Source organism: Rhopalosiphum padi, chromosome 1 (genome assembly GCF_020882245.1).
Source record: "Rhopalosiphum padi isolate XX-2018 chromosome 1, ASM2088224v1, whole genome shotgun sequence".
Taxonomy (NCBI): Eukaryota; Metazoa; Arthropoda; class Insecta; order Hemiptera; family Aphididae; genus Rhopalosiphum; species Rhopalosiphum padi.
The window spans coordinates 22,852,112-22,974,007 of record NC_083597.1 but is presented as its reverse complement, the minus strand read 5'-3'; the positions used below and the strand labels follow the sequence as shown (position 1 = coordinate 22,974,007).

At 26.6% G+C, this 121,896-nt stretch overlaps 10 protein-coding genes and 1 long non-coding RNA gene across 17 annotated transcripts; 6 read left to right on the top strand and 5 right to left on the bottom strand.

Moving 5' to 3' along the window:
• The first annotated feature begins 1,388 nt into the window (after positions 1-1,388).
• On the top strand, positions 1,389-11,334 carry LOC132931877 (arf-GAP with Rho-GAP domain, ANK repeat and PH domain-containing protein 2). Of its 4 annotated transcripts, none has more exons than XM_060997945.1 (13): positions 1,389-1,595; positions 4,321-4,413; positions 6,048-7,496; positions 7,570-7,753; positions 7,840-7,957; positions 8,025-8,246; positions 8,323-8,726; positions 8,791-9,033; positions 9,097-9,342; positions 9,427-9,546; positions 9,616-9,698; positions 10,423-10,464; positions 10,535-11,334. In XM_060997945.1, the coding sequence occupies exons 3-13, from the start codon at positions 6,055-6,057 to the stop codon at positions 10,671-10,673; spliced, it is 3,243 nt and encodes a 1,080-aa protein (XP_060853928.1). In that variant the 5' UTR covers positions 1,389-1,595; positions 4,321-4,413; positions 6,048-6,054; the 3' UTR covers positions 10,674-11,334. The 4 variants fall into 4 exon arrangements, with proteins under 4 accessions (XP_060853928.1, XP_060853927.1, XP_060853929.1 ...); XM_060997946.1 differs by lacking the exon at positions 1,389-1,595 and adding an exon at positions 2,019-2,280; XM_060997944.1 differs by lacking the exon at positions 4,321-4,413 and having other exon boundaries at positions 1,390-1,595.
• Positions 11,335-16,184: 4,850 nt separating this feature from the next.
• Positions 16,185-19,695, bottom strand: LOC132923333 (probable glutamine--tRNA ligase). Its single transcript, XM_060987251.1, has 4 exons — positions 19,564-19,695; positions 19,145-19,315; positions 18,213-19,084; positions 16,185-17,688 (listed from the first exon to the last, which is right to left on the bottom strand). Exons 3-4 carry the CDS (start codon positions 19,073-19,075, stop codon positions 16,269-16,271), a joined length of 2,283 nt encoding a protein of 760 aa, XP_060843234.1. The 5' UTR covers positions 19,076-19,084; positions 19,145-19,315; positions 19,564-19,695; the 3' UTR covers positions 16,185-16,268.
• A 1,448-nt stretch (positions 19,696-21,143) lies between these two features.
• Positions 21,144-25,209, top strand: LOC132923336 (zinc finger protein 616-like). The gene is made up of 2 exons (XM_060987265.1): positions 21,144-21,350; positions 22,250-25,209. Exon 2 carries the CDS (start codon positions 22,254-22,256, stop codon positions 23,091-23,093), a length of 840 nt encoding a protein of 279 aa, XP_060843248.1. The 5' UTR covers positions 21,144-21,350; positions 22,250-22,253; the 3' UTR covers positions 23,094-25,209.
• A 3,192-nt stretch (positions 25,210-28,401) lies between these two features.
• Positions 28,402-31,839, top strand: LOC132931251 (uncharacterized). The gene is made up of 5 exons (XM_060997353.1): positions 28,402-28,504; positions 28,704-28,796; positions 31,003-31,456; positions 31,534-31,577; positions 31,639-31,839. The coding sequence occupies exons 1-5, from the start codon at positions 28,494-28,496 to the stop codon at positions 31,718-31,720; spliced, it is 684 nt and encodes a 227-aa protein (XP_060853336.1). The 5' UTR covers positions 28,402-28,493; the 3' UTR covers positions 31,721-31,839.
• Positions 28,510-42,228, bottom strand: LOC132931237 (interaptin-like). Its single transcript, XM_060997350.1, has 7 exons — positions 41,954-42,228; positions 40,230-40,493; positions 38,954-39,048; positions 33,186-33,362; positions 33,007-33,120; positions 32,112-32,461; positions 28,510-28,883 (listed from the first exon to the last, which is right to left on the bottom strand). Exons 1-6 carry the CDS (start codon positions 42,027-42,029, stop codon positions 32,222-32,224), a joined length of 966 nt encoding a protein of 321 aa, XP_060853333.1. The 5' UTR covers positions 42,030-42,228; the 3' UTR covers positions 28,510-28,883; positions 32,112-32,221.
• LOC132931227 (carboxypeptidase B-like) lies at positions 36,524-39,122 on the top strand. The gene is made up of 6 exons (XM_060997349.1): positions 36,524-36,824; positions 36,886-37,077; positions 37,249-37,579; positions 37,641-37,869; positions 37,949-38,132; positions 38,752-39,122. Exons 1-6 carry the CDS (start codon positions 36,629-36,631, stop codon positions 38,937-38,939), a joined length of 1,320 nt encoding a protein of 439 aa, XP_060853332.1. The 5' UTR covers positions 36,524-36,628; the 3' UTR covers positions 38,940-39,122.
• Positions 42,229-48,656: 6,428 nt separating the features above from the next.
• LOC132931716 (intraflagellar transport protein 56) lies at positions 48,657-57,043 on the bottom strand. 2 transcript variants are annotated; one of them, XM_060997666.1, is made up of 10 exons: positions 56,762-57,039; positions 56,486-56,611; positions 55,230-55,421; positions 54,957-55,165; positions 51,518-51,710; positions 51,178-51,444; positions 50,904-51,101; positions 50,687-50,795; positions 49,190-49,430; positions 48,657-48,944 (listed from the first exon to the last, which is right to left on the bottom strand). In XM_060997666.1, the coding sequence occupies exons 1-10, from the start codon at positions 56,762-56,764 to the stop codon at positions 48,833-48,835; spliced, it is 1,650 nt and encodes a 549-aa protein (XP_060853649.1). In that variant the 5' UTR covers positions 56,765-57,039; the 3' UTR covers positions 48,657-48,832. The 2 variants fall into 2 exon arrangements, with proteins under 2 accessions (XP_060853649.1, XP_060853650.1); XM_060997667.1 differs by lacking the exons at positions 48,657-48,944; positions 49,190-49,430 and adding an exon at positions 49,827-49,952 and having other exon boundaries at positions 56,762-57,043.
• A 1,959-nt stretch (positions 57,044-59,002) lies between these two features.
• On the top strand, positions 59,003-82,977 carry LOC132932085 (lysine-specific demethylase 6A). 3 transcript variants are annotated; one of them, XM_060998296.1, is made up of 22 exons: positions 59,003-59,489; positions 62,518-62,584; positions 64,304-64,445; positions 65,000-65,111; positions 73,316-73,491; positions 73,556-73,684; positions 73,773-73,998; positions 74,305-74,405; positions 74,468-74,681; positions 74,756-74,990; positions 75,058-75,180; positions 75,255-75,588; positions 75,682-75,799; positions 77,853-78,082; positions 78,162-78,367; positions 79,080-79,187; positions 79,250-79,456; positions 79,536-79,672; positions 79,769-79,887; positions 79,949-80,159; positions 80,231-80,357; positions 80,516-82,977. In XM_060998296.1, the coding sequence occupies exons 1-22, from the start codon at positions 59,425-59,427 to the stop codon at positions 80,735-80,737; spliced, it is 3,609 nt and encodes a 1,202-aa protein (XP_060854279.1). In that variant the 5' UTR covers positions 59,003-59,424; the 3' UTR covers positions 80,738-82,977. The 3 variants fall into 3 exon arrangements, with proteins under 3 accessions (XP_060854279.1, XP_060854288.1, XP_060854295.1); XM_060998305.1 differs by lacking the exons at positions 59,003-59,489; positions 62,518-62,584; positions 64,304-64,445; positions 65,000-65,111 and adding an exon at positions 70,137-70,543; XM_060998312.1 differs by lacking the exons at positions 59,003-59,489; positions 62,518-62,584; positions 64,304-64,445; positions 65,000-65,111 and adding an exon at positions 70,748-71,183.
• LOC132932102 (uncharacterized) lies at positions 63,034-69,945 on the bottom strand. Its single transcript, XR_009662814.1, has 2 exons — positions 69,210-69,945; positions 63,034-63,134 (listed from the first exon to the last, which is right to left on the bottom strand). It is a non-coding gene; the product is annotated as an uncharacterized LOC132932102 (long non-coding RNA).
• Positions 82,978-96,858: 13,881 nt separating the features above from the next.
• LOC132917526 (uncharacterized) lies at positions 96,859-98,854 on the top strand. Its single transcript, XM_060978306.1, has 3 exons — positions 96,859-97,425; positions 97,529-97,680; positions 98,472-98,854. The coding sequence occupies exons 1-3, from the start codon at positions 97,243-97,245 to the stop codon at positions 98,752-98,754; spliced, it is 618 nt and encodes a 205-aa protein (XP_060834289.1). The 5' UTR covers positions 96,859-97,242; the 3' UTR covers positions 98,755-98,854.
• Positions 98,855-107,818: 8,964 nt separating this feature from the next.
• Positions 107,819-114,069, bottom strand: LOC132917227 (uncharacterized). Its single transcript, XM_060977863.1, has 2 exons — positions 113,736-114,069; positions 107,819-110,398 (listed from the first exon to the last, which is right to left on the bottom strand). Exons 1-2 carry the CDS (start codon positions 113,845-113,847, stop codon positions 109,446-109,448), a joined length of 1,065 nt encoding a protein of 354 aa, XP_060833846.1. The 5' UTR covers positions 113,848-114,069; the 3' UTR covers positions 107,819-109,445.
• Between the last annotated feature and the right edge of the window lie 7,827 nt (positions 114,070-121,896).

Here is a 121,896-nt window from a genome sequence, read left to right as displayed (position 1 = left end):
AATTCGATTTTTATGTATCAAAATATAATATATATAATATAATATAAGTACATTTTTACTAAATTTTTGTATGGTTAATTTTCTATGCATAATACATTTTCAAAATATATACTTTGACTTTTTTTGAGTTATTTATAGATATTTTCATTATTTTTTTTAGTTTTATTTTTACAAATGTCTATACATTTTTTTACTTAGTCGTATAAAGCTTGAAAACTCCTCACTAGTTGGATATTTTGAGTTTAAATTTGGAAACTTTTACGTATGTAGGTATATTTATATTATTTTATTTTATACATAAATACAAATATACAATGGTATTTTAAAATTAAAATACAATGTTTTCGCAAAAAATTATTTTTTCTTCTATATTACTTTAACAGTAATATCAAAAAACATAATGTAAAAAATAAATTAATGTAGGTAATACGAATACCTCTAATTAGAGGTATAAATTGATATACTATTTTCACTCAGAATCGTTTTTCGTTTTGGTACAAAGGTACAATGATATATTATTATATATTATATTGAATTAAAATTTAACACACTCATCATAGTAATCCACTTACCCTCTCGAAGTCCCAACACCTACAGTATCCACTACTGCCATTAGCCTACCTTTTTTTTTAATTTCTTTAATAAGAAACGACTTTTGAGGAACTTTGTAGTTTGACTTATATTATTTACATTTTAAAGCATTATTTGTTAATACAAAGATGTTGCTAATATTTTAGTAGGTAAAAGGTCAAGATAGTGTATTAGATTATTAGAGAATAAAGAAATATTGATCTGAGGTAGCTGCTGGTAGACTGGTAGACGGTAGTGATAGTAATTAGTAACTACTAACTTTTAGATGGTAGCCTGTAAAGCTGTAACTAGTATAGATCGATGTTAAAACGTATATGTATAAATAGGTAAAATAATTAATAAATAATAAAAAAGAGGTAAATGTTAACTGATAAGTAATATAACTAGCTACTTTCTATTTAATACCATAAGCCATACACTATGCCATAAGCTTATATATTATCTTAGTCCTTGTTTAATACATTAAATATGTATCTATGTATTTTTTAAATTAATTATAGGTAGTTAGAAGTGCGATAATGATGGTAAGACGTGGTAAATAAAACGACTATACATACGTTACTATTATACGTTAGTGCTTGACACGTCATTACCACATGGCACATTTTTATATATTCTAAAGTTATTAGTTTATTACGTTGTGTCCTTACAGAATATGATGTGATACCAGTTAGTATACCAAAGAATAATGAGTCACTATCTAGTATCTATAGTCATGATATGAGCATAAAATTGAAATAATATGGTGGAATCAGTGAATCACGATAATTCTTAACTAATCACTATTCAATGAATTCAACAAGTAGTAGTAGTAGTAGGTACTGTATCTGTTTTACTGTTACAATGATAACAAAAACTTACATTTCACAATATTCAGAAATGTTTTTTTCTATTGTAGCTACAGTGTTTACTACATATTAACTCTTCAGTCTTTCTTTAATTTCGCATTAATTCCTCAATCATTTTTCATTGTTATCGGTAGAAAATTACAAAGGATAATCGAGGTAAATAATAATTATTGCTATGCGTATTTAAATTTAAAAATACACACATACTTTAGCGACGCTATTTATATTTTATCAACATTTGTATTTAATAATTTAGGTAAACCAATTTAATTTAAAGATGCATTATGAAAATTAAATCGGTTTGGTATAGTACTACAAAATAGGTTTTACTATTCTATAACAGTATTAAATATGTAATAGTATTAGATATAAGTAAATAACCATTGATTAAATTACTGGTGTTATAGAGGTACCTATAGTTTAGACAGTTTAGTATTATTTAATCAATGCATTATAAACAATAATAATATTATTATTGTAATGCGTATTAGTTATGATTACTTAAAAAACAAAACATGATGTAATCTTTTTGAACAAATTGATATCAGGTTTAATTACAAGTGTTCACTGTACAATATTAGTGAAAATTATCTTTCAATGTTGTTATAGTGTTTTGAATTTTATTTTTTATTTTCACACAGTCAATATATTTAGTAATAAATTAAGTCATTAGAATAAGCTATTTTACTAAAATAGTTATGTAATTACTATGTATTCTTAAGAACTCATTAGATATAGTTTAAAGGTACTATTTCTTATCTGGGTGTAGTAAAATGGTCAGCAACTGATGGACCCCAGTCTGGATTTGAGGGCAGAAAACTTAACCATCAAAATATCTCAAGTAGAATATGTTATTAATTTATTATAAAGACTTTTTTGTCCAGACCTCATTTATTTATCATTTTAAGCTTTTGGTCTAATCGAAATTACTTACCGACCCCTATCATAATATATCTATTAGGTATATGGTATTCAGTATAGAGTAATATAAATGTATTAAGCTATAAAATACTAAATAAGAGTAACCATAGATAGTCTAATAGAATATGCCGAATTGGCCATTTGACCTTAAAACAGACCACATGCAAACACAGACAACACTAAAATACCATTTTTTGGGTTCACATAGAACAATATTGGTAAATAAAATTCACTGTCTTACAGAGTAGGTATTAACAGTTATCAAATTCCTAAGGTCATTTTTTAAATAATTTAAAACATTAATATTAAATTAAGTTAATTACAATCAACCTCGTCTTAGTAATATTATTTTTACTTTTGTTTTGAAAAACTAATGTTTGTAACAGTAACAATAAGAATAAACAAAATTTTCATTTTAAATGTAAATTATTGCTTAAATTTAAATGTTATTGTCATCAAATTTAATGACTACAAAGTTCAAGATTACTTATTTTGTTTTGTTTATGTAGGTATTTCTGTATTTTTATTTATTTTTATTTTAATGTATTTTCATTTTAACTGATATGTCTTATAATCAGTAGTATATTGGAGGGTATACGGGGGTATACGGCGTATACTTACTTCTCAATTTTTTTGTTTAGCGTATACTCTCTAAATAAACGATGATACGCGGGTATACGTATAGCCCCGTATACCTGTTAGAATTTTCAAAAATGAATAAAATGCACTAAAAATACTACAAAAATGACCTTAAAGCATAAAATTCCCTAAAAATACAAAATAAAAACTGTACTATTAAATTCTATGTTTGATGAAATAAATTTCTGTAAAGACGAGCCTCGAATGTAATCGTTAGAAAAAAAGATGCAAATGCATAAAGTTTCGGGCCCTAGCAATCATGATTAGTGCACTAATCACTAAGTTATTGGTAGTTAGTAACCATTATAATTTCTTAGACTGTACTATTTTTTTAAGTTAATCTTTGGTCAAAGTGATAGGTACTGATAATTAGAATAAAGATTGTTAGTTAATTTGAGCGAAGCGAGAAAACATTTTTTTTGATTCAATGTTATAGGTATATCATTGACACCTAAGATCTAATACCCACGAATATTTTTAGCAATACACCACTGCTTATAATCTTATTATTTTCAAAATATTTTTATTTCTTCTGTTCTTTATTATTTTTATTTAATTACTTATGTTTATAAAGTTTAAAGGACAAACTTACAATAAATACACATATCCAAAAAGAAACAAAAATGTTATGATACATGAATAATATATTCTAAGACTAAACAAAAATTTTAATATGAGGAAAACTTTAAAAAACAACGATAATTAGACATAAAGACATCTAAAGAGGTGGAAACCTTCATACCTAATTAAATCTGATACCTATTAGAACAGGTAATCATGGAAAATCAATGTTATCATTCATGTATAAACATGTAGAACATGTATAAAAAATAATATTAGCAGTTTGTATTCTAAGCCGACAAACTCCTAAATATACTTATAGGATTTATTAGTCATAGGTGTGTTTGTAACATAAATAAATTTTATTGAAAATTTCCAACTCTATTATAAATGGAGAAATTTTGAGATCAAATTAAAGGACCAAATTCTAATGACAATCTAATCAGGGTGTAAAACAATATTAATGTAAATAATTTACTTGTGTATTTATGTTAATAAATCTATGCATTTTCAACAATTTGTTTACCTGTAATTAATGATGAAGTTTAAAAGATAATTCTAAATATGATCATCTATCTATTAAAATGTAGTATTACCAGTTACTACTAATCACTATAACCTAATACATTTTTTACATACTTTAATACAATAAAATTAAATATACCTATATATTATATTTTATACTTAATATATATTTTATTATTGTGTTTTTATTTTAATAGAAGAATAATGATAAGTAATAAGTATGCTTATTGTTTAGGTAGATAATAAAGTTATAATATATCATTATTGTCGCACAATTCTACCAAGTTCTTATGGATAATAATGATTTATCATGTTTAATATGATATAAGTAAGTACTATAATAACCAAAACCTAAAATTAAGTTAAACACAATATTTTGAAGAAAAAAAACATTGTTTTAATTTTTGATAAAAAAAATTATTTTCATACTATTAAAGTTTTAAAATTAAAATTTATATTTAAAATAGAACATTTTACCTATTTAAATGTGTATGTACTAAAATGGCCTTGAGTTCTTACTACTTTTGCACAAGTAAATTTTACACATTTTACAGTGTGTGCATATGCATACTTTTTAGATTAATTTCTATACCTATGTACTTTACATTCTAGTTTAATATAATATAGTTGGTTTGGTACAGTTTGTAAGTTTGTTATACCTGTATTTTAGTAATATGTTGGTTTACATTTTTACCGAATTTTAAATTTTTTGCTTATAATTGTTTTAAAACTCATTATAGACAAAAATTAAGACATTAATACTACCTACCTATTTATAAAAAAAAGTTGTCCAAATAATACAGTGAGTTTCTTTTAAATATTTTAATAACTTGATACATTTATAATAATGTAGACATTTATAACATATGTTTTTTAAATAATTTTCAATTTAATAACAATTTTTTGTATACATATTAGGTTTGTCTTTTTTAAATGAAGATAATTTCCATGAATATTGTATTGTAAAATGTTTCACCTTAATTCAATTTTTTAAAAATATTTAAAAGTTAAGCCTTAGAACTCTTTGCATGTTTAATGATTAAGTATTAATTTATTCAATTTTAAATGATTATCATAACCCTTATACTAAGGGTACCTAATATTATAATGCTATGATAATTATATACCAATATATATATTTAGTTTTTGCTTAAACAAGTAAACCTACATGGATACTCAATGAGTTAAATTCATTAATAAATTATTATTTTTAGAAAAAATAATTTTGTTAAGAGAATATTACTAACAAGTTAAATTTTATTTAATGAAATAAATTATGATTTAGCTATAGTTAAAATGCATGAAATGTTGATACTTTTTTTGAAAAAAATAATATTAGAATGAAAAGATAATAGTAATAATAAGGGTTTTTAATAGTATATTTAATGTTATGAAAGTATATAGGTTGTATATAGGTGCCTAATGGCTAATATTATGTATAATAATTTTGTTAAATAATTATTCTTTTCTTAGTAATATGGCTATTATACTATTCAACTTAACTGAAACCATAAAACTGATTAACTTTCTTTATGATAAAAATCTATTGAAATGTTTTCTATTGCTATCTACATAATTGTATGTCTTTCCCCTTTAATTTTATATGGTTTAATTGTTTTTGTCTTATTGTCTTATATTATTATATTTTAATTTTGTTTTTGTTTTTATTATTATATTATTCCAATGATTTTTAATTCTTAGAACAATTATCAACATACCTATTTAATTAGAAATAATTATTAAAAATGATAGTTCATAGTTATTTTTGTTTAAATCTTCATTTTATAATTACATTTTTAATGTTTATCTAGCTAAAGAATGTGCTATTGTTATTTTAATTTAATTTTCTTTTGCAATTTTATCTTAACATTCCATCATAATAGCAGTTAAATATATTAGTAATCATAAATATTATTTAAATTTTTTTTACACGTGATTTTAATAATTGTTTTTAATTTTTAGATGAGTGATGGAGAACACTAACTATCGTCCATTGCCACCTCCTAGGAATAAAGTTACTAGTAAATGCACTAAAAAAAAGCCACCAGTACCATTACCACGCAAGAATGTAAACGTTTATAATAGTGATTTGAAAGATGGTTCAAGTTTAATTTCTTTAAATTTTAAAGAAACAAATGTTTTGTCAAAAAAAAATTTCAAACCAGAAATAAAAATGGCATCTGAAAATGGTCTAGAGCGAAAAAAGTCTGTCATCGAAAATACTAGAAGCATGAGTATTTGCATTGAAAAATCTTTTCGTAGCCTTTTACCTAGACCTACACGACGACATACAATTAGTCAAACATCTGAAGATTTTAAACCAGACATCAGTGAATCTCCAATTGATAATGACATATTTTCTACATTAAGTTTTGACTCTCCAATTCCATCAGACAGTAACTCTGACCGATCATTCAGTAATTATTATTCTGAATCAGATTTTTGTAGTTCACAGCCTCCAAATTTTCCACCACCTCCTTTACCTCAAGATGTATTGTATGATAAGGTACCAAGATCAAGTAATTCTAGTAGCCAATGTGGATCATATTCTACAGAAAACATATATGAACTTATTTTAATTGGACAAACAAAATCACAAGCTTATGAAAACTGGAATCCAACAAGTGAGAAAAGTTATAGCTCAAGTGATACAAGTAATATTAATAATGAAACTAAACATAATAAATCTGATAATGATGAAAATTTGCATCAAACCTGTTTATTTACCAACGAAAAAACACCTAATGATACAAAATCTGTTGTATTACAATTTGATCCTTTACATAATTCAATTATAAATTTATTGGATAAACAAAAAGAAGAAGAAGAAGATTGCTCATTACTACAAGAAATTGATGAAATATTATATTCCTCACATTACAGTACTGTTGAATCTAGAAGTGTTGTAAACTTAAATCTTGAAGATTTAGATGAAAATTTGTATACAATTCCCGAACCTCCAGATCGCTTGGATTCAATTGAAGAACCTAATAATTCATTAGTGTTACAAGACGATAATATAAATAACATTAATTGTAAAGAAGATATTCAAGTTGAACCTGTTTTTGAAGAAAAACCGAGAAAAAATTCTTTAACAAGTTGGCTTAGTATGAAACGTACTTTGAAAAAAGTAGCTGATGGATCAACAGGTTCAGTTAGAAAAATGAAATCAATACTAAAACCAGAAGAAAAAATTGAAAAAGAAGATAATTTAGAAGTAGAAATTTCCAATATCTTTCACAGCGGTATTTTATTTGTTAGCATTGATGAAAAAAATAAAGATTTTGAAAAGAAATGGTGTCAAATAGTGGGTGGCCAATTCAAGTACTCAACTAATAAAAACCAAACAGGAAATTCAATCTCATTATCATCATTATTGAGTATTCAAACTATCAATGAACCTAAACAAAGGTGAATTTATTTTTAATCTGTTAATTTATTTTAATTTCATAATAAAAAACTTTAAAATATTTTTCTTTTGCAGTGAAGGGGAGGATATATTTTGTTTTAAAATAAAGTTTTTGTCACGTCCTCAATCAATTTTGTTTGGAGCTCTATGTACTACAGAACGTCTTGTATGGATGCAAAAATTCTTAGGATCAGTGACTGGTTTATTTCCACTTAAAATATCTTCTGAATTTAGTAGAGCTGGTTATGCAACATTAAAAGTAAGTTCATTAACATAATTTAATTACTTTAATCCTAATAATCATTAATTTGTAATAGTTTCATTTTCAATATCATATATTTATAGGAAGGCATAAACGGTGAATGGAAACAAGCCTGGTTATTGTTACATAATAGAGTATTAACATTTGCTAAACAGACCTGTGGGCCAGAATTGGTTGATTTAAGAAAAGTCAGAAATGTAGGTCAGTATACATTTTATAAAATTGAGTTAATGTCTAACATTATTAATAATAATTAATACAATTTCAGTGACTCAAGAAGATGAGGAATTAAAAATAACAGTATTGGTTGTAGATTATATCACAAAATCAATTTATTTGAAGTTTGATGAAGATTCGGAAATTTTGAATTGGCAACATACAATAAAAGCTGAAACTGTGAATACTAGTCCACATTTAAAAGATCAGCAGCTAAGTAAAGATCAAGTTCCAGTTATCGTTGAAAAATGTTTAAAATTCATTTATGCTCATGGTATACAATATAAAATATTAATGGATATTTTAACAGTTAGAGAATTTTAAAATAAAATAATTTTTTTTTAACACAGGATGTTTGACAGAAGGTGTCTATAGGCGTAGTGGTTCTTGTTCTAATACTACTAAACTTTTATCTGCATTCAGAAAAGATGCTTGGGCTGTACAATTTAGCCAACAAGATTATTCAGTATATGATGTGGCAAGTGTATTGAAGCGATTTTTTAGAGATTTACCAGAACCTGTGCTTACAACTGAACTCCACACACATCTTTGTAATGCGGTAAAATGTAATTGTTCCGAAGATGAAAAAGTAATACTTTACAGAAGTTTATTAGAACGACTACCAGCTATTAATTATGTGACTGTTCGTAAACTTTTGAGTCACTTATATTACATCCAACTTCAAAATGAAAAAAACTTGATGACTGTGCAAAATTTAGCATCAATTTGGGGTCCAACCTTAATGCACATAGAAGTATGTGTAAATAATTCTATTATACAATTTATAATTTGTTTCATATTTTTAATATTTATTTCAGGATAATGATTCACTTAATTGGTCAAAAGTAGAATCTGAAGCTGTAAATGATCTTATACTCTTATATCCTAAATTATTTTATGTAGAAGAAGATGAAATAAAGCGAGAAGATAGAATAATGGAAGCATTAATACAATATAATTTATCAAATGGTAATGTCCCTCAGCCATCAAAACCTTCTGGAGATTTAAAAATTTGGATATATCTTGGTTCAAAAGATAGTGAAAATTGTGTGAATGTCACTGTAAGTTTATAATTTTTAATTTTTAAATAATTATTTTTATATATTTTTTATTTTTTTATTTAGTTGAGTCCAAGTAAAACCGCATTGATGATATGTGATGAACTTGCAAATAAAATGGGAGCCCGTGGTGGATATTTACTTGGTTTACAAGAAGTAGTTTGTAATGGAACAATGATTCGTCCAATTCATCATACAGAGTTGTTATTAGACATAGTACTATTGTGGGCTTATTGGGATGTAAAGTATAGAAAGGAAAATTATATTGTTTGTCTTCAACCAAATTCTTTACTTATTGAAATTCTACCATTTGTAAGTAATAAGTATAATATAACTACCATTTAGGCAATACATTTAAAACTATAATTATAGATTATTAATGATTTTTTTTTATAGGCTAAAGAACATTTAACTATTTGTGCAGAATTAAAATTTGCAGAACAAAAGAGTAAATCGTTTAAGTCTTATTTATTTGAAATAAGTGATAGAAAATTAATATGCTACAAAGATAAATCTGTAATTATTGTTTATTTTATGAAACTTTATGTCTTGTGTACTCTGATTTATTTATAATTTTTGTTTCAGGGATCAACATTATTGTATGAGTGGTTTATTAAGGATTTAATTTGGTATATTGGATTTGAACCTAAAAGAAACCCACATGCTAGGTAAATATAAACTTGTCTATTTATATTTTGTATAGGACAGTAGAAAATCCAGTATCCATTATAAAGTATCTTGGCGTTAAAGACAAGTGTCCATTCTTTCAACTAGATTTACTATTTCTTAATATTAAATAAAATATTTATATACCTACCCAGTTGAATCAATGGCGGATACAGTGGTCCTAAACGGGGGGAGGGGCAATTTTTTAGTTATCAACTAAAATTAATCAATCAATAGTTAGCTAATGGTCCCTTGAATGTGAGATCATGATTAATTTATCAATTTTTTCTTGGTGACTTGGAATTATACCATTTATATCTTATTTTAAAAGAGAATAATCACTATTTTCAGTTTTCATGTATAGCGATTGACCATTCCTGTAGTGGCAAGGCCAAATTCCCCCCACCTTGCTAGCCTATGTTTCCCAAAAACATCATATGAACATTCACAACTAATATTCCTAATAAGTAATATTAATATATTTAATTTGGGGACCACCCAATAGTGTGGGTCATTGGTGGGAGATGCCTAGAAATGGACAATTGATTGGACGATTGATTGTTCTCTTTTTTTGAGACAGCATATAGTAAATATTTTGAGTATTTTTCTCAATTTTAATATATCAATTGTTTGAACTATAATAATATATTATCTTCAATATTGTAATGATTATTTATCAAATATTATTTCATAATTTTTTATACTTTATCTCCTTTTTTTGTTTAGATGGTGTATAACATTCATTTTAAAGAATGACCTACCTAAAGAGTAAGTATAGCATAATTGGAATTCATCATGTATTTTATCAATTAATGCATTTTAAACTAATCATTTTTAGACTAAGAGATAATTTTGGTTGGTCAATTGCTGGTACTACTAAAGAAGATCATTTACGATGGATGGCAGCATTGTTATTAGCTGAATATGGAGTTAATCAGATTACACCTCCAGTGACCATTAATTTATTAGATTATTAAAATAATTTTAACAAAGTATTTTATTAGCTGAACATAATCATACTATTTATAACTTAATGATTAATGTTGTACTTACAGTTTAATGTATGTAACATTACAACATTTTGTATTGCTAATTTAAAAAAATTTTATATCAATGTTTTCAAAAATTTGTCAATAACATATAATCATTAATGTAAACAAATTATAAAGTTGAATTGTATATACTATTATTTCAAATATTATTTTTCTATAATATTTGTTGTATAACACGGTCAAATTAATTACAATATTTAAATAATAGTTGATAAATCAATTATTCAGAATTTAGTTGATAATCAATGATCTCATTTAAATTTACAATATGTTTGTAATCCCGAAAGTCTGAATTGTTGTTTAAATAAATAGAATACTAATCTTGCCATTCTTGGAATTCATACTAGTCGAATTATTATCATGATTTTATGAATTATTCGATTTGATTTTTGTAGTATTGTTAAAATAAACAACAAATATTAATTTATAATTTTTTATATGATACGGTGAGGTTTAGGAACTAAAATGCATACTGATAAAGAAAAATTTTTGTATTTTTTATTTTTAAAATACCCCAGAAGAAGAATACTCGTTTATTATACACTCCCAATAGCAGTTATTTTTTATTTTCTTAAAAATAAATGATTTTAGATAACTATGGCCACAAGTGTTTGTTTTACTGTGATATTGTGTAATTAAACAATATTAAACAATTTATATTAAAATTGAATCAATTTTTATTGTTTTTAAATTATACCATGTTTTGTTGAAATTGAAAATATTTGACAAAATTTAATTTGGAAATGTTTATAAAAATAATATACCTACTCTTTAATTATATAAAATATTCTGGTGCTATTAATGTTATTATTTAATTTTAAGGTTTTAACATATAAAATTATTTATTTGTCTTCATTTTTATTATAGATTATTTAATTTTTATTAATACAATATTTTATGTTTTTCAATTTTTTTGAATCTTTTTAGATTTGTAAATTAAGATTATGATCATTTATGGTAATATAGAATTATTGATATTTTTTTATATTAATAATGTTATTTTTTATTTACCTAATCATTAAAAAATATAGTTAGTATTAATAGAATTGCTGTCCATTGATTTGAAAATAATAATTGTCATTGTGACTGTTTTTTAAATTATTGATTTAGCCATTTTATTATTGCCTATACCTATTGGCTATTGGTCATAATAGACAGTTCTTTTGTCTTATGGTGTAGATTTAAAAAAAATACCCTTCTGGGATAGGGTAGGATAAGTTTTACACACTAATCGTATCGGAATAATAATCGGGAAATTCCATTCAGATAGTAATAACAGAATAATATAACAATAATAATCTAATTTAATAAAAAAAAATTATGTATACCCTGCGGGCCTGCGACTAGCGACTATAGTCTAGTCTATTCGATTCTACATGGTACAGCTAAATTGTACCATGTTTATCTCTTAAACTAATGTTTAAAATAGTAGCTTATCCCCTGTTGGTGATTTATAATTATATTTATAAATGTATAGTCTGACCATTTATGTAAATAATTAGTATAATTAGGGATTTAAATCACTTATTATTTGAACTTTATATATTATTATTATAAGTTAAAGAGTTATATCATAAGTATATTGATTACGTTTGTAACTTTATTCAACAGGCTATGGTGTTTTTTTGGGTTACGTACCACCTAGATCCCGCGACAAGTAGATCCACGTACGTCAACTGGATCCCTTTGGAGTTTGGACATTTAGAACCTCAAAGACAATTTAGATTCCATATTAACTATAATCTCCCACGTCATTTAGGTACCCAGAAATCGGCGGTAATTTAAAAAACTTGTCTAAAAAAAATACTTAAATAACAATTTAAATTTAAAAAATATTATGAAATAGTATGAAGTATAAGTAAGTTACATGGCGTTAGTGAAATCTCTAATTCCATTAATTATGATATTAGATTCGATGTTTTAAATAAGTAGTAACGTTTCAATACATTCTAATATACACGATATATGAATTATCGATTATGTTAATGTAGAACTTATATATAATTTTTAAAAGAACTTGCTCAAATACCTATTTATTATAATAGGTGAGTACATTAAAACCTAACCATTAACCTAACAGGGTGACTATACTTATTTACAAGCATTGTATGGCCACTTATTCCTTTAATGTTAAATTTATGTTGGACTTTCAAATTTTAGAGTTAACTTTACCTAAAGGCCATATTTTTAAATTCAAGTACACAGAAGTTGTACATTGTTTAAGCTATGTCATGTAACGGTGTAGACTTATTTTTTTAAATGAGAAATAACCTTTTATTGCAAATAATTAAGCAAATTATTTTTTTGAAAATATTTATTATTATTATTTATTATTTCGATAATCAAATAAGCATTAAAAATAAAGTTAAAAACTAATTTACTGCGTGTAAAACGTACCTATAATATGATACATTAGAGAGGCCCATGGTAGATAATAAAATAATCTCGCATTTCATATAATATAAACACGACAAAACCAACATAGCTAACGATAACTAAATTAAATTAAACTAAAAATAAATTTGTACAACAATTTTGTGGTGCGGATAACCGACGTTCTACTGTATTATCATGGACGGACGGTGGTCTTATTCTTAATACACTACATAATGTTAAATAATTTAAAAACTACTCGTTCAAATGTTAGATTGGATACACTTTTAATTTTCAAAAAAATCATCTATTTGACTATTTAACAATTGTTTGGTATATCGAATATAGGATAGTAAACACTGACATCTGACGCACAGTTCGCAAATATCGATGACAATATTGTCACTAGCGCTATTGATAAAAATATATTTCATACAATGCTTGAGCGTTGAGCCCAATAGCTTTCAAAAGCAAACGGAGAGTGAATCTGCCCCCTACACCATGGATTTATACACATAAATAATAGATAAGTGAACATTTATCTATGATACAATTTAAAATAATAAATTAATAACACATTAATGATTAACATATTATAACAATAACCAAACAAATATAAACAGAGCACATTTATTCAGTTTTACCTATTAACAATTAAATCAAAGCTATAATGCTCAAATATAGCTGATGCTAATTTAGTTATGTTTAAAATTTAATACAATAGTATTTAACATAACTATACAAACTATACAAGAATACTGAATAAAATAAATATTGTATAAATTCAAAATTTTTAGTTAAGAACTATATAATGTATTTATAATGGTAGTTTTTCCTATGTATCATCTAAACATAATAATCACAGATAGATAAAATAGTCTTAACATTTATTGAATAATTCACGCAAAATATACGGTTATTAGTTGTCATTGTAAACTGTTGCGTAGTGAAGAGTATTAATTCAATTTTCAAGGATTTTGACCCATATATTAATTTTTGCTACTAAAAAATACTAATAAAGCACGCAAATATAATTGTCTATAAAGAGCTCAAAATGAAATACAATTATTTGAAAATTATACCATTTATAGAAAAAATGATAGTATAAATACTTAGTAATAGTAAACATTTTAAATTTTACGGTTATTCGTTTTTGAATTTTAAGATTTTCTGCTTGTCTAAATTCTCAATTAATCTTTATTCATTATTCATATAATTATATTTGTTACTTACAGTGGTGGAATTAGCGTCAGGCAAAGTAGCCAATAGGCAGTTCTTGTTGCTTTAGCGTGGCAATATTAGGCCAATATGTTATTAAAAATACTAGGCTTTTTAGATTTTGTAAGTTCATTTTTATAATTAATGTTTACGTTTACTACGTAACTAGGTACTGTAATATAATTTATTATTATTGTATTGTATTGACGCAGACCCGTGCCGCGAGGGGGGGTTAGCGGGCATACGCCCCGGGCGCTTAAAAAATTGAAATGCATAATGATAAATAAAATAGGGGCTCTGTTAGACATATAGTAGGTAATACATTTTCATAATACAAACGTTAAATTAATTTTATAAATATTAAATTTATCAAGTGCTGATTATCGAATTATTATTTACTATTATTAAAGACGAAAGATTATTATTTTTATTAATTTAATGAATGGTATTACCCCCATGTCTTCTTTCTAATTAAATGGGTATTTGATTATTTTTATCAATTTATTTTAACAACAACATTCAAGACGTATATTTAGTTTTCATATTTGGATATTCCTTAAATTACTGGTTAGTAAACACACGGAATAGATGATAAACATTAGCGATTATTTTAGTACTCACTACTAACAGGCTTGTAATATTTTATTTTATGATATTCGTATGCATAGCCGCATGGGGTTTCACTTGGTCACTTGGAGTCTTGGAATACATTTTTTCAACATGTAATTCAGTTTTAGATTTGTATTTTGTTGAATTACATAGATCAATAAAGTAATCCAGACTCATTTAAGTAAAATTAATAAACACATTTTAATACGGGTTCGATCCAGGAACGACCAAAACTCGAATAATATCTTATTTAGATACTAATGTTGATAGTTTAATAATATGAATATTACTATATACAATGAGTGAACATTTCGTTAGTATAATTAATAAATATTTAGCAATATTTTGTTGAAGGCACTTGAAGCTATATGCTTATATAGTTAAATACAGTTTATTGTATCATTTGTATCATGCAACTCAAGTGAAAAGTTTCTTCGGTTAATGCATACAAATATAGTCAATGAAATAAGTCTTATTGAATAATATCAAATATGCCATTAATTATTATTCTAAAACATTAACTTAGGTACCTAATATTTAAATAATATACTGATAACAATTCGTATTATATTGTCATATTAGGTACCTATTTTACTGAAACTGGTAATATATATTATACAACTAACAAGTCTATACTACTATTACTACTGCTACTAGTCTACTGACTACTACTACATAAATATGTATTAAGTCCAAGTATATAATACTATCAATGTGATACATTGATATAATTGTATTTATACTAACCATTTACATAACATTTACGTTTTTCTAAAGGAGAATAAATTTCAAAGGAGAATTAAGTTCAGGGACAAACACAAATTTTAAAACAAAATGTTTGTTATTTTGTTATTTATTCAGAAAATCAGATAGAAACACAAATAATTGGTATATTTCTTTACCTATTTTAAGTATTCTAAAAATTTCAAATGCAAATAATAATCGACTTGAAAAAAAAAATTGAAAATCTTGAACGTAGTTGTCTAGCAGAACTTCTTAAGATTATCTTGTTGTTAAAAAACCATGTTGCTACAACTAACAAGGGCTGAGGAAAATAGGAACTATGAAAGTATGCTTTTACGATCAAATTTTGTAGAATGGCATAAAAAACCATGTATTGAATAAGGGAACTATTACTTAGGTCACAGTTATGTTATATTCGTATAACTGTGACTTTTGCTGTGGAAACATCCTATAAATAAAATATATATTTTTTAAGAGAACAATAAGTCATCATTTTATTAATAACATAATTTTATTGAATATTTAAACATAACATAAATAATCAAATATAAATATGCAATTCTTACAATAAAATCTTTATTTTGAAGAACCATCTTTTAATGTAATTGTTCTGTTAAACACTAATTTAGTATCATTAGAATCCAAATCCACACAAAAATATCCCAATCTTTCAAATTGATAATTCATTAACACCGCTGATTTTAATATATGTATGTCAGCATAAGCATTGACTATTTTCAATGAATTTGAATTAATATCACTAAGATAACCATTTGGCACTTGATTAGTATCTTCTGGATTTTTATGCATAAATAATCGATCATATAATCTGACTTCAATCTCGATAGGATTTGAAACCCAATGTATAAATGCTTTTGGTTTTGGTGCAGTTTTAACATCTGTTGCTTCAACATGAATTTCTTCTATAGTTGTCCCAACAGTTATCACTTTAATCACTTTGATTACAATTCCTGCATATCTTAAACCAACAGTTTGATCAATGGTTAAACGACGATAATCTTTATCTGGATTTTGACTAAAATCACTGGATTCGATATATAACACTGATGAGAACTTGATATCGTGCCAACCTTTATCTGGATCACTAGGAAAATCAGGAACACTTAATGAATATGCCTTATTTAATTTGTCAAAGTTGGTTATTATTATTTTCAAAGGCTCTAGGGCAACCATAGTTCTAGATGCTGTAAGATTCAGGTAATCTTGAACTTCAGATTCGAGCATTTGTGGATCAACAATAGCTTGAGCTCCAGTTACACCCATACGGGCACAAAATGAATTTATAGATTTTGCAGGAAAACCCCTACGCCGCAATGCTGATAATGTAAACAATCTAGGGTCGTCCCAATCATTAACAATTTTATTTTCAATTAATTTACCAATTTTTCTTTTTGATACAACTGTATAGTTCATATTAAGTCGACCATATTCCCATTGTACAGGGCAATAAAGATCTAGAGAATTACACAGCCAGTAATATGTAGATCTTCGATTTTGAAATTCTTTAGTGCAAAGAGAATGTGTAATATTTTCAATAGAATCACAGAGACAATGGGTATAATCATATGTAGGGTATATACACCATTTATCTTTAGTACGATGATGTGGCAAAAATTTGATACGATAAGCAACTGGATCTTGTTTACCTTCTTCAAGAGTGACTTTCATTCTTAATGTAGCTTCTCCTTCGTCAAAAATTCCATTTTTCATATCATTAAGTAAAGACAGATTTTCCTCAACTGGACGATTTCGCCATGGAGACGGTGGTGGATTAAATCCTTGCATGTCTTGTTGTTTTTGATGACAGACATAAGCCAATCCTTTTTTTGTTAGAGCAATAGCCCAATTATAGAGTTGATCAAAGTAGTCTGAAGAATGGGTGATTCTATGAGGTTTATAGCCTAACCATTCTACCATTTCTTTAATACCTGTAAAATATTTTTCTTCTTCTTTCTCTGGATTTGTATCATCATACCTAGAAGTACACAAAAGATGATTACAACAATTTTAATTTTACTAATAGGGTTCAGATTTGAAGATAAATGCCTTTTTTTTTTATCAATAATGATAGAAAATTAATTATTATATAAAACTATGTTACATTTAATTTCTAAAATTAAGGGTAAATATTATTTTTACTTTTTTCTTTTTTATATTATTTGTTTAATTACAAATTGATCATAATAGTTAAATAAATATTTACAGTACAAATCAATAAAAGCTTACAAAGACTATATATTTTTGATGTTATGCTTAAAGTTATCTTTAATGAGTATAATTTATTATTGTTATTACTTTATTATTTGCATCGATAAAGTATTCAATAAACTTAATTTAGAGTTTATCAAAATAACTATAATACCTAGAATAAAATTTATTTTTGATGGGTAAATATAAGATTGTGTTAAAAAATGTTTTTTATTGCCCTTTTTTATATTCTTTTTTTTACTTTAAAATACAGACCCTATTTATCAATAATATTAAATTTTATGTCTTTACCTGAGAATACATTCACCACTAGAAGCTTTAGCAAATCCAAAATTTATATTTATAGCCTTGGCATGGCCAATGTGTAAAATTCCATTAGGTTCTGGAGGGAATCTAGTGATAACTTTGCCACTAGTTTCTTTTAAATGTTGTGTTAATAACATTTCTGTATTTTTTGTAATAACATAACCATCAGTTTTAAAATTTTCTCCAGGCTTATGGAAGTCCACTTTACTCATTATCTCTTCAATGGACAGCGGTTTATAAACAAGAGTCTTCTTTTCTATAGATTTGATTTCTTTGACTTTTTTCTGCTTTTGAACAGGTGCTAAATCAGCTTCAGTTTTAGCACCTAAAATATTTAAAATTTGACAATCAACTTCATTTTTTATAGCTTTTCCGTCAGCCCACACCAGTTGTTTTCTAACTTCTTGCATTAAACCACCTGTGTTAAACTTATATCTTTTCTCTATTAATTCATTCTTATTTTGAGTTATAATGTCTTTAACTGTCTGTTTTATTTCGTCTAGTGTAATAACAATACCAACCCCACATGCTTTATCCAACTCTAAAAAATCTATATTTTCAGATATTAATGAGCGTAAGTAATCCAAACAGCAATCAATTTTTTGGGGAGTATCCAATTTGTTTTCAAATATATATAAATCAATCAGACCTACATACTTAGAATCTTGACTTTTTAACTTGGAAGCTAGGTGGTACAATAAAGTGCCATAATTAGTTAATGGTTGATCTGTTTTCGGAAATTCATTGATGACACTTTTTAAATTGGTAGTCAAATTTTTATTCTTTAATGTTTCTTTAGCCTTAGCCTCAGAAAGACCAATAGACACAAACAAATCCAAATCAGACATTTTCAATATCTGAAATAATATTATTTTAAAACAAAATAATAATAAATAATAGTAATTAATTATTTTTACCTATATCTATTACAAGACTTTGAATATCTTTTGTTCTAATTAGAGCACTTGAAATAATTCCTATTGGAGTATGTAAATCTTCAACAGCAATATGGTTGTAGGCTCCAGTCGTTACAACAAATGTAGCTTTCACTTTAGAATTATCATATAATATGGCAGTACAATGTTTATCTAAAACATTAAATTTTGTATATTAATATTATGTATTTATTAAATCTATGAAAATCTTTAAGTTAATTTGATATTGATTAAAATCATCAAAATAGAACAGACATTTATCAGAATACACCAATATTACCTGACCTATCCATGCCATGTATACATATTAGTTATAATTTTAATTTATTTTACTTAATAGTTAAGACCCATAAGTAATTTTAGAGAAGCTCAGTAGTGTCATACAAATAGGTATTGCTCACATTTGATAGTTATACCCATAAAAATGTTAATGGATCCAGTCTATGTACAGTATACAATTATAATGGATGTCTAGACCTCATGTTTATGGAGTTTCCATGGACAATGAAACAAATTTATGCGTGTGAGTGTGTACTGCAACAATAGTGAAATTTTAAGTATGGTTATATTAGCTATTGAGATATCATAATTGTATAATTGTCAATGGAAGTAGCATTTTAAATAACTGGAAAACAGTATTCTTTTTTTTATATTAGCATGTATAATAATATACTCTAAGTCTAAACATTAATCATAATGTAATCTAGATTTATAGAAAAAATAGATAAAATTAATTTCTCTAAATGATTGAATTCATACAATATATTTTTGTGATTCTGTTATTAAACAGAGCAATTATTTTATCAAACAACACTAATTATTTCAAAATATATTACATTTTTAAGTTTTTGAATGATACATATTTAAATTCATATTCTGAAGCAGAATATTTTTCAGATTATTTCAAAATATATTTTTTTTCTAAATGTTTTATTTCAACTACCTAGAAATAATGAATTTTGTTCGACAAAATAATCCACCCAGGTATAATATACCAATCGTAATCGTGACGTATTGAGTGGTATTTACGTGGATCATAATAAAATGTAAAAATACTTGCCTTCTAGTTTTGAAATTATGCCGAGGAATCGTTCTCTCAAAAAACTGGCTGCGATCTGCTCACGGCTGTCCATATACGAATTGTAGAAATTTACTTATGGACCAAATAACTAAATTACTGAAAGTGCTTGCGTGAAACAGGATATGGTCATGTGGACTATTATCACTTCAATCGTCTGTAGTTGTAAACGTACGTGAAAACAGTTCGCACTTCGCACTAATCGCACTTTCGTACTCGTCTTCAATTTTGAATTTGATAATAAGTGATACGCGGAAGTCTCACCACACAGCTGCAGACAGTCGTGCAATGTTGATCTGCGCCCTGCGGTACTCGGCTGCGTGGGCGGCAGGCACTTGTATGATGGTAGTAACGGACTTCTTCGAAGCACAGCGCACACATAATATACCCTTAAATCATAATATCATATTAATATACTATAAGTCTATAACATCATTCTGCTTTAATCACAATATAAAAATATAAATATCATGTAATAGTTTATTTCACTGACAACATTAATTAATAATAATAATATTTACCACTTTATGCGATGTTTTGGTGTTTTAGTTAACTACCACCATTGGTACTTACCACTTTGGTAGTACATGAATATACAGTGGTAAAAGCGCCATATTAAAAAGCTGATAATATTATTATTATTATTTATTTATTTAAAATTTAAAATGTTATTGCTACTCAAACAATTTAATGAAGACGTTATGACGGGTGGTTTAAAAATCCTGCTGGATTTTTTTTATAATTATTACTCATTTTAACTTTTAAGCCTTTAAGGATCACGTATTGATGTCGTACCGACGCATAGCATTTATCACGCGACCAATCGTATGGAGATAAACAATCGAAATGGATAGGGATATACGTTCCCAACTTTGACGGCTCGCCCATATCAACAACAATATTACATATTTTTATTTTATTCAACTTATACTTATAATAAATAATAATAATAATTGTATATTTTATTTAATATATTCCAAACGCAATTAATGCATTGTTTACTAAACCAATACTGTAATTTAATACATATACATTTTTAATTTTTAAGTGATTAAATAAGTTTTACACGTATTATATTAGATCAGTTACCAATACACTGAGTTTATATAGGTAAGTCAATTTAATCAAATGTGTATTTTAATAGTTTCTTACAATTTACCATAGGTAACCTTGTATCTATCTAGTTAAAAGCTACCTATCCATAATGTTGGGTAAATGTTTACAAAATTATAATTTATTATTAAGCTGTGAAACTAAAATAATATCTTTATCGTTCTACTGCACTTTTTCTGAAATATCTAGTGGGTACTTAATATTTTTATTATTATGTATAAAATATTTTTGTAAATGTTTATAAACTTAAAAATACTCCATTTTTATTAGATTTGTAGAATATTATTCATTGTTCATCTTAAACAATAGTAAATAATAGTTGATATTGTGAGTTATCATATTAGTTGATACCAAATATTTGTTTAAATTAATTTCTTATAATACTTGGAAAATTATATTTATAAATAGATACCTATATAAAAATAATTTTATAATTCAACAATAACAGCCAAGTAAAAATGTATATATAATATACCTGTTAAACAATTTTTGGAGTAACTATTGTGTTAGGTAACACATATTAAGTAGAAATTATAACATGAGAATCTTATTAGTGCCTACTGCAGTTTAAGATGCAGGTATATCTTAAATTTCGGAGGATTGCTTTTAATTAATTCTTATTCTTATTTTTAATTTCATTTTTGAAATTTAACAATCTGTACATTCTTAGTGCAATAATCAGAGAAGGATTTGAATTGAAATTGACAGTAGTGTGGCTTGAGTGGAAAGACCATCTAACGGCGGTATTCCATCTATTCTTCTTTTAAATTCTAACATTACTAAAATAAATTATATATACAGATTTATTATGTGATATAAATTATCTTTGAAATAAAATTAGTTAGATAAAAATATTTAAATTTTAGTTTTTATATGGTGTATTAAATTGTTTTCAGTGTTATGATGGGCGATGTGACTGCTGAAAGTCCTCCTGCTGATGATTTAAACAACTCTGGTTCTTCTTCTTCATCATCATCCGATTCTGATGGCGAATCAAGTAGTTCATGTACCAGTTCTAGTTCTTCTTCTTGCTCTGAAACACCTAACAACCAGTGCAAAAATTCTAGTTTTCCTAATTGTGATAATGATGCTCCACAGTCGAATGGTCAATCTGAATGGATAGTTTGTCAGCTTTGCCTTTACAAGGTGAAAACACCTTTACAATTAAAACAACATATGCGAATGCACACTGAACATAAAATACATCGTTGTGCCATCTGTAATAAAACATTTGAACAAGCTACTCGACTAGAAAAACATATAGCCATACACTGTGGTACAGATAATCGTTTTGAATGTTCACTTTGTGGCAAAGTGTATAAACTTAGAACTCAAATTGTCAGCCACATAGCAGCACACAAAAAACAAAACGCTGGACGTCGTATTTCATATACATGTCAAATTTGCACAAAAAAATTTTCAAATAAGTCAAAACTGAAGGAACATGTATCAGGACATGAAAATGGGACATTACATTCATGTGATGTTTGTGGGCGAACTTTTAAATTAAATTCATATCTTGTTGTACACAAAAGAACACATGAGATGAGTGTATCTTATACAGGTGATAAACCATTCACCTGTTCAATGTGTAACAAGTCATTTTTGAGCAAAAGTAACCTAGACCTACACATGTTGGTTCATAATTACGTTAAAAAAGCATCATATAGCTGTGACATATGTGGAAAAATATTTATGCGTAAATATAACTATGATGCTCATGTTAAAATACATCAATAGTTAGTAAGTTTTTACCATTATAATTAACAGTTATTATTATAACATAATTCTCCAAAAGTCCTAAAACCATTATTATTTAAAAGTGTTTGTGAATTTTTATTTTGAAAACTAAGAGCATTATTTTTTAAATACATAAACTCAATAAAGTATATATTTAATGATGGCTTCTTGAACTATTGTTTTAGTAATTTTATTAAAAATTAAATTATCATATCATTATTTTCCATTACTACAATTTTTATAAAATAAAATTGGATGATAAAGAATCTGTTCGTTATAAATAAACAATTTTTTCTGTTAAATGAAGATAGTAATTTACCAGGTTTAAAACTCTTGATTTCCATTGTGACCATAAAATATTTATAATTGTTTTCTTAGTATTTATTATTGATTTTACATACTCTTTTATTCATACAAAAAAAAAAAATAATAATATTGTTCAACAAATGTGTATTTCATAAATAATGTATAAATCCAGTATGTATCCAAGTAACTAGAGTAACTATGTTCCAATATATTAATTTAAGTCCGTTTATATTATGTATATAGTGAAAACTTAAACCGTACAAAACCATAGTTTATTTAAATGTTTTATTATTTATTTATTTTATTTTAACGTGTATTATAAATTGTATTTAATTGTGTATTTTAATATAGAGAATAAACTTTTGTTCTTGATTATAATCAGATTTTAAATAAATAGCATTGATAAGGATCATATTAGGCAGATAATTTTTTTGTAATTATATAAACTTCTAGAAAAATAATGTAATGATTTTACTATTTTAGAATAACTTGTATTTCTTTTTTATATTGTAATATGTTTATAATCATTCCAAGACAAAATGTCTATTGAAATTATATTATACTAATTATTGTGTATTTTCTGAAGTGTTCTATATAATATATTTTATGTATATCACTAAAATATACAAATTATAATATTGTATATACTACCAAATTTTGAAAATCTTAATTTTTGATATAATGATATGAAATATTTATTCATTTATTTTATAAAAAAAAAACAATTGTGTTCAAATTTTAAAATTACATTGCTTTTTATTTTTATTAATAATCAAATATTAAAAAAAAAATGAAAAACAAAATTGAGATTACGATAAGATTTATTACATACTGGAGGTAATGTATTTTATTTTTTCTTACCAATGAATAGATCATTTTCTATTTGAATGTAACTTTAAATAAACTAAAATATCTACTCAATATAACTATTAGCAGTAATATTCTCTTATAATAATATGATTATTTAGTATCATTGTTAACTAAAAAATAATGGATAAATAATTTCTATGTAATTTATTTTCATGTTGTGTTTTGAATTTATTCACAAGTAAGAGTATAGCTACAATTTAATTGTTTATTGATAGTACATACCATGTTAATATTACTGTAATGTTTGATATCAAAAATAATTTTACACATCTTGTGAATCAGATTTAATTGATCAAACCATGATTGATAAAAAATGCGTATATGTATTGAATTGGTGTCTTTTGTTTCACTTAATGATTTTTATTTAAAATTTTGAAATTTTGTGCTAGTAGTTTATAGATAAATGAAAAATACGAGCATGATGTTTAATAATATACGTATATGTACATTTTTCAATTAATAACTAAAAAATGATCATATTTTATTTTCAGTCTGTATATTTATACAACTATAATGTATAGTTCCTTAGTGATAAAAAAAAACTATGTAATTTACTTTTGTGGCATTTCTAATTTAATTTGTTCCAAAAATTAAGTTTATTTTCAATATTTTCATACTTAATTTATAGACATGAGTGATGTGTACTCAATATTTTTTGTTAATAAGGACCTAATTTTTATTATCAATAGATACCATACCAATTAATAATAGATTTTATAACATAAATGTTTTATGTTGAAATTTTTATTATTTTAATGTGTTGTTTTTTTTCTTGCCATTGCATTTGTTCTGTTAAAAATTTACATTTTTTTTTAACTTATAAATTGTCTATAGGTGCATGATAATAATTTTTAATTTATTATAAACCTACTTATTTTCATCATCACTACCTATGTAAATATTATAGATTTTTGTGAACTATATACCTACCTACCAAATATTAATGTGTTATTTTTTTCATATTCTATTTATATTCCTTCACTAAAATTTAATAAAGTATTCTAGTAACATTTTTATCTGACATTCATATTAATCAGTGGCGTAGCCAGGATTTTTTTTCGATGAGGGTTGATCAATTTTTGTAAAGTACAATTTAAAAATGTTGTAGCAATTTCCAAAGACCTTTAATAAGTAGGTAATTAAAATAATTTTTAAATTTTCTTGATATTTTGGGGGTGGGGGGCTGCAGCCCCCTCAGCCCTCCCCCTGGCAACGCCACTGAATTATTAATTACTAATCATACTCTTAAATTAGCATTGAAAGAAAATTAAAAATATTTTCTTATCAAAGTAAATACCAAATAGATTATGCATAGTGCATACTATTTATTGTGCATTTCAGTATTTGCGATCATAGAGTATTATGTACTTACAACAAATGTGTAAATAAGAATATGGATTTTAAGGAAACGAGAGACTCGTAGGAAAATCGTTCATTTATACCATTAGAATATTAAACTGATATGTTTTTTTTTAAATTTAAGAACATGTCTTCGTCATTTTTATTTGAGTAGTTTGAGTCGTCTTTTAGGGGCTGATAAATTTCTAGCTTTATGATGACCTATAATATATTAATATGTCCAGTAGTAGTTAAGTATTTTGTTAATGAGGAAACTAATTGAAATTTATTCTTATTCTACGTTTTCATTACAAAAATTAGATTAAATATTGTTAATTATTTTTGTGTGAAATACAAAAATCTTTTCTTTTTTTTCTGACAGAAATTAAGTTGGTCTTAATATGCATTTTTAGGAAGATCAATAGGTATAAGAAAAATCTATATTTATAGTATAAAGTAATAACTAATAAGTAAATAAACAAACTTTGATTTTTTAGAAATACTTATTGATCCTATAAAAGTAAATCCACGTGGGTCATGATCATAAGCGCAATTAAGAGGGGCGGTGGGGCTTAGCTTCATCTATTGCTATAGACCTCCACTCAAACATTTTTTTTTTAGAGGTTTTGTTATGACGTAAAATATCATGAGTATCCAGTATATAGACCTGAGCTTCAGCGTTCAGCTCCTCCAAATGTCTAACACTATTCGCGCATATGATCGCGATAGATTTTCAAAGGACAATTTGGGTCATAATCCTAAAAAGATTTAGAATCGCTGGATTAAAACATTTTTACACCCTCATAATATTACCTTTTCATCTAAAATTTCTGGGGCAATTCAGCAATTGCAATAGAAAATTTAAAACTGGTGTTGTCTGCAAGTGCCAGCATAAAAATAATAAATTCCCTACCATTAGTCTTACCTTTTTGCAACACTAAATATATATTTATTTATTTAAAAAAAAAATGTAATATTTTTCGAGAAAAATACAATTCTTATGTATTATGAAATATCTTCTAATTAAATCATACCGTTTGAACGAATTATTTTTGGATAAAAAACGATTTGGATAACTTTTGTCCAAGATAAACGTGCCCGTATGATAGTTAAGTATTTGTTGTTAGACTTCTTTGGCGTACTCTATACTCTCTATGATTAAAAATATTGTAAAAAAATAGGATATAAATCTTGTTATTGTAGAAAATTTAGTATTAACATTTACTAGGTATTGCAATACAGCATGCTGCAGTTAAGACTTGAGATACACGCATAAATAAATTATGGTTTTTTATTTAGATATACGTACATATAAATATTTTTAATTGCAGTTTTAATCGTTCATTGCCAGAAAACAAAATTTAAAATACACGTCTATAATATTATACTTGTAATTTGTATATATGTCTTGTTGGAGAATTAATAAATATTATTATTATGCTTCAATTTTTATAAAAATTAAAATTATATTTTAAAACTTAAAATGTTAAAAAAAATATTAACATATACTGGTATTCATTAACTTTGAATAGTATAATAATAGTACTATATATACCATTAACCTATTAACTGGTATATAGTATATAGTAGTTACTAAGCAGTGCTGTAAAGAATACTTTTAAAAAGTATTTGAGTAAATACAAAAATATATTTATTTTCAAGTATTTAAAACAGGTACCGCTCAAATACTGTAAAAAAGTATTTGGAATACCTTTCAAATACTGATAACAAATATTGATCTATTTTTTTGTTTAAAGCAATGTCATAGTTATTTCTTCGGCTAACACATTAAACAGAATACTAAATAAAACTATTATTCAATTATTGTAGCAACTATTACAGACAATAATATTTTTCCAACCAAATATTTCGAATAAAAATAAAATGGATGAAAAAAAAACCAAAAGTATTCAATACAAATAAGTATATTTAATACAGAAAAAAGGTATTGAAAATACTTTATGCTGAAAGTATTTAAAAAGTTATTCAATACTTAAAAAAGTATTTGAATACTTTTACTCAAATACTTCACAGCATTGCTACTAAGTCATGTTACACACCTATTAATACAATATTTCAATATTAACCTTAAAAAAATTCGATGACGTGTCCTTAAAAAATAACAATATTTGATCAAAATTACTTAGAAATAGGTGGGAAATAATAAATATCAAGTTATTATGAAGATGGACGAGTTGTTACCTATATGGCTATACATGTAATATATATCTATATTCTATATTGACTAGGTATATTACAAAATATACCTTTAACTTCTAGTCATCTTCTAGACTTATAGCTGTATTTTATGTATTATGTGTAGCCATAGGTTGACTGGTTGAATATCGCAATATTCTGCAGTGGCTACTGGCTACACATAATACATAAAATACAGCTATAAGTCTAGAAGATTATAAAATATGTTTTGTATCAAACTTTGTGACATAAATGTTCAAAAATGTCATCAGAACTAATGTTCATTCAAGCGTTTTTAATACCCCTATCCATATAATAATATGAATTAGTGCAGCAGTGTAATATAGTGTAATGCATTTATACATTACACCAAGTCCTAATATATAGCCACGTGTAGCGTATAGCTATCTCTAAACGCAATGATTCGAAAAATATACACTATCTACGATAAAGTGTAGGGTTAAATTGATTTCGAGCGTGTAAGCGGTTTGTGTTTCTTTCAGATAAGGATTTGAAAATAAATAGGTATCATTATACATCATGAATAAAATACAGACCATTGGGTTGGAAAACAACCATCATAATATGAAAGCAACCGGAAAATTTACACCTATTATTCTGGTATAAAAAGCACTTGTAGAGGTCCCCAAGAGTATATTGTGACTTAGAACATTGTCGTCGTTACACAAAATGAATAATACGTAAGTTGAAGAATTTGGAGCAAAAAATATATTTTACACATTCGTATTTTTTTCACATTTCTTGTACAATCGTACCTCGTTAAGCTCATATCATAATTATACGAACAAATTATTACTATTTGTATACACATATACGATTACATAATTATAATTTGAATAAATGTCTTTAAATTAACACTGTCAATTGGTATAATTTTAGGATTCTATCAATCGTAGTTGGCGTTGTTTTCTTCTTGGCTCTTCTTGGCTCACACTCGAATGCAAACGTCTGCACGATTTCGGAAAATAATTTGTAAGTAACTTTTGATCAGTTATATTATTATTTAAGCTTGATCATATTTACTATCCAATCACTGAAATCGAAATCCATCGGTTTATCCTATAAAAATAAAATCATTTCAAATTTATATGCAGTATTAACTTAAGAATTTAAATTACCTACAACCTATCTATCATATGAAATTAATATTAATACGATGGGAATAAAATAAGGTAACAACCAGAACAGGAATTTTACTCAACTAAACATTATAAGATTAAAAAGTGGGCAAGTGGATATAGCTCTGTTTTACAGTACCTATCTTTGTGTTGAGTGGGTTACTATAATGGAAGTATTAAATTTCAATTTAATGATAAATTATTGATTCGAAAAACAAATTCTTAACGGAGATGGTTTTGTTAGCCTATATTACTAAGTATGTTTTATAAAATTTTCATTAATATTGCTAATAAAGTAATTTATTTTATTATTGGTATTACGGTATAGGTTTAATAATTTTTTTCATTATATTATTAGTATTTATTATAATAATATGTATATATTATATAGCTATTATTGTTATTAACTTATGAAACCTGAGTTAATACCACTTTACATGATATAAAATTATAAATAGGTAATATCTTTAAATTAATCTACATATTTTGATAATGTCATCAATGATGCCTGATTTAGAATTTTTGAGGTCTTGGACATAATACTGAATGGGCCTATTATTATGAATTATAAATTAAAGGATCAATTAAAATTAAAAGAATCAAATCTAGTAATTTAATACATTTTTAACTACATTTTCTAACTTATAAAAGTTGTTGTAGATTTACGCTCAACTTTTTTATTTGTTTTTCCCAATTATTAAAATTATTTAGAAAGTACTGTGAATTTTGTACTTTGGACGACCCAAAGTACTAATTAGATCCAATTTGTTATCAAAAATCATCCCCAACATTATTTTACTATCCAAAAAGGTGATTACAAAAAAAAAATACATCATTGTAATAAAACAGTTGCATATGCATACATTCATATCTCCGCTCAGAATCTAAATATAATAGTTTTCTTCAAAATGATATAGACACTAGAAACTAATATACTTATACGGTGTACTTATATACCTTTCTTACTGCCTACGTAAAAACGATACGATACATATTGTATGTAAGTATTCATATTTTATTTTAACTAAATAACGTTGTTTGAACTTTTACAAATATTTATTGTCTATCAAAACTTATAACTAGAAATAAATCTAGTAAATTTTTGAATAAATATTTTAAGAAGAACTAGCTAGGAACCATCACTTTTGCTGTAAGCCGATATTTCCGCATATATTAAGTTTCCAATGTACCGTGTCGTTGGGTAGTTCACAGAAGGAAGTGGGTGCGTTAAAGTTCAATTCAATGATATAAATAATTAGCGAAGAAGACAGGTGGTGTCTACAAGTAATATACAACTTATACAAGTATAAATAAACTGGTATAGCCCAGACAATTCGATAAATATAATTTATACACATTACATATACATACTTATGCTGCATGACCCGATAGTCCGGTTAATTTTTGTACGGAGTGGTTAAAACGTTAGTAACTGCCGGATAGTTTATTTTCTACTATATTTAAATTATTAAAATTTTTATAATATTAAATATTTTATTATTCAGCGAGTTTTTGCGAAAAACGGAAAAAAATAGGTACTTACATAATATAACTTGTCAGCTAATACCGATATACAGTAAAATGGTGTGCAATGTAAATAGGACATAGGTTCGTAGTGCAAATAGCTTAAAAATAATCTAGATATTTTGATAATCTAATATAGGGTATACTGTAATTAGAAATAATAATATACGAAATGATAAAATTTCAAATCTCAACGATTCATACCAATTCATACAAATTTAGTCCACGATCAAGCTATTTGTTTTCTCTATTAACCACGCGAAACAGTAAATTCTCACTCAGCAGAACCAATCATCTGTTAGTTTTAATATTAAAGTAGATTGACCTATTAATAAACATTAAATAAAGAACAATATCTGTGAACAGTATTTGTATAATGGATTTTTACGATATTTAAATATTTCTGCAATAAATGAGGATTGTCAAATTGTAATATTACATTCATAGTTTGCAAAAAATATAAATATCGTAAATAAAATAATTAAAATCAACTAAGAAAATTTGTATTAATAAATAATCGTGTTATTTATTTACAGTAATGTTTATCGAAAAATATCAAACAAGGAATTGGTGACGACTTCAAATGAGACAGATCAATGCAAATTTAGTCCTATAGACAACTATTACATTAGAGACACGTACAGGACTAAAAATTTGAACATACGATCCGAGAGACATAGAATAAGTGTGGACGGGAAAGAACAAGAGCAGCGAGTTTGGGTTAGAATTGACGATATTAGAAAGGGCAGATTGACAAGATCAGAATCATTGCCTAATATTCGTCGCGAACGAATTCGGAACGCAAGAGAGAGGGATATTGACATAAGAGGTAATCTACACCCACGAGCTTTACAACGGAATGGTAGAAGAATTTTGGAACATCGTCCTGATGAAAGAATTTTTAGACGCGAAGTAAGAGATAGGCAATACGATGTGCAAGGAATTCGAGATAATATAGATAAAAGAAGCAGGAGAGCGCAAACCAGACAGGTAGATACTTATAAAGTCATAAATATTCATATTCATGTAATAAATAAATTAAAATATATATATATATATGTTTATAGAATGGTATGGTTGCTATTAAAGACAAGGACGAGGCGTCATCATGGTAATTTCCATTAATATTAGCATATAATATTATGTCATAATTAAACTTAAATATTTTTTAGGCCATTCTCAAATTTTGTCCAGTCAGCAATTGGTGTTCTTGGACTTTACTATTTTGGGATGCACAGTAAAAACATTAAGTAATTAAAATTATTTCTTAAAAGAATATGTTAGTGAACACTTAGTATAAGTATTATAACAAAATTATCAAAATGTTAATGAAATAATGAATATATGATTACATTTTTCTTCCAGAACATCTATATTTGTGTTTTAATTTATTTGTTTGAACCTATTATCAACTATATTTTATTGGTATTATATTGTATAAAACACTTAATTTATTATTTAGCTAAAACTAAATACTAATTTCTCTAGTAAAATAAGAAAATTTGACTAAATATATTTACATATCTACCAGCTGATGTATAGGTATTAAATATATTATAAATTATAATCAATGAATAAACAAGCTTAGGTATTGTAATAATAAATGCAATAAAAGGACATTAAGTTTAAAAGTACAATTTCTTACTTGATCATACTCCATCTATGAATGTGTTCACAACTTATCGGTTCATACAAAATGTAAAATTTCTTTTTAAATGATTGTAATGTCAATGTGGTGTTGATAATTTACAAATGCTATATTTTTATATTATTATTTTTAAATTTGTAAACATTATCAAGTATTGTTTCTATTTGATCGAGATAATTTCGTATTTGTTTATTTTTTTCTGATAGTTTTATTCTGTATTGATAATGCGATTGTCCAATTTCTTCAAGGAGATTACCAATTATAATATGTAACTGTGATTCTCTAGTCATATTACGTTCAATTAGTTCATTTAATTGAAAATCGTAACTCTTTAATGTCTCTTCAATCTAATGCAGAAAATAAAAAAAAATATAAATAATAGTAATGGCTGTTTTTTTTCTTAAATATAGGTTTCAATTATAATTTAGTATAAAATATAAACTATGCGTTAAGTAATGTTCAATTATATAAGTATATTATCTATTTTTCTGTTGATGCAGAAGTTACAAATATATTAACAGCACATACAAATTTTATAAACTATGTATGAATATGATATTTTATTCTTATATATTAATCTAAAATAAAAAACGAGAAAATAGTTTAATATAAAAACATTATACCTAAATAAAATTTCTTAAAATCATAAGAAAAAATATAATTATTAATCAGTATGTATGACACATAGCAAAACAAATAGATATTTAAAAAAAGTCATTTAAATATGACCTATTCACCTATTTGTTCTATTCTAAACAAATTTAAAGATTGTTACATGTTGGAAAAAACTGTGTATAGTGTAATATTACTTTTCAGGTAATTTAGTTTTGAGCATAACATTTAATTAATTATTAATTATAAAATATCATTAATGATTTACCTATGTACTTACATTTTTTTTCAAATATGATTCACAATACTGACTTAATTGCTGATATCGATTTTCCAAATTGTGAATTTCTTGTTCTTTAAATAAAAGATTTTTTTCAAGCTCATTATTTTTCAACTGGAAAAAGTTGATAAAGTATAAAAATAAATAAATATTATATTATAATGCAATGTTTCATTTACTTTATAATATTTTAATTCTTCTTCCAATTTTAATTTATTAATTTGGTCCTGTGTTTTATTATTATTAGCAAATTTATCATGTCTGTTACACATACTTTGTAGCCGATTGTGATTTTCCAATAAAGATGAACTCACTTTAAAATGAGATTTTATAAAGTTTATTTCAGGATCAAGAATCTAAGACATATAAATAATAAATAATGAGTTTAATAAAAGTACACATAAAATAATAATGTTTTATAATATAATACATTTTAGAGGCCAAAAAACTTTTAAAAAATTATATAATATCTAGAAAATACTTAGATTTTACTTTATTAGGTTGTACTACTAGAAGAAGAACGATAGGTTCATATAATACTTGTCAAAATCATTGCATTATTTGTATTATTAATACATAATTATGAAAATTATTTATATACAGTGTTTCTTAAAAGTCCCATTTCACCCTTAATATCGCCTTAAAAACTCAGTATATTTAAATGCAGTATTTTTTTACAGTATTATATATGGAAATTCTGATTGAATGGCAAAAGATTCAATTTTTTAAATTTTCAAGATAGCCATTAACAAAACAGTTCAAAAATAAATAATACTAAAATTGAATAAAAATGTATCAAGTTAAAGACAATATTTTTGAATTTCTGAAAACAATAGATATGTTATCTAACAAAACATAAATTGCGTGATTTAATCAATTTCGATTGGAATACTGATTTTTTTTTATGGCAATTTATAAATATCTAATTATTAGTAAAGCTTTCAGTTAAGATTAAAATTTTTTTTTTAAATTGTTGATAACCGGTATTTTGTATGTCAATTCATAACAATTCAAGAAAAATTAATTGTTTCACATTTCAGTAATAAAATATTTATTTCAGCCTGACAATACTTATACATATCTAATTAAAGTTTTTATTTTCATTTCTTAATTTTAGGTTCACTTTAAGACAATTATAATATTTAAAAATAGGTAACCAGTTTCACTGTTCAGTTAACTTAACAATAAGACACATTTGTTGTTATTTTTATTCAAATCAAAACTTTAATTAGGTATGTATAAGTATATTTTATTATATTTATATAGAGCAAGTAGATTTGAGATTCTGTGCGGAGTGATGAATATATTGATTTTATAAAGATGTGCCTTTGTTTATTTTGCCTGTGCACATGATTAATAATTAAAAAAAATCATTTTCAATTTTAAGGATGGTTTTGTATAGCAAATAGGAACTTTAAAGAGGTCAAAATTAAAAGTTCCGTAAAGTACCTACTGTTTTTAAAATCTGGAAAAACAAACAAAATATGATGAATATTTTTACCCAAATCCAATATTATTATTAAAATAATTGTTTTGTAATTATGGTTACCGTAGTTTTCGCACAGCATTGCTTTTCATTATATACAATGGAATATAATTGAATTCAAATTTAACAAAATCCATTATAGTGATACTTAATAACGAGTTCTATTCGACAACCTAATGAACAGTAGAGAGACCTACATTTTTTAATATATTTTTAATTAACTATAATAACAACTTATGAGGAACCTTGTATAACATATTCAAGCTTATTGACTGATTAAATATTTTTCTAACAATATTTAAAAAAAATCAGGAACTCGCGTTGTATGCTGTCTACCTGAACTTTGATCGCGTTATATATTATCTACCTTTCGGTTGATATCAACGTGAAGTAGAAGTTGGATCAACATTTCACTCGGACGAATGGAGGGCTTACAGCAATTTAAGTGACCACGGCTATGTGCATAAAACTGTAAACCACCAGCTCATTGATCCAAAAACAGGGGCCAATACCCAATCTATAGAGTCTACGAGGAGACGTGTCAAAGTAAAATATGGCATAAAAACAGTGGTGCTACTAACTTATTGGAACGGCAGTTGATGGAAGAGTTCACTCAATGCATCAAAGAATCTTTTTTGAAGACATGAAAAAGAGTTCTTTAATGTAATAATGTCTAAATGCCCAGACGACACCAACAATCTACAAATTGCGGGGTGGAAAATTGTAGATAACATACAACGCCAACACACAATTTTGGTAGATACATTTTTCATGTAGATAGCATACGACGCGAGTTCCAAAAATCAAAAAATGCCAAGTTTATAAATTGCTTAAAATATTTGAAAATTATACTATGTATAGGAAATATTAATATAAAAATTTAGTGAAAATTTCAAGTATCTACAGTTATTTGTTTTCGAATTACACCATAAAAGAAAATCAATTTTGTTAACAACTAGTTTTGTATAAAAATTCAAATTTTTTTACCTTTTTTATTTTAGGTTTTGGAATTTTTAATTTTAACTTCCTAAAAAAACCAACTAAATCTAGAACTAGGATTACTTTTCTATTGAAGTTGAAAATTAATGAATTTTTACACACATAATACATCATTATAAAATCAATACATTCGTAATGATAAAAATTATAAGTATCTGAGCTATATGAATTCTATTTATAACCATGTTTAAATTTCGAATACACTTAGTAGTACACTTAGTTATACATCCAGTAGACAGTAGTTAACATTCACCTCGAAATATTACAAATTATACTTCACCTTGACTAATAATGACCTACATAATAAAATAAATGAATATATTATTAAACATCAGTTTATATACAACATATTCCAAATCGATAAATTACAAACATTAGTATGTACAGTGGACATCTGGTTTCTTGGAATGTGGTTTATTAACTGGTTGTAGGGGTTATTGACACAGTCAACTGTCAACATATTATATTTTTAACCTTTTGTTATTCCAATATATAAATAATTTGTAAAATACATGTTATTTTACATATAATTTGATTATATAAAAAAAATTACTACTTCAATGTTATATTTAAAAACGATTAATTCTTAGTATAAAATAAATTTAAATACTAATAACATGTAAAATACAAAAATTATTTAAATATAATTATACATTACTATTACCCTAAAATGTTAACATTTTTCAAAAAATATTAATTACTTTTTAGTTCATTATAAAATTTTCTCTTTACAATTATTAAAGATTAGAAATTATTTCGTTTACAATTCTTTTTTTCTTTAAATCAATACAAGCTATTATATTGATTGTTTAATGATTAAATTAAGATAGGATATGCAATTGTCATTAATAGTTGTTAGTATGAAAAGATCTATTGTAGATATTATAAACATAATTTTATATTATTTTAGTTATAAACATACAATGGCAATGAACAGTTTATAACAAAAAGACATAAAATATTCTATTCATGTTTATGTCAAAGGTAGAAATTTTGGTCAATAACCAGTGGTATTAATAAAATATCAAATAGGTGTGGCTTGGATTGGGATCATAGTACAGTACCGGTTTCTGTACACATTAAAGAGTTCCCTGTGGTCAAGAATTAATTTAGTTTATCCTCATTTAGTTGTTCGAAATGGATGGTTCTTCCAGAGTGCTTTATTGTGTGGTTACACTTTTAGCTTTAATAACATTTACAATATGTTTAGAAAATAATGGTCAACAGCGAGATGTCGATGAAAAAATAACTTATAATGGAGACCAAGTATTTAGAGTTGAAACAGTTAACTCTAAGCAAAGGAAAAAAATCAAGGAACTAGAAAATCAAGGATGTAAGTAAATATAATTTTTCATTAATGAATATAATTAAATTAATTTAAATACATTTTTTAGTGATTGAAAAATGGTTTACCAATTCTACATCAGTAGATATAATGGTAAAAAAAGAAAACTCAGAAATTGTAAAAAACACACTGAATAATGGATCATTATTATTTGATGTTTTTATTGATGACATACAAAGGGCAATTGATGTAGAAAATCCTCCAATAAATGAGAATGAATCAGAATTATCCGGAAGACAAGGTTGAAATTTATTTATAAATAATAACTATGCTGAATAAATCTTAAATTGCATACATTTATAATATTAATTTGTGTTTTATAAAAATACAAAGAAATAAGTTAAATTAAAAATGATTACAGTATTACTCGTGTTGATTTTAGTTTTATTAATTACTATTTTAATGATTTTAGGACATAATTTAACATTTGAACGTTATCATAAGATACATGATATATATAAATATATTGATTACTTATCTCAAGAATATCCAGATATAGTAGAAATTGAAACTATTGGTAAATCATATGAAAATGTCTCATTAAGAGTGATACGAATTAAGCCAGACAAAAATGCAACTGATATAAAAGCTATATGGATCGATGGAGGGATACATGCTCGAGAATGGATTGCAGTCTCTTCTGTATTATATTTAATAAATGAATTGGTATATAACAGAGACTCATTGGAATCTCATATGAATAATATTGAATTTCACATAATACCAATTTTAAATCCTGATGGGTCAGTATTAATAATATAATTATACAATTTAACAAAAAATAAATATACCATTTTTATTTAGTTACAAATATTCTCATGAAAAGGAACGCCTATGGCGAAAAAACCGAAACAAGCAATCGGCAAATTCATGTATAGGAGCAGATCTGAATCGTAACTGGGATTATCACTGGGGTGAGAGTGGTTCTAGCAAATATTCATGTGCAGAAATATACAAAGGAGTAAAAGCTAGTTCTGAACGTGAAACCCAAGCAGTGGTTAAGTATATAATGAAAAATCAAAATAAATTTAAAGTATGTAAAATATTTTTGATTTTTAAATAATAAATTATAACTTATAATTAATAAACTAAATATATATATATTTTTTTAGGGATTTCTGACGTTCCATAGTTATGGACAATATATCTTATATCCATGGGGCTATGCCAAACGGGTACCATCTGATCACAAAGAAGTACACCGTGTAGGCCAGGCTATGGCCGCTGCTATTAAAAAGGCTACATCGAATGAGTACACTGTCGGAAATAGTGCAACACTTTTATACCCAGCAGCCGGTACATAAAATTTAATAAATATTATTTATATATTGGCGTCTTAGGATAACACCAGTGTCGCCCAAGCCGTGGTTCTTTTTGGATAAAGGGTACTAGTAATATAAGAGTAATATACAAAGCGTATATATATATACATATGCTACCAGTACATCCAAAACAGATATTATTTTACATCCATAATTTACAGCTAAGAGGGGCACTCATGAGTCATGACACCCATTTTTATTTTAGAAATGTATTTACCTTGTTAATACTTATTGATTAATACTTAAATCATCCACTAAATGTTGATACTAGTGAAATAATTATACTTCTGTAAATACCAAGTATACCATATATATAACTACTTAATTTTATGTATGGTATAGTAAAAACATAGAAAAACACATTCAAATTTTCACCAACCATATGAAAAATTGAAAAATATTCTATTTAAGCCTTACTAGTAAGAAATTTGCACAAAAATGGTAACAAAAATGGTAAAGATTTTATAAGAATTAAATAATATTTCTACCATTTTAGTAACATAAATTTCTTATTAACTGATATATATCAGGCATAGTATGCACTTATAATTTGTCTTAATAAATACAATACCATGCACTTTTAAATTTTTTAGGAGCATCTGATGATTGGGCTAAAGGAGTTGCAAAAATTAAATACTCATACACTGTAGAATTGAAAGATACAGGAAAATATGGATTCATTTTACCACCATCTGAGATTTTATCTACTGGAAAAGAAGCATTTGCAGCAGTCTCAACACTAGCTAATGAAATAAGTTCAGAAAATAATAATAATGTATAAAATTATTAGCTTACTTTTAACTCAGTTGTACATTTTTTTAAAGATGGAGAACGAATATTATGATTTTTTCTTTCTTCTTCTTTAATATACTTATTTATAGTTAATTTTCCTATAAACATAATTAAAATCTATTAGTTAAACTTTATTTATTTCAATAAATTATACAAATATTCTAAACTCTAAGGCCTAAATAAGACATAAGTTGATAGTTGTCTTGTAATATTTGTTCATATTACATTTCTATTCCTCTATTAATCAAATCCTCTACCTGAATTTTAATACTTATACATCTATATGATAACTATATTATTACTTTATTAGTCACATTGACTATATTAAATTTATTGATAGTTTACAAATGTTGAATTGGCAATAAATTATTTTAATAAAAATATACAATAAAAAGGTACTTAAAATTAGGAAAAGGATGTCAAAATCAACCTATACAGTATACCATTAATTTGTAAAACAATGTACAACTATCAAGGACGTACACAGAAAAAAGTTTTAGGGGGTGTTTTTGAAAATCAGTTATTGAAAAGTAGAACTTTTTTTTAATAAATATACAAAAATTTTTTTTGAAAATTACTTAAAATACTATTTTTAAATACAAATATTGATATAAAAAAATTAATATTACAATTGAATAAGACTCAGTGTTTCCCAACTGGTGTTCCACGGAACCTAAGGTTCCGTCAGCTGGTGCCAAGGGTTCCATAAGAAATTTGGGAAAATATAAATAAATTAATAATATTTTTGATTTGAATTATGATTCTAATATAAATTGCTCAATAATTATATGGGGGTTCCACAAAACGTTCAAGCTCCTGCAAAGGTTACGCAAGTAAAAGAAGTTGGGAAACACTGGAATAAGTAAATAACCGTGCAAAAACCCAAGTATTTCGGGGGGGGGGTGTTTGAACACCCAAAATACCCCACTTTGTACGTCCCTGACAGCTATTAAATAGCTCAAATTTAGGTATCAGCTAACAAAAGCAAATGTGTTAATAGAAATTAATAATTCTACATTTAAAATATATTAAAATAAATTAGCTAGTTAATATTCTAAATAATTCAAAAAATAAACATATTGAATTTAATAAAAATGTATTTAAAATAGTTATGGATAGTGATACTTTAGAACAGTTATGATTTTCAAAAAAAATTAATTAGGATCAAAAAAAATAAAAAAAATAAATAGATAATGATAAGGCCAAACACCATTATATTTCTCAACATGGTTAATTATATCTTTTATACCGTATTTCTTAATATATTCTTAATACAAACCATAATTTTCTGTTGTATTTGAATGTTTCTCTGGAGTTGAAATACTTTGAGAATTATTTTTTAAATTAAAATTAACTTTTTTTGTGACATTCCTTTCAATTTTAGGCTGTGCTGGTATAATCCTAGTATTATTTTGTATACTTTTAGGGTCTTTTGATGATTTAACTTTTGTATTTGAATATGTTTGGAAGAATGGAAGTGTTTCACCAATTATTTTATCAGCTTCAATCAACAAATCATCAATATTTTTACCTGCAGATTCTCCTGAAATCATTAAAAATATAAAATAAATAAACATAAAGTGATATAATGTTTAATTTACTGAAAAATTCAGAACTCTAAATTAACCTATTTTTTATTAGTTAATATTAGTATCTACTAAACATACCTTGTTAAATTAGAGTTTTTAGGCTTTTTATTAATTCTTGATAATTAATTTTTTATTAAACTTAGAAATCTAATAAAAATTAAATAGGTAGTAACTTATAAATATTACTACTTATATATATGTGTGTGTGTGTGTGTGTGTGTGTGTGTTACCATTAAAGCCCAATTATTAAGTAAAGCTAGGTTTTACTAATTATTGCTAGGATTTCCTGCTTGTACTTGCTTAAAATTATGATTTTATTTAGGCTTTGTGCAATGTGTTGTGCACTTAATGTTTGTATTAAATTGTGATTAACTTATGTAATTTTTTAATTTATTGATATTATTTTGATTAATTTGATTTAAATATGACTTATATCAAAAGGTCTTATGAGGTTTTAAATTCAATAATGAAAAATAAGGATTTTAGTTATAAGAGTATGTACATTTTATTTAACATGTAAAATTTATAATATGTAATTGCAAAAACAATCGCAGTCAAAAAAATCAAATTTGTATATCCTAATATACATAAAGTGCTTAGTAAAAGCTCAAATAAAATTATGAGTTTTAGCATTTATTAATGAGTATAAACAGTAAATCCGAGAATTTGAGTAGTAAAGTTATAAAGTTAAATTGTTTTTTTATTAGAACCATTAAGCACCAGATAATTAAATCACTTTTATTAATGTTTTTTTATTGATTGTACGGCTTTTCAAATTGATTTAAGTTATTAAACAATTTATTTTAGAACTAATCAATATATTGTTGCATCGTTAAATAATTTATGTACGATATGTCATTCAGTTAGTTTTAATTTGTGTTCAAACATTCTTCTTAAATGTAGATAAAACAGAAAAATCTATCAATAAAAGAAATAAAAGATTTACTTATATATTTTAATAAGTGAGAAAAATTTACAAAAAGAGAAGCTGCGTCACTTAAAATTTCCAGGTCTACTTTAAAACATTTTTTAAAGATATAAAGCAATCTGTTGAATATGGAGAATAAAATGTGTATTATAAATCACATACATATATGAGTTTTAATTTCAGGTTAATATGAAAATAACATTAGAAGATACTCAAGTTTAATTTAAAATTAATAATTTCTTTTCTTTTTTATCAAATATATTTTTATTTGTAATTTTTTATGTTATTTCAATTTTATTGAAGAGGTAGGTATACATTTAATTGTATAAAAATATGAATGTTTTATAGAATCAAAAGGACGTATACCAATATGATCCAATTAAATAGATCTTATTTTATTATGCTCAATAAAATAAGCTATTTAGTAATTCATATTACTAAAATAGTTTGTAAAATTATTGAAAAATTTTAAAGATATCTAGTTACCTATAATGTCTTGGATATTACAGTCCTCTCTACCAGATAGTAATAATTTTTCCATCTCAGAAATGATTGAATCCATATTGTGTTATAAAAAAAATCAACTAATAACTTACAATTAAATTACTACTTATTAAATCTATTCTATGCTATTAGTGCAAAAGATTTAATTTTATTTAAAATATTTAACTAATAAGTAATAATATAATTATGGAAATAATTTATTGTAATAATAATAATAAATGATAATTAATATTGATAAATGATGGTAAATTTAAAATTATATAATTATCACCATGATTAAAGATATATCTTTAATCGTGATAACAACTACTGGAGCGCCGACTCGCTATGTTCATAATGTAACAGAAAACGAGCCGTGTCGAATACCGTTATGCACCACCGAATGGCAACTTATTTAAATGCACATTTTAGTAAACTTTAACTTAACGTTTTACAGTTACAAAATGATCGTAACTGATCGAACTTGGTATCAAAATTATTATCTTGATGTTCGCTTTATATTGATATATTTTAATATGAAATATTTATAATTTATAAAGAGAAATTAGTGACTAGGAGTCCCTAAGTCAACATTTATAGGGTGTGTACCAGGAAAAAAAAATAGTGTATTTTTACTTAGTATACTTCTTCTAGCACATTCTATAACATTTAGTTTTACATAAAATATTATAAAATTGTCCATATGACATAATTAATTGTTAAAATGGGGCCCCCGGCCAACACCAAAAAAATGGATAAACATGGAGAAAACGATTTTAACGTGGGTTTACTACATGGGCTTAACAACCTTATTGCGCTCCCATAATTTCAACAGTAGTGGTGGCCGAATGAGTTAATGTGTCATTTAAAAAAGTGGTGAACCCGCCCAAGGTATCAAAACTTTTTTGCAGTTTTTTTTTCAAGAGTATTTTGTTTTTGGCAAAACAACGTTTGCCGGGTTAGCTAATAATAAATAAAAATAGTACAGTTATGTATTTGTTATTTGTTCTATCGTTCTGACGGCGTTCTTTGGTATGGGTCTAGACGGTCTAGTATTATAGGTACCGCAAAATAAATGAAATTAAATAAATAAATAAAATTGCATTTATTTTGTGCTAGTACCTACACATCATGGTTTATAGGAATAATACTATATAGATTACACTATTATAGACTATAATATTATAAAATCAATGCCTACACAGTACATACTACTGTCTAGTGTCTACAAATATAGATAGAAGTTTACCAATTGCGCTTAAAATTACCTTTTCATATACCAATTGCGCTCTAAAAATTTTAGGGTCGATAGACCAATTGCACTCAATACATTTTACATTACCGAAAGAAAACTTAATAACCGATTTTTTTGCGAGTTAAAAGTAAAAGTCTTCCAAGTCGGTGAAACGTATAGGCTTTATACAGTTTAGTTAATGAAAATTAAAATATAGATTATTATTAATAATAATAAGAGAATAGGTGGTTAAATCATAAAGATATAATAGTAATAATACGATTTTGAGTTTAAGGTAATCATGATGTTTGTATTTTGCATGTTTTAACAATAATAATAATTTTTTAAATAATAATTTGAGCATGGCAATTAGAATAATATAATTTGAATACAAGCGCAATTGGTATATTGACCGTAAAATATAAAGAGCGCAATTGGTACACTAACCAAAAAATATAAGAGGCGCAATTGGTACACTGACCCTAAAATATATTCAGCGCAATTAGTATATTGACCCTAGTATAAAAATTTTGTTTTAGGCGCAATTGGTCCATGCCCATATGGATACTTTTGTATTTATGCCTTGGTATGTTCATTGTTCGTTGGACTATAGCAAGGTGGACTACTCGGTGCATCCGAGTTGGGTACGACTCGTTTGCGCACATTTGCCTTTTTTACGACACGTTTGCGCACAAAATCACAACTCGTTTGCGCACACATATTTTAGGTTTAAATAATAAAGGTACAACTCGTTTGCGCACACATATTTTAGGTTTAAATAATAAAGGTACAACTCGTTTGCGCACACATTTTTTATTTGTACACCTAAAATGTATATCACCTGATTTCAACGTTCGAAATTCTCTAAATTTATAATTATCTATATTTATGCACTTTTTACTTCGACGCGTTTCAAAAACATCAGAAACTTCGATATCCATAGTCAGTATAATAGTTATAGTACTGGTTTCTGGCGAACGACTGTTTAAAAGTATATTATATTTAATACACGTCGATTATTTTTAATGATGATCATGACTAATGATATCGATTATTGATATGCTGATAATTTGTATTGTTCAAGATATAATATTATTATTATCTATCGCGTTATTCCGAGACCAAGTTCGACGACCTTTGTACAGATTAAGCTCGGCAAGTTCAACAGTCGTCCCCTCCTCTCTTGCCTATACGACAACCGTGGACATATCCACCTACGCACCGTACGTACTGTTCTTCCGCGACCGTCGTACGAGACGTCGCCTTTGTCGCGTGTGCGTCGTTTTTCATTATCATAAAATATTATATTATATTGTGTTACACAGTAACATTTATGTTTTGCGCAAACGAGTCGTCCGTTTCAGATTAACGACGGTATTCGTTGTGCGCAAACGAGTCATCTATATTTAGGTAAAAAATTTGGATTGTGCGCAAACGAGTTGCACCGATCCGAGTTGGGTCCCGAATACTAGGGGCTAATCGCAGGTAGTGTACTAGTTAGGTCCCAGATTTTTATAGGTACTATACTAGTTGGGTCCCAAATTATTATAGGTATTCCACTAGTTCCTGAATATTTTTTGGTAAGTACTACACTATACTAACATTTTCATTCCCATTTTAACAGACTGTCTATGAGCTATTTAGACCACAGGTATGGTTAAAAATGTTTTTTACAGTTTTTTTTTAAAATATTAAAAATGCTAAAAACCAAGTATATAAATACATATTATTTAATTTAAATAAATCCATATAATAGGTTTATGAAGAATTGTATAATTTATATAATAGTATTTGATAGTTAGTAAAAATATTGTACAATAATATTAATAGAATTTTATTAAATTTAAAAGTAAATGAAAAGTACTTATACATATATAATATGACTATTATGGGATATTCGTAATAAAAAAAGACGTAAGTGGTTTTCTCTCATGGATTTTTCGAGCATTCGTGTAATAATATCAGTATTATCGGTAATATCTGATAATTTTTGACATATCTTATAATAAACTATCTGGAACAGCGATAAATGCCGGTTAAACCTCGACGAGTTATCTATCGATATAGCTACATGTTGGTAGTAAGTGTTCTGCATTCTAACCACTAGCACTATGGAAGATTCTAACGTTATGTTCAGTGAAAAGGGCAAAAAAATATATATTATAGAAGGATATAAATTTTCATTTCACAAACTTCTGAAAAATGATATTGAACGATGGAGATGTATTCATAGATCATGTAAGTCATTTTTTAAATACAACGAAAATCAATTTATTGATCAAAATTTGACACATAATCATAATTGTGATTCCGAAAAAATATTAAATAGGCAGATATTAAATAATAATTTAAAGAGAAAAGCTCAAAATGATATATGTGAGAAACCTTCTAAATTATTACATGCTGAATTAAAAAACAATGATATAGATACATTAACACGTTACGATTGTACACTTATTAAAAAAAATATTCATCACGCGAGAAAAAATATTCTACCAAATATTCCACAAAGTTATGACGAGGTTCACAAAGTATTGAACGATTTAAATATAAAAACTAACAAACAAGAAAATTTTTTATTAATTAATGATAATCAATATAACATAGTTATTTTTTGTACAGTCGAAAATTTAAATTTTTTATGTAACAACAACACGTTTTACGTAGATGGCACATTCAAAAGTTGCCCAAAAATATTTATGCAAATATTCACAATACATACAATACATAATAATCATTATATTCCACTTATTTTTTGTCTACTCCCAAATAAACAAAAAGAAATTTATACTCAAACTTTTCGGATGTTATGTAATGAATGCGAAAAACTTAATTTAAAATTTTTACCTCAAACAATATATGTAGACTTTGAAGAAGCTATTCATAATTCTATTTTATCAGTATGGCCGGAAATAAATATTAAAGGGTGTAGATTCCATTTAGGGCAGAGCTGGTGGCGGAAAATTCAAAATTTGGGATTAACAAACGAGTATAAAAGTAATTCTGAATTAAGTAAATATCTCAAATATTTTTTTGGCTTACCATTTCTACACCCAGAAGAAGTGGAAAATTGTTTTATTGAAGATATAATGAGTCTCCAACCAAACGACAATAAAATTCGAGAATTCACTGATTATGTTTTTGACAATTATATTAATGAAGAATCTAGATTTCCACCAAAAATTTGGTCAGAATTTAATGCCTCGACAATGCGAACCACAAATTCCTGCGAATCATTCCATTCTCATTTTAATTCTATGTTTTACACAGCACACCCAAATATTTATCAGTTCCTAGAAATTTTAAAAAACGTACAAATTGATACTTATATAAAAATGAGAAGTGTAGAAGTAATGAAAAAAAGAAACTGCATTTTGCTAAAAGAAAAATTTATAGCTGACAATATGAATAAAAAAACTGCAGGAATAATCAATCGATTTGATTTTGTAAAATTAATATCGTATAAATTTTTACCAACAAACATGTGATTTTTCCAAAAATATTTTTTTTTTGTATTTATAATATTATTGTATAATAATTTTAACATTTTTAATATTTTTTAACTTACACCTATATGGCTATATTTATATTATATAATATGTATTTTTATACTAATTAGTTTTTAACCTTTTCAATATATAAGTGATTTATTTTTTTATAAAATTCTAATTACTTATATTTTAATAGAAAAGAAACAAAACTAAAAAAAAAAACTGTAAAAAACATTTTTAACCATACCTGTGGTCTAAATAGATCATAGACAGTCCTAAGTCTGTTAAAATGGGAAGGAAAATGTTAGTATAGTACTATAGTGTAGTACTTACCAAAAAATATTCAAGAACTAGTATTGTAGCTAAAATAATTCAGGACCCAACTAGTGTAGCAACTATAAAAATCCGGGACCGAACTAGTATAGTACCTACAAAAATCCGGGACCCAACTAGTGTAGTACCTAAAATAATTCGGGACCCAACTAGTGTAGTAATTATAAATTTGGGACCCAACTCGGATGCAGCCGGACTACTACATGCAGTGACTGATTTACCAATTCATGGGCCCAGTACAATTTACAATTTTGGTCGCCAAATTGTCCATTTATATTTTTTTTAATGTCAAAATAAAATTTATGCAAAATATATTTTTAAATTAATGTTATATGTAATTATTGTAATTAGCTGTTTGCCTATTTATAAATGAGCAGTTGGATCATAGAATAATATTTTACTGTCAAAAATATATGATTATTTAATATACAAGAATACTACACTTCAAATGTGTCTAATTAATGTAATATTTATTCAAGTTAGTATACAAATTAAAAAGTCAACGTTTTTTTTTTAAATAAAAATTAGCATTTCATTATTATTTTTTACACTTATATATCACACTAAATTTTTAATGTTTTAAGTCAAATTTGATTTCAGCTTTAAGGTTTTCCCAAAGTATGATAAAAAGGTACAATTATTTAACCTAAGTCGCACCGCCCAGTGCAATTGTCCCATTTGTCCTTCTATAAATATGGCACTGGGACTAGGTACATGATCACTATGAGTTAGGTACTAAAGTTTTTCTACCAGAGTTCATGGTACTATTTAGTCCATTCATACTTCATAGTTTCATACAGAGATTAGATCTCCACATCATCAATCAATAATCCCCATGATAAAGTTCCAAAACTTTATATTATCAAGCACATCACTAACCCTTGTCATATAGGTCGCTGTAAAATGCAGCCCGACTGTTAATAGTTTATACTTGCATATAGCTATATAGGTACGATTGCCCGTTTGTGGCTAAATATTATTTTATTCATACATAAATGTCGTAAATTACGTCTAGGTTTCTAGTATTTTTTATTAAATTAATAATTATCTTTATTTTTTTAGAATTTTAACAGGCAATATAATTGTATTAGTATAATTAATTTTGCTGTTTATATTGTATATGATAAAAAATGTATTATTAAAAATTAATAATTTGATAATAAATAAAAATGTGTATGAGTGATGTGTATGATTATTCCCACATTAAGTGTAAACGAATAATAATTATGTATTATAATATATTATTTTTGTTTGAAATTCTTTCAATTTTTTCTTGTACATAATTTATTTAGGTAGGTATCTTCTTTCTTTATTGTTCTACTTTTTTATTTTTTGTTCCTTGATTTGTTTAAACTAATATGTATTTGTCACTGCATTTTTTTTTTTCATGAGCAGGGCCGCAATTTACGTATACGTTTCAAAAATAAGTATTACAATTTACGTAGTACACTTATATCTACGAGACTACGACCTACCTATATGATGACTGTGAGCTTTTTTCGGAGACGCAATTTTCCTAATACACTTACTGACTAAATAGGTAGTGAATAATGATCTGAAATAATATAATTAGTTGTATTATATTATAATGCATTTATGTACCGTACCTATTAATAACTTATATTGATACATAAATATAGTATAGATATGAACGCGTATGGTACTCGTATATTATTAATCATAACTTGCTAGTTGTTATACATATTTTAATATTTAAAACTTACAAGTTATAGACATAATATATAATAAGAATATGCCACAATAAGGTTATAAAGTATAATAATTTTTAGGCACCCACTTATTTAGGTTATATCACGGATAAATCTAAACAACTACTTTGTTATTTTTCGCCCATTTCTTCATCATTTTTATCATTTGTTCAACTTGAGAATTTGCTGAATTTCTTAATAAATGTATAACATCAGCTATCTGATCTCTGTATTAAAATAAAAATCGTATTATTAACTTGTGGACTGTTGTAGTTATTTTGCAATGTTTATATAGATTATAGGTATATAATAATGATTTTAGTATTTTACTAATGGTACAATTCTAGGATCTAGATTCCAGAATAGGAGAATTATATAGTTAACCTAATTTCACCACTGGTATTAACGTCATAACGTACATTTAGTAGGTTTATAAAAAAAATACAAAATAAATATAGCAATTTGAACGTACTGTGGTTGATTGCCAAGAACAATTTGTTGAAATATGCCGGCACAAGCACCTCGTTTACCTTCCCAATATTCAGGTAATAAATCTAACCTTTCGAGCATATCAAATGCTTTTGCTGATTGCCAAAACTGATTAGTTTTATAACAATCATTTGCGATTGACTGCAATATTATCAATGAATCTTGTGAATTTTCAATTTTCAAATATAAATCCCATGCTGATTGCGACTTTTTATTCATAATGACTATAAATAAAAAAAATGCCAATATGCCATTATAATTTTACAAACGAACAATAATATTTAAAACTAAATAACTATAATACCTAATAGTGTCCTATGATACCAAAGTATAATATTCAATATTATATATATCATAATATAAACATCGAAATAAGGACATTTATTTAAGTTTCCAAATAAATAAAAAAAATTAACCACTTTGGCTAGATATCAGGCACATATTTGTGGGGGGTGATAGAGGCAATCGTCCCCCCAAAAAAAGCCCGTATTATAAGCAATTTTAGTATGTATCTTATAACTTATAAGTAGGGATGAGAAGTTTTAGGAGGAAAAATTGTCAAAATATGCACAAAATAAAATAAAAAATATGCACAAAAAAACGAAAATATACCAAAAAAAAACCGAAAATATACATAACATTTTTAATTATAAATAAAAATAATATAGTATAATACAATTTATAAACAACGTCAAAATGTCAGCATCTGATCTATTCGACGAATTCTTGTTTCAACATCTGTATATCTAAAAAAAGTTATACATTTTTGTCAATTATATTTTTATTTATAAGTATAATATTTAATTTAAGTATAATCTTCGATAATATTATAACTAAATCTGCATTTTTATGCACAAAAAAAAGTTTAATATGCTATTATTATAAAAATGTATCCAAATATGCAAAAATATGCAAAAAAACAACAAAAAAGAACTCGCTAGCTTATGAAACGGATTTATAGATCACATATAGCTATGAATAGAAGGCATGGACAAAAATATGCAAGTCCTATAACTTCTCAGTTCTCATCCCTAATTATTAATATTTATTATTAATTATATATAATGAGCAACCCTTTTTATATGAGTACACCGTCATAAATGTATTATGGAGTATTTGGACTATTCCTAAAAAAATTAATAGCCCCTCCTAAGATGAGGTTTCAGATACGTGCCTGCTTTATATTATGTGGTAAAAACCACTTTTTTCATCCCCTACGGACTCAACTAAGTTACCCATCCGGCATCCACTACAGACGATTTAAATTTAAAACATCCCTCGAATTGTAATTTATATGCAAAATCAGCTCAAGATGGGTCACTGAATACAAATTATTTTTTAGTTCGGATTTATAGACTGAGCAATTACAAAATAACCTGATATGGGTATAGGTACTAAATGTCCATGTGTTGTATAATATATCATAATCATATTATAATGGTTAGCTTATAGGTAATTAAATATTTTATTGAAAACTTACAACAATGTGTTAAATGGTTTATGTAAATGAAACTTTCTCGTATTTTATTGCTTTTTACTTGTAAATACATCTCTTCTGCTTCCTTGTACTCACCTAGCGATAATTTCACCTATACATAATAAATAATATTATAATAATATATAAATGTTTTACAATTTTACATTTTGTTATTGCTTATTCAGATATTTAGTTCATAGATAATAGCTAATACAAATACCTGAGCAAAATTAAAATTAAAACTATCGTCATTTGAGAAATAGCTTTTTATTGAACTTAGATATAAGCTAACTTCATCATAACGCCCTTCTAAAAATAAAGAGGAAGCCATGCATTGCCGACCAGGTATTGTGTCACATTCACTGGAACTACTTCCTACCATATTGAATAAACTCTGTCCGTTATCGATTTGCTTTGTCTAAAAATATGAATAAAAAATTTACCTTAGGTAATTATTTTTTAATAGTTTATTAATGATAATTTTATTTTTTTACATCTCCTTTTTCTTGACCAACAACTACATTAACAATAGCTTTTAAGATATATTCTTGAGGAATAGCTGGTTCCAAATCTTTAATTAATTCATAGGCTTCTTCATTTTCTCCTTGTCTCAAATAATATATTACCAAATTAAGTCGGGCTTCTGGAAGGATATCAACAAGAGTTGGCAACACTTGTAAAGCACCTTCTCCTTCGCGAAAAACAACCATGTTATGTTTAATCAAATCTTCACAAAACTTAAATGTTGATGATCTTCTCGCCTTTAATTATTTTTGTAAAAAATAATTTTATTAGAAACAAGAAAAATTATTTCATTAATATAATTTAACTCACTATAAGATTTTTCAATTCTGATTCAGCAGCCTTACCATCATATAATTTGTATAAATTGCAAGCTTTTAAATTAGTTAATATCATAGAATCTGGATATTTTTTCATATAAACATCTAGAATTTCTTGAGAGACATCATAAAAGTCTAATTTATAATAACAAAGAGCCATATAAACATTCAGTGCCAAAAAATGTCTGTAAATATAATAAATTACTTGAACTATCTTCTATAGTTATATAAGTTACATGTATAACATGTAGAACTTAATTAGATATTCAATTAATAACCTATAACCATTACCTATCCGCTAAACTATACACCACATAAATACATAATAATATCAGAACCTATACATCTCTATACTTCTATAATTCTACCGTGATTGAATATTAGATGGTATAGCACTATATAAATTTGCCATCAAATATTTGGTTGCACTACCTACAACCAAATGATAAATAGTAACTTTGACACCGTGAAAATTTTAATTTTGGGGGCTGAATTTGCATTTGAAAATTGGGAGAAGGTGAAAACCTAAAATATGTTATTTTATTTTAGTATAACCTTTCATTGTAAGCCTTTTTTGATTTTTATTCTAAGGTATTTGCTAAGGAAATAAAGAATTATTATTTAGTTGTAAAGGCCATTCTTTTCGGTTTGAAGTGAAATTTACTTGAATCGTTTTGGTTTCATTTACCTAGTATAATTTTTCATTGCTTAATCCACAAGGAAATCAAGTCAGAATTTATAATCTTATAAAATAAATTGAATATAAAAAATCCATATAGCAAAAAAAAAAGCACTTATAATTTAAAATGTAGATAATAATTAATTTTGGGCCCCATCAAAAAAATTAGACCCGGGCCTCAAAATTTCTAAGTTGGGCTCCGAGTATATGACTATATACATATATTCTTATAACACTGTGTATAGTGTATTATTATTATCTATTAGACTCATATCTGGGATATAGGCTATTATTATTATTAATATTAATATTTAAGTCTTTATACAAAATAATATACGTGAATGACTCCGCTCGATGATCATGAATCATGATTGTTCAATAATAATACTCTACTCTTCATCTGCCCTGGTAAAGGTAAATATATTGTAGTGTAATATCGTATTATTTTAAAATCGTCTCAATGGCTTAGTCGCTATGGCCGTCTAACCTTATTGGGTTATAAACTTATAACTTAAAAATATAAGTACTAAGTAGTAAATAACGAATAACGAACTAGCAAAAATATGCGAAAATAGATTTAATAATTTCATAAAAAAATCGTTATTAATACGTTTGAAAATAAAGATCTCATTTACTATTATTAAAAAAAACTAATAACTATAAATTATACTTGTAACAATTAGATAGTACGTATGTTAAAAAAAATCAGCCGCCCATGACCAAATCATTTAACCATCAGTGGAGGTAAATAAGTTGGCATTAAATTACCTACTGTGTCTTACACAAAAATATCTGTCTTCAAGCTACGATTTGAGGATAAGATAATAGATAATATATAAGAGCTGGTAAAAAGGATTTAGATTATAAATATGAAACTTAGAGACTATCGTGTCATTGTCATATACTTTATTTTAATTTGTAATGAGCAGCATAAAGCCATAAACTTTCTAGTAATAAATTGAGTGAAATTTATTGATAAATAGAAATTATTTATGGTTGACTTGTGAAAATGTATTATGTAATGATGTCATTAACCAAAATGATTCAATTATGTAGGTAAATGTTGTAAAACACATATTTTAAATTCAAATGTACATCTTTCACCGGTCATTGACGTCATTTACCAAAATTTGTGGTAAATGAAGATAAATCTCAAATAATACACTAGCTGATTGTTTTAATATAGATACTATTAAATAATGATTTATTGTTGGCGGGTGAATGGTGATTCATTTTTAAATCTCATCATTTTTGATTTCAATGAAGTTAATGAAAGGTTAGGTTAATTGAAATGAATAAAATAGGTTACCATGACATTTTGAACTGCACAACATTTCTGCTACATTGTAGGCACATTATTTAGTGACACAACCAGTTTTGCAATTGCATCGATTAAAGCCTTTTGATGACCAGCTATTTATGTCCAGCGGCTTCGCGTAATGTTATTTCCCTATCTTTAATTTTTTTCACAACTTCATCTAGTTCTAGAAATTTTTCTTTGCATGGGGAAATTTGAGCTCTTGTATGTTTATGTTTCAACACACCATATTCTGTACCTGGTTCAAACACCTAGGTGCTTATTTTATTTAAAATTAAATAATTTATCAAATTAAAATTGGCTTACATAATTTATACATGCCATCTTTACACAAAATAATAACAGCAAGTAAATTAAGCGGAGAACTTCGAGCCCTATCAACATCTGGTATTGGGACACAAACAGTTGTACCGACTTTGAGCTTTGAACATTTTTCGTTAGTCAATCTCAACATTTTTTAAGTCAAAACTATTTTTTAAAATTCAATACAATTCTTTCCATAAAGAATTATATTCCATAATCATTCTCCAATTAAACTGGGGACTGACGTCAATAACCGGGGAATGTCTACATTTACAACATTTACCAATTTTTAGGTAAATGACGAAATTTTTTAATATAATAATATAATATAATATTTATTTTATTGCTAGTAGAAGAAATGTGTACAAAGTATAATGGATGAAATATGAATATATGTAGTTACTAGCTTTGTTCTACACTGAGGTAAACCGTAAACTTCTTATCGTATAGAGAAAGAATACTTATCTAGATTGTTATTTTAAAAATAAAGAAGAAATATGTAATGAATAAACTAAAAAGTGAATTTAAAATAAAGAATATAATTTAAAAAGAAAATAATTCACAAATTAGATATTGATATAGAAGGAACACAATAAGAACTTTAAAGTATAGTAACAATTATAAGTATATAAAATATCATTTAGTAATTGAATATTTAGGATTTTTAATAAGTAAGCTATTTAATAAATGTCTTTCAGTATTCAGTATAACTTTTCATAAATAATAGTTTTGAATAATAAAATAATTTCTACAGACTATCATAAAACCAATTCTTTAGTTTGTAATGTTTGTATTTAAATTGCAAATAATTTGAACATTCTTATTTCATCTGGGATGATCTCTAATGTCTTTAGACCAACTTGATTCAATATATTAGATGCTTTTTTGGTATTAGTAAAAGGAATTTCGAGATGTTTTTTTCTGAGATTATGAGGATTTACCACGTTAACATATATATATTATTAATTATTATATTAAATACAATAGTTATCGGTGATATGTTATCACTTACGCTCAATCTGGTATCATAGGTAGATATGAGATATTAAATTATATTATAATTTATAACACTACAGTTAATGAACTAATTACTATGTAATAACTATAGAATTGAATTGAATTTATAATTACCGATTATTGATCATTAACTTTTTATATATATCAATAGCTTCTTGGTAATGTGATCTAAGATAATGTATAGCTGCTAATGATAATTGATCTTCAACCACATCCGCTAAAAGTTCATGATACTCCATAAGCTTTTTTTCGTCACCTTGTTTATGTGACAGATGAAATTGCAATCGAATTTTTACGTCGGAGATGTTGGACTTATCTAATACCTTAAAGTGACGGGCAATAATAATTATTTTAATAATTCGTATGATTTGTACTAAAATATATTACTTCCTCAGCCTCTGGGTACATGCCTAAATAAAAATAGCAACAAGCCAAATTGACAAACAAATGTTTTATTCCTGAATTTTTGATATGACTTTTGTAAATTAACATTGCGTTATTATAATCACCTAAATGAAAATAACAATATGCTAGCCATAGTTCTAATTCCACATCTTGTTTTGATTTTTCTATATCAAACTAAAAAAAGTAAATAAATTAGTTAAAAATAAATTAAATATTACAAAATTCTTGAAATTTTAATATAAGATGACATTTTAGTCTCAATAACATTATTAGATTTTGAAATAATTAGTGGTTCGTGATAAAAAATATCATATGGTATATACGCATAAACGTATGTAGCTAGTGCATACTGTGGTATGTTCATATATAGGTACATTAAGTATAATGCTTATTATAATAACAACTAATGGCAATGCCTAATACCATTGGTTATAGTTTATAATATATTAGTCTATTCTATAATCAATGTTAAATGCTAATACTGTATGTCTGCATACTTCGTGTCTGCATAATATACCTATTAGCAAGGCTGGCAAGTTAACTGATTATTTTAACTCGTTAAAAGTTAAATTGAAAAAAAAGTAACTTAACTTAGTTAAAAATAAGTTACTTTCCTTTTTTTATGTAAAATTAACTGAAAGGTCACAGGAAGCAATACAAACAGTGTTATGAAAAAATAATAATTGTTGATGACATGACGAATTTATTGCTTAATATAGTTAATAATATGTTAAAATCATTCTGGGTTTTCTCGTTAAGTTAGAAGTTACTTATGAAAACAAAAGTAACTCGTTATAGTAACTTAACTTTAACTTTTTAACTTGTTAATGTCCACTCTTGCCTATTAGTTAATAGTTATTACTTTTATTAATTAATCATTTATTTTATATTGTTGTACTTTCAGGTTCTAGAATAAAAACATTTTAAATTATTAATTACTACGTGTAAGCGGTGTCGTTAAAATGGTTTTAAATCCTCGGATAATTGTATTTTTACTAGTTAATAAAATAATTCAACTACCAGGAAGACAGTGAAATCAGCGAATATATCTATTATCTATACTATAGATATAATATATAATATAGGTATTTAAAATCGTTTTAATGCCATCATGTGAACGTAGTAAATATTTTTTTGTTATTGTAATTTGCAATGAATAATAATATAATATAAAATTAATAAAGCGTTTATAAAGTATAATAATTCAAGTGACTAATTTATTAAAAAACAATACCAACTTTTAAAATGGTTAAAGCACCAATGTAATCTCTTTTCTCGATGAAATCCTTAGCGGTTATTTTATGATTTATTGGTTTAGTTTTCTCTAATTGCTGTTCTACCGCTGGTTTTACACGTGATAGGATCTATATAAAAAATATATCATAAACTGTCAACTAATATAAAATAATGTAAATCTAACAAATATCAACAATTTTAAATCTTGTACGTATTATTATACTAATAAATGATAGCCGAGTATAATAAGAGAAAAATATGTTTTTTTGTGATCTTACCATATTTGAGGTGGGTATTGGTAGTAGCTAGTATTTACAAACTATTCCTATAATTAATAATTAGTAAATATTTTGTGTGAAAAATGTGTATATTTACATTCTAAAATTGGTAATGTAATCATTAAAGTACATTATAAAATACTAACTATTTTTTAGTTATTGTAACTTGTCTACGTTTACTACTGTTGTGGTTTCCACGTCAATATTCATATCCATAGCAACTTAGGTAGGATCTGGTTCTGGTAGGTAAATACTATACCTATATACTTGCTGTAACTTGGAATTTATTTCCGTTCTAAAAATATTTTTTGGGAGGCCAAGTTCTTTAAATATAGACTATATTATTATACAGTTAATAATTTATTATAAACAGTTCATAAAACATTAAATATATATTCTACTTTATTAAAATTGTTTTTATGATTTAGTAAATACGTGTATCTATTCTAATTTCTTGAAAATTCAAGAAGAATTAATTTTAATCTTGAAAAAGCAGTTTAACAAAAATTCTGAAATAGGTACCTTTATTTATATAATAAATATTTATTGCATATAGGTACACCGTACACTGCATGTGTACTTGTATATTTCGTATGTACAGGGTGGTGCAGAGGAAACGCATGTTTTTCAATATTGAATTACTGGGACACAATGGGTTGAAAATAATAAAAACAAGTATTAAATGATAGGATTTTTAATGCCGTTTTTGAAATTACATAGCATGTTTAGGTTTGGAAAATAATGTCTTTGAGATGACGTCCTTCTTGCTGGATACAAATGTGGATCCTCTTACGGCTCTCTCCAACATTTCATTCGGCACGGCTTCAATTCCCTGACGAATGGAATTTTTAAGGTCTTCGAGTGTGCGAGGCTTGTTGATGTACACTTTTGATTTTAAATATCCCCACAAAAAGAAGTCACATATCGACAGGTCGGGTGAGCGAGGGGGCCAGTGAACATCGCCAAATCTCGAAATCACATGTCCTGGAAACATTTGTCGAACCACTGCCATGGATGCTCTCGCCGTGTGAGCTGTGGCACCATGACGACTGAAACGGCATTGCATGGGCTATCTGCTAACATTCGTTCAAGGTCAATACCCCCCTCCCGTCGCCGCGTACTAGCGGTTCGAAAAACATGCGTTTCCTCTGCACCACCCTGTACATAGGGTACATAAATACATAATATATAATATATTAACATGTTATGTCCAGCGTCCAGGCGTCCGGTACGATATCAGTTCACTAATATACTTATATGTATTAGGTTTAACTATATAGTTACCATAGTCTACATTTATATAAATATGTATTAACATTTATAATATATTACTATAGAAATAGTTGGATTGTTTAGAACATTTTAGTAGTAAAGATAATGTACCTTTGGCGATCTATCCCTCGAGTCACAACTCCTGTCCTTTATTTAGTCTGAACCACCAAAAATCTACAAATGATTGCATAGGTAGGTACTTAAATATACGCGTTACCTATTTTTAATCATATAAATATTGATAATATGGAATTATAAATGTAAGATATACAAATTAATTCAATAGTGCAAACAAAAACCTATACCTACTTATTAACAGACCTTATACCTTCATAAGTATACAATACTATGTATTAATATGCACCTATTAACAATAATAATACTGGCAAATGGCAATACTGCTATATCGGTGCGGTGGTGTCTGGTATTATATTGGCTTAAACTTATTATTTTAAACATTAAACTCTATTACGTTTTAATTAGTAATCGTATAAAACACCAAATACCTACTAAATTGTACAATAAAAATATAAAATTAAATAAAAATTCTATAATATATTGATCAACTCCAATAAAAGAAATCATTATTATAATTTTTTTAGCCTTCAGGAAGCATATTATTTTTAACATAAACAGAATGTCAGAATTATCATATTTGATAATTAATTTAATATATTATAAATAATAAGTACATTAACCTTTAAGCCGGAAAAAAGTTGAACGACCCCAAGTATGTGTCATCGGTTGACCGCCGATTGGGCGGTGGCAAGTACGACAAAAGATCTACTGTCGACCTTGGTAACCGTACAATATTTATTTGGACCAGCCACGTTATTGTGGTAACCTCAAATATGTACCTACATACGAAGGCGGGTTAGGTTAGGTTAGCGTCCTGTTATCAACTTCCGTCTTGCCAGTTGCCACCGGATAATATCCGACGGATTTTCAGTGTGACTGATTATGCTATATATTATTATTTAAAATATATTATATTATATTATTAGATATAATATAATGTATTGTATTAATATGTAGTAGTAGTCGATCATTGAATCATGTTCTACTTTTTTTTATTTTCGAATCCGTCGTGTGTGCCGAGGTACCTCGTTCTGTAACTTAACGATATAGGTATCTATATTTTTTAATGGGTCCGTGACCCATTAAATGTATGATATTGTTTTCTAATTCAATATGTATTACCATTCTCATTTATTAATATAGTTTTGTGCAATTTTTCTTTCTATTGTGTTAATTATTATTCGTCTGTTTTTTAAAATTAAATTTATTTATAATTCATAATATAATTTGTACTTATATTAATAATTAACTGTTATTGTAATTATACTTGTTCGGTCAATTGCATAGATATATTTATTTTATTGTTTGTTATTATGGAAGAATACGGGGAAATTAATTTAACTAATCAAGAGTTGCAAATGTTGTCAGATTTAGACAGGTAAAACGTCAAATTTTACACATTAACTTAACTATATGTACAATAACCCATAAATATTATTCATTATTGAGTTATTCATTAAGATTATTTAATTTAATAATTTTAAAATAGTATTTATTGTCAAATACCTATTTACAAACATGACACATTTGGAATGTTATATATTTTAAACACTTGAGCTAGTAATGGAGACTAAATAATTTTTAAAACTAATATAATATAATCAATAAAGAATTAGCCATGTGAAATTTGTTTATTTTATACTTATTTTCGTTTAAAGTTTATAAAAAAAAAAATAATAATAAAATATATCATTATATTTTGTATTATTTAGGTTTATATTTCCTAGACATAGACTAATATATTTACCATATTTTTATACTTCTTACACATTGTTTTAAATTGAGTGTAATAAAATATATAATTGTAAATTGAAACTTTTGAGACCAATTTTACACCTGTTGTTGTTGTAAATAAAATGTACTAAAGAACAACAATGACATACTTATATAATTATATAATTTGATTTTTTGAATGATTCAGTTGTTTAAATTTTTCAAATATATTATAATATTTAGGTATTTCTTTAAAGTTTTAATTATTATTACACATATACCACATATACATTATTAGATTTATATAATATAAAATGTTCAACATAACTAAATAATAAATAGATTGATAAAAAATATGAATGTATAAAAACAGACGCAAAAATGTAGATGGAGGTTATCTAGTTGGTAATCTTAGAAAAATGTATTTTTATTAAAATGTTATTCTATTATACCTAAATATCTATTTTTCTATACTAATAATATTTAAAAAAAAATTATAATATTAATTTATTGGTGACATTAGTGTTTTTAAATGTTTACTAATGTTTACCAATATTACTCACTTTTTAAATGAAATAATGATTAGAATGGCACAGGATCCTATCCTTAAATTCTATCATATTTAAATGTTTAGGTACATTACACATTTTTTTTAAATATTAAATGTTTTTAATTTTAAACATTAAATTAATTCTCTTGAGTAGGGATAGGCAAATTGTTTTAACAGAGTTTCAAAAAATTATTATAAAAATGTACAGTAAGCATAAAAGGGTTACATTTTGTATTTTCAGTATTATGTTTGTTTTAACTATTACCATTGATTATTATAAATACTAGTATTTATAATCAATGCTATTACCTATAATTATACTTTGTGGCCCGCATTGATTGGAGTTATGTGCTAAAATTGACTAAGCTGTACTAGATTATTAGATCACTAAATTACTGCACTAGAACAACATATGATTTAACATGTAGGTTTTGGTCATAAGATTGGCGATTAATTAAGGTTTTAACTGGAATTTGCTTTATTAAGATAAACAAAATGCATTTGTATACTTATTTATTTAAAATATATATTTTTTTTATGATAATTAATTTTCAACTGATTGGTAATTTAAAAATAATGAATCTCATATTATTTTCAAAAACATACAATGTGGGTATATTTATTCATGAAATGTGTGAATTATTTTATTTAAAAGTAATGATTAATCACTTCATTTAAAAATATATTTTGAGAAAATAGCTACTTTTATAGGTTATCTCGATTACCTTAAGCACACATCCGGGTTATCTCGACTACCGAAATATTTTTAAGACTATGTTAGGTGCATAACCAGGTTATCACCACTACCATAATATTTAAATAAAATAGTATATAGATATTTGTATTATATTGTTGACATTTAATTAAAATTAAGCTATTACAGAGGTCAAGTAAAATCAGGTTAAAATAATTTATAATTTGTATATTTTCAACTTTGCAACACTTTGTGTTCTTGACGAATTTAGATAGCTTCCTTTTCTGATGATGGTAAATTAAAATAATTTATGTTCTTAAAAAAAATATTTGTTAGATAGGTGCTATATTTTAATGGTATAGTTGGACTACTAAAGATAAAATGTACTTAATAAATGATAGTTAACTGACTGACAAATAAATACCGACATAAATGGTTAATGACCTAATGGCAAGATACATGGATAGTAAATTGTAAAATTAAATTTATGATACAAAACACAAGGCGGGAATGTAAAATTATAAATAGATTGACAATTTTATTTTATTCTTACCAGATTCCCTATATGATGTAGTTGATATAATCAGGATGATTATATGAGGTAGTTTTGAAAATATTTGGGTAGTCGAGATAACTAGGAAGTACTAGAAAATATTACTCAGCAGGATAACTCAACTTCTTAAAACTTTTTTTATATTCTTATTTAAAAAATTACCTAATAGTTCTAAGTAGAATTTTCTTGAGAATTTCCTTATGATTAAACGGATTTTTTTCAATTACTTTTTGAAAGTACCAACTTATATAATTATCTAATAAAATATATAATATGTAAATGTTCTATGTTCAATATACTATTTTAAGATAGCTATTGACTATACCAACATTAAATTTATATATTTTTTTATTTATTTATTATTATGGTATCCACATATTACTTAATTAATTTCCTAATCTAATATTTGTTCAATAAAGAAATATTTTTATTTAAGAAACGTATTTTATTAATTATTGTCCCCAAATAGAAGTGTACTGACATTAAATCTATTTTATTATATGCGAACATAAGACTTTTATTTACTGTTTTAATATACAAGGTGATTCTTTTGAAGGTAAATTCTAATTTTTTCAAAAAGTTTTTTACATAAAATATTGTTTTGTGGTGACTTCAAATTAAGTAAAAAAAAAAACTTTATGTTGGAGAAGTGAGAATTAACTATTCTAAAATATACTTGTATTTTGATTTTAATGACAGTAACAATTTATAATATTTACTATTATTATTTTTATTCTATAGTAAATAAATTAACTTTTATTTTATATAAAATAGTGACATTGTACATTTATATATTATTATTCTTATATTTTAATCATTAATCATTATATTAAAAAGAAATATTAAATATACATAGATTTTTATGTTTTCTGTATAATATATGTATTTTATTCTAGTCGAATGTATGGATTTTTGAAGTTAAATGATCCAAAAGAAGAAAAGAAAAAAACATTAGTTTTAAAAGTATGTATATTTCTTTCATTAATGACATATTTATTCTATAATGAATATTATCTTACAAATAAAACAATTAAAACAATCATCATTGGTATGATATATTTTTTTTAATATTTCATCTTCCAATATCTATCAGAAATTACTCTAACATTAATCATACATTTTAAAAGTAATTATTTATAATTTATCTCGAGATTTATCTGGTTATTTTAAGTCTTAAAAATATAACTTTTTTACATATTGCTTCATATACATTAAATTATATTATCACTGACAAAAGCAAAACAGTTAACTTAATTTAACTTAGCCAAGTATCTGGTACTTGTAGCATTTTCTAAGTCTGTTGAGTAAAGTTTACAACTTACAACTAGAGATATAGCGATGCGTCTACAGTTAACATTGATACAATTGCATTAAATATGTTTTTAAATAATGACACATTGCTGGAAAAAATATTTAGTGTAACATTTCTTTATTTTTATAAATTATCACTATTGCACAATTTATACACAGGATTTGCTATCATACATTTTTGTCACAGAGTGTATGTGTTTATCTGAAAAAAATAAAAATGTTAGATAGATGAAATGTGTTTACATAATAAGTCTTGTAATAAGTCTTGTTCTACTACAGAAAATTTAATTAAGTGTTTAAAAGTAAAATTTTAATTGTTCAAAATTTGTTGATACTAATCTGATAATTAAAAATAAAAATAATATTTCTATAAAATCTCCCAATAGCTGGTACTTAGCATGTGGATTAAAAAAGTATAGGTACACATCACATTTACTATTTACGTAATAACTAATTTGTATTATTTAAATTGCTTATTATTTAAAAGTTTAAACTCTAAAATTAAACACTAACCAGATTATATACTTCTTTAATTTAAAGCTTTTATGTGAAATTATTTAAAGGTTGCCTAATATAGAAGTTACAATTTGAATTTAAATAATGATAGGAAACCATATTATTATCATATAGACATGAGTATAAACATTTCTGCTAGGTAATTAAGAGGGCACATAAGTTCATACATATTGTTTTAATTATTGTATATGGCTATGTATTAATTATATTTTTACATTTATAATATTCTTAATGGTTTCTATAGACATATAATTATATACCTATTTATAATGTTTTTAAATTAATTTGATTTTTGAAAGACATAAAATCAATTTATACCTAAGCTAATTTGGCAGCGGTTTACTGTTTCTTCTATTACACTAAATCATCTGTTGCGACTATGTATTATACCACACTTATTGTTTAAAAGCCGACCGCTAAGGTCACTTCTTATTTCGAACCAAGTATATACTTAAATCAAAAATTGCAAACCAATTGGATATATTAAATTCTATTACTTTGAAGCAAATTTCTAGTTTACTTAGTATTTAATCCAACTTCATGAGATTTATATGCAAATATATGAATATATAAGATCAGGTAATTTTTTACCAAATGCTTGCTATTGGGAGAGATTTTTGAAAAATGAATAAACAAATTAAAATTGACAACTGTTAGAATTATATATTTTATTTTAATTACAGACTAGTATTAATTAAAAGTGAGTTATTAATTTGAGTTGTAGCATAAATTTAATTACATTTGATCCCACATACTCAACCTAATCAGTAATTACTATTTACTACTAACTATAAGTATTTTTTATAAAATATAATTATTTGAATTTATTCTAAATTATATATTGGTCATCTTTAGGCAATAAAGTACCTTGAAAGGATGTTAATGCAAATGCAGAAAGAAAAAACAGAAGATGAATCCTCAAAAGCAATCAGCATTGATTCTAAAACTTATTGTAAACTAGGACACTTCCATTTATTGTTGGAAAACTATTCTAAAGGTATTTTATAATGTTCAAAATGTTCAATTATTATTTAAGAATGGGACTAATTAGTATATATTTTTTATTATATTATTAAATTTTATTTATATATTTTTATGAGTAACTTCCAATCAAAAACATGTAATTCTTTATAATTAAAATTTCTAACTATTTATCCAAGGTAAAAACCTATATTGGTGTTAATCAGATTAATTATATTAGATATATTTAATATTATAATAAATAATGCTAGATTACATAAAAATACTACATTACTACATGGTATATACTTATATCACTTTAATTCATGTTAATCTTATAGAGAATAATATTAATTATTAGTTTTATTGTTGTTATTTAATTATAAAGATTTGTTTTGATTTTAAGTTGAGTAGTTCATATTTGTATGTGTATTATTAACTAAAATGATTTTAGTTAATATTTATAATATTAATTGTTAGCATTATTGGCTTTTAAAACTTCTATTGTAGTTGTTTTCATTAATACTTTTGTTTTAAATAATAATAATATTACTTTAAAATATAAACATGTATAATTTTATTTTGTTTTAGCAATGTCTGCATACCATAAATATTACAATGATGCAGAAACTAATCATTGGAAAGATGCTAATTTTTTGTATGGTCTCGGTCTTGTATATTTTCACTTTAACTCATATCAATGGTAAGAATTATTGTAATTTACACATGTTGCATTTAAAAGTTATATTTAATTATTTGTTCGTAATAGAGTATATAAATCATTAATAACAATATGTAAATAATAACTTGTTAGATTTATAGTATTTGGTATTGAATCCTATTTTTTTACTAAATAAGTATTTTGATTTAACATTACTTTTTACTATAAAATTATACTTCTTAAATTTCATTGAATAAATTATACATATATAATTGGTATGTTATATTATTATATATCAAAATAAGAATTATTTATTTATTTATTATGATTTAAGTGGATGAGCCAATAGGTATAGGTTAGGTAATACGGAAATACACAAAATATAAAATATGTTTGAATACCTGTATGATACTTAAAAATATTGATATTTATATCTGTTATATATTATAATTTATTATCAACTATTTTAAATTAAATAAGCAAATCCATTTAAATAAATAACTAAAATGTATAAGTATAACTTTCTATACTATAATTATTATTATTTATAAATACTAGTAAATAATAATACACTAATATCTATGAATGCCATTGATTTTATAAACATTTATATTTTTGCATAAGTAATCTCAGGATTTTAACCTCTTCGTGCATGTAGGTATCATATGATACCGCAACTAATTTAAACCGCTTATAAAGCAGCTGTTAAATATTTTTGATCCATTTGTGCATAAAGATATCATATGATACACTTGATAACAACCGTCTCATAATATTCGTTCCTATGTTCATACTATATGAGAATTTTTAGTCACATGTGTGATAACCTCCTGTATTGATAATACGCAAAATATACCGACAAAACTGTTGTTATATCTCATCGTTAAAATATTTTAGCTACATCAAAAAATATTTTTTAGGTTTGTTTTTGTATAAGGTACACGTAAAAGTACATGTAAGAGTCAATTTTGATCGTTAACATCTATTATTGTTAGGTAATATACTCGGTATCATTTGATACAACTGTGCATAATTGGTACCTACAACTATACTAACAAAAACTATTACCTAGGTAATATTACATTTGTTTTTATTTTAGTAATAATAAATGGAGAAGTTGAAAGACGATGAAATTGAGTTATTCTTGGACTTTGAAATACCAAGTGACTCAGAAGTCAGCTTTTGTGATAGTGAAGACGATGATAGTGATGCTGAGAATAATAAAAACATAAATGATGACCAGGAAGATAATATTGAAAAATTAAATTTATTGCCTCAATATATTAACTTCTTAGGGGATATGGACAATGATATAAGGTTTGAAAATAATAATCCATCTAATGAGCCTGATGGCTTTGTAATAATCGACGAAAATGATGTACATGATTTTGATAGTTTTTTTAATAACATAATACTCCAAACACAAACAGATAGTAATGTTAGCAAACAAACTATACCAAAATCTGATGTTGCTACTCAAAACAATTTAGTCTCACCCACACAAACATCTAACCAAATTCTAAATCCTATAGCCACTCAGTCACTAACAAATAAAAAAATAAAAACTCCATCAACCGATTCTAAAAGTAAAACTAAGTTTAAAAAATCTACTTTACTAAAAATTAACAATAATAAACATAATTGTTTACCTGTCAAGAAAAAAAATACAAAACAGACAAAATGGTTTCCTGGTAGGGATAATAATCATACAAACTCCATACCTACTTTTACTGGCAATAAATTAATTAATATAAATGTAAAAGAAACTACTCCTTATTCTGTTTTTATACAATTATTCACTGAATCTCTTTTTGAAAAAATAAGAACTGAAACAATAAAATATGCTGTTCAAAATGGAAAAGAAAATTTCAACTTATCTATAAAAGAATTGAAAGTGTTTTTTGCAATCAACATAGCAATGACATATATAAAATACCCAAATGTAAGAATGTATTGGTCTTCTCAAGAGGGGTTGAGAATGAACCTTATTGCTGATGCTATGACTTGTAACCGGTTTGCCGAAATTAAAAGGTTTATTCATTTTGTAGACAATTATGAAAAACCTCAAGTAGTAACTGATAAATTTTGGAAAATTAGACCTGTTTTAGACATTTTACACAATTCTTTTCATTCAGCTATATCAACTAGTCAAAATATAGCCATTGATGAAATGATGGTTCCTTTTAAGGGTAGGAGTTCATTAAAACAATACTTAAAATCAAAGCCTAAAAAATGGGGATTTAAAATTTGGGTTCAAGCCGGAACCAATGGATATGTACATTGTTTTGAGCTATATCAAGGTGCCTCGAAAGACAAAAAATCACTTTTTGGTCCAATAGGTGATACAGTTTTGAAATTGTGTCATTCAATACATGGTGAAAACCATAAACTTTTTATGGATAACTTGTTTACTACTGTTCCACTATTAAGAAAATTAAAGTCTCTAAACATACATGTCCTTGGTACTTTAAGATTGAATAGAGTAACTGGAATTGAAAATTACCTAGTCAAAGATAAATTGTTAGAAAGAGGTAACTGTTCAATAGCCACATCTGATGACAATCTGACTGTTGTACGATGGAAAGATACTAAACTAGTACATACTATATCGACATATGCTGGGGCTAGTCCTGAAGATATAACTTCACGTTATGATAGGAAGGAAAAGAAAAAAATTGAAGTCACTCGTCCATTTGCTATACAGGAGTACAATAAATTCATGGGGGGTGTGGACCTCATGGATAGAATGATTGCTCATTACCCTCATGGATTCAAGAACAAAAAATGGTACTTGAGGATTTTTTTTCATTTTTTGAATATTAGTATAATTAACTCATGGATAATATACAAAGAAAATTGTCAAAATATACCACTTCTTCAGTTTAAAGCATCAATTGTTTGGACCATGCTCCAAATAGGAAAATGTGATACACCAAAAAGAGGCAGGCCTTCCTTACAATCTGATCCACCAAAAAAAAAAAAAAAAAAATGTTTCCATTGTAGTTTCAGAAATAAGATATGATGGTAAGGAACATTATCCTGGTAAAACGACAAAAGCTCAAGCTTCTAAGTGTCATAATTTATATTGCAAATCAAGAACTAGATATATTTGTAAAAAATGTGATACTCCAGTTTGTCCAGAGTGCATGGAAGACTTCCATAGAAAATAAAGAATGACCTATAATATTTTTTTTTTTACTTTGTTTTGATATTTGTTGGGTAACATTTAGTATTGTTATGTTTATTTTGTGCAATTTAGTTATTGTTTACTATTTTTATTATTATATTATCTTCATAAGAAATATTACAAGTTATTATTTTAATTTTATACAGAGTATGAAAGAAGTTTTTCATTTATTTTTATTTTGTTAGTAACATATTTTTTATTTTATGCATATATTAATTGTATTACTATTATTCTTAATCTATTTATAATCACAAGCTGTGAAAGATTTAATTTTTATTTTATACAGGGTATGTTCAAAAGCTGTGAAAATATTGTTTTTATTTCATACAAATTGTTATTATTTTATGTTTGGATTACATTAAATATACAAACATCTTTATAGTTATTCAAGTTGTAGATATCCTAGATATTCTAGGGGGAATGTCCCCCTCCTACCCAATATATTTAACTTAAGTATATAGTTAATGTGTACTTAATAATTTTAATTTGTCAAAATTTAAAATGTATTAATTATAAAAATGCATTTAAAAAAAAAGTTGTTCCAAATATGCACAGAGGTATCATATGATAACGGGGTTGTAATCTATCTTCACGACATAAGGGTTGGTCCTAGATTTTTTTAACTATTTTTCTCATTATTTATGGCCCAAATTCTATATAGGAGATTTTTTTTTTGAAAATCTAAAAAGTCGTGCATGAAGAGGTTAAGTAAAAAAAAAAAAATGAGATTAGCGTATTTATTTACATTTGTTTTTTAATTAATAAGAATTATTTTTATATCATTTCCATAACAATACAAACTACACATACAAATACAAACTTAAAAAAAATCAATGCATTAAAAATATCAAATAAAATAAGTTGGTGAAATGTCATTAAAAAGCCAAAGGTAGATCGAGAAAATAAACGTTTTTAGTTTGATAAAATTCACTCTATGACTACGTATATTATACCGATGATTTTGTATTATTTTAATTCATAAGATGTTGGTGGAGTAAAGTAAACCAGTCGGGTGAAATGTCTGCGGCATAAAACCATCCATTTAGCTGCAGCTGATTGTAAGACTCTAACGTCTATACGACATACGATAATAATAATTAATAACCAATAAGGAATACGTAGAGTGAAGTAATAAAAATAATAATAATGATAATAATTATAGTTTTGACGAAAACGTGTGTACGGTCGCTGTTCTACGTTCCTCAGAGACCAGAACACGGCCGCTGCACCACGGTAGGCTGTGGCCGTCGGCTGCGTACTCGCCAGTTTTTCCGCTGCCGGTCAGCGCCCAGCGGTAGCTTGGTAACTGTCCGACACTGAACCGAGTGCAATTGTACACTATATGCGCGTGCGCGATAATAACAATACGGCTCGGCGACGAACCGGACAGACGTGAGTTTGGCAACCACTGAAGTGTCTCACGCGCCGAGGTTAGCGTCCCACAGGTCAACGTTTAGAGCGTTTGCATGTACGCGCAGCGGTGTATATCGTGTACGGTGTACGTGTGTTTGTAGTCGCCTTCGAACGTACACCCGTAGGCCGTAGTAGGGATGCGCTGCCGCCGCCGCCTCTTCGGCATCCTTCTTCTCCTATAACCTCTTCGTCATTATGGTTTCCGCCCCACCCCCCGACCCGCTGCCGCCGTTTCCTCACAACCGTGGCCGCCCGCAATTCGCCTCGGCGGCGGGGCAGCCCTTCTCCCACTCGTCGTTTTTTTAATCCGTCTCTCTCGCGCGCCCGTCTCCTCCCGCCGCGCATCCCTTCTCGCTCGCGCCGTGTTCCCTCCCACCGCCGCCGCCGCTGCTATTCGGGGGGGAGACGCCCGACGCACGCACATCCATCCGAAAGACCCTCTTTTTTTTTCACAACGACCGTCGACGACAATGTCCTCTACACCGCACGACCTGCAACTGTACATTTTACAATAATATAATATATTATTTCGTTTTTTTTTTTAAAAATCTCATCCTTTTCCTCCTCCGTTTTCTTTTCACTGTGCGGCCGTGCGGGTCGACTATAGTTTTACTTATTTCTTTCTTGTTAGTTTTAGTCATCGCCGTTTGTCCGTTTCAAATGCCTCCGGTCGTTGTTTACTTATACCGATTGATAATTTCGCACGTAGCGTTCAGTGTTCATTAGTTCGTAAGCCACCGCTGTCGTTCCAGTGTTCGACGACTCGACGTTCGTAGTGTTCGTACGCTGTAACTCGTACACACATCCACACGCGCGTACTCAAACACACGCGCGCTGCTTGCGCACACGCACGTACCGTCTCCTGTTATCTCAGGTAAACTTTGACACATGTATGTATGTATATATATATATATACGTGTGTATTGTTGTATAGTATTATTATAATTACTGTAGGTATGGTATTATACATTTTTCCTGTCTTGTCTTGTTTCCGACAACGACGAAGACGCTCCGCGCGCTCGATTCGTCGGCGCGATTGCACCGATGACCGATCTACAATCATACCGCCGCTAAGTGGTTTTTTTATTTTTTTTCATGCAGTATTTTCCCCGAGATAATAAACATTACGCTATCATCGCCGCCGCACCGCGCACAGTATCGGCCGTGTCGCTCGCGGTTCGTAAACAAAACGCCAACGCGCTGAACCATCGTGTCTCACGTAGGCACTAGGCGCATTGGCCTTTTGCCGTCCCGCTGCCTTCGTCGTCGGCGGTCGTCGTTGTGTAATATGTAGTTTTAGTCGGTTTTCGTTCGGGTTTTTTTGTTACTGTATTATTATTTTTTTATTTTCAAACGTGGCTTCGCTTCGTCGTCGATTTTCTATTTTAGCGTTGCACGTTTTTAAGACTGTCCTCAACTAGTACTATACCTACTACAATTCATATCTACACAACAACAGATTGTTTTCGTCCACTGTTGATTTCTTTTGTTCGAGCGTGTCTTCGTCGTCTGTCGTTAGTATAGTATAGCTTTTTAACTTCTTATCGTGTTTAGTATATGAAATAATAATATTGGCTATTGGATAGAATATTTTGAAGTTTATTGTCAACAATAATAAGTAATTTAGTGTCATACTCTGTATCATACTTTATTGTAGTAGTGACATTTATCATTTTTACTGTTTTGGTCACAGTACAGTCAACAGTATTCATCGTCAAAACTTATATTTTATAATATTTCTCTACTTATTACGAGATTTAATATCTATTTAATGAGTAATTTTTAAAATAACTTTTTAATCATTAACGTATGAATTGTTAAAAAAAATGTTATCTGACAATTAATTGTTTACCTAAGCCATGTCTTAATACAATAATTTTTATTTACAATTATTTTTTTAATAATAATTTAAGTATATTTTATCATGTTCAACTGTAATGTTTTATGAGCTAAAAGATATGAATTTCTATTTCGAGGACACCAAGCTTTGAATACCTAATATGCATTATGTGTTGGAAGCCAAGTCGTAACAACTGCATAGTTGGTTCTATACCTATTTACTTAAAAAAATTATCAATATTTTATTTTTTCTAAATAGTTGGTCACAATGCCATTGACTATGAACTTCCAGTTAATAATTATTACAAAACAAATGTTAAATAACAGATATATTTCTCTATTTTAAGTATTTGTGTTATCAACACTATATTTTAATGTTTGAGGAGGCAACATTTGTATTCATATTTAGGTAGTATGTTTATAAAATTAATAATTTCTTTTATCTATTTAAGAGGATGCCAGCGTAGTATTTGTTACCTCTCTCTAACCCACACGCAACATAGCAAATTTTATGTTCACAAAAATTACTATAATCATATTAATTTCTCAAATTAGAGTGAAATGACCTATTGTAAAATTTTAAGTTAAGAACCTTATCTAAGGCATCTCATAAGTGTTTTATAATTTTTTTATTTTAAAGCGAGTTATGAGTATTTTAAAATTGTAAATTGTTTATACATATTAAAAAAACTCATAACTCGCTTTAAAAGAAAAGTATAATTAAACGCTTATGAGATGCCCTAGATAATGTTCTTAATTTTAAATTCTATAATAGGTCATTTCACTCGTAATTTGAGAAATTAATATGGTTATAGTCATTTTTGTAAACGTAAAATTAGCTATGTTGAACGTGGGTTAGAGAGAGATAACAAATACTATGTTGGCATCCTCTTAAGCCAATAATACCTATTGAAAATATATTTTATTTACCTATTATAACATAAATATTGGTTTAAAAAAAGTTCTTCATTAATTATATTGTTAATATTATTAATGTTCAATATTCTACAGCTTTATTTTATTAATAGTTCATAATGCAAAATTTAAAAAATAAATCAATTTAGATATTTATTAATAAATTTATGTTATGTAATAATATTTATAATTGTTTGTGGAATTATTAAGTAAAAATAAATATCAGTAATTCAATAAATAGTAGAAAATAAATAGTTTCTAATTGTTTAATTCTAATTTTGTTTTACAAGAAAAATGTCATATGCCACTTACCTAGATGAATTCTATACTAATCCTATCTTATTACAATGTCATTATGGTAAAAAAACATGAACATTGTTTTATGTATAATAACCATTTTGTGTAAATTAAAATTACTTACTAAAACATTCAAATTAAATCATTTGTCAAAAATATTTAAGATAATACTCCAATAATTAAATCTCAATGTTTTAGTTATTTTAATCATAACAATATTTTGAATATAAATGAATAATCTATGTAGGTATAATAAGCATAATTGTTATTAATTAAATCATTTATTGTTAGCTTACCCATATTTGAGACCTTTTTGTAAAATTTAAATTACCTAACTAGATACAAATTGTATAAATTTTCATTTAATAACTGTTAAAATAAAAAAAATAAACCAACATTGCATTTAGTGATTGTACATCCTGCCAATTTGGCATTTTGTCAAAATCATCAAACATCTCTTTATATCCTATTGGCTATTATAAAGTTATTTTAAGTTCTTATTATGAAAAAATAATGAATTTGTATTAAAATAATCAATTTTTTAAATTAATCTAGTGTACTGTATTGTTAAATAAATTTATTAATTGATTTTCAGGTCTATCCAATTTTTTCAAAAACTACTTTATATTGATCCAAATTACCAACGAGCCAATGAAGTACATCTTAGATTGGGTTTGATGTACAAAGTGTTTAATGAGTGGGAAACAGCGTTAAAACATTTAAAACATGCTTATTCAGATGTTAGTTTAAGCACATTTTCAAAACTTGAAAGTATGATTTTATTATTTTTAAAACTGTTTTATTTCTTTATTTCTTTAATTCTTTTTATTTTCAGTAAGCTTTCATATAGCACATTTATATGAAGTACAAGGGAAGTACAAGTTAGCCAAAGATCATTATGAACAACTCTTAAATGATTCAAAAATTACTGTTCATCTACGTGCTGATATTTGTAGACAGTTAGGTTAGTATAATATTACATATTAAATACTAAAAGGTGTTTTTTTAAGTTAATAAATTAGTTTAATAATTTAATAAAAATATCTCCACAGGATGGATGTACCACAGTTGTGAATGTCTAGGGGATAAAAATCATCGTGAAACAGTTGCTATTCAATATTTACAAAAATCTATTGAAGCTGATAACAAATCTGGTCAGTCTCTTTATTTATTAGGACGTTGTTATGCAAGTGTTGGAAAGGTTCATGATGCATTTATAGCATATCGAAATTCTGTTGAAAAATCTGAAGGAAATGCAGACACGTGGTGTTCCATTGGGTAAATTAACATTTTTATTCCATGCTATAATCTTTTATTATTTATTGAATAATATTTTTTTTAAATTAAGACCTTCAAGCTTAAATATAAATTTAATTACATTTTAAAACAATACATAATCAATAAATGAATTTAATAGATTTTGAGTAATATATGATTTATTTAAAAATGGTTAATATTTTTAATATATATTGCTTATTTTTTTCTTGAATAGACTTATTAAAACAACCTACGCATTGCTTAAAAAAAAGTCATCATTTAATTTTTCATTAATAGTAATTTATTTATTTGTTATTTGTATTATAGAGTACTCTATCAACAACAGAACCAGCCTATGGATGCATTGCAAGCATATATATGTGCAGTGCAATTAGATAAAGGCCATAGTGCAGCTTGGACTAATCTTGGTATGTCACATTTGTATTGGCCCACTAAGCTTAAAAGAATTTTAATAACATTTTTGTTTCAGGTATATTATATGAAAGTTGTAATCAACCAAAAGACGCTCTTGCTTGTTATGTTAACGCAACAAAAGGTAATGCAGTAGTAAGTGAAACATTGATAAAAACGACCTTAAATGTTCCAGCATCTGCAATATCGAACATGAATCCTAATCTTGGTCAACGTATTAAATTTTTACAAACTCATTTATGCAATGCACCAATGCCTAGTATTACTAGCAAGTAAGTTTTATTTTTATGCTTGTATTGAAATGACATTTGTATATTCGTTTTAATATTTTTTATGAATGTTTTAGGCGACGACAATTACCTTCAATCGAAGAGGCTTGGAATTTACCAATTTCAGCAGAAATGTCTTCAAGACAACAGCAGCAGCAGCAGCAACAACAACAACAACAACAACAACAAAAGACTGCACAAACTCCATATCAAAAATCTCAGGATATGATTGCTACACCCCATGGGCAACCTCCTCCTTATAATTCATCTAAACCAGATAACCCGTTAGAAAATAACATCAAACGAATCAAAGTAATTGTTTGTTGTTTAATAAATTATTTCTAATTTCAATTTATTAATAAAATTATTTTACTTTTAGGTTGAGCCTCAAACTAGCAGTAACAGTAATCCTCCTCAACCTGCATTTTATTTAAATAGTCAGCAAATTCAGACAATGAATGTTCTTCAACAAAATTCTCATAATTTATCACATCAACAACAAGTATATAACAATAATATAGTTACATTTTGTTGATTTTACACAATAATTTACTTATTTGATTTAAATCTATCTAGGCTTTGCTGCAACAGTTGCAAAATAACTATCGTATGATGCAACAACATCAGCAGCAAATGCGGCTTAAACAACAACAAAATAGCCCTAGTCAACAAGGACAATATCAAAATCCTACTGTGATAAAACAGTTCTCTGACCAAAGCCGGGGAGACTCAAAATCCAATGATTTAATTGATGGTTCGAGTGAAAATCAAGAGTTGGATAGAGAATTACAAGCTCTCCTATCCCATAAAGAATTAACTACTTCATTAGCTGAAGATTTGCTCAAACAGTTTGGTTCATCAGATGAATTAAATATTAAAAATGAAACTAATACCACTGCATCACCTCAAGGTACAATTTAAAATTAAAATAATTATATTTTGTTTATTAATACTATAATAAAATACATTGAATCTAAAATCAAACTTTATTTGAATATTTAAGAAGTTAAAACCATACAACAGCCTGCAACGGAAAAGGTAGTTAGGTATCAAGATTCAAGTTCATTGGACACTGATTATTCTTTGGACTTAACTGCTGAGGAGGTTTTGGAAACTGCCCAGTAAGTAATTACTTAATCAAAACAAATTTAATTGAAAGTACAGCATAAAATGGTTTTCCTTTTATTATTTAATCTATAAATAATTAATAGAATAAGTTTTTAAAATATAGCATAATATTAAAGGAACTTCATGAATTCAATTCATATAATGTTGATACAGAAAAGAAGTAGCAGTAACTATTTAACTGACCTTAAAACACAAGTAATATTGTTATTTTTAAATTCAATAATTGGTTGATAATTAACTTTAATATTAAAGTCAATAATACAAAATTGGTTTTGCTGAACTCAAATTTATAGTTTAGAAGGTGGAGACAATTTATTATGTAGGTATGAAATCCTCTTAATATTTCGGATTTTAAGATGACTACACTTCATTCATTATCCCCCGTCTTATAAACACATTACAAAGCAAATTGTATGAAGAACCTTTTAACTCTTTTATACTTTACGTTAACACTATAGTTAACTTGTTTCATATTTAAAAGTAAGAATATTATCTAGTGAACCTCGTATGTTTTTTTTTATACATTTTAATTTTAAAGCAAATTATGGATATTTTAAGATTCTAAATTGTTTATGCATTTTTAATGCTCACAACTTGCATTAAAATTAAAATATAAAGAAACCCACAAAGATTATATTTTTTTAGAGATATTTGCTATGTTACATGTTTGTAGGATAGTGACAATGTATGTGGGTATAGCATTCTATTAACAATTAATTATAAGTGATTTTTTTATTAAGATTATCAATTATTTTTAATTTCTTTATTATGGTATAATTTTAATAAAATAAATTATAGGTAGCTATGATTATAATTATGAAAAACTTATATAAATATTTTTATGATTAAATTAAAAAAGTTATTGAAATTCTAGTTAAAAATAATTAAGAGGGCATCATACCCGCATATGTTGTCTCTGTCTTACAAGTATGTAACATAGCAAATTTACACTCAGCAGATCATGTTTAGCTCCGTCAGTTTAAAAATTAAAGTGAATCGACCTATTATGAAACTTGATGGTAAGAAAATTATCTGTGTTTGTATTTTGGTTTTTTACGATAGTTAAATTTTTTAGCAAGTTATGCGTATATAACATAGCGTTATATAAATAAAAATGCTTATAACTCACTTATTAACTTAATAATCATAAAAATCCAACATACAAACACAGATAATGTTCTTACCATCAAGTTTCTTAATAGGTTGATTCACTCTAATTTTTAAATGAATGGAGCTAAACGTGATCTGCTGAGCATACATTTGCTATGTTACGTACTTGTAAGATGGAGACAACATATGCGGGTGTTGCGGCCTCTTAAAGTTTAATTTTACTATAAATATATATAGTATTAAATATCTGAGATAAATTTAAATAGTAACCTTACCTAACTTATCCTAAGGAGAAAATATATCCTTTTCAATTTAACCAACAGGTGATTCATGCTCTTTGTGTTTACTTACACCTGCGCTTCATTCTTTTTAAACACCTGACTATGTATTACTTTTTATCTTATTTAATATATACATTTGGTATTAGTTTTTTTTTAATCTTATTAAAGTAGTATTCAAAGACTAGTTGTTAGACTTTGGTTTTCTGTTTATAAACAGTTTGATCAAATATTTGTTTTTCATTTATTAATACTATACACCAAAAATTTAATAAGCTTAATAAAGCTGTTTACTCTTCAATGATTATTATTTGATCATATAATACTAATGTTTATATAAAACTAGTTTCAAGTTTCAATCAATATTAGTTTTATTATTTAAATTGGGGTATACTAATTAATTTATGAAAAAATTGTTTGATTTGGGTTTCATAGAGAACACACTTTTTTTAGTTTTACTTTTTATTTATGTTATGTTAGAAAATTAAGTACAATGACGATATACTCGGCCTGTTATAAACTGATATTAAGTCCTATTTAGTTCTGTTTTAATGTATCTAATTTTTATAGATAAATTAAAATTTAATATATTATTTTCAATACAAATTATAGCTTAACTTGAGTATGTATATTTGTTAATTTGTGCTTAAATACTTAGGAAAGAAACAGGACCAGGTATGTGGAATAGAAATGTATTGAGTCCAAATGGGCCACCACCCACACCTCCAGAACCTCCTCCTCAACAATTAACACGTGAACAATTACTGCCATCTACTCCATCAGTTATGCTTGAAAATAAAAAAGACGCATTTAGTCCAAGATTACAAGAATTTTGTTTAAAAAACCCTATTGCTGTTGTTCGATGCTTAGCTGGTGCCCTTAAATTAGGTAAATAAAATATTGACATTGTCCTATTCATTTAAATGTTTAGTATTATTATTTAAATGCATTTATTTATTATTTTTAGATTTGGGATTGTTTTCAACTCGGACATTAGTAGAAACTAATCCAGATCATTCTGTTGAAGTTCGAACACAAGTAATGCAGAGCAGTGATGATAACTGGGATGTGAAACAAAATCGTAGAGGATGGGCTTGTATTAGCCACCGATCACATACAACCATTGCTAAATATGCTCAATACCAAGCTTCCAGTTTTCATGAATCAATAAGAGTTAGTATTTTTTATTATCATATTGTAATTAAGACATATAATTTATTATATACTTGGTAATTAATTTTAAAATTACACTCATTATCTCAAAAGGAATTTATATTTGTGGAAATAATTTTTTTACATAACTTAAGCCCATTACACACTAATTTTTTTTTTCATTTTTACTTTTTTGAACAACAGTATTTACTTTAAACTTCAAAGTAAAACATTTTCTAAGCATTATAATTTATAATGTTTTTAAATTAAAATATAGTAATTTAGATATTGTTTTTTGATGTAGTTACAAAATAAATGAAAATATAATCTAAAAATGTTAATAGATGAAATTCATCTTAATCTAAGAATTCTTGAATAAAAGAATTTCTATTTCAATTAGTGAAGTACCATGTAAATATTTTGCATTATATTTTTTAATTATCTGTAATAATTGTTATTATTCTAAGACTTAGAATTGAACGAACCCACATAAACATTCAAATAGATTGATTCATTTAAAATTATTTATTATGTTTAGATAATTTTGTATCACTGCAAGATAGTCTTTTAGTGTATTAATATATAGTTAGGCTTTTTGTGTACTTAAAAAGTATAATTTAGTAAAGAACAGTAATGAACTGTAGACGGCAATAATGAAAAAAAAATTTTTGTGTTAACTGTTAGTTATTATTTGCATAAAATTTTAACTAATATATACTTAACTTTAATTTAGGATGAAAAAGACGGTATACCAAGCGCTCATACAGTTCCTAATTCAAATTTATCTGACTCCGATTCTAAAGACTCGATTACAATGGAGAAAAAACGGAAAAAGAATATTGTAAGTTGTTTATTATTTTAAAACTTATAATATCTGTTTAATAATGATTTTTAATTTTAAAGAATTTACCTGGTGTGAAACCTCCTGCTGGTAGTAAAATGCTGAAGTTTGGAACCAATGTGGATTTGTCTGATGAGAAAAAATGGCGTCCACAGCTTCAAGAACTTACTAAGCTACCAGCATTTGCACGAGTTGTCTCTGCTGCTAATATGCTTTCACATGTTGGACATTCAATATTAGGCATGAATACTGTTCAGTTGTACATGAAAGTAAGAATTATTTAAAGTTGTATCAAAAATTACTGAGACATATGAAGTTTATTTATTTTTTTTTTTCATTTTTAAAAAGGTTCCTGGTAGCCGAACACCTGGGCATCAGGAAAATAACAATTTTTGCTCGATTAATATTAACATTGGTCCTGGTGATTGTGAATGGTTTGCTGCGCCTGATGCTTACTGGGGTGTCATTAATAATCTTTGTGAAAAGTAAGTTTAACAAATAATGTGTTACTTAATAAAATCAACATTTTTCTTAATAAAATCAAAAATAAATAAATATTAATTATTATTATTTTATTAAAGGTATGGCTTAAATTACTTACATGGATCTTGGTGGCCATTGGTTGAAGATTTACTTGCAGCAAATGTCCCTTTGTATAGATTTTTACAAAGACCTGGTGACATGGTTTGGGTAAATTCAGGTAATATTGATTAAAAGAATTATTGCGTTTAATTACATTTCTAAAATATCCATGTTATTAGGTTGTGTTCATTGGGTCCAGGCTGTTGGTTGGTGTAATAACATTGCATGGAATGTTGGTCCTTTAACAGCTAGACAATATCATCTTGCTATAGAACGCTACGAGTGGAATAAACTGCAAAGTTATAAAAGCATTGTACCAATGATTCATTTAAGTTGGAATTTGGCAAGGAATATAAAAGTATCAGACCCGAGATTATATGATCTTGTTAAGTAAGTTATTATATCCTGATTTAACTAATAACATGTTATTAAAAGATAAAAAAATCTTTTTGTTTAAATAGAATGTGCTTAATGTGTTCTTTACGTCAATGTGGTATAACCTTGGAATTTATAAAAGTTAAAAAAATTCAAACTCGTTTTCATGGAAGAGGCAAAAATGAAGCTTCACATTATTGTCATGACTGTGATGTAAGTTACTTTTATTTTCCATATTTATCATGTTAATGTTAATTGTATTTAGTATATACGTTTAATGATACATGAAACTATCTTATTATACTTATTAAAAATAAATTGAAAAATGCTATTCTGTTAAAGACATACAATTAATACTTTTATTTGTTTAGGTGGAAGTATTCAATATTCTTTTAATCCGCGAACAAGAGAAAAAACATTGTGTTTATTGTGTTATTTGTGCAAAAAAACAATCTCCAAATTTGGAAGGATTTGTCTGTCTAGAAGAGTATAAAATGTCTGAACTAATAGAAATCTACAACAGTTTTGTATTACATTGTCATACTACACCTGTACTGCCACCTAGTAATAATACTATAGCGCAATTAACGTAAGTTACTGCGATAAAAAAAAAAAAAAATGTTTTACTTTATTATTATTATGTAATATATACATATATGTATGTATCTTTGTGTGTATATATATATATGTATATATTGTATATGTGTATGTATATTTATGTATACAAGTAGTTAAAATATTTGAATATTAAGTATTTTACCTAATTTCTTGAAAAATATTTTCTACATAACTTTAATTTTGAAAAAGGTTACATTAAAATTATTGTAATAAACCATAAATATATTATGGATTATTATTATAATTTTATTGATGAACACCAATGATTCTCAACTGTGAAAAATATCAATATTGATTATATTTTTGAACCGTTTATTATATTTAAAAGTCTTATATAAATATAAGAAGCTTAAAACATCATAGTAGCTTACATATATGTAATGAATGAAATGTAAATTGTCTGACTTTTTATGTATATGTATGTGTTACAAATGTGTATATCATATAATTAGTTTATGAATCTAATGTGTATACAATTTTTTTATTTGATAAATATTTTGACTTTTTACATTTTTATACATAATTAAATCTACATAAATTTTTTAAATTGTAGATTCGTAAAGCTTAAATATCCTAAAAAAATTGCTTATCATAAAATGTTTATAGTAAACGGTTCTTGAGTATCAAATTGGTTTCATAAAGAATTTTTCCATGCAATTGTCTATTGTGGTAAATTTTGAATTTAAGTTTATGGCAGCTCATTGCACACATGTGTTCACGTAAATTGTACAAAATTTAAAGGACTGTTAATGCCATTTATAGTAAATGCATAATAACTATAAGAAACAAGTAGACAAATATTGTATATACTATGTAAATTAAAATTCGGTTGTAATAGCTATACACCTTTCTAGAATTTTTCAGATCTCAACATTTTTTTTACCTAAATGTTCTATTAACATGATATTTTTATACTGAAAAATCAAATTATTGTTTTATTTTTATCTGATTATTATTTTCTGTGCCTTTATTTTGAAATTACTTTTACAAAGTACAAAATTGTATGTTTTTTTTTTATTTAAAATACTATACACTCATAAGGATATTGAATTTTGATTTATTATCTTCATCATTATTAGTTATTACTTATTACTTATACAGTAGTACAAAACAATGAGCCTTACACTTTAAAGCTGAAGTTACATACATATTATGAGGTCCAAAAAACATTATATGTATACCATTGTATTTTTTTAAAAATATTGAATATGCTACTGTTTAAAAGTACATTTTATTTAACAACCATATTTACAATAGGTTTATAAACCTATTTAAGTATTAGGTTAAAATATTTTAAATAATATTAATATGTATAATTATATTTTGTTTCTTGATTCTTTTTCTCTAAATTTAAATAATTCAAATAAAAATTCAAAAATAATATATTATATTAAGTAAAATGTATGGTCCATTTCCTCTTTATATATAAATATATTTATGATTTTTTTTCATTATATTAATTTTATTATTTTCATCTGGTCAATTTTTGGGTTCCTTGTTTAATTTTTTTTTAGTAAAAAAATATTTTTGGACATTAATTTCGTTTTTTGAATTAATTTAAAACTATTATTGTGTTAATTAGTATATTTTTTTCAAATTTAGTCAAAAATGTGTTTAGTTCAATTTGATAGTAATTTAATTTTTAGCTACATTTGAGTAAAACAACTTATCACTGCCATAAACTAAGGCGAGACTTCTCGTCCTCGTCACCTAGTACTGATTTTAGCTGTGCATTTTTTTTTTTTTTTTTGTGAACAACATGTGAATGTTGTATTTTAAATGTGTTCAATAGTTTTACATATTTAAATATATTTTATTTATATGTTAATAAACATTTCATTGACTTCATTAAATAAGTAATAGCTTTTAATTTTTAGTTCGATTATAAATGTATTGTATTTTAATAACATTTATTTAGATTTAAGTTACAGTTTCAATTTTTTTTTTTTATTTATGAAAAAAACATTATTCTTTATTATATATTTTTTCTTTTTAAGCTTAGAAAAATATTAAAAACCTAACCTGGTGTTAAGTAGCGAATTATTGTAATATTTAAATAATATTTTCAGCTGTCAAAAGCCGATTTGTATTCATTGTATAAAATAGTTGATCTCATGATTATTTTATTTTTCAAATGATAAAATTATATTATAAAATATTGTAATAAAGCTTTAAACAATAGTATAACTCTTGTCTAAATTAAATGTTTTTTTTTATTTACATAAAAGTTAATAATTAGTTTTACAAAAACTTAAAACTTGAACAATAAAATTATAGTTCATTTATACATCACATATGCCACCAATTTATATTAAAAAGATGCTTAATTTTTATTTTGCATCATCAACTAAATAATGCCTCCCAATTCAGTAAATATTTTACTTAATTGTGAACATTATTATGTTCTTTAGTCTTATATTATATTTTATCTACAATATACATGTATGTGTGAAAAAAAAATCTATAAATTTAGCACGTCATAATCATTTGTATTATCAGTTTTTATAAATACATATAAGTATTTACTATTTAGTTATTATTAGAAAGCTTAACTTAATTATTAATTATAAAATGATTTAAATTGCTTCAGAATAGTCATTGTATTGCATACATAAAAATGTATTATAAATACTAGACTGTCAAATGTATTATATCAATATTAGTGTGCATTATAATGGTATGTAAAACAATTTGCATGAATTAAGTTTAATTATTTTTGTGAAGTATTTTTTCAATATTTTAATCAATTCATATTTGTAAATTTAGTTTGAACCAAAATCAAAAACTAATGAATTTATATTCCATTAATGTTGTTTGTATGATTATAAATTTGTTTTTTGCAACATTTATATTATGTTGGCGAGAGACAGGTTTTCCAAGCCTATAATTTTTTACAGAAAGCAACCAATATACTGAGTATTACAGATTTTTAATGACAGGGATGTCATACATAGATAATATATATATATATTTATGAATTGTATTCAAGTGTAAAATGTGATTATATGGAATCGAACCATGTAGGTTCAACTCGGTGAAAGGACCTGCTCCTCCAAACTCCCTATATATTTTGGATACTACATCATGAAAAGTATATTTTTGAGTAAGTCATAAAATTAGTTAAGAATAAGTAGGTTGCTGCAAAATTATTTCTCAAATTTAGCAAATGCTTAGATTTGCCATTTAAGAGTGTCCTGTGGCGATACCAACTTCCTTTTTATAAATAACCATCTTTTTCACTGCAGATTATTGAGTTTATTTTTTTACATCTAAATAATAATAGATTATATGGTTCTTAATATATTTAAAAATCCCAATACTCAAAATTTGAATAGATTTATTAATAATTGAATTCCATACTACCTATCATTTTTTGGCAAAACATAGACCTACATGCGTTCTAAATACTGACATGAGTTTTACTCCTAAAATAATTATGACAACATATTTATTGTCTATTTAACATACTTAGTGGATTATTGAATAAATATTGATGTACATTGTACATTTATATTTATTAAAAACTACAAACCATTCGCAAAATATACAAATTGAGTAGTGGACTGTAGCCAGTTTAGGGGAAATTATATGCGGGATACAGTCCACTAAAAATTGTCGTTTTAGTTGGGATGAGTTAAGAACAATGGTGAGATTAGAATTTATTGTTAGGACTTGGTTTTGAGCTTTTTAAATATCCTGATTTTTCTTTCTTTCTTTTTCTCACATATTCGTGAACTATTTAACCATCCCAGTTAAAGTTAAACGAATAGTTCAGTAGTCGTTCCCTATGTCTGTCGGCTTTGTTCGTCGAATTCGAGGACCTTCGTACCTGTCGGTTGGGAGCCTCAGCCCCTAAACCATCCAGGACTGGATATAGTCCACTTATGGGGGCTATATGAAGGACTGTTTTTTGGTCTAGGGCAGTGGTGTAATTAGATATTACATTTTTTTTTTAGTAGACAACCGTTATATTTATATCACAAAAAAAAAAAAAAAACAATCTTGAACTCTATTAAGGACACAATTATATATAATATTATAGTTTGATTACTATTAAATTATAAACATTGAAAAATAAGGCTCTGGGGGAGGATCTTTCCGCCGCATCATCTTTAATTATGCCATTGGTCTGGCGGGGGGGATTGAATGAGTGTAGATAAGAGAAAAAAACTAAAATAGTAGGTACCTAATCTAAGCTATTGTTTGACAAGTATTATATAAATTCAAGCAATAAATTTGATAATGCCAGCGTAGTATAAGTTATCTCTCTCTAACCCACGCGCAACATAGCAAATTTTACGTTCACAAAAATGACAATAACCATATTAATTTCTCAAATTAGAGTGAAATGACCTATTATAGAATTTAAAGTTAAGAACATGATTTAGGGCACCTCATAAGCGTTTTATTTTATTTTAATTTTAAAGCGATATATGAGTTTTTTTAAGATATATAAACAATTTATAATTTTAAAATTACAGAACACAATAGAATGTTAGAAAGTTATTTTTAAACATTTTTTTCAGTTTGATTTTCTTCATCTTCGTATTTTCTTTTCGAAACTTAAATAGGTAATAAAACAACATAAAAATCCCATTAAACCATTCTTGTTCTTTGGCTTTAGCAGATGAGTCTTTGATGCGGAATTTATTTAGGTTTAATCATACCTATCTATATTGCTAGTCTTGGATCCCAATTTTGAAGAGCAGGCATGTTAAAATGAATAAAAAGATTCAATTTTCGTTTCTACGTAGAAACAGATTTACATTGTTTATCTTAATAATATAACAATAAATTGTAAAAAATCAATTACATTAAAATGAATTATCAAGTGCGCTTTAGAATAAGTCCTGGATTTTTATATATTCAAAATCAATTCATAAAGTTTAAAACAAAAAAAAATTGATTCTAATAATAAAACTAATAGAATAAATGGATTTTGCTGAACATAAATACCATTACAGACAGTAGGTACTGCTGTAGGCCTGTAGCTAAAGCACATATACCTTGTACAGCTTATATTAGATAATAATATAATGTATTATTTTGTGTTCTATTTTCTTCAAGATTCAAGATGGATCAATCCACCTTGATTTTCATATTATAATTATTTTATCTATCTTCTGTATTTCTGTAATAAATGCTATCTAAATTCGTGTTTATCAGTAGTGATAACAATATTATTATCGGAGTCCTTTTGGACCATTTATTTGGTTACGTATCACCTAGATCCCGCGACAAGTAGATCCACATACGTCAACTGGATCCCATTGGACATTTAGGACCTCAAAGAAAATTTAGATTGCATATTAACTATAATCTCTCACGAGTCTCACGTCATTTAGGTACCCAGAAATCGGCGGTTATTTAAAAAACTTGTCTAAAAAAATACTTAAATAACAATTTAAATTTTAAAAATATTATGAAATAGTATGAAGTATAACTGTATAAGTAAGTTGCATGGCGTTAGTAAAATCTCTAATTCCATTAATTATGATATTAGATTCGATGTTTTAAATAAGTAGTAACGTTTCATTATATTCTAATATACACGATATATGAATTATCGATTATGTTAATGTAGAACTTATATATAAATTTTAAAAGAACTTGCTCAAATACCTATTTATTATAATAGGTAAGTACATTAAAACCTAACAGGGTGACTATACTTATTTACAAGCATTGTATGGCCACTTATTCCTTTAATGTTAAATTTATATTGGACTTATTTATAAGTTTATAATATTTCTCGTTTCTTGATATAAATAATTATTTAATTGGTATTTAATAAAAAAAAAGTATGCAAGGTAACTATAATATAAGAATAAAAGTGTTAGGTAATTTTCCACACCACCTTTATTATTAAACGACGTACAATAACATTGTCCGTATTGTTTAATAACTTTATGAGGTATTACACGAGGCGCGTTTTTTTATTGTGGTGTCCCCAGTAGGCCTAATCCACATCGTAAGCGAGAACGCATTATATGCAGGGGCGTATTTAGGTAGGGGTTTTGGGTCCAGTTGTCCAGAACGGCGAATTTCGTACTTTATGAGTACTGGCGCAGTGACGTCAATAATTAATTATTTTCACAACAAATGTGTGCCATTGCCATAGAGGTATAAAATACTATACAGTATTTATATAACATGGTATTCTATGGTATTAACAGTTTCACCATTGCGCGGCGTGGAAGTTTTTAATTTTTTTTAATGGGGAGAGAGGCTGCAAAATATGTGTTGCTCTTATCATAAAATTCCTAAATACGCCACTGATCATATGAATGCATTCAAATAATAAAAAAAAAAATATACAATAACTTAAACTATGTGGATATTAATAATACTATATAATATAAAACGGGTAATGTGTATAATATATGTGTGTTGCCGGCCGGCGTAGTCAATGTGTTGGATGAGTGGATGAGAGATGAGCGCTAATGCGTAAAGGGGGGACAACTAAATTAAGGTGAGCTTCTTTTTGATGCTGCCAATCTTCCTCCGGGTTGAAACGAAGCCGAGTGCCGACACATTTCCCATCAGCTTTGTGACAAATTCTTCTTCACTAATAAATATTATATAATTATATATATAGTATACTGTACCTACTACGATTCTAAAAGTTATAATATAATACGAACAAATCCTTTGGACAGTTGATTATTAGTTGAATTTCTTTTTGCTGCTGCTAGACGTCCTCCGTGTTGAAATACAGCCGAGTGCTGACACATTTTCCATCAGCTTTGTGACAAATTCTTCTTCACTAATAAATATTATATATTTATATATAGTATATTGTACCTACTACGATTCTAAAAATTATAATATAATACAAACAAATACTTTGGACAGTTGACATTAAGATGAGCTTCTTATTGATGCTGCCAATCTTCCTCCGGGTTGAAACGAAGCCGACACATTTTCCTTCAGCTCAATGACAAATTCTCCGTCGGTGGGTAGTCCATCATGATCCAGCCAAATGTTCGGTTCCTATAAAACTTCAACTAATGTGCTGATTAAATGTTATTTAAATTTATAGTAAAATTTTAATGTTTAAGAAATCTATGTTGGTGTTCTTTTATTTTCGAATTTAAATTAATTTGAAATTTTATATTCATAATTTATCAGTTAAAAATGTAAACATGAACTAAAAAGATTATAGTATATTGTAGTTTAACTTTCTGTTCGGTGGCCACCTTTTTAATTCCTCACTCTCTTTTATAAGAAAGTTAAACAGCACAATAACTATAAAAAAATATAAATTTAAACATACACAAAGACGAACTAGCTTTGTAATAAGAAAAAAAAATTGAAAAAATTGGTAATTTATCAACGTATTATTAAAATAAAAAGAACACCTACAACCGTAGTACAGTATATTATTTGAAAAAAAAACCATAAAAATTAAATATAATTTAAGTAAATATTCATAATATACTGTACTACTGTTCAAAAAATTATATTATTAAACAAACACAGCCTTGCGACATTTATTTTTGTTATTCAGATGTGCTTCTTAATGATACTGCCAATCGTCCTCCGGGTTGACATTATACAATGATATAGCATAATTATTTCAGTTTTTTTGTTTTTCCGATATTATGGCAAGATCTGAAATTTTTTGTTTTATTTTACTATTTACTACCCAAATTAGACCAATTATAATAATATTTATTTTTGGTGTAAAGTTTTACAAGCTACATTTTTTCCGAAAACATTGCATTTATCATAATTATTATTATAATATTGTATAAATAATAAATATAATTTATACCGTATTATATTCTTGTTATATACTTTTGAGTTAATAGGTACAACCCTTTCGTAAAATAATTTGAATAAATAATATCTTAAGATTAATCTACGTATGTCAAAAATGTCATTGTGTACGTATAGTATAACAGGTACAAAAAACTTTTATGTCCCTACAAATAATATTTTAAATAATAACAAAATATATAATATCGTAAATATACATAATTTCAAAATATTTTGAAAAAATACTATCTGTAAGAAATACTCTCATAAGAATTTAATTAAAGTTTTAATTATCTAAGATAATTCGTTTTTGAACTATAACAAAATATAAAAATTATTTGAGAAAAAATATTTATTTTTAGGGTGGGTGTATAATAAACATTTAATAAGTTATAGCCTATAGGTATAATACTGAACTTCAAATAGTCATAAAAAATAATGTGACTTTCCAGTAAACATATTATTTTTGTTTAAGGTTAAAAAAAACTAATGAGAATTCCAATATAATAGTTTTAAATTGTAGATATAAAAAGAAAATGTTTACATGAATATCTAACGAAAAAATTAATTTTAACATTTTATAGATTTAGCCGAATACAATCAAAATTTTAATTTTAAACGTTTATAAAATATACCGTAACTATACATTTTTTATTACAGTAAATTAGTGAACGATTGATGATAAAGCCTGTATTAAATTTTAAATCATATTTGCATATCTATAATTTTTTTCGGCTTAATAAAAAAAAAAAATTGAATTGTTATAAATAATGAAAATGCTTTTAAAATTATACAATTTACCTATAGAGAAATCATAATGTAGATAATTAGTAAATTTTTCAAAATTCTATAATTAGCATTTCTTAATTAAAATTAAATTAATAAATTAATTTTGTCGATATTATGCAAGTACCTATATAGCGTTATAATACATTTGTTTTATTGTGTTTTCGATATTATGAGAAGATACGAAATTTTTTATTTTATTTTACTATTAACCACTCTGCAAAGTACTAAATAGATCATATTTGCTACAATAATTTATGATAGAAAAGAAACTACACAATTGTCAAATAAATATACATTCATTGCTATGTCCAGGATCCAAGGTATAATTGACGACTTAATTTTATTCTTGGCTATCTTATACATTGGACCAGTGGTCAACCTTTTTGGACTCTCGGGCCACATTCAAAAATTAAAAACTGTTTGCGGGCAAGAAAAGAATAAAAATTTAATATACTTAAATTATTTACTATGCAAAAAAATATTGTTTAGAACTTTAAATTGAAAAAAAAATTTGTTGTTTTAGAATTTAAAGCGGGCCGTAGACAATAGCAGGTTGCCGGCCATTGCATTGAACGATTGGAAATAAAATATAAGTTTGTCATCCAAGAATAGCAGCTTGTACACGTCAATAAATATTTATTTTAAGTATAAAAGATAAATTTAATATTCCATAATTATGGGAAACTTACGTAAGTATTCTTCGACGCTGTTCGGCGAAATCGAGCTGTACCACATTTACGCGTGCACCATCACCGCCGAAGAAACAGCTAGATCTTATTTCTTCATTCGTCTTCTTTGCGCTTCAGAATAAAATTATTAAAATACTCTATAAAAATGAGAGCACTTGTCATACACTAAAGGCTGTTGTTTAAAGACTGTTCAATAAAACTATTAGAATTATTAACAGTCTTAAACGAATGACGACGATTGTCGATTGCCACGGATGGTAAATATTGTAATAATGTGATAGATCATATGTTTTTTTTTTATAAAACTCTATGTGATATTATAGTATTTATTTTTATATCTCAGCTGTCTTGCATATGAAACTTTTGGTATTTAATTAATTTCATACGTAAAACCATAATAATTGTATATCCTGATTTTTTTTTTTAATTATAATTTTATTATTTCAATAGCTTTTTGATAAAATTTTTCACCAAAAAATAAAACCATATAAATATGGTAATATTTCCAGCTTTTTTGTTTTTCCGATATTATGGTGAATTTTTTTTATTTTATTTTAATATTTACCAACCAAAGTACCAAAAAGATCATATTTGCTACAAGAATTCATGGCAGACAGAAAATAAACTACATAATTGTAAAATCATTAAACATTTTTCGCTACATATCCAGGATCTAAATTCTAAGGGGTACTTATAACGACTTTATTTTATTCTTGGCAATTTCATCATTAATGCATGATCGGTAACCTTTTTGAACTCTCAGGCCATATTCACAAATTAAAAACAGTTTGCAGACCAGATAAAAATGAAAAGTTTATATTCTTAAATTATTTACTATAGAAAAAAATATTGTCTAGAACTTTGAAATAATAAAATATTAAAAAAAAGATTTGTAATAATAAATAATATGCTCAGATAATTTGCGATATTAATATATACATAATAAATGCATCTATTTATGGTATTATGCTATTGTTATTTTATACAGTCAAAATATTTTGAAAATTATAATATGTATAAGAAATGCAAACATTAACATCTGGTAAAATGTTCAAATAACTACAGTTATTCGTTTTTAAATTACTACAAAAAAACCAAAATCGGTCGAGCAGAAATAGTTATCACAGAAATATGAAATAAATATCTAATAATGCCATCAAAAATTCAAAATACAGACAATTATAAAATATTAATGTGTCTTTTCGGAAAACATTTTATTTTTGTTAGGGATAAAAAAACTTATATTAGTCGGCCGGTTAAAAATGAAAAATGCTATTTATACAATTAATATAAATATAAATTATTATTCTATAAAATAGATCTGGTAATATGACGATTATATATTTTCAGTCTCGCGTATTTTATGCATTGCGCGTTGGGGAATAAAATATGCATACGTATATACGTCACCCGGCGTGAATAGTAGAATAAAATATGTGCTTTCGTCGATTACATCGTCCGGGTAGCCAATTGTTCATATAAATGAATATATTTTATTTTAAGTTTAAAATGTAAATTTAATCCTAATAAAGAATAAGAAAAAAACTTACGTAATCATCGACTGTTCCCGGGAAACCGAGTTGTGTCATCTTCAGTCCATACGGAGTGGTGCACCGCTGCCGAAGAAACTGCAAATTTTCTTCATATGGATCTTCATCGTGATTCTAAATGAGAGTATAAAGATATTTTATGAAAATAAACTGCGCGAAATGAAAATGAGAATACGTGTCATGTACTGAAGACTGTTGTTTAACGACTGTTCATTAAGACTATTATAGAATTGTTAATCGTCTCCGACGAATGTCGTCGATTGTCGTATGCCACGGATGACGAATATTATAATATGATACATTTATATAGAACTCTTTGTGATATTATACAATCTATTTTTCTATTTTAGCTGTTTGACATACGTAAAATTGAAACATATAAACTAGACCAAATCTTTATAGATATTGCAAAGTATTAATATTTTATTCTAATGAAGTTGATTAAAAATTATTTAATTTAATCTATGAAAATAGTGAACTAAATAAAAATAATTATATTATTATATATATATTATAAAAAAAATAATTATGATTAATATCGTTATGTTTCTAAGTTATTATTTCTGCATTATTTTGCTTCTAATCACGCGCAGTGTTTTAACTTAATCTTACATACCTATTACATTAGATGCAATTATCTCTGTCTGTAGACATTGTGTCTGAAGACACCTATCATAATAGAAAAAAATTCATACATTTCGTTTATTGTGGTTTCTTGTAACAAATAGTACCTAGTCACTAGTCAATGCTTTGGGGAATCAATTTACTTTTTAAACTTAAAATAAAATATATTCATTTTTATGAAAAATCCGCTACTCGGATGATGTAATCACTGTAGACGCATATTTTATTAATTTATATATCAATTATATAATAATGAACTTCAAACAGTCATAATATAAGTTTCCAGTGAGCATTTTATTTTTGTTTTAGCATTAAAAAAACTCATGAGAACTCCTATGGAACATTTTAAAATTGTAGATATAAAAAGAAAATATTTATCTGAATACTAATGAAAAAAAAATTTGAACATTTAAAAAATTTAGGAACACTGTATTAAATTTTAAATCATATTTGCTATAAATAATTTTTATCGGCTTAAAAAAAAAATTTAATTATTTAAAATTGTTAAAATGTTTTTATAATTATACAATGCATAGAAAATCTTAATGTAGACAGTTGGTAAAATTTTCAACATTCTATGATTAGCATTTTTGAATTAAAACTTAGTAAATTAATTAATTTTGTCGAAATTATACAAGTATAAAGGTAGTGTAATAATTCCAGTTTTTCAATATTATGGCAACATCAGAACTTTTTTATTTTATTTTACTATTAACCTCCCAAAGTACTAAATATATCATATTTGCTACAAGAAATCATAACAGATAGAAAAAAAACCAAATAATTTTAAAATCAATATAAATTCATTGCTACGTCCAGGATCCAAGAGGTAATATTGACGAATTTATTTTATTCTTGGCTATTTTTTAACTTTAACATTTTAGAACTCTCATGCCATATTCACAAATTAAAAACAGTTTGCGGACCAGACAAAAATAAAAATTTTATATTCTTAAATAATTTACTATGAAAAAAAATATTATCTAGAACTTTAAAATAATAAAATACTAAAAAAAAGATTTCATCGTTTAAGAATTTAAAACGGGTCGTATACAATAACCCGCCGGTTACCGGCTATCGGAAATAAAATATAGGTATAAGTAATCGGGGTGGCAGCTTATACAAGTCAATAAATATTTATTTAAAGTATAAAAATTAAATTTATTACTACCCTAAAATTATAAGAAAATTAACCTACGTAAGTATCCTTCGACGCTTTTCGACGAAATCAAGCTGTGCCATATTAAAGTTCAAACGTGTACATCAGCCACCGAAGAAACAGCTAGCTCTTATTTCTTCATTCGTCTTCTTTGCGCTTCAGAATGAAATTATTGAAATTTTTTATGAAAATGAGAGCACTTGTCATGTACTGAAGGCTGTTGTTTGACGACTGTTCAATAAAATATTAGAATGGTTAATCGTCTCCTACAAATGACGACAATTGATGTTTGCCATGGATGACAAATATTATAATAATATGATAGATCATATGTTTTTTTTATAGAACTCTTTGTGATATTATAGGATTCATTTTTATATTTCAGCTGTCTTGCATACGAAACTTTTGGTATCTAATTTATTTCATACGTAAAACCATAATAATTGTATATCCTGAATTTTTTTTTAAATTATAATTTTATTATTTCAATATAGTTGTTTGGTAAAATTTCTCACCAACAAATAAGACCATCTTCGACCAGCATAATTTTACATTGTACACAATGTATTAATGCATTATACATTGAAAATTGAATTCAAATTGTACAAATTCGTTATAGTAACATACTTAACCTAGTCTACATGTAGTATTGTAGTCACCTATTATAGTAGCTATACAGCAGTTTACGGGTTAGCTGTACTAAATGATTAATAATTTTAAAAATATTTAAAAGTTGAATCATTCAATTAATATTACATACTAAATAGTTAATAGATTATGATCTACGTATAATAAAGAAGGACTTACAAAATCAATAAAATTAATTTCTAAATACAAGTAGTTATTCACATTCGACTCGTTATATACAGATGTGACTATATCATTCCCGTTTCGGTACCGTCCTGTTTAGGAATAATACATACCTACTCATACTATTTATATAGGTTCTAATATTAATATGTTCAGATAATTTGCGATATTAATATATATATATATATATATATAATAGATGCATCTATTTATGGTATTATGTTATTGTTATTTTATCCTATAAGTGTATAGTCAAAATATTTTGAAAATTATTATATGTATAAGAAATGCAAACATTAACATTTGTTGAAATTTTCAAATAACTACAGTTATTTGTTTTTAAATTACTACAAAAAAAACAAAAAAGGTTGAGCAGAAATAGTTTTCACAGAAATATGAAATGAATATCTAATAATGTCATAAAAATTCAAAATTCAGACAATTATAAAAAAATATTAATGCGTCTTTTCAGAAAACTTTTTATTTTTGTTAGGGATAAAAAAACTTATATTAGTCAAGTACTTGGCCAGTTAAAAATGAAAAATGCTATTTATACAATTAATATAAATATAAATTATTATATAAAATGGGTCTGGTAATATACTAATATGATGATTATGTATTTTTGGTTTCACGTATTTTATGCATCGCGCGTTCGGGAATAAAATATGCATACGTATACGTCACCCGGCGTGTAGCAGATTGTCCGGTGCAATAAGTATGTATTTATTTTATGTCTAAAAAAGTAAATTAAAGCTCTAAAAGTATAGAAAATCAAACTCACGTAAACATCGATTTTTTTTGTGAAACTTAGTTGTGTCATATTTGATGTCCACATGTTCAGTAACCACATCGCCGACCCAGGAACACCTTTCCTCGTCCGTCTTTACCACGTTTTGAATTGAAGATATTGAGATATTTCATAAAAATAAGTTGAACAGGACGGCATATGCGTGTAAAATATTATATATATTAAAGTACGGTTTAACGATTTGTACGTCAATTTTTTTCTCCGTTAAAATTATTACAACCGTCAATCGTCTCCGACGAATAGCGAAGATTGATGATTACCATAGATGATAGATTAATATGATAGATCCATATCCATAGATTATATACTGTATTATTATGTTGTAATATTATTATTAGCCAGACATTTAAATTTATTCGGGAGTCTGCCGTTCGAGAGACTCAATTGTATACTTATACAAATTTTATACGCAAGGCGGAGGGCGGGGTAGATTGTATAGATGTTGTTCAGGACATTGAAACTAGACTCTTTCAAAGTTTCTGCCATTGGCATCGCATAAATTAGTAATTAGTTGTTGTTATCGATATTTTTTGCCCGTATTATTATTGAATGACACCCGTCTTCTCATTATTAATGTAAAAATATTATAATATTATCAATAATCAATATTAATATCAAAAACCATCATAATTATTTTCCAAATAGACAAAAATATTAAATTATAGGTACTACAATTTTCTTCAAACTTTTTTATTGCTTTACTACCTTTTTTATGGTGAGTCCGCCATCTCATAGACACATGACGAGCCGCCACTGCAGGTGTTAATAAATTTATAGCATAAACAGCTTAAAACTAATCTACATAATATTTTGAATACTTCTCTGTTAGTGTTAAATAATAATACACGAATTGGTGTCTTTAAATACTATTTTTGTGATAACTTAAAACAAAATATATAATTATACCTATATAATCGTCATTTTTCGTTAAAATATACAGTTTTGTCAATATTCAAATTTGTTATATGTACTAACAGTAGCGCCGAACACGGGTATGAACTGGGGAAAATTCCCTAGAAATATTTATGGGTGGGTGGGCGATAATCAAAAATAGTTTGTTATGCAGTACCTATCTTGTATGTATATAGTTAGAAATAAATATAGTACCATTCGTTCGTAACTAACTAAACATTTTTTTAGTAGGTGGGTCTAACACCAGCATTTTTTTTCCCTAACATGAAATATAGATCGGCGCCACTGGACTTACGAATAACCTCTGAGACTGGGAGTGAGAATATGAATAAAGTTAAAACTTTTAAGCAATAATAATAATATAATAGTAGCCATAGCTAGTTATATAGTTGTACTAATAGTTATATAGGTTTCTGATTAATATAAAAAAAACATAAGATGGTCACCAGACATGAGTTATGACTATTTTAACGGAGAATTGAAATGTTCAGTAACTTCAGTTACTAAATTTTAATTTTTTATTAGATGTATAAACAAAACCTAACGTTATGAAAGCTTTATTTATGAAATAATTTATGCCTGTATTATTAAAACATTAGGTTATAATAGAAAATATTTTTTAATTGTCTATTAAACAAAAATTATATGGTTTATGCTAGATAACAACTGTTATACTAGTGTTACTACGATGTAATAACGTAAAAGCATTTAAATACATTGATAATTATAAATTAATAATACTAATTACAAAATTAATTAATTTGTAAAATCCTTATGATTGTTTTAAACCCCCGTCAATTAGATCCTCATGCGTCATTTTAATCTCGCGTCAATTGAATCCTCTTGCGTCAGTTAGTCACCGGGATCTAGCTGTCGAGGGATCTATGTGACCGTTCACCATTTATTTATGTCTATGTTTTGGACCACAGATTCGTCGTGATAAAGAATATTCTTATCTATAATTCTGTGCTTCGGTCTTCTGTGTTATCGAATATTGTAGTAAATAGTCATGGTAAATACTAAATAGTAATGTAGACATGTAGTCGTTGAATCTTGAATGACTAAAATTGCGATGACTAATGTGTTTATTTTATTAGCGTGTTAATACCATTAAATAGATGTTAATATAATAATACTTATCAACTTTAAAATTAAGATAAGTCACGTTGTGGGCTGTCCGTTCAAGATTAGTAACGACCATATTCTTATTTTACGGTAACGATGTTGATTCTGTGTACGTCAAGCCATTGACTACAACAGTGAAATTTGTACTCAACGGTTTACGAAATTATATTGTGTTCGTCTGTAAGTTTATGTACAGTTTTTTTTCCGATACCTTGGTTAAAATAATGCCATTGGTTAATATAACTTCATAATGTCCAATTTAAAACTGGAACTCGATGAGTATCTAAACAAAGGTCAAAAAAATAAAGCCCATAATGGGCACCACGTACACATCCCCAAGGTGTTTAAGAAACTCCTCAACAGCGAATCGGGAGAACAAACAGAAAACTTGTTGGATTCAACTCAAACGACTTATTTTAATTTTCCACAAATGGTAAGATTTATTATAATACACAGTTTTGTTAGCTTTGAATTACATTTTAATTTTAATTATTGCTTTATTGAATATTTACAATTATTGTAATTTGATTTTACAGAGTAAAACCCAAAGAATATTGGGATTTATTGTTTGTGTGTCAATCAGTTGTTTGATGTTTTCTCTGTCAGCATTATACTTACCCGTTCTTCTAATAAAAGCTAGAAAGTTTGCAATTTTATATGCTTCTGGAAGCATTTTTGCTTTTGCCAGGTAATATATGACACTTGTATTGTTTTTCATTTACAAGTTTTTTTTTATCTTTAGATGTCCTTAATAATGTATATTGTCTTTATATCAATTAATTTTTTATAGAAATTTACAATTAATATTTCATTTTTAGTTAAATATGTCTCTTTAAAACATGACGTTTATAGTTTATTAATGCAATTAGTCTAGAGTAGGGGTTTCTAATTTTTTTTCTAATGGTAATTCGAATTGAAATCGGTTTGAGATCATGGAATTATTTGGGATAGTGTTGAGATTTAATGAAATTGAAAAGAGAGAGAAATATTGTTTTATTACAACATTACCGTTTTATTATTTTATTTCATCTTTTTACAAAGGGAAAAAATCAAATTTTTTTTTATTGTCCTAATATTTGACTGATATTTCCTCACAATAACAACTCAGATTTTATATAACTGAAATATAGTTTTGAGTTCAAAATTAAAATATTAGTCAGATTGGTGGGGATTAGTTCAAAAAGTTTGATGAGCCAGGAACAGTAGTCTTAAGTACAGATAAATAAAATGATAAATAATTACAAATTTTAAATAATATTTTAAAACTGTTTATAGAATAAAAAATTTTCTTATAAAGTTATTTAGTTTTTTTTATTAAAACCAATTTGTATTTATATTTAAAGTTATAACATTTTTAAATTTTTAATATGAAATCTAAATGTATACATTGTATTTTTGTGTAGTTTAAGGCATAGCCGATAATATACATTAAATAAATTTATAAATTCATCAATATTTAATTTTTTTTTTTTAATTTAGTGTGTCATTTTTAACGGGTCCATTGAATCACTACAAGTATGTGACGTCTAAAGAAAAGCTTCCTTTCATGTTTGGTTACATGACGACTCTTTTGAGTACTTTATATTTTTCACTGTGGATGAAAAGTACTCCATTTACTTTACTATCATTAACTGTTCATCTAATACTTATTTTTTGGTTTTTATTAAACTCCATACCATTTGGTCAAAAAGGATTATCATTTTTTGGACGTATATGTTCATCTATGGTGAGAAATAAAGTGTCAAATTCATTACCTGTTTAAAAATATTCTACCTATTACTATTTATTGTTATTTTTGTGTTTTTATTTGTATTGATATGTTGTTTTTATCAATTAAACTGTTTTTGTAAATAGTATAATTATCAAGTTATATTCATATTTTTTTTACTCTATAAAAGAAAATTTTATTATAAATAAATTATTAAATTATTACTAGCTCAACTAGTTGTTAGGTTTGTGAAGTCTATATTCTTTTGTTTATATATTACGTGTATCTGTCAAAAATCATTAACAACTGATTATTATAAATATAAAAATCAGTACACAAGTATAAATACAGGAATTGTGTGAAATTTACTAGAAAAGCAATGAGGCGTATGCCATCTTCAAAATTCTTACCTATGATGATCCCAATCAATGCAAACACCTAATTGTTGATAGAAACATTTTTATTCAAATAATTAGATTTTACACACAAACAGAAATATAATAATATGATATTTTTATAAACAAAAATATGCAGTGCAAATATTTGTGTGATAAAAGTTTATAAATATAGAATTTTCACTTTGGATTTGTGTCTGGTGCTAAGGGCTATTTCCTAAAAAATAGTAATCACTACTAATAGTGTGTTTCCTTTTAAAGATAACACAAAATATTTCAGTCCAGTGATCTCAGATGTTGTGGGGTTTTCGGGAGAAGATAGGGAATACCTAAATACACATTTTTTTGATAATTTTATGCGCAATATAATTTGCATTTTTATATATCAACAGGCGTTTTCAAGTAATTTTAATCTCTTAATTATGATTATAATATTAAAATTAACTGAATGACAACGAGCAAATGTTTTAATTTAAATCATTGAATTTATCGATGATTTTCCTATAATATTCCAAATTTCCGTGCGATTCCGGGTATTTTTTTCACTCATAATATGTTTTTAGACACAATTCATAACGTTGTATTATTTGGTAAATAATATCGATTAAATATCGTTCAAAATAAAATTAAATGATAGAAATAATAACTATATTACTTGTAATCTCTAAAAATTATTTTATTTTAGTTTTGTTAAATAAACAAAATTTTATTTATCGACTATCGTATGTTAAAAATAACATTTATGTGTTTATATTAATAATTATATCATTAATAAGTTATTTCAGAAAAATTTAAGAATAATATAATATAAGAATCTAAAGTCTCAGTCCGGCGATAACGTTCATCATGAACGCACGGTCATTACGCTCGCTCCGTTATCTGTTTTTCATACGCTAATATTATATTATTACTTTCTGCCGTTTACGTTTACGTAATATGGCGGCCCAATCGTCGAATAATCGTGTCACAACTAAAATTAATTCAACTTCAAGCAAAAGAAATCTTTCGTCTTCTTCGCTCTCACCCAAGCCAGATGATAAGAAATCAAAAATATTCATAACTCCTAACCGGTACTCAGTTCTCACCACACTTAAAGACTCAAACGACAACACACAGCCAAACAAAACTCAAACACATACTCAAAATATCCTACCAAAACCACCAGCAGTTTATATCAAAGGCGTGAGTAATTTTTCCAGTTTCACCTCAAACTTGATGAAAATTTTCAATACAACAGAATTTATCTGTAAAACCACACCTTCTTACCTGATCGTCCATACTCATTTCTATGAGCATTACAGACTACTCATTAAATATCTAATTGAAAACAGCATCAGTTTTCATTCATACCAGTAGTATGATAAGCGTCCATTACGGGTGGTGATCCGCAATCTCCACTCTTCTACCTCTACTGAAGATATAATTACTTCTCTATCGGAACTGGGACTCCAGGTTACCCACGTTCATAACATTAAGCGCTCTTCCGATAAATTACCTCTACCTCTATTTTTCGTCGACCTCAAAATAGCCACCAACAACATGGATTTATATAAAATCGAGTATCTATTGCACACCAAAATTGTTGTCGAAAAGCCCCATCCACGTAAAGGCCCACCTCAATGCCATCGTTGTCTGTCTTACGAGCACACTCAGGGTTACTGCAACCACATTCCACGATGCATCAGATGTGGCGAAGAACACAGATCTGACGTATGCACTATGTCACCAGAATCTCCGGCCAGGTGTGCTTTATGCCAAGGTAGCCACCCTGCCAATTACAAAGGCTGTCCCGTTTATAAAAATCTTAATTACAGACCACCTCGTCGTGAACATTTCATATCTACTCCCAAACCTCATACAAACTTCCTAAAATCCACCTTAAATTCCAATACCGATAAACCATCATATGCCGAAGCCACTTCCTCCAATCATAACCATTCCCACCTATCTCCTAATATAGAAACTTTATTTACATCTTTTATTACCGAATTCAGTGCAATCATAAAACCCCTCCTGTCTCTCCTAACGGCTTTATTAAATAAAGGTAATTTGTAATTCCATATACCGTTATACGTCCACCATAATATATTGTATCATTTCATTTTATATTGTTATCTAATCACCAAATTATCTAAATTATGCTATAATTAAGATTCTATTTATTGTAAATCTTTTATATATATATTATATATTGTAATAACTGTCGAACTATAATAGTTATATACTGAAAGTTCTAAATGAAGAAAAAAAAAAAAAAAAGAATCTAAAGTAAAACCTATATACTTATAGTATATTCCATCAATAATAAACTGAATATAATTGCGGCTAAATTATTTGTCAATTATATCACTTTTAAGAGTTTATAAACACCGGTATAATATAATGATAAAAATCCAATCCAAAACATATAATTATTAAAACACGAAATAAAACATTTAAATAAGTGTCTTGGCACTACTATAATACTGTATATAACAGGGGTGGCCAGGGAGAAGAGACTCGCAGGCCACTAAATATATTAATAAATATGGAAGAGGCAAAATGTCAACAATAAAAAAAAAAGTCATACATAAATATAAATATACATAAATTCATATTAAAAAAAAATGTTACGATAAGATACGAGTCGCAAAAGTATATGACGCGAGCCGCGGTTTGGCCACCCCTGGTATATAACACTTGATTAGTAATGTTAATCGCAAATTATTTGTTATTTATAGTACAATATTGCATTATTTTTTATTAAATGAGATTCAGTATACACAACGAAAATCTCCAAAAATAAATACAATAGGGAATATTTTACACGATAGTTAAACTGCACTATATATATACACGAGAAAAGTGATAAATTAATAAAACAAAAACCCAACTCTGGTACTAATTAACTGTATAGCACTATTTAAACAAACAGAAATGACAGACTCATTTAAACGCCTGGAAATTTTAATTTTAATTTTTAACATTATTTAAATCTGTATCAGGTATCTATTTTGTTTTTTCCACTCTTTCATTCGGACAGATTTTGTAATAACGCTTAACCAAGATTCTGAATTCGTCTGCGTGCAAATACATTTAAAGTTTTAAAAAGTAAACACGTACATAATTATTACAATTTAAGAACAATAAGTGTATTTAATGAAAAAGAAAAAACTATAGTTAATATCGGTATGATTGATTGATATAAATGTTATTGAAAACCATTTCAGAGTACTACTAAATACCTAAATAATTATACGCAAGGCACGAGAATTTTGACGATAACACATAATCAGCATTCAGCAAGAACAAATCCCGCGCAAAGTCAAAGTATCAACCACTGATGGTTTGGTAATTAATATAATTAAGATCACGCGGCGCTTTACATAGGCATTTTAGCTACATTACTGTCTATTTCTGTGGTTTTCTGCCGCGGTTAATTCAAGAAAGTGTAAAAAATATTAGTAATAAATAATAATTAATATTAAATACTGAATACTTGTGTTATCATAAAATATACAACATCAGATTGCATTTTTATTGTATAATAAAAAATTTTTGTATAATGTAACTATATAGAATTGAGTTTTATTCAAAAATAAAAAAAATATAGACCCTGTTTTTCACCGCAACATTTTTGCTGAATTTTGAAAGTCTTTTGCACATCTTAGAGTTCTGATAAAGAACAACAGCGATCAAAGCCCATCTTACATTCTGTAATATTATAATATCAAATCCAAATTATGTGATTGTATGGAAAACTAATTAAAGCGGTATAGTACATTTAATGTCGCTTTCAAATGCACTCCATCATTATTCATGAACTCCGGTACATAATGATTTTTCTTAAACGACTAAGACGCACATTCAAATTCATTAAAATATATTCATCACTTACATAAAAATTGTGTTTTACGATTTTCATTATCTCATTGAAACAACACGTTTTATCTGTACACCATAATTTACTTCAATGAAGCAAGATGACTGTCATAAATAAATGTAATAAAGTAACTACGCTACATTTATAAAAATAAAAGTTCATAGATAACTTTAATTTCTTAACAATTGTTATTCGTCAATCAAAAAACCACGTACGTGAACCTGGCACTACAAAGTTAACATAACAATTTAAAACCATGCCAATAAACTCTTCTCGGACTTGTTGGACGTTGTTGGAATTTGTTGGAAGCTATATTAAAAGTTATTTAATTTCAAAGTTTGTAGTGTCAACTTCACAACCAGCACTACAAATTTAAGTAAAATTCTAAAAACTGATCCAAAAATATACACATAATATTTTGAAACGTTATTGGACTTTTGTTGGACAAATACTAAAAACACTTTCTAAATTTATACGATATTCAGTAATTTAGTTTTTTCATATTTAAATGATATTCCTATTAAAAAAATTGTATTTTTAAATTAATGAATCTAGGTGTCCAACAATTTTGAAAAGTGGTCCGACAAACATGTTTACACATCATACATGAAAAAAATCACTTCAACAATTTTTACTTATTTTTAAATCACAGTTTTACCCTAGCACTACATTTTTAGTATTAAAAATGATATTACTTTTAAAAAAATCGTATTTTTATAATATTAAGTTTTGGTGTCCAACACTTTGAAAAGTGGTCCAACAAGCATGTTTACACATTATGTAAATTACGACCAAACACTCAAAACCAGCCCATATTTATATTTTTATATTGGTAAGTAACTTACCTATATATTTGTATTAGTATATTACATCAATCATACATCATATGTATAATGTATATATATATTTATGATGATTTATAGTTTTCTTTTAATGACTATCTACAACTTATTTATTTATAGGGGTTGTACTCTTTAAATATTCATAAGTTAGAAAAAATAATTGTAAATATTTATACACAATACGATTTGAAAGAAAAATAATTATAAATAGTCGTGTGATTCGTGTGAATATTATACTATTCGTTAATTGTTACATCAGAAATATTTTTAACAAGTGCCGATGCAGTCGTACAGATGTTCAAAGCCCATAGATCATTTCATTGGTAAACAATTATTATTGTGTTCAATGCTATTGTGGCCTGAATGTCGCATGACTTTAGCGTTTATGACTAATCGTTTAAGTTGTTTAACGAATTTAATTATCACGATTTCTAGTAGTATTGTGTCATAACTTAAATTTTTTTTTTTATATATATTTTATAATAATGACAATGTTACTTTTTCATTTGTCCGTTATTACGATCAACGTAGAATAAACATAGTTTTTAACGAAAAATGTACGAATAAGTTTATACCTATCGTCAACGTAAAATCAATCTATTTCAATGTATATTATACCATTATTATACGAATAATAACTACGTATATACACCAAAGTTATCCTTATTATACCCGTAGATTATACGTGCTATGTTTATATATTTTACATAATTTATATTATTATACGCGAAAAATAAATAGATAGATAGGTAAATCTTATTTCTATAGTAATATTGTAGATTTCTAACAGAAATTAAATAATAATAAGTATAATAATAATAATTATTATTATTATTATTAATATCATCATTTATAAAATAAAATATAAATACTATAAAAAATTATACTTCGGGCTGTGCATTTTACTGCGCTTTTTTCCAGCCAGTAAAGACTAAAGAGTCTCAATTACCTTAAATGTATAAGTATCTATATTATTATTACGAGTCCTCGGGTTCTAATATAATTACCTACAATTAAAAAAAATATATAATTTAAAACAAAATGTCTAAACAATTTCTATAACATTGTATTATTAAGCATAATGAAGTATGTGTAATAGGTTGACCTTTAATAGGTTATTAATATGTTTGAAAATAAGATATAAATAATGTAGTAGTCAAATAAAATTTAATGTTTATTCGAATTCACTGCAGAACTGTCTTTCCCATCTGATGCCGCGTCTTGGTTAAGATATAATATAAAAACAGTGAAACAACTAAACACAGGTACAGCAGTAACGTATCTTATTGCATAGGCCAAAAATGCACTTATGAAAACTATAATAATTTGAATGGGGGTTGCTATAAAAATCTAAAATGTTATAAGTGTATCCACAGCATCGGCATACCAAAGTATGAGGATCCTATAGTTAAGCCTTCTCTATACAACCACAGCGTACTGTCACCGCTACACTTATGTAGTAAATACATTATAATATATAGATATATTATATCAATAACCCATCGGTAATCAACAGTAGACAATGCAAATAATATTAATTAAAATGTTATTAAATTATGTATTTGACAATGATATTTTAAATATGGTGAATTAGTGACTCAAAAAATGTTCTTATAAATTAAACGTATTTAAGTTACCAAAATTTATCGCATTCCGATGTTATTTTGTTTGTCTTCTCGCCTCCCGCATAGATAGCTGCTTTACTTATATATATTATGATAATCAGTGGCATTAAACTTTTAGAAATGAACTCCGGCCAAATGAAAATACATCGGCTTCAAGCCTCTTACTTGGCCACATTTCATAAAATCTAAATTTTTATTGCGTTTAGAAAAAAACATTTGTGAAAGTTTAATTTTTTTTAATTCCCAAAGGAAAATAACGCAATGCAATTAAAATAATTAAATTAATAGGCAATGAATTAATATTTATTGTAGGTAATGTAATGTGAATATTTTAGGTATACTATAGTACCTACTTCTAACATATGCAACGTATACACACTATGCACATTATCTAAGTTCTAAAAACTGTATAAATATAACTAATATAAGTATAATTATTTTTTTTATTTCATTAAGTATAATCATCATATATATATTTTTGGATGAATTACAAATCATAACTATTATCTATTCATTCGGTTTCGGACTTCGTCCATATTTTTAATAAAAAAACTAGCAGGTCATGACCTAAACATTGTAAAGTTTGGTTCCCAAATAATGTCAACATTTTAATATTGATGGTAGCATGATTATAGTGTTTTTTGAATTGTCACAATTACATGATGATCTACGAATACGATTTATCGATTATCGATACATATGATTACCGTAGTTATGAATGTAGGATTTCTATGAACTAGTTTTATTAAATTTTCGTCACACTATAGCAGTAGGTATAATATCCTATATGCACGCTACACTTTATGCACTCGTGAAGGGCAACGCGGAGATGGTTTGATCGAGAATCGAACGGCGCGAAGAAATAGACCGACCGATGGCGACTGCGTTTTCCTCATAATACTGACCAACGTAGAAGTTATCGTTGTTAAAATTTTACATAGTATTAATTTATAGAACAATTTAATTATATATCATTAATAGTAAATCATGCTTATAAATCATAATATATAATATTATTAATTTGGAAAATATTTCCTATGCAATAGTCATAGAATATTTCACCGTATCCGTATTATGGGTTCACAGTATTTGCTCTGTCTTCCTAAACAACACGGCAAATTATACGTTCAGAAGAATTAATTTTTCTTTGTTATTTATAAATTTAAAGTGAATTTAGTATAAAACTTTAAGCTGAGTATATTATCTAGAGCCCTGCGCAGGCCAGTATAAAAGTTTAATTGAATAAACTTATGATGCAAGTATTTCAAAATTGTAAATTTTTGAAAATTTATTAACGACGGTTACATTGCATATTATATACAGTTTACCCGCGAGCGGGTAACCATCATAATATTCACCGTTCCATTCCCAATTTCTATCCAAACCGTCGGATATTGTGGTCAGTCTGATGAGTACAAATATGTCTTTCATCGTGATGCGAGGTGCCCTTGCGGAGTTTCTATGTACCTACACCGCATATTATAATAAATTAATAACAGTACACTAACATATATATATATATATATATATATATATATATATATATACGTGAATCAGAGCGATTGCCACCCTTAATTGTATATTATGATGTTCATGATGTAATTTTACATTATAAACTTTTTTATTTTAATTCCAATTAGATAAACTTATGATAAATCCTTAATACAATTTTCAGCGTAGTGGATTTTCATCAGCAGTCAGAACCAATATTTAGTGCTTATTGCTCAATTATAGTGCTATTTAGACGGTACCAATTTAAAAATTAGTGTTTTTATCACATTTCCATATAGTATTTCCTCGTTATTACGAATTATTGATTTTTAAATTTTTTACAACAGCTGCCTGTTAGTACTGATAGTACTAAAATATACTATAGCAACAACATTTAGTGTTAATTCAATGGTACTGTTTTTTAAATTTGTACAACGTTTCACTACGAAATAGCAGTTTTCGGATTTTGTTTCAGCAGGTTCGATGTTAGCGTCTAGCATCAACATTTGCAGATGCTCCGAAAATTCGTGGGTTTTTATAAAAATTCAGCACCATATGTTACTTATGATATATGTCAAGGTTAATATTTATTTCAACTAACTACGTATATCTGCATAATATGAAAATATAATATATATATTTATAATTACGATATATTTATTTATACATCTATGATGTTGTAAATTGTAATTTTTATTTTCATTAATAAAAATAAAAATTTAAACTGCAATTAATGCTGATGAAATAAACTATATATATAAGTAGTTATGTATTCTTTATAGTTTATATATACCTAGTTAGTATTAAGTACTATAGTGTCATTAATATTAAGAGGAATCCAGTAATTAGCGTTATGGCAAAAATTACTAGGTACATAAGTACACAATAAATAGAAGTATATGATGATTGTAGCATTAAAATAAAATTTTAATATGTATATAATTTAAAAAAAAGATATTACAATAATTGTAGGCATAGACTTTTAAAAAAAAAAAAAAAAAAATAATAGTTTGTATTTTTTAATAATATAATATAATATAAAATATTATATATAGGTACACATCGATATAAATAATAATTGACTAGTATACGTAATTATGTATAAATAACAAAACGAAAAAATAAAAATAGGATATAATATAATAATATAATAGTGGGTGGGCACATTAGCAGGGTGTAGTAACGTTATAGATTATACCGCTTTGTGGCCGCGACTGCAGTGATCGACGCTGGCAATAGGGTAGTAAAGCGGACGATTGATACATTAAACAATACCTAGCTAGCGTACATAATATATAATTATTTTAGTATAATATGCGTGATCAACAACGTGTCGACGTTAATATTACAATAATTTAACAATCGATGTTTTATACAACGATACGCGAGTTAATTTTTACGGAATGTGTATACAATTATAAACTTTACATAGTATATTATTTATAATATATATATTATTAAAATATACGATAATAAACAATATTAATAATATGTCAATATAATATTATATAATAATATGCATCCGTACACCGCGCTTATTTTAACTGTTACAAAAACATGTCGTGTTTCGGCGTGCGTGCAGTACAATATTATTTATAAATACATAATAATATGAATACACAACATATAATAATTTATTAATATATATATATGTTGTATATTATTGTGTACAGTAGAAGTATTATTTTTATAGGTCAACGCATATACAATACACAAGCGCTGCGTACTCGTCGTAATAACAATATAATATATTACAGTCTTATATTTACGCGACAAGTGCTGGCCATGTGTTTTAACATGTGGACCACGAGAGTCTGGCTTGTATGATCTTCGAGGGTGAAAAAGGTGCGCTGTGTGTACTGGAGCGACGTTCACCGTATCCAGGGGGGTTAGGAGTGATCTGTCATCGCTGCCTTGGAATTGTTTCCGAATTTCGCTTCAACGCGATTATAATATTACATATAATATATATATATATATATAATGCATAATGAAACAATATAATAAAACGATATGTATTTAAATTATACGTTTCCCCAACTCTCTCTCTCTCTCTTTCTTTTTCTCGTTAAGCAGTCTTCACGTTGTGTGCTTTGACTAGAAGTTGTGATTATTACAACTCTTCTCGTCAACGCTTTCGAACTCAAAACAATGTATTTATACGGTTTGTGACCGAACGATGGTATACGACAACAGTACTTGCAGAGACGGGCGGTCGAAAATGGTTACGAGGTTTTATTACGTATAAAAGTAACATTTCCAAAACGATAATATTAAGATACAATATCGTATACATCAGGTACTAATCGAAATCTTCGTTTGTTTTTGATTTGTCAGTAGACGGAAACGTTTCACGAGCGATAAACTCGGCGACCGTCATCTTAAACGGTATCATCTTAATCGACCACGGTAAAAAAATATATAATATATAATATCTATTACTTACAATAATGTTTATGATATATGGGAAAATATATTATTCACGATTACGCGGCAATATTAAACCTCGTCGTTATTATTGTCATAGTTATTACTGATCGTCTTTTCTCTTTCTCGTCTTGCCCTCCATGTGTATGATTCCGGTGACATTGTCCACGCACTCGGCCACCGACGGGCTGTCGTGCTCCGCGCTGTAGTCCATGTCCAGCAGTCGGGACAGCGTCAATATGTAAGCACTGGCGATCCGGATCGTCGACAGTTTGGACAACTTCTGATTTCGAGAGTACGACGGTATGGTGGCTCTGAGCGTGTCGAACGCCGCGCTGATGGTGTGCACCCGAGACCTCTCTCGGGCGTTGGCCTCGATCCGCCGGGCCCGGGACATGTTTTTGCTGTACCTGGTCGTGGCCGCGGTGGTCGATGCGCCGGTGGCCACGGCGGTCTCCGCGACCGCACTGCACGGGAACGGCGCCGCCGTCGACGGTGCCGCGTATCTGCAGGCGGCATTATCGGCGTCTACGGGGGTCGCGTTCACGGTCGCGTCGGCGGAGTCCACTGGTCTCGTCCCTGCGCGATGGCCCGCTTTGGTCAGATCCAAGGGTTGCGGTTCCGGCGGGGGCGGCAGCGGGGACTGTTCGCCGCGGCGTTGTTGCGTCAGCGTCAGTATCCTGTCCACGTTGCGTATGTCGTGGAACAGTCGGAGGCCCACTTCCGACGACGACTCCTCGTTGCAGCTCCACGGCCGGAACGGGGGACAGGCGTCTATGTTGATCGACCGCAGCACGCTGGCCGCGGTGGCGTCGGCCGTCCTGCTGAACTTGGCTGCGGTTGGACACCCATCTCCGTCATCGGAATCGTCCAACCGTTTTCGTTTGAACGGCGCGTGACTGTCGTGGCCATCAGCCGCCGTCGACACGTCCACGCCGGAATCTTCGCTCTGGTCGGTGGTCGGTGTATGCGCTTCCCGTTTGATTGTCACGGTGGTCATCGTCTCTGCGCCGCACGACGACGACGACGTGTCGTCTGCGTGATGTTTTCCCGCGTCTGTAAAACGTTAAAAATCTACATTATGAAAATGATATAAATTAAATATCTGATAATATTCAAAACACACTTTGCTTGCATTATACAGGGTGATCGATAAATTTGGAAAATGGTCATTAGACTAATTGAAACGATAAGCGATAATATTATAATATAATTAATGTGATTATATTTTACATTATAAATGAACAGAAGTGTTACTTTTATTGGTCCGTGCAGATATTAAAATATGCATACGGTATTTAAGAGTTTCTAAACTTATTGAACACCTGATATACTCGTATAAGTTGTCAGTTGACAGATATTATTATTTAATTATTTTTTTCAAGTGCCTTTGTCACCAGACGGTTTTATTTTATTATTTTTCATTATTTTTAGAAATATTGTTTTTTATTCATATCTAAAACTAAAGTCAAATTTCTCTTGGTACTTTACAAACCTTGAATAAATGACTTTAAATTTCTATAAGTTATTCAACCATTAAGATAGAAAATAAGCTTATTCATCAAAGTTGGAGCTATTTTAATTTGGTACTAAAAATGTTATATGATTTAAAAACATATAAGTTTAATTTGTGCATGCGTAGTGCGGACACAGGGGTAAACATATCAATAAGATAACATCACTATCAGTCACCTATAGGGAATTATAGTGGACTGGCGGGTATGAGTAGAGGTATTTTCCCAGATTTTGGACCTCATTTAAATATTATAAATAATGATATTATTTTCCACTTTTGCAGCAGCCACAACAAGGTGAGTATAACTAGTATAAGGTATCTATAACGTAATAGGTTTGGTTCAATTTTAGCTCATTTGGCGCTGCTGCAGATGTCTCCAAACATATTTATTCACAGACTGCGTTACATTTGGAATTATAGTGCGTATAAATATTAAATTATATTAAATAGTGGTTTTGTTTTATTTTAATTTAATAAATTATAGAATACGTTATGTGTATATTTTTAAATTATAACAATTATTGTTGATAAAACACATAATAAACGCAATGCAGAGTCACAGCTGGTTTGCATCAGTCTATGTTTTTACAAAATGTATTCAAATATTAACTATAAACCTTTATCCAAATAGGTAATTTAATGATTAACTCTACGAATTGGTCTCGGATTGGTGAATAAATTTGGCAGACAGTATTGAAATTGGTTAAGACTGACAATATTGTCCTTTTAATTTATAGTTGGAATTTATACTTGTTTGTCTGTCTACATCTAGTATTGCTATGTATAGGTATGAAAAATGTTAATATGCTGATACGAAAGCAAAAACAGACTAAGTTTAATGAAAAATATGAATAAAATAAATATTTGTATTAAAAATGAACAATGAATTAAAATTAATTTATCTTAATATAGGTTTTTATTAACAAGCAATATATTTGTTCTAAATCGAAGTCACGCAATTTAAAATAGGTAATCTTTTCTTTTATTTAATTTAAAAAATATAGAAAATGTATAAACTGTATACATAATACAATAAGCAATTGATTAATAATGTGCAATAATAATGTTAGCACGATAGAAGGTGATCGATTGGTACTACTTCAAAGTTCAAATGCAATAATCTTACAAGTTAAACTATTTTTATGAAGATTAAAAAGTCTAATAATTAGATGCTCTTTTATAAACGTTATGAAAATAAAATGCTATTTAAGACTAACCGATTTCATAACAATTTTGTATGTGTTCTAATTAAATAAGTCATGTAGTATAATATGTAGTATAATATGTCATAACATCAGTGGTGTATTTTTATAAGTGGGTTCAAAACATAAATAAATATTATGAACCTAGGAAATTACGTTACTGTAAATATGTAAATTTATTGTTGTAGGTATTTGATAATTTGAATTTACTTAAACATTTAAAATACTTTATTTTTAATAGTTTATTATTATATACGTTTTCAGCATGAAATAAAAATTGCATTGTATATAAAATAATTTAAACATTAGATTATATATAGATAAGTCGTATTATAGTTTATGAATAAAATAAATGGTAAAATTATTTATCCAACGTTTATATAAAAAAAGATGTCATCGATTTTTTGTTCATCAATTACTTATTTTACCTTTAAAACTTAAATATATATTGACATTTGACCAGTGTCAATTGTTTATTATAATTAATTTATACAGCTGTAATTTTATTATATTATTTTAACACGAAAAGTTAATAGAAATATTGATCCTTCGTTATTAATTAAGTATTATTTAAGTACTTCAAGACTCAAGTGCAGCACTATACCTATTCCCACACTATATTATGTAGTAAATATAAAATTAAATTACGTACACTGTTCGTATATCATCATAATATGTTTCCACGACATAATAATTTAATATGTAAAATATTTTATACTTAATAATATACGTATAGTTATATCACTAGCTGCAAGTCCGTATTATCATCTAGACTGCAGTTTTTCTAGTTTAGACCTACGCACTTTACCACCCTGTATTTGACAATGTATGCAAATTTAATACAATATAGTATTTTTAATGTAACATAAACAATGTTGGCATTATTTAACTTTTTTTTTTACAACAATAGGATTTTTTGTATTAAATGAAGATTCATTCATAAAAATTACTCCGTAGGTGTAAGCTTATATTACCCTATAAATCCCTGTGTGGGCGTTTTGGATTTTTTTTTTAGAAATAGGTGTGGTCTAAATCTAATGTTCTATTAAATGTAGGTACGTGAATGAAACATTTTAGTGATAAGTCATCCAATGAGTTTTATGATGCATGTACTTATGATTGACTGAAAATCATTGTCTATATTATAATTTATAATATGGTATTTCACGTACATACATGCAGTATTTAATTGACGATTTTAGTTTAGTAGTTAGGTGGTGTTTATTATATTTATATATTATTTTATTATTTAAATAAATATGTATGTTGTTTTATTAAAGTTTAAGTTAAACAACAATTCCATTTTAAAAAATACGCTTAAAAAAGCAAAACGTGGTTTAATGCGATATGTAGAGATGAGTTGAAGTATAAATTATGTCAAATTAAAATTGCTATCATAGCGTTTCTTAATGTCGTGATGGAAATATTTATAAATAGTTAAATAATATTATATTTGCAAGTAAATTTAAAAAAAAAAAAAAAATAAGAATATTCAATTCATTATTAATTATTATTATGAACAAGTGTATTGTGTAACATAAAATGTACATAATCAATAACATATTAGTACTAAATGGTCAATAATTATAGTATATTCGGATATTGGCCCGTGGCCGGTATCTCTATTATTAACAATCAACATCAATATATACAGACATAATCGTTTATAACTTACATAAATGAAATAATTCCGCTGTGTTTCCTTGCATCCTTAACGTGTCTTTGCAAATGTCTGTAGTCAGTCTATTTTGCAAAAGCCCTTCTAATGCTATGCGTGAAGTCACCATTATACACGTATTACAATAAAACTAAATATAGTCAGAGCACAAATTTATTGATCGAATAACTTATAAAATATTTGTATACACTCGCACTTAGAGAACAATATTAATAATACCCAATGCAAGGAAAAAATGTTTATTGGACAACCGTCAACCGAACGCGTTGTCTTCTAGACCAGTACTGGTGACTGGTCAGCAGCGCGCGGTACTGCGGTAGTCTTCGGGTCTCCGCCGCATTGTTCAGTTTGAACATGTGGTCCCCGTCCCGTCCCGCGCGAGCACACATAATATAATGCACACATACACATTACAAACACTGAAACATACACAAACTACATAATATATTGATATAAACAAAATAGTGCATACAAACGTATGTTACACAAAAACATGTGTGTATACAATATTTTGATATCGTTTATCAATACTAATGTTGTTTCATTGTCTGTACATCAATTGACACAAAATATGTACATAGGCACTATATGAGCATATACCAGTGGCGTAAATAGGCTATAGAGTGGGGGTGATAGTGCACATCGGCCCTCCCTAGAAATTACAGTCGACTTATATGATATAAAAATTAAAAACATTAATAAAGGACTATACATTTTATTTACTTATTTAATATTTTGTAGTCTGTTGACAATTTGACATAATTATTTATCATAGGTGATGTTAATATTGTGTATTGAATAATATACTGGCAATCATTAATAATTATATTTTTTCAGTAACTTCAGTATATCGGATAATAGAGAAAATCCATCATAAGAAATATCCGTCTTAAAATAGGCATAGGTACCTACTGGTTATAATAAATAGCTTGTTTATAGTTTAGGTAAGTAATGTAAATATGAATTTTTATATACATACGATTATTTCGTATTTCCAATTGCATTCTAATATTTTATTTTATTATTATGTTTCTATAAGCATAATATAATATCATTAATTATAAATACTAGTATTTATAATCAATGATAATATTATATACAATTTATCAATGATTATTATGAATCTTAAAAAGTATCAATTAAAGTCTCATTATTGTTGATAAAATGTATTAATTAAAATTAAAACAACTATCATTTTAGCATTTAAATACTTATATTTATCATGAAATACTTACCTATTGGCTTCTGTAGCATAAGATGGTTTTTGCAAGTTTCTTTTTAGAAATTAGAATCAACAATAGCTGCTATAGGTGCTAAATCATATTCTATCTATATTGTATCCCATTTTCGTATAAATAGTATTCTCATATTTTTAGTTTAATAATTTAGGTAGGTAGTATGTTTTTAATCTTTCAATAAAACATATATAAAGAGAGTATATGTTGAAGTATAATGTACCTACTATATATTGTAATAAATAGGTACATTGTATTAGGTAGGTCACATCGACAATGATCACAAGACCGTCAATTGGATTTTGTATGGTGAGCTCTTTTAGTTTAAGTTCAGAGATTGAATAACAATACATTACCTATTTAAAGAAGTTGTATATACCATTGATATCTAAGTCAACTTTTAAAATATATTTTGTGTACCTATATCTATAGACGTTACAGTACCCATATTGAATGTATTATGCACCGAATTTAGTAACTTTTACTTATGTCGTCAATTAACGTGTAGGTATATTACTATAAGTACATTGTGCATCATTATCATTCATCAGTATTATTTTGTTTATAATCTGTTATTTATTCTTATAAATCATACTCCGTTAATATTTATATCCCTTGGTGGTATTCTACTATGTTTCAATAGTAATAGTGATCTGTAATATCTAAAATTCCAACAATGCCAGCAATGAAATTAAAAAAAAATGACATTCTACAACAATTTAATAAGTGAAAATCGGGAAAGTCGCATAACTATATAGTACCTATAGATGTCAAGTGTGTAATAACTCGTCATTGCTTACTGTAATTGATGTGTTAAATTTAAATTCAATGATAAATCATATTATATACGAAGAAGGTTTCTGAGTGAAGATGAACTGTCAGACTATATTCCTAAAGATATACGTAATTTTCTAACGTAATAATATTCCATTAATTAATTAGTACATTATATAAAAATTTTCTATTTTGTTATTAATTTATTATATTAAACGCAATGCTATATCATTATTATAAATATGAAGGTACCGTTGTAAATATATAACTGTACCATTGATTTAATCTCAACGTAGTTCTACTGTTGCCAAAAACATATACTTAGTACATTTACCTATACCTATGTTTAAAATCTGTTTGACAACGAGTTGACAGAAAATATTTCAACAAAGATTTGAATATTTTTATACTTGTGTAAAAAGTAAAAAATAAAAAATGTTGACACATTTATAAAAATGACATGTTCTACCTTTTAGAATAATAACATTTTTTTTTTAAACACGTTATAACTGCGGAATTTTGTTTTAAAAACAATCTTATATAGCTTTAAAATTACTTTAATTTTTGGAAATATATTATAACTTCGTTTTAACGGGAATAACAAAATATCTCATACGGGTATATTAAGTATATGGAAGTATAGGTATGTAACTATAATCATAATGTCAACTTAAAAATCAATTGCAGTTTCTATTCTCAAAATTTCAAACCAAGTAAATAGTTAGAAAAAAATTGTCTTATATAGGTTATTTTACTTGATAAATCAGTTTTGTAATACCATAGTATATTATAATACTAAAAAATTAAAAATATAATTTATCAGTGTTAAATTATCAATATCAAAATTCAAACTACATATTACTTAATATAATGTATAATTAGATAATTATATTTTTATAGTAAACTATTACTATAACATTTTCAACATAATGAAGTATCTATATATTTTATATAGTACATAAATGAAACTTTTGGTGTACCAATTTACCTGCAGTTTAAATACTGTAAAGTGGTGATGGAAGTATAAAAAGAAATGAAGCTTTTACTTTATTAAATTTAAAACTTTAGAATAGTAATTTAATAAATCTATGTATAAAATAAAATACATAATGTATATAGAAAAACACATATATATATATATATATATATATTATACATATTATAATGTATAAATTTATACAACTCTTATTAAAGTTGTCTTTTCACTAACACATATTAATCATTTTATAGTAACTATATAGTATATAATTTATACTATTATATTAGTTCTTAAATTATATCTATACTGCATCGTGTTATAATAAAAATTAAAAAAAATTAATTCTAGGATTGCCAACATTATTGACTTATTATAATTTTATTAAGATTTATATATTATTTAATATATCGTTTAGATATTTTGAATTAATTATCTAATTAAAAAAAATTATTGGTGGTGTAATGTATACATATATTATATATGCAATTGTGAAGTGTCTTAAAACGTATGCAGCGAAGAAGAAAAAGTACCGTGAGAGGGTCATTTCCTGTTTTGCGACAGTGCGGGTCATCTCCCTATGCAGGCGGCATGGGACCAATAAGGCGTTGCAAAAAAACGTTTAAACGTGTTCGCTCTTTATACATATATGTTAGTATATACACACACATATACACATACCGGACATTTGACAAACGGACTCTAATTAAGGACGTGGATATTTATTATCTTGGCGGTTTTTTTTTTTACACTGAAACTACACCGAAACGAAGAGCACGTGGGTCTTGGGGTAGCCCAGATGGTTTCGGGGTCACGTATATTTTAATGGACTGCACAAACACTGTCGCCCTGAGTATTAATAATAACACGCATTCATAATATATGTATTCTAATATAATTCAAACTCATGTATACATAACATATATACGTTAAACAAAAATACACAATACACCATTTATGAGTACAATAACGAAGCGCTTATAATTTCTCCTGTACAGCATTTTACAAATGCATGTGTTTGGACGGCCGTACGTGAGTGTGTATACACCGTCTGTGTGACCAGATAGTGTTATTACTTACAGCCTATTTTTTATCAGCAGGGATGAATAGAGAAGAGTTTATACGGTCCCTAAGCAATTTTTTAAGTAGATATTTAATATTATTATGCTGAGTCTAATATCGTCGTGCATATAGACAGTGCCCATTCAAATTTAAAAAAAATTAATTAATCAATTTGAATTTAGAATTTTATGCGTGTTGAATCTTTGTTGTAGATACAAAAAATTATAAATTTTGTTCAACGTACCTACCTCATAAATTCTAATATCACAAATGAAATGGATCAATTTTTTAAATGACAAAAACATTTCTAACTACCATAAAGACTATATTTATACATAAACAAGAACACTTAAGCAACTTTTTACGCATTTAATAATAGTTTTTTCATCTAAAATATGTAGGAAGATTAATATTATTAACTATAGATTAAACTATCATAAAATGTAATTTATTTTTATCCTCTTACAGGCTCCATTCTGCCACTAAAATTTAAACGCTTTATATAATACTAGTGTATATAATAAGCCGGTTAGCTATGAGTTCTTGGCTCGTTTATGTAATAGCTCAAAATTAATTTAGGACTCAAAAGTATTTTGTTTTTGAAATGAAACTGTATTAAGTGTAGTTTACGACCGTTGGTCTCACACTATGTACATTATGTATAACGTATTTGACGTACTCATTATACTTATACATATAATTCAAACCCTCTTGATAATTGCACAAGCGTGGCCACGCGGGGGCGGTTCCTCGCGGCGGATGCGGGAAAGTTACACACGCGAGTGCGTTCGAAAAACGATAGTCGCGTAACCCATAAATACATTATAACGAACTCTATGAACAAATTGACCGTGAAAGAAAACGACCGGATCTCATCGGTAACGGACAGCTCGATGTGTGGTGTCCACATGCGCGGGATACACATACTTATTATATATAATAGTTATATATATATATATATATATTATATAATATTGGTTACCACATTTCGCTTTCAACCGAAGAAACAATACCGTAACGACACTAAATTATAATATTGTTATTTTTATAATTTACAACTGCTGTCGTCGGCGCATTACACTATGCTATAAATACCTATGCGGCTATGTATAGGACAGGTAACCGGGTGTCACGCGTGCGTATAAATTTCGTCCTTTGGAAAAATGTATTCGGTGCCTAACCGAATATAATTGGGGATATTCGTATTTCTATATAATATTATACTACAGTAGCGGCTGTCGACAATGTCATGTGAATAGAACAAGTGCCCCTTGAACTTAGGCATCCAATGTATTTATTTACATGTAGATACAGACAACAGACTTCATACAGTGTGCCTATAGAAAGTTTGCAATACATTATACATTTGTAGTAAATATCACTGTATTAGATAAATACCTATAAAACTCGCATAACGCGTGCAATATTTTCAATTTTGACAAAAAGTTGACATAAGCAATATCATATTATACTAAATATATAGTAATGTATTATAATATATATTTAGTAGAGTGGCGTGTTAATATATGTTATAATTTATGAGTATAATAGATCCCCGGACATCGTTAAAAATTGAGGATTCCCTACAACTATTTTAACACGCTGTATATGTAATATCATCGTTTCGTCGCAGCTGATTGCAATTACTTACTATAATATAAGGTATATATATATATATATTCGTGTAACTAAACGCAAGTACACACATATTATCCAGGTGCGTATCGCCGGGACGGCACGTGCGACGGCACAACTTCCCCCTTTTTATACACCTGGCTGTACGCGTGTAAGCGCGGTGTTACCTTCTGTGTGTACTGTGTAATGTGAATACACTATATTATAATACATCCTATCAGTAATCGGTGACATCCTTGAATTTATAATACAAACCCTCATAGCCCGTATGACCCTCCTCCCACCACAAAACAAAAAAAAAATGTAGAGTTGTAGGCGTCTTGCTTGGTACCTATATATAGACGTGTAAATGTTTCATTATGGTGTATACGACTATACTGTACTCGTATGTGTGTGCAGTAGGTATATAAATGAAACGTCGACTCCGATTCGAAGGAAATAATAATATCCCAATTGCGAAGTCGCAGGGACCAGTTTTTTTTTTTATCACGATTCTCCATCACTTTATGTGTGCGCGCGGTCTAATTAACCCAGGAAATCGTTTATATACGCCGTCAGGATGTGTTTTTCTGTAAGTTTATACCTTTTATTCCCGGCTAATTACTGTATATACATCATCCCACGTGCAGGTGTGTTGACCATTTGGCACTCACGGGCAGATGTGGATGCTAAAAAAAACATCCTACAGGTGTAATACATATATTATTATTATGATACAGATACATATATTTTATAACTATTGTATATATAATAGGTATTAAAATATAATAGGTTTGATATGCGTAATTTTATGTCTTAGAGGGCACGGGAGATTGAAAAAATATAAACATAATATTTCGACGACGTATTTTTGCACACTACACAGATTATAAATTGTTATCCGCTCCATGATATTATGTATTTGGTTAATTGATGGGTATCAGGGTATGCGTGGAATTTTTGTTTTGAAATATGGACCAGTTTTATGTCTATAACTCACAGATGAGTCTCCAGAGTCTCCGGAGTTCGAGAGATAGCATATATACTATCCCTATACGACGGGATGTTCTATATTATATACATATAATTATGTATATTAAATTATTAAAAGTCTACGACCGAATAATTATTATAATTTTATTACGTTAAGTGGAAGAAAAGAAAAAACAACGCTCCGGGGAAAAATAATTTCCATGCCACCTGACTCAACGATACACAATGTCGTAGTACTTTGTACTTAATTATTATTAAAAATAAAGAGAATATCCAGTATTCTAGTAATCCAGTAACAACAATAAGTAGTAATCAAATTTAACTTTTAGTACATAAAAACTTAAGCTAACATTAACATAATAATAAATAATAATGGGTTAATTTCAAAATTTTAATTTTTAATTTTTTAATAAATAATTACATAAATATAGGTAGTTCTATTTTTTAAACACCAGATAATTAAAATGCAACTAGTTTCACTGTAAATATATTTTGATAAACTTAAATATTAAATTATAAAATTAATAGCAATTTGATAGCAAACATATACACTATGAGTTTATCAATAAAATATATTGAATTATTAGTTTTTTTTTATAAAAAGTTACCTATAAATTATAATATACATACAATTTAGTGTATTATAATATACTGTATTAAACTTTAGTATAAAGTCAAACAAGAATGTCAACAGAAAATTAGTTTTGTGGGTTCAATTTTAGTATATCGACGTATAAAGCATTTCTTGTTAGTTATTGTATTATATTTTAAACGATAGACACAAAATAGGTATTTAATAAAAAATTATAAATCAAAAATAAAACCAAGATTAACCTAACCAATAAATCTAAAATTACATACATGTTATTTATTGCAAATTAATTTATTATAATATATTACTTATATAGTTATATATTCAAAGAAATTTGTAAATTGTATCCTTTAAATATATTATTTGAAACAAATAATTGTACCTACATTTATTTCAATTTTATTCTACATTTTTATCTATGTACATCTTTACGAATCATGTGAGACTAACTTTCAAAGTTGTAATAAACGTCATTATGTTTCAACATTTTGAATTTTTCAGAATTTCATTTAATTTAGAACTAAACCTATCTAACGTTATGTTCTTATGTATTTATTATTTAGTGTATCTATATTCTATATATCTATACTATATAACTGTAGTATAGTTATTGAATACATATATTGTCGATACTAAAGTTATAATTTTTACTTTTTAGTGTAAGGCACAATTTGAATTTTGTTAACCACTGGGAAAAAAGTAACATAATAACAATGCTATTATATTAAATCTATCGTTTTAGGGATGAATAGAGGTGTGTTTTTCATTGTTTATATAGATCCGCTTTGTGTTGTCCAGAGATACACATCATTGAAATTAAATTACTAACACAAACAGTTTTACAAAAACATACAAGCTTATTCAATTTTACACAGTACTCGTTTACACACGCGTAAGAAATAAACCATTTGC

What these genes read in the sequence shown, in the direction of transcription:
- LOC132931877 (XM_060997945.1), top strand. Translation starts at nt 6,055, where the DNA reads ATGGAGAACACTAACTATCGTCCATTGCCACCTCCTAGGAATAAAGTT. An exon ending in CTGGTTATGCAACATTAAAA is followed by an intron (nt 7,754 to 7,839) that starts GTAAGTTCATTA and finishes ATATATTTATAG; the next exon opens with GAAGGCATAAACGGTGAATG. An exon ending in AAGAAAAGTCAGAAATGTAG is followed by an intron (nt 7,958 to 8,024) that starts GTCAGTATACAT and finishes ATACAATTTCAG; the next exon opens with TGACTCAAGAAGATGAGGAA.
- LOC132931227 (XM_060997349.1), top strand. Translation starts at nt 36,629, where the DNA reads ATGGATGGTTCTTCCAGAGTGCTTTATTGTGTGGTTACACTTTTAGCT. An exon ending in GGAACTAGAAAATCAAGGAT is followed by an intron (nt 36,825 to 36,885) that starts GTAAGTAAATAT and finishes TACATTTTTTAG; the next exon opens with TGATTGAAAAATGGTTTACC. An exon ending in ACTTTTATACCCAGCAGCCG is followed by an intron (nt 38,133 to 38,751) that starts GTACATAAAATT and finishes TAAATTTTTTAG; the next exon opens with GAGCATCTGATGATTGGGCT.
- LOC132931251 (XM_060997353.1), top strand. An exon ending in ACGATTTCGGAAAATAATTT is followed by an intron (nt 28,797 to 31,002) that starts GTAAGTAACTTT and finishes ATTTATTTACAG; the next exon opens with TAATGTTTATCGAAAAATAT. An exon ending in AAGGACGAGGCGTCATCATG is followed by an intron (nt 31,578 to 31,638) that starts GTAATTTCCATT and finishes AATATTTTTTAG; the next exon opens with GCCATTCTCAAATTTTGTCC.
- LOC132932085 (XM_060998296.1), top strand. Translation starts at nt 59,425, where the DNA reads ATGGAAGAATACGGGGAAATTAATTTAACTAATCAAGAGTTGCAAATG. An exon ending in CATGGTTTGGGTAAATTCAG is followed by an intron (nt 79,888 to 79,948) that starts GTAATATTGATT and finishes CCATGTTATTAG; the next exon opens with GTTGTGTTCATTGGGTCCAG. An exon ending in ATTATTGTCATGACTGTGAT is followed by an intron (nt 80,358 to 80,515) that starts GTAAGTTACTTT and finishes TTATTTGTTTAG; the next exon opens with GTGGAAGTATTCAATATTCT.
- LOC132923333 (XM_060987251.1), bottom strand. Translation starts at nt 19,075, where the DNA reads ATGTCTGATTTGGATTTGTTTGTGTCTATTGGTCTTTCTGAGGCTAAG. An exon ending in AGTGGTGAATGTATTCTCAG is followed by an intron (nt 17,689 to 18,212) that starts GTAAAGACATAA and finishes GTGTACTTCTAG; the next exon opens with GTATGATGATACAAATCCAG.
- LOC132917227 (XM_060977863.1), bottom strand. Translation starts at nt 113,847, where the DNA reads ATGGTGACTTCACGCATAGCATTAGAAGGGCTTTTGCAAAATAGACTG. An exon ending in AGCGGAATTATTTCATTTAT is followed by an intron (nt 110,399 to 113,735) that starts GTAAGTTATAAA and finishes AACGTTTTACAG; the next exon opens with ACGCGGGAAAACATCACGCA.
- LOC132923336 (XM_060987265.1), top strand. Translation starts at nt 22,254, where the DNA reads ATGATGGGCGATGTGACTGCTGAAAGTCCTCCTGCTGATGATTTAAAC.
- LOC132931716 (XM_060997666.1), bottom strand. An exon ending in AAACCATTTAACACATTGTT is followed by an intron (nt 49,431 to 50,686) that starts GTAAGTTTTCAA and finishes TTTTATTTATAG; the next exon opens with TCATTATGAATAAAAAGTCG. An exon ending in GTTCTTGGCAATCAACCACA is followed by an intron (nt 48,945 to 49,189) that starts GTACGTTCAAAT and finishes ATTTTAATACAG; the next exon opens with AGATCAGATAGCTGATGTTA.
- LOC132917526 (XM_060978306.1), top strand. Translation starts at nt 97,243, where the DNA reads ATGTCCAATTTAAAACTGGAACTCGATGAGTATCTAAACAAAGGTCAA. An exon ending in ATTTTAATTTTCCACAAATG is followed by an intron (nt 97,426 to 97,528) that starts GTAAGATTTATT and finishes TTGATTTTACAG; the next exon opens with AGTAAAACCCAAAGAATATT. An exon ending in AGCATTTTTGCTTTTGCCAG is followed by an intron (nt 97,681 to 98,471) that starts GTAATATATGAC and finishes TTTTTAATTTAG; the next exon opens with TGTGTCATTTTTAACGGGTC.
- LOC132931237 (XM_060997350.1), bottom strand. Translation starts at nt 42,029, where the DNA reads ATGGATTCAATCATTTCTGAGATGGAAAAATTATTACTATCTGGTAGA. An exon ending in TAATATCCAAGACATTATAG is followed by an intron (nt 40,494 to 41,953) that starts GTAACTAGATAT and finishes TAATGATTTCAG; the next exon opens with GAGAATCTGCAGGTAAAAAT. An exon ending in AATGTACAACTGAGTTAAAA is followed by an intron (nt 33,363 to 38,953) that starts GTAAGCTAATAA and finishes TATATGTCTTAG; the next exon opens with ATTCTTGATCCTGAAATAAA.